Here is a 102,896-nt window from a genome sequence, read left to right as displayed (position 1 = left end):
TCCCTCTTCTGTAAAATGAGGACAAGGACAGCGCCTTCCCTGGGACTGCCCTTTGGGTTCTGGACCTGACGGTGCCCGTGTCTGGTTCTGAGGCAGGGCTGAGTGGCGGTGGGCGAGGTGGCGGTGACCTCAGAGTGCTGCCCATGCATACGGTGCCCTCCTCACCACAGGGTCCCTTCAGAGGGCCTCACAGCGACCAACCCGAGGGACTGCAGGGAGCAGCTAGGGTCCCCAGCCCTGTCCTCCAGGTAACAGAGTATTTCTGCCCAGAAAAAAAGGACGCTTCCCCAGTTAGAGAGCATGGTTTTAATCACGGCTACTCATCCACAAACAGCTACGGGGTGGGTGTGCAGCCTGGGCTGAAGCTCAGGGCGGTGTGGTGGTCACTAGCACTTGAGGACAGGAGGTGAGCTGGGGTGGCATCTTAGGTCCCCCCTGGGGGCCCCACCTCAGCAAGGTGGCCAGGGGGGTCGCTCTCAAGTCCTGTTGGCCCTGCATGGCCCCCAGAGGGCGGCCTGGGCCACCTACACGATGCCCTCTGTGCGCTTGCTCCTCCAGACCACCAGCGCCGTCACGAGCAGGGTCACCGTGATGGGGAGCACAACAAAGGGGCAGAGGACAGTGCTGGGCGGCTCCCCCACAGCCCGGCCAGAGGCGGGGCAGCTGTGGAAGTAGCGCTGGTGGACGGCCACGAAGAACTTGTCCACCTCCACATTGGGCCAGAAGCAGCCCAGCCTCTCCGCCATGTCCCGGGTGCAGTCGGTGAGGTCCCTGTAGCTCCTGAGGGAAAAAGAAGGTGTCAGGCCCTCTAGGGTGCTTGGCCTGGCCCTGGTGCCGGGTGTTTGCTAGCTGGGAGGTGGGGTTGGGCAGCTCTGGCATGACACCCCGTGTCCCGCACACGGACACTCACGGGTCAGGAGCTTGGGACGGCCCAAGGCAGGGCCGTGCCGCCCCTGGAGCTGACCACGTCCCTGCTGTGGGCGGCAGTGGACAGCCCGCCGGTCCCTCCCCACCAGGCCTCCTGGGCTGCCCTGGGGACCCGGGGTAGGGCCAGGGCCAGGGCCAGGGATCTGCAGGGAGGCCAGGCCATCCTGCGAGGTCTCACGGATGAGTGAGCCGAGTGAGTGCCGTGGAGTGGGGCTGACACTCCAGGCTGACCGTGCAGGTGTGACCGAGGGACCCTGTCCCCGCTTGGCTGCAGTGCTTTTCCCGGAGGTGTGGCCTTGGCCACCAGGCTGCAGGGTGGGCTGTGGTGCCGGGTGTGGCAGCGGTGACCTGGGAGTGGGCAGTGGTGGGAAGAGGGGAGCTCCCCAGCCCCCGGGTCTGCCCAGGATGCTGCCTCCCGCCTGGGCACCGTGCAGGCTCCGCACCGCCTCCATCCCTGCAGCAGCCTGTCCCACACTGGCCGGCCGGCGACTCCCTCTGTGAAGCCGAGTGAGGCCGCTGGGCGGACCCTGCCCTTGGCCCTGTTCCAGGTCCCCTTCCAGGGAGGACGTGGAAATCGCATGTCCCGTGGCGTCAAGGATGCAGAAGCCCAAGATGCCTGGCTCTGTCGGTGGCAAACCAGCCTCCCTGAACCTCTTACTGGACAGGGCAGCCACGGACTCTGCACAGAGGACCTTGGGGGGAGGCAGGGGCTGCTTGCAGGGAGATGGCTGCAAGGGTCTTTGTGGCCCTTCACTGGCATCCTTGCTTCTTTTTGTTTTTTTTCTTTTCAGCACAGGGGATGGAGCTCAGGATCTTGCACTTGTGAGGCAGGCGTGGTGCCACTGAGCTAAATCCCTGGCCCTCTTTATTATATTTTTTGAGACATGGTCTCACTATGTTATCCAGGCTGGCCTTGAACTCACAGCGATCCTCCTGTCTCAGCCTCCCCAGTGCTGGGATTACAGGTGTGCGCTCATGCCTGGCTTTCACCTTGCTTATTGCCTGGCCTCAAGACCCTGGGGTACTGGGGTACTTTCCAGGACAGTTGTCTGGCAGAGGGCTGGGGTGTGCGGGCCGTGGCCACCCCTCATCCTCGAGCCTCCCTGCACCCAGCCAGGCCTAGGTGTGGCCCCGTCTGGGTTCGATGCCCCTGGTCGGGGCTGAGGCCGCAGGGGCTTCTGCCCAAGGTCTGTCACGGGAACAGCCCACGCTCCTCCAGCATCACCAGGTGCTCTCCACCTCTGAGGATGGGAGGCGGGTGCCGCAGGCTGGGTGACTGGCGCCCCACAGTGGCAGCGAGGAGACTTGCGCTGGGTTTGGCGAGGTCCTCGCAGTGTCTGCTCTGGCCACTGGGGGCGCCAGAGCAGCAGCCCCTCATCCTGTGTCCTGGCAGGCGGGGTCTGAGAACCCTCCAGAGGCTGGGGCGCCACCCAGTCCAGGAACACACCCGACCCTGCTGGGTGGGGCACACCTGACCGGGCTGGTGGTGACTGCAGCCTCTCTGCTAAGTAAGATTCCAGAAGAGGAAGTGGGCCAGGTGTGGGGAGCAGGCCCGCGATCCTGGCACTCCGGAGGCTGAGACAGGAGGATCGCTGTGAGTTCCAAGCAAGCCTGGGTTATATGCAGAGATCTGGTCTCAAAGAAACAAAAAAAAGTGTGTGTGTGTGTGGGGGGGGCCTGGGCTCCACACCTAGCACTGCAAAGAAAGAAGGTGAATGGGCACAGGCCCACTGCGGTGTGGGACAGCAGTGCTCCCCCCAAAAGACACACCCTGAGATGCTGGCTGAGAGCCCCGTCACACCCCAGGAGCTTGGAGAACCCCAAACAGGGCGAGACAAAGCCTCAGCAACAGCAGACATATCGCAGCCAAACTGCTGGAAAACGGAAGAGAGAAAACATCTAGCCATCACTCAGAGAAAAACAATGCGCACGCAGCCCGCGGCCGTGGGAGTAACAGTGACGTCTCCTCTGAGACCCAGCCAGTCAGGCCATGCAGAAACATCCTCTGCTCAGAGGATGAAGTAAAGATCTCACGTAAGAAAGGAGAGAGAACTCATGGCCAGCAGGTCTGTGGTGCAAGGGATGTTAAAGAATAGCCACCAGAAGATCGCAGGAAGAATGTCTTGTTTTTGAGACAGGGTTTCGCTGTGAAGCCCAGGCTGGCTTGGAACTCAGGGTGATCCTCCTGCCTCAGCCTCCTGAGTGCTGGGTTTACAGGCATGAGGCCCACATCCAGCTTCCAGGAAGAATTTTGGATCCAGAGAGGGAAGGGCTCTAGAAATGGTAAACAGTGAAGATAGTTAAAAGATGTATTTTCTTACTTTTAACCTAGAAAGTGGGTAAATGCAGCAAAGGCCACAAATCCACTGGGAGGAGACCCACGGGCTCTTAGAGGCTGTGGAGAAAGCGGGTCCTCAGCATGCTTGTGCCTCCAGCGCAGCCCTGTTCCTCCTGAGTGCTGGGCCATGACCGGGTGTACAGGCCCCAAGGTTGTCACCCAGGCTCAGGGTGTCCCTCAGCCCCGGTGTGGCTGGCCACATGGAGGCGACACAGAGGGATGGCCCCGGCAGGCAGCACAGGGCTTGTGGCCACCTCTGCTCGCTGGGCCTGGCCTGTGTGTTCTTCCCCGTGAGCCAGCTCCTGCTTCGGGTCGCACGCGGAAATGGCGGACGCCACAGGCATGGGCACGGGCCGCCCAGTGTGAGGGGCGCAGGAATCGGAGAGCCTCTCGCCCGGCACTAGGAGCAGTGGCTTCCAGCCGCGGTCAGTCTGGGGACAGCCCTGGCGTGAACGACTCCCCGCTGGGACTGCTGTGCCCCGGGCCAGTGTGGGGACAGAGGACCCAGCACAGCGTCCTGTCCGTCCTACCAGAGTGGAGCCGGGACATCTTCGGAGGAGGTTCCATGTCTGGGCTGGCGACCCCAACAGGCAGGAGGTCCTGTCAGTCACCAGGTCCCCACTGGGGCACGTGAGGTCTCCTCGGTATGCGAGCCTCTAGGGCCTGCAGCCCTCGTCTAAAAATATCCCAGTGTGGGCGACGCCTGCTCCATCCTGCCGACGCCACAGATCGACAGCTGACGCCTGCCCAGCTGCTGGCGCCCAGGCAAGGAGGAGGTGACAGGGCCCCGCTGGGGACAGGCAGTAGCCCTGGCTGGGGACCCAAAATAGTCCCGGACAGCGCTTGGCTCTCTGTTCCCTGCCGCCGGATCACCAGGGGCCTCCTGTCCCTGTCAGCACCTCAGTCACCTTACAGTAAAATGAAGGCTCAGGGTCCCACAGCTTCTCGTAAACCAAGTGAAGGACCTGACAAGGAGCAGCACCCACCTGTAGTCCTAGCACCCAGGAGGCTGAGGCAGGAAGACTGCTGAGAGTGTGAGGGCAGCCTGGGCTACCAAGTGAGACCCTGCTTCCAAAAAACCCAACCAAGCAAACAAGAAGATGGGGCAGCCTCTCCCTGACAGCCAGCGAGGGGCTCACAGGCACACACTTCCCGGCCTGTCCTCTTCAGCCCAAACCCGAAGATCTGGGAGGAACTGCTCCTGGGTCGGGCCCACCTCAGCCAGGTCACAGCCCGGGGCTCCCAGCATCCACCTTGGGGACCTGCCTGCCCTTCAGGATGCTGAGTGGCCTCGGGCCGGGCTTAGGGGCCTCGGGGGCACAGATGGCTGCTGAGCCTTGAGAGTAAGAAGGAGCGAGCAAGAGGCGAGAAAGTGAGTGACACCAGTGCCCTCACAGGCCTGGTGACTTCACGGCAAAACAGCCGCAGTCAGGACAGCGGGCGGGAGGGCAGAGTTTCTCCAAAAGGCAACTTGGCACCCTTCGTCCCATGACCCCATTTGTGGGAACGCTTGGCGTGGTGCACACAGCTGTCACTCCAGCACTCTGGAAGGCTGAGGCAGGAGGATCTCGGCCTGAGCCAGCCAGGGCAACTTAGTGACTTAGTGATCCCTCCCTCGAAATAAAAAATACAAAAGGTCTGGGGATGCAGCTCAGCATGAGGGCCCTGGGTTCAGTGCAGAACTGGGAAAAAAAGGGAAGTGCAGACAAAAGTGAAAGGAGGCGTTCACTGCAGACTTAGGGGTATGGAACCCAAGCACTGTTAGGACTCAGAATTTATGACGTGCCACGGGGTAGCTGCTGAGATCGTATTTTGTAAATTTACGGTGTGGGCAAATATTTATGCTGTGATGTTGAAGGAAAGCAGCAGCTGATGAGACCAGTTAGACACGCTGGGCTCCGCACACTGGTCCTGGGGTCAGGGCACGGTGGTCACACCTGTAATCCCTGAGCTCAGGAGGCTGAGACAGGAGGATCTCTGCAAACTCTTAGGCCAGCCTGGGCTACACAGCGAGACCCTGTCTCTAGATAGGTAGGTCAGTAGGCAGACAGGCAGATAAAATTTTAAAACTTCATTTTAGGTGGAAGGGCGCAGCAGAAGGCACAGGGCCACACCCCGGCCTGGGAGGCAGCTGCCCAGCCCCTTTCTGCTCGGGCGCCCGAGGGAGGTCCCCGCGGCTCCTCTGCTCGCCTGGCCTGCACCCAGGTCCCTGGCCACCTGATGACGCCCCATCCCCAGGCCCCACTCTGATGTCTCTCCTCCCCTCTCCCTCCCTTCTCCCCTCCCCTCCCTCCCACTCCTCTTGCCCAACCCCCACCCCAGGCACCTTCCTTAGGGTCCTGGGCTGCGACCACCCCACTGGGCCTCAGCCCTGGCTCTGGGGACCCAGGCCTCTCCCCTCCCTGCGCTGGACCAGCTCCTCAATCCCTGCTCCACGTCAGGGCACTCCAAAACCTCCACGGACTCAGGGGATGCTAACACATCTCCAAGGCTAAGCAGGTCCAAAGCAGTACAAAGTGGGAACGAAAGCAGTCTGGGGCTCCGCCCCACGGGAGCCCATTACTTTTTCCAGAGTCCCACATTCACATGGAGGCAGCAAGGAGGAGGCCAACAAATCCCAAAGCAGAGCCATAGGCTGATAGTCTTCGACCGTATCGTTAAAAACTAAAAAAGTACTAAGAGAAGAGTAAATTAAAAAACCAGAATCTCTAGAAATGAAAGACCACATGTAATGGGGGGGGGGTCCCCAAGAACTTAAAAGTTCAATCACAATCTCTTTAAAAAAATGGCAATACTGCACATAAAATGAATAGAATAGGTCCAAAACTGAATTCCGAAGAAAAGTTAAAATCTTATTACTAAACAGAAATGAAAATGAAATAAATACGTCAAGACTTTAAAAAATAAAACCTTTCCAAAGGGTAAATAATTTAAAGCCATGGTGGCACATGCCTGTAATCTCAGCACTCGGGAGGCTGAGGCAGGAGGATTGCCGTGAGTTGGAGGCCAGCCTGGGCTCCTTAGTGAGTTCAAGACCAGCCTGCACTGCATAGTGAGACCCTGTCTCAAAAAACAAAACCAAAAACAAAAAAACCCCAAACAAAAACAATCTAAAATATTGATGTATTAAAACAGCAAAATGGACAAATAAACTCAATAGCCTATTTTTTAGAAAAATAGCCATGATAAAATAGAAATGTTTCTGGAGAGTCTAATCTTAAAAAGAAAAAAAAGGATGGAAAACAGCAATACCAACAATAGATATAAGATTAGAGAAAATATAAGAGATTAAGCTGTAAAGAATATATATTAAAAACTGGACAATCCTTGGTAAATTCAGGTATTTCTTGGGAATTTATAAGCTAGCAAATATTGACTTAAAAAGTAGAAAATCTGAGAAGAAAAAGGAGAAAGGCTATGAAAGAACCACTCTCCTCAATGGCTCTAGACTCTGCAGTTCTTTCAAATTCTTTAGTTCTTAGAGGGAAGTAGGGAGAAGTTCAAATAATTCCCCAAATTACCTCTTCTGTTGTTTCAGAAATACTTTACGATATACGCTAATTTGCTTCATTTATACTATCAGTTTCTTTTTGTTCCCTGAGAAGAAAGCTCTGTCCTTCTCCTCTCTGCAAGAGTTTGCTTTGTCCGTGCCTCCTACTCTGAGCAGCTGGTCCATTCTCTCAGATCACGGTACACGGCACTGTTATTCTCTAATAGTCTGTGATAAAATTTCATTTTATTTTTTCATAGGAGTAAGAAGAGTGTTTTTAGGCCTGGGGATTTAGCTCAGTGGCACTGTGCCTGCCTTGCAAGTGCAAGGTCCTGAGTTCGATCCCTGGTACCAAAAAAAGGAGAGTGTTTTAAAATACTTTATTAGTATCTACTAAAGATTCTTTAGTTCTTAGTGAAAGCTCCCAGGGTCCCGTGCGCAGTGCCCAGCCTAGCCTGGCCTCCTCGGTGGCGTGCGAGGGAGGGCAGGCATGCGTGGAGTGGGCATGTGGCCCCCCAAACACTTAGAATCACACAAATAAGTCCCCCGTCAGGGGCCAGCAAGCTGTCAAGCCGCACAGAACATGGACACTTACCTCAGGAATGCCTCGAACCCATTCCTAAAGCATCACACCTCAGCACGTCAGAGGAAGGGGCCAAACCATTGTCAGTACACGTCAAGACTCAACCTTTATGATTTTAAAAAGCCCAGCTGGGCAGATGCCTATAATCCCAGCACTCTGGGAGGCTGAAGCAGGAGGACTGCAAGTTTGAGTCCAGCCTGGGCAACTTGGCAGCTTAGCGAGATTCCCGGGATGCAGTCGGGAAGGGACTCTCCTTCCTCACAGCAGTGGCGCACACGGCACCGCAGCCATTGCCTGCGGCCAGAACAGGTGTGTTCATCTGGAGGGTCGGGTCTGTCTTCTCCCCGGCAGCTCCCACCCAAGGTTCCGAAGATAGACGCAGGGACCTTTCTGCATCAGGCAGCTGCGGCTGCCGCGCACTTCCTCTGCTTGTGGAGCACCAGTCCCAGCCCGGCTGGCCTTACTGGTGGGCGGGTGCCAGGACTGGCTGGGCACGAGGAGCCCACCCACCTCAGGGCCGCCCGAGTCCTCACAGGCCGCTTTGCTTCTCGCAGGCATGTGGCCTGGGAGCCCCGGGCTCCCGTGACAGGGGATGGCTCTGAAGTGGGATCCGGGGTGCAGAGGCTGGGAAAGGCCAGCCACAGGGACACTCTGCACCCAGTCAGGCTTCCCCAGAGCTGGGCCACACCCTGGCCAGCACTGAGCCTGTGCCTGGGGACCTGCTCCTCCCACAAAGCCTTTTGGGGACAGACTGACCCAGGTACACCAGCTGTACCACCACTGGCCCTCCTGTGAGCCCGCAGGGCAGGGGCACCCGTGACCTGGCAGGGGCCTCCTGACCCTCCTGGTCTGCTGCCCATGGCTTGGCCCAGCCGGCTGGAACCCTCCCTGGGCCTTTGGATCTGCTGCTTCCTCCATGGACCCTGCTCACACTTTGGGGGTTCAGCCCCAGCCATGTCCTCTGGGGCCCCACGGTGCCCCTGCCCCAGTGCAGCTACTGCCTGCTGTCCACCTCCCCTCTGGCTGTCCCTGGATCCTGGTGCTGCCTCCTTGCAAGCACACAGAGGGGCAGGGGATGGACACCAGCCTTGGCCTTGGCTGGGCCTGTGTGGGACGTGGTCCTGAGGGCCGTGTGTCCTTGGGCTAGAGGCACCACTTGGGCCCTGCCTGTCCATCAGGGAGAGGCGAGGGAGACCCACAGGGTCCATGCCCTGAAATGACAGCTCCCACCCTTTACAGAGAGGCGGGCGCCAAGCAAGGTGACCGCTGCCACCAGAGGGACGCAGGCTCCTTCCTGTGTTTCTGGAGATGAAGGCACAGCTGGGTGGCCGCACTGTCCACTGAGGCCTAGTCCCCTCCACCGGTGCTGGCGGGGCCCAGGGAGGCTGTGGCTCACAGCCCGCACACCTGCAGGAGGCAGGAGCTCTGGGCTCCAAGGCCACAAAGGCTTGGGGAGAGGATGCCCAGGGTCAGGTAGGGGCAGCCACAAGGGACCGAAAGACACCTGTGACCTCTATGGTGGAGACGCCTCCTGTGCCCTGGGCTGGCCTGTCCTCCACTTTGGGCTCGCCCCAGCACCTCACCCCTTCCTTCCCTCTCCCTCGCCCCTGCTCCAGGCCGGGCAGCACAGGCGCCTCTGTCCACGCAGGGAGGAAGCTGGCAGTTTCCAAATTCAGCCCAGGCTGCACGTGCTGCACAGGCTCAGTCCCCACTGCTGCGCCAGGCTACCCACGGGGACGGCGCCTCCGAGGACGGGCCCAGGCAGAGCCCACCCCAGGCCCGGAGAGGGTGCAGGCTCGAAGTGCAGCGGGAGCCCGGGGAAAGGGGCAGGCCGCCCTGTGCCGCTCGGGCCAAAGCGATCCTGGCCCCTGGGGCGGAGAACATAGGCAGGGGGCGGGGCACAGAGGTGCAGCATACGAGACCCCCACGGCTTCGCTGCAGCCCCAGGGCCCACCCGGGTCTAGAGAGGGGCCGGCAACCTGGGGCTCAGCTGTGAGTCTGACAGGAACTCAGGCCTGCCAGGCTAAGAGCTTCCGGGCTCCTGGGACACGGTCGTGGCATGGGTCCAAGGCCCAGGACTAGGCATGACAGCCGGGACCCTATATTTGGATGCTGTCACCCTGGCAACATTGTCCTCGTGCAGTGACACTGGAGGGTGGAAGGGAGAAACTCTTCCCTCCGCCCACCCTCGGTCCCGCATCAGGCCGGCCGTCCCCAAGCGTGGCTCTCTCCGCGCTCCCCGAGGTCACCAGGCCCCAGGGACCCTCTGCTGGGGTCCCCAGCCCTCGAGCCATCCCCCTTCTCTCCCTGCAGGGCCCCCGCATCAGGGCCCACCCCATGTCCCCCCAGCCCTTGTGCCAGCCCAGGCGGGCCCGGCCGCCTCTGCCAGCCCTGTAGCCACCCAGTCATGCTTGGAGCGTGGGGACGCCTGTGGGGACAGAAAGCCACTCACCCCACCTGTGCACCTCCACCTTTGATGGAGCCCAAGGCTCGGGCACCGCTCAGCCTCCCATCAGCCTCACTCAGGGTCGATGAGATGCCTGTGGGAGAGCCTGCCTTGGGGTCCGGGCCACACGGGGCCACACTGGTGTCAGCAGCTGTGCAGGATGCCATTTGACAAGAGGGGCAGAGACAGGACCTGGGCCGGGCCTGCTCCATGCTACAGGCCCAGCCAGGAGGGGACAGGGCACGAAGCAGCAGCTGCCAAGAGCCGAAATGACAACTGGGAAACTGAGGCAGAAGCCCACAGTGCCTGCTCCAGGAACCATGATGGGGATGGCAGGCGCAGGGAGACGGGAAGTGGCGTGGGGGCAGGGTAGCCGTGGCTTCTCTGTACCCAGACAATGGACAAAGCTAGAGGGGCCGTCTCCCCCTGCTGTCAGGGGCAGCCCCGGGGATGGGTGGGAGCTCCCGAGGCAGAGGTTTGGGGGTCTGGGCTCCAGGAGGCCGGAGGGGACTCTGTCCTGCAAGGGCCTCAGTGGCCAGCAGAATCCCGAGTCTGGGTTCTGAAGCCCTCCAGGGTCAAGGTGCCCAGGCCTGACAGAGGAGGCCTCCATCCCGGGGGCCTGGTCATACCTTGCCCAGCCTCTGCGGACACGCGAGCTACTGTCACCCGGCCGGACACTGGGGGCTCCTCCTTCCTTTCCCTGCACGGTCGCCCTCGGCCCCACAAGGCCGGAAAGTTGGCTTCCTGGGGAGGGGGCTAATCTGCCCATTACCTTGGGGTGCAGGAGACATCACCCCACCGCAGCGTGACGGTGTCAACTGCATCCGCCCAGCATCGTACCCAGAGGTGCTTAGGGAGAGGAAGGGGTAGAGCATAGAAACGGGTCTGGGAGCTACCTGGGAGGACAGCTGCTGATGGCCAGGGCCGGGAAGCGTTCCCCACTGATAGAGGACTGGACTCTGCATGAGGTCCTCCTACAGGGCGCAGGGTGAGAGCCGCGTGCAGAGTCCAGCTGGTGGTGGGACAGGAACCACATGCATGTGACAGCCCATGGTGAATGAGGCCACCATCACGCAAGCGTCACGAACATCTGAGACTGGAAGCCATGCTGCCAGCAGCCATGCCAGAAAGGAGGAGGGCAGAGTAGAGGGGGAGAGAGAGACAGGGAGACAGGTGTGGTGGCACATGCCTGTGATCTCATGGGATCTCAGGTACTCAAGAGGCCGAGGCAGGGGGATCACACACTCAAGGAGAGCCTGGGCAATACAGTAAGACCCTGTCTCAAACAGAAAACAAATAAAAGAGCTGGGATGCAGCTCAGTGGTAGGGCGCTTGCTTAGCGTACGTAAGGCCCTGGGTTTGATTCTCAGCACTGCAAAAAGAAGAAAAAAAAGTCAATCACCATCACTGCCATCCCTGCTGACAAAAGAACCCGGAGCCAGGGCCGCCAGCCCCAGGGGGTTTAAGGACAGGGTGAGGCCCAGCCAGCCTCTGCTCTTTGCGGGTTTGCTGTCCTGCGTGCCAAGCTGTCCCCCGCAGAGGCCGCTGAAAGCCCCTTAGGGAGCGCAGCTTCTGCAGCTCTCAGTCACGCGGCTCTTCCAGGATAAACAGTGCTTCAGAGAATGGCCTGGGCCGAAAAGCTGCACGCGGAAGGCCCCAGTGGTGCGGTCACAGACTGCGTGCTTGAGTTAACCACTGTCTGTGAAGGTGAGAGAGCCAGGGCCAACGCTGGTGAGCGGGCAGAGCCGGCCATCAGAGAAGGGCACTGCGCAAAATCAGGGGATTTAGCTTAGTGGGGCCGCTGCCTGCCTCACAAGCACAAGGTCCCGAGTTCAATCCCCGGTACCAAAAACAAAGAAAGGCCAGAGCCAGATGAGCCAGGGCACAGAGGAAGGTGGTTTCAGAGCAGTGGGAGAGGGAAGCGGAGAGAGGGGAGCAGAGCCCCAGAGCGGAGGCTGATGGTAGGTCTGACGAGGAGGACAACAGTGTCTGTCTGTCCACACTTCGCGGCTGGCTGGGTGAAGCACGGCTTGCCGATACCTCAGTCTCACTGAAGAAAACATGTTTCAACAATGGAGAGAAGAGGAAAAAATCAGTGTAGGAACAAGATGATCAAAAAGACCACGAACGGGGAGGGTGAGGAGAGAACGTGGGAGGCAGACGCCACAGAAAGTCCTCCCATAAGAGGCTCACCAACTGTCTGGACTCAGAAATCAGGCAGGAAACTGTTTGCAAGAGTGATAATTAAACCAGAAACATACAGGCAGAGGAACAAGAGCAAGTGTCAAGCAGCTGGACGCTGGGCTTTCAGGGCTAACGTGAGACGAAGCATGGTTTATAGCCAAACTTGTAAATGGCAAGGAGAGGCCTAAGTGGTATGGCTGACCCAGCATAAGTACACCGGTCTGAAATGCTTCGCAAGGAGCAAGATACATAGTTAAATACCTGCCAGAAACAAAAGCAGCAACAATGAAGATGGCTAAAATAAAACTCTTAATGCTTCATTATCACACGCAGATGAGAATTGGGACACACGTAAAGGGACCACGGGCACAGCGATGTAGAATCAGTGGGCGTTCTGCTGGGAGTCAGAGACGACAAACAGAGCATGCTTCCTTTTCGAGCATGGATTCACTGTGTTAACCAAAGCCCACCAGAACTAGGGCTCCAGGAAAACCTCATGAAAATCCGAAAGCCACAATTATCCATGATGCATTCTCTCCTTACCTGAAGAGTTTAAAACAAACAGAACCTGTGAGGGTTAAGATACGCTTGCTATGGACACAAAGGCTCTTAACAGTGACGAAGCTGAGCAAGCACAGCAAGGGAAACGCTTATACAGGAGTCACGAGGGGAGGCGCTGACATTTCAAACCCACGGCAGTGAGAGAGAAGCCCTTAGAGAAGAACATCACAGCATGGACGGCCTTTGTTAGGTCAGGAAGTAAAAGAAATGTCCTAAACATCTAAATTAAATCATAGGAAATAAGTGAATCTTAGGGAAAGCAAATGATAGAGCCTAGAGCCCCAAAATTGCAGTAAGATGTAAAATCAGCCTGTTGTTTGAAAATGATGAACTGCGCACATGCTATTATTGAAGGAATGAGCTTCCTCAGTTCCTTTTGATAAGCGAGGTGGCATCTAAACAAAGAAAATGAGGAAAACCTAGATAAAACAAAGATAAGGCTTACACTTGAATCTATATAGGTTATTAAACATTTAAAAATATTATGTCATTCTGTTTTAGTAAGCTAACAAATCTGAAGTCTATGGAACAAATAAACACAGATGAAATACAAACACAAAACAAGACATCATCAGGATAATTTGTTTTCGGTGGCGCATGCTTATAATCCCAGTGACTGGGGAGGCTGAGGCAGGAGGATTACACTCTGAGGCCAGCCTAGGCAATTTAGCAAGCCCTGGGTTTCTTTTTTTTTGGTTTTTTTGGTACTGGGGATCGAACTTGGGTCCTTGTGCTTGCGAGGCAGGCAGCGAAACCACTGAGCTAAATCCCCCAGAAGTAAAAGCAAAACAAACTGGAGAAGAAAATCCCTACACACTGGGATCTTGTGGTTCTCTGGACTCACTGACTCAAACACCCAGGGTGTAAGTAAATCTCATGGCACAAACAGCTTCTCAGCGGTTGGGGCTGGCACCTGTGTCCCTCAGGCAAGTGTGACCCGGATCCTAAAACCTGACTACAGGAACAGAAGAAGGAAACTGCGGATGGCCAAGGGGCAAACCCCACCCTGATCTCCCGGGGAGGATGGCCGCCCACAGCCTAAAGCCACAGGCAGGGCTGTAGGCCTGGGTCCCACTGGGAGCCCACGTGTGGCCGGGAGGGCTTTTCTGCCAGCTGCTGAAGGCCAGAGGCAGCTCGGTTGGGCCCACAGGCTGCCTTCCTGGAAGTCCCCTAGGAGAGGTGCTCCCGGCCCTGCTCTCCGCAGGTCCCCCCAGCCCTCTGCTGGTCACCCCTGCCCCATCCTTTCTTCCTGGTCAACAGCTGCAGGGGCCCAGGAAACCCTTTTATCTGAGGGCTGCTTCCAGGGAGGATTCCCAGTGGCTTCCCTGGGGCAGGACAGCAAGCAACCTCCCAGTGACAGCTGCAGCGACACCCGTGGGCGTTGGCCACATGGTTCTTAAATTCTTTTGGAAAAATGGGCAGAAAATATCCCAAAGAAAGCAAAACAATGCAAAATATTACGAAAATACAATATACAAGAGAAGCTTTCTGAATTACAGTAAACCTTATGAATACATGGTGACTTAAATGGTGTGAAATGGCCCCAAAACATAAGTGAAAATGAACTGAAATAGACTCGAATGCACGCAGGAAGGAAATAAACCAGACACGAAAGTTAAATACAGCGTGGTTTCTCTTATGTGAGAAACCAGAGGATAGATAACTTAAAGAGCAAAATAAAGGATGACGGGAAACAGGGAGGTGGGGCTCTGGGAGATGGGAAGAGGAAGGAGGCTGAGGGAAGAGGAGGATTCCGGACACAGCGCCCCGCCCCCCGGAGGTAAGTTTTCATTCTGGTCTTCTGCAACTACCCACTGCCTTAGGAAGCCCAGGGCATCCAAAGAGAAACAGCAGCGGATGCTGCAGGGGGCGCTTGACTGTCACAGCAGGGACAGAAGGCACGGGGAACACGGGAGCCTAAACATCTTCGTTGTCGGAGAGTGGCAGGGTCATAACCTTGAGGGCTGGGAGGAGCACGAGACAAAGAGCTGAGCTGATGTCCTTTTCAAAAGATTAAAAACACCTCCAAAGCCGGTGGGTGGTGTGTGCCTGTGATCCCAGCACTGGGGAGGCTGAGGCAGGAGGATCACCAAGAGTCTGAGGCCAGCCTGGGCCACACAGTGAGTTCAAGGCCAGCCTGAACTGCATAGTGAGACCCTGTCTCAAAAAACCAAACCAAACCAAAACACCTCCAGTGGGTATATGGAAAATCTTTGTGCCTTCCTCTCGATTTTGCTGGAAACTTAAAATTGCTTTTAAAAAGTCTTGTAAAGAATTTAGAAGGACAGAATTGAAGAAAAAAATGGAAACAGAGCTTTTTCAAAAGGGAAAGGGGCCAAGAGTGGGAGGGAGGGAAGGGACGCAAACCCACGAAGATGCGTGCTCTCCTCGCACAAATCCCCACGATGGATGTGATCATTATGCACTGCAAACGTGGGCTATAAGAAGATGTAATCAATGAAAGAAATAACTAACCAAAACTACCCAACGACTCCAAGCACAAAGGAGGAAGGCTGAGGTCCTCTCGTGCTCACACTGCTGGCAGAGCTGTGATTCAGTGAGATGCCTTAAAGGGCAACCGGGCGCCCGTTGTGAGCCCGCACTGTCAGTGCCAGGGGCCCACGGACGAGGGGGCCGACAGCAAGGGGACCCCACGCCATGGGGGGAATGGGAGTGGGAGGAGGAGAGGGAAGAGAAACTGAGGGCGAGGGAACAGGAGGGAACAGGAAGAGGAGGGAAGAGGAGAGGGCTATGAGCACCAGGAAGGTTCTGGCTGCAGCAACATGAGTGGGGTTAAGAAAGTCCTGGCACCTGAGCATTGCCAGTGTGGCGGCAAAGCTGGGCTGCCTCTGCCTGGCCCGAAGTGTGGTCTACTCAGAAGGAGTCCATTTTTAAGAAGGCAGGTACTACATGGATGAGACAAGAAGTTGGAAGAAGAGACTCACACCAGAGGAATTCTTTGAGTGAGTCCTGCCGGACACCTTGTGCTGAAGGCCCCAAAAGGCCCTTGGGAGAAAGGTGTCCTCAAAACTTGCATGGGAGAACTGGGCACAGTGGTGCTCCTGAAATCACAGCTGCCTGGGAGGCTGACGCAGGAGGGTCACCAGTTGAGGGCAGCCTGGGCAACTCAGTGAGACCCTTTCCGAAACAAACAAAAAATGGAGAGGGGGCCGGGGGTTTAGCTCAGTGGTTCTGCTGCCTGACTGGTAAGCACAAGGTCCCAAGTTTGATCCCCGGTACCAAAAAAAAAAAAAAATGCAGAGGGGAGCTGGCTGTCCCAAGGGGCCACAGGCCTGTGTGTGCTGGGGTGAAGATAAGTCAGGAAGGGACTTCAGCTACTGCCCCACTCCCAAACGCCAGCGCCACCTACAACACATAGGTGCAGCCCCAGGAGGCTCCTGAGATGCAGCTCAGGGAGTCCAGGCCGAGCAGGTCCTTGGGGAAGCAGAGTGCCTCACTCAGCACAGCCTGGAGGCTGGAGCAGGCCCAGGTGGGGGTGACTGTCACAGCACCGTGTCGGGGGAAGGCAGGGGCGGAAGACGCAGGCCACCTGCTCCCCTTTGGCTCGGGCTGCGCTCTGCTCAGCGTCACCCCGTGTGTGACCTTCCAGGCTCTGGCACAAAAGCTGAGTGCATCCCCAAACCGAGGCGATTTCAAAACAGGGCACTGCATCACCGGATGGAAGCAGATCTCACAGGAGGTGCAGTGCCACAGCCCAGGCTGCCATCACCCATCCAGGGAAGTGGGTCCTCCCTGGCAGGACTCGGAGCCCTGGCTAAGGGGCAGCTGAGGACCACCAGGGTCCCCTCTCCAGCCCCTGGCCTCCAGCTCCCCATGGTGCATTTCTCTGGGAGCTTCCTGAGAAGGGGAGTGGGGATCCCCCATCTGGGACCCTCAGCCCAGGGGACGGGCATCCACAGACCCTCTGGGATCTGGGCCAGGCACATGGGGTTCAGTGAGCCACCCTGCTGTGGCCTGCAGGGCCTCCTGCCCCAAGCTCCCATCAGAGGAAGCCACTGCTCTGGCTGGTGGCAGCCAGCAGGCGGGGCACGTGCCAGGGCCCTGAGGCACCAGTCTCCCCCCGCCCCTGCAGGGTTGGCTGTGGACGGCTGGGTCCTCTGCCCCCTGCTCCCTCCGCTCCAGAGCCCGGGGTGGGCACACAGGCCGACTAGCCCCACCTTGCTCTCCCACCAGGCGCCCCACAGCACAGTCCTGCTAAGGGCCCAGATGACTCCGGACCTCGCACAGTCCTGCCTTTGGGTGGGGACACGGAGCTCATCCTGGAGAGCTGGGCGAGGCTCTCCTGCCCCACTGCCTGGGGCTTCCATGGAGCCTGCCCCCGTCCCCTGCCACCAGGCAGGGCACAAATGCAGCCCAAGGGCTTTGTCTGTGGCAGGTTCAAGAGCAGATGCCACAGGGACCCACGAGGGGACAGAGGCAGGCCAGACCTCGCTCTGAAAGCCCCTGGCTGGGCAGGAGGGACCCGGGGGACAGCCCCGCTCTGAGACCCAGGGAGGACGACATGCCCACGGCCCAGGGTCCTCAGGACCCCGGAGAGGCTGCCCTTGCAGTTCCTGTTGGAATTCAAAACACAGGCAGCTGTTCCGGCTTTGTCACAGAGAGCTGGAGAATTTCCTGACTTGACTGTTTTACCGGAACACACAAAAGAGCCTGTGTCCCCGGCTCAGCAGCGAGGGGAATGTGTGGCCCAAGGCGCTCTGACTCCTCAACACCCCGCCACACACTGGGCAGCCTCAGGGCCAGGCTGGCGGGCAGTCCCGTGGGACAGAGAGGAGGCAGCGCCTCAGGGAGCGGAGTCACGTTGAGTTCTGTCTGGGCAGCTCTGCGCTGACAATGCCCTGACTGCAGCCCTGTCCCTGGCACCTCCCGCTGTTGACATCAGTCCCGACCCACGACACTGTACAGGAGGGAAGGAGCACAGATGGCCCCTTCCCTCTTCATCACTCAGCATAGCTCATCTAGATGAGAAAAATCTCATCGGTAGTTACTTTAAAACAAGCCACTTTCCTGCCTGTCATCCCAGCCCTCTGGGAGGCTGAGGCAGGAGGGTCACATGTTTTAGCCCAGCCCGGGCAACTCAGCAATCTAGTGAGACCCTGTCTCAAAATTTAAAAAAAAAAAGTTGTCAAGATGTAGCTCAGTGCAAGGGCCTGGGGCTCAATCCCCACCCACGCCCTCCCCAAAGAACAAAGAAAAAGGGAAAAAACCCACTTTCCTCAGAAGACTGAAGCTACCAGTACCACGCGGTCCAACAACCCTGTTCCCAGTTTCCTGGGAAATGGGAGTGGAATGTGGAAGGCACAGGACACCGGCATTGTACCCGAGACCGAGAATCGGAAATGACCTAAGCGCTGGTCCCAGGTGAGTGGACAAAGACCATGTGACCGAGACCAGGATGGAGCGGGAGATGGCGAAGTGGGCCAGGTGCAGGGAGCCACGCCACGTGACATCGTCGCTTGGAGTCCACAGCGGGATCTCAGAGACAGAGGGGAGCAGGGTTGAGAGGCTGAGGCTGCTGGGAAAGGCCTCGGGCTGGGCCCCGAGTCAGGGCTGGATGGGAGCCGAGGCCGGGGAAGGATGGGGCAAAGGAGCTGTTTTCACCATAAACATCTAAGACAGACACTCACCTGAATTAAACCCTGCAGTGTATCTGCGCATCAAACATCCATTTCCCTGTTTTGATGTATCAGCTAGAAGCTGAAGTTAAAAAGAAACAAGCTGCGACTTCCTCCAGCATCTCGGAGTGCTGGAGACCCTGCTACCGGAGGGGAGTGTGATGAGATAACCTTCTGCTGACCCGGGGACTCCCCTGACATTTGAGGGAGTGGAAGGTCACCTGGGGCCGGCCGGCCGGGCAAGGTCAAGAGCTGGCAGAGAGCCCTGGGGAACTGGCAGGTAGGGCCAAGCGCTCACTGCTTTCTGCATCTTGGAGCTGCACGATCTGAGCAGGCCAGGGTCCGAGGCCAGGGACACAAGAACACCCACGGCCCTCTGGCCAGAAGGGGCCCCAATGCTGAAAACAGCCCGGGCTTCACCTGGGATCCTCCTCCGAGCAGGGACACCTGTGGTGCTGGGGATGAAGCCCATGGCCTGGTGTGAGCTAGGCAGGTGCTTGTTCTCCCCTTGAGCTCCACCCAGCCCGCTAGGCAGCTTTTAAATAACCCCATTCCCCGGACCAGGGCCCCCTCGATGTCTGCTTGGACCCGAGACTCAGGCCGCCAGGCTGGCCACTGGGAGCTGTCTGGCACCAGTGTCCCCAGGGCTCCCCTGTGTTCTGTGTTCTACAAAAGGCTGCGCTCACATCTGTCCCCATCACTTGTGGAAGGTGAGTCCCTTCCACATGCAGCTGCTGTGAAACTGGAGTCTTCTCCAGTTTTAGAGGTTTGGAAGCTGTCCCTCTGCCTCCTCCAGAGCCACTTGCAGGCCTGGCCGGGCTCCGGCACAATGGTGACCTTGGGCGGCCCACATTTGGTTGCTCTGGTACTGAGGCCACTGCCTTGTCCCGGACACCCAACCCCAGGGGCTGCCCGGCTGAGCTTGCTGGATTTCGCCTTCGTCCCAGTGGCGACCCTCAGTGACACTTGGCTGGCAGAGGGGCCCTTCCCAGTGCCCGAGTCCTCCGCCCCATCACCAACCTGGCCCAGTCCTGCAGCCTGGCTCTCGGCACTGCTTGGGATGGGGGAAACTGAGGCTCACCCGGGTCCGGCCTCATCTCGGAGCCCACTCCCATGAGACACCGCGCTTCACAACCTCGACTGGTGACGGCTCCCTGCCACACACGGCCTGGCCCTCTGCCCCCACTGTCCTCTTCTCCTGCCCAGTTATCTGGACCAGCTCGTCCTGCCCAGACGCCCTGCTCAGGGGGCCCAGGTGCCAGGTGTGGTCCCTCAGTGCACGTGGACGTGGCCTCCCACATGAAGGCAGGTGCTCTGCACCTCCCCAGGCGCCAGGACGGAGCTGGTGTGAGCAGCCACGTGCCTGAGACACAGCAGGAAACGGGAGCCCCTCTGCCGTCCCCAGGTCACTGCTCACGTCACGAGGTGGCTATCAAGCAGCGCCCACAAAGCCTATCACACACTGAGTGCTCAGCAAAGGCCAGCTTTGATCCACCCTGGGGTGGGGGAGGAACGACGGTGTCCGTGGAGGCTCTGGAGGGGGAACCAGGAGTACAGAGTGGGCAGAGGTGTGGGAGGGCAACCTGCAGGAGGCCGGGCAGAGAGCAAGGGGCTGGCTCTGTGACAGGATGAAGTCGCTGGGGGCAAAGATGGGCTTTTCAGTACATGAGACGGGTGTCTCGTCCACGCTCAGCCAGATCGAGCTCGGGCACAGCCGCTGAGCTGTGCAGGCCAGGAAGAGCACAGCGAGCCCTCCTTAGGCCTGTGTGGGGCAAAGGCCCCGAGGCCAGGTGTGATTACATCTGCAGTAAAAACACTGAGCCAGGTGTGGAGTCCTCACTTAGAATCCCAGCACTCTGGGAGGGTGAGGCAGGAGGATCACAAATTCCAGCCCAGCCTGGGCACCTTAGTGACTTAGAGAAACCCTGTTTCAAAAACTAAAAGTAAAAACAGGGATGAGGATATAGCTCAGTGTGAAGGCCCTGGGTTCAAGCTTCAACACCAAAAAAAGAAAAAAAAAGTTGCAATAAAAGTCAGAAGATGCCTGACAAGCCAGGAGAAAATATCTAACAGTGAATATTAGAGAAAAAGGCCTCACGTCTTTTTCTTTTGATACTGGGGATCGAACTCAGGACCTTGTGGTTGCCAGGCAGGTGGCAGAACTACTGAGCTAAATCCCTGGCCCTCTCTCCATGTCTTTTTAACATAAAAGAAGCTCTTGAAAAATCCCAGAAATGTGATAAAAAATGGGAGAAATATGAACAATTCACAAAAAGATAGAAGAAGAGCCCTTCGACATGTGAACGATGCTCATATCCATTAGTAACGGGGGAAATGCAGACAGGCTGACAAGGCTGCCCCCAGGTACTGGGGGCTGGCAGGGTGCTACCTGCCCGACCGCACTGCAGGTGCCCTCGCCTGGGGCTGCGTCTTTCTTAATTTGAGGCAGGGTCTCCCTAAGTCACTAAGGTGCCCAGGCGGGGCTGGAACTTGTGATCCTCCTGCCTCAGCCTCCAGAGTGCTGGGATTCCTGGTGTGCACCCCACACCTGGCTGTGACACTTGGTCTTGTGTCAACTTGGCTGTGTTCTGGGACCCCCCTGCTCCCTGGAACATGGCTCTGGGAGCTGTGGAGACTGGGGGATATCTTCAGCCAGTTGACCTGCAGTCCTTAGCCTGCCGGCCCTTTCTGTCATGGCACCCACCGGCCCTCACCATCATGGGAGCCAGCTCTTGAAGTGAATATTGTGCCTCCGCCATTCCCAGGACTGCGGTTAGAGAGGGGTGGACCCTTCTTCGGGCCCATGGCCAAATTCCGGGTGTGTGCGATGCGACTATCTACATCTTGGCTCCTAAATTCCATTAGGTCGCAGAAGCAGCTGGGGGCCCCAGGAGAAACGGCTGGCTGAGGGCTGCGGCAGGAAGAGGCCTGGGACATCTCATGGTGCCGGAAAGAACAGGTTCAAACCAGGCCAGGTGCATGGCGAGGACACAGTACAGTGTCGGGCTGAGTGCAGGGCCGAGACATCGGGAGTCCAGAACAAGCTCCTGTGTCAGAGCCACCTGCCTGGCGCCTGCAGGGCCCCCTGAAGCTTAGCCCCCTCCACTGTACAAGGCAGCGGGCTCTCGGGGGCCAGGATAGGATGCGGGCATCTCTGGGGCCTCAGGGCCGGCAGGCTGACTTGCCGGGTGCCATGGGACCAGCCCTGCCTGGTCCCTAAGTTCTGATTTTCTCTCAAGGTGCACTGCTCTTAGGGGCTCTCCTGCTTCTGTGAGTCCAACCCTGGTGTATGAGCCCTGTGGATGACAGCTGACCCTCACTCCTGGAAGTGCCTGCAGGGCTGCAAAGCTCCCTCTATCACCGCAGCTTCCAAAAACGTGCACAAATCAATGATCACCACACCAGAGAGGCGGCCTGTGCTTCCCCAGGGCCCTGCTGCTTTTCCCTGGGCTGCAATAAACGCACCCTTTAATGTAAGTACAAACTCCTCAGCCGAGGCACAAGGCCAATTAGCTTGAAGAACAGGCTGTTCTGTTGTTTTTCACAACCTGTTCCCTCTTCATTTCCAGCACTCTACTAGCTCAGAACATGAGATCTGTGGCTTCGAAGAGGCCTGGGGTGCAGCACATCAAGACGAGGGTGAGGGCCTAGGTGGGTTCCACGAGATCTCTGGGACTATGTCCCGTCAGGGGTCCTGGGTCCCCAGCTGTGGGGCCTGGGCTTCAGCCGCATCTCTCAAGGCTGCTCTGCACCCTGAGCTGGAGCAGAGGGTGTGCAGCTGGGGTCTGAGGAATCAACTGCAGCCCTGCACCCTGGCAGCACTGTGCCTGCCCGACTTCATTCCCGAGGTAGAGATTCACTTCCATAGCTGTGCACTGAGCGGACTGCTGGGAGCAGCGGACCCCCGAGATGAACAAGACGGCTGGAGGGGTGGACAGTGGTTGCTTGTCCACCTGCTCAGGGAGAGCGTGGGCCACTGCAGAGGCTGGGCTCTGTGGGCAGGGAGAGGCCAGAACCCAGGCTCAGCAGTGCCACGTGGCCTCACCTCCCGGACCCCGCATGTGGGAGACTCAGTACCCTCACCCCATGCCCCTCCAACCTGCGCCCCCTGGGGAGGGGCGTTTACCCACAGAGCTTGCCCAGCGCCTGCCAGGAGCTAGGCGAGTTCTAGACCCCAGGGAGGCATGAAGCCAAGTGTGTGCTTTGTGGTGACACTGGCCCACTTCCCCGAGGAGGCCCCTCGGCCACCCTCCCTGGCCTGGCTCCCACTGCCATCCCCAGGGCCTCCGGTCCTCTCTCGCCTTGGGCACCAGGACTGCGCACCTGCTCTGTGTTGTGTGCTGTGGTCCCGCACACAGACCCTGCCCGGGGACCCTGCCACTGGGCCTCCACACTGAAGTGGCAGCGGGGCTTAGAAAGTCATCTCCAAGGTGGAGGAGCCTGGCCCAGTGGGGAGGATCCTGGGCCCTGGAGCCAGCAGGGAGCCCTGAAAGTGGAAGACGGCACTTCGGGCAGGGGGGCCTGGCAGGATGGTCAGGGCTCAGCTGGGCCTCGGCCACCACTCCAGGAGCGACCTGGCTCACAGCTCTGAGCCCCGCAGGAGTCGTCAGCCTTGGCCTGGCCACGGGAACCTCTCTGTCATGGGGTGGACTCAGCTGTCCCCAGACACCTGTACTGGGATGGCCCTGGGTGTCCCCAGCCTACTCGGACCCCCTATTTCTCGCTGTTCCAGACCCCCAGGCCACCTGTGTTGTCATCCAGGCCACGCTCACTTGCTGCCACAGCACCCAGGTGGCCACGTCCCGCCCTCCCGGGTTTCAGGACTCACCCAGAGGTCTTGCCCCAGTCACACCACAGGGTCCTCCCCATGGCCTCCATGTCCTGCTGGAAGCGGATGAGGCAGGTCTCCTTGAGTCGGGCACCGTAGCGGGCGTCCTGGCAGGTGGTGACCAGGGAGAGCTGATGGGCTGCAACAGAGAGGAGCGGGGCGTCCCCTGCCTGCCTCCTCCCTTCTGGCCCCTAGGCCCAGCCTGCCCACCCTGGAGCCGCCTGTGAGCGCCAGGAGGACAGGGCCTTGGGGCAGTCCCCAACGGGCTTCCAGAGCTCCAGGCGGGGCTCCCCATCCCTGAGTCTCTGCCAAGGCCCTGCCAGGATGCCCTGGTCGTACTTCTGCTACTGGTGATGACCTGAAACTGTCACGATGGCCACAGGCGCCGGCATCTCCACACCGGGCCCTGGCTGCTCTCCCTTCACCTTCAGACATGGAGACCACGGTGGGGAGAAAAACCTGCTGGGACCCAGCCCAGGTCGCAGCCTCTGCACCCGACTGCTAAGCCACAAGGCCACCAAGCGGCTCCCTCGAGTCTGGGAGGGAACCATCCCCGTCCCAGGCAGCGATGAAGGAGGGGATCCTGGGCCCGCTCTGCCGGGCCAGTGGCCGGGCATTTGCTGGTTATAACCTAAGCCGGCAAACGAGCCGAGTTCTGCCCTCTGACCTTGGTGAACACACGCGATCAGAGGACCTGTGAACTGGTGCATCGCAGGAGGTCAAAATCCCCTCCTGCCAGAGCGCACCACTGGCTCGGTGGACACGGTTGGCAAGAGGGCCTTGGGCTCTGCCCCTGTGCACCAGGCCCAGGCCGCACAGCCCATCTGGGGGCAGCTGGGGTGAGGGCCTCACAGTCCCTGTTTAGAGCCTGGCTACCTATGCTGGGCACACTGTGCCCCTTGGGCAGCCCCACCAGAGGAGGAGAGGCCAGGGGTGTGCTGGGAACTGCCTGGGGGGGCCAGCACCTGCCACTCCCCACCGTGGGACCCTGCTCTGCTGCCCTCGGCCCGGGGAGCCTTCCGCCCAGTGTGTGTCAGGACAGGACTTCCGCAGAGCTGCACTACCTGAGGTGCTGAGCACAGCTGGGCGGGGGAAAGGAAGGCACCCCACAAGCCTGGGTGGCGCAGCGAGGCCTGGGCCCGGGGTCTGGGCCCAGCAGGCATGGCAGACACGCAAGCCGGGCAGAATCTGCACCACACCTGACTGCAGCTGGAGGCTCTGAGACACAGGAGCGTCCCACGAGATGCTGATCGGTGCCCAGTGAGGGGCGGGCACCAGCTCGGAAGCCCTGTGCACTGACCCTTGCGTGGTGGATGAGTGATGCCCGAAGGAGCCCCCGTGAGCTGAGACCACGCCCCGTCCACCTCTTCCCCATGGGCCTCCAGGGCAGCCCTGTGTGGAGCGGTGCCAGGCTCACCTGGTGAGACCCCAGGAGGGAGACAGGATGTGAGCGACTTGGACTGATGTTAGCACCCACCTTCACGTCAAAGCAGCCAGGTTTTGTGCACATTTTATAACCCACAGTGCAGAGGCCCCGGCAGGCATCTGTTTATTCACAGCCAGTGTGCCGCTCCCAGAGATTTCGAAGGTGGGCACAGGACCCAGCAAGACCAGAGCGGACTCTTCTGGTGGCTGAAAGTGCCCAGGGCCCCAGAGGGGCAGTGGGGACCCAGAAGCAGGGTTCTCCTCAGCAGGGCTCCTTCAGACCCTCGGCGGTCCTGGGTGGGCACAGGACCTCTGCCCAGCCCACGCCCTGGCCGCCACAGGTGTACCGGGTGGCGAACCTGCGTGCAGTCCCTGGGCTCTGCACGGCCCCTCCTGCTTCCCTGCCCGCGGTCTCTGCAGCACGTGCCCCCATCGCCTGCGCTGCCCTCTCCCCACAGTGGCCTGGCTAAAGCCCACCTCCTCCAGGGGTGCAGCCGGCCCCCGCCCCAGACGCTCTGTTCTCCTTGCAGATCTCTCCCTCCAACCTCTCCAGCGGAGGCCGGGCATCCACCCCACCCGCCAGCACCCTCCAGCCAGCTGTGTGGGGGCAGTGGCACCGGGGTGGATGGCACGGCTCCTCCTCGGCCCAGGGTCCCCACTCTTCCTGCCCCAATTGCTGCTTGCCCCAGGAAGCCACTGGGATTCTCCTTCCTGTCGCTTGCCTCTGACCCTCCTGTCCACCCTGCAGACAGCACACCCCTGGCTTCTGGCCGCTGTCCCTGTGCTCCTCCTCCCCCTTCCAGGTGCCTGCTCTGGGCTGGCTGTGGCTCCCTGGGGCACACTCTTGGTCCTGTCTCATGTCCTTGTCATCCTACTCCCACCAGAATGCACTGGTCCTGCCCAGGCCTTCTCCGGAGCAGCCTGGCCTCCCTGACGCCCACCTCTGCTCATATTGACGACCTGGTGGCAGATCCCACTGCCCACAAGGGTTCCTCACAACCTGCTCCAGCCTTGGTTCTTCCCACAAGAGCCACTCACCAGAATCCTACTCATGGTCAACAGACCCTATTCATTTCTGAACTCCATAAGCCAAGAAATAATGTTTATTTAGGTCATAAAACAAAACACAAGTTTAACTAGAAACACATTGTGTACTAGAGAGGCGAGGAGAAAATACAGACTTAGAGAAAAAACAGGAAGTCCCCTGGAAGTATTAAAAACTAGACTGTCGAAAATAAGATAGCAGATACACTGATCACCCGCCGAGCTCGGACCCTGTGCCAGGCCCCATACAGCTCCCATGTGCGGGCTCAGGAAGCCTTGGGACGGTCCCAGGACACGTGATCTCATGCCACCTCCATCTCACCGATCAGGAGCAGCATGGATAGGAAGTGGCCTGATCAAGGTGGCCAGGCCCTGAGGGCAGGCTCAGGACTCAAGCAAACAACTTGAATGTGTCCCTCAAATCCTTGAGAGACCAGATGCCAAACCAGGCCAAAGGATTAAGTGACGCAGTGGAACATCCAAGAGGTGGACACTAGAGCACCAGAGATACAGGACTAAACATGATCCACCACAACATCATCCCTGACAACGCTAATCCCACCTGCGAGCGGTGGGTGGCAGCTCACACCCATCAGGGATGGCTTCTCTGGAAAACAAAACCAAAACCAGAGGAGAACAGCAAAGAGCAAGTGTGGAAGTCTTGTGGACTGCTGGTGGGGATGTGAAGTAGCGTGGATGCTCTGGGAAACTGTACAGTAGCTCTTCAAACACTTGCACGTGGAGTCCCCATATGACCTGCAATCCTACTTCCGGTCAAACACCCAGGAGAATGGAAAGCAAGGACTCAAGCAGTAGCTGCACACCTACATCCACAGCAGCAGCACCCCAGGGCCAAGAGGTGGAAGCATGGCTGGGAGAATAAACCAACGTGCTCGGTCCGCACAGTGGGATCGGTACAGCGAGGAAGTTCCTCTGTGGAAGGTGATCGAGATCATGGGGTGCTCTGCTCTCCAGTGGCTTCATCCACGGAGCAGCTCTCAGCTGAAGGCACGGGCAGGAGGCGGGCCTGGGAGGTGGTCGCTGGGGGTGCAGCCTGGAAGAGTGAATTCTTGTCCTTGGCTGCCTGCTTCTCCCTCTGCTTCCTGGCTGCCATGGGTTGAGCACCTTTTTCTCTGCCAGGCCCCTCTGCCATCCTGTTTCTGCGTAGGAGCCAGCTGACCGTGGACTAAAGCTACGAACGCAAATAAACCTCTCCCCCCGCTTTAGGTTGTGAGTGTTGGAGATTTTGTCCCAGCAATGCGAAAGAGACTAGGATAGAAATATAATTTGACCTTCAAAAGGAAGGAAATTCTGACTCATGCTCCATGGCTGAAATCTGAGGAGATGATGGTGAGTGAAATCAGCCAAGGGAGGAATTCTGCATGACAGAGTCGGGCCACAGCAGGGGCACTGCCCGGCAGGGCGGGGGCTGGGAGTGTGCATTTAGCAGGGATGGAGCCTCAGCTCTGCAGGACGAGAAGAGCTCGGAGATATGACTGGACGAGGCGAACGTGTTTAATACCGCCAGCCGTGTCCTTTAGGGTGGCAAGGTTGCTATGTCTTGTTCTGTGAACTTTCCCACAATTATAAAGCGACCAGTGGGGCGGGGAAGGCCCCACTGTCAGAGTCCTGTGCAGCTGTGACTGGCAGGGCATCCCGAGCGAGTGCCCCTCTTGTCGCCCGCACACGGGGCACAGCGACAGGGCACAGACAGATCCCGAGTGTGTGTGCCTAACGTAAACGAGGAGCAAAAGACTGAGTAGTACAGTTTCACATCAGGACTGGAATCGGCACATAAAAATGCCACGCTCTTCCCATGGCTCCCAGCCATCCACAAAAGGAAACACTTGCCAGGGCCAAGAAGGAGCCCACGACACATGCCAGGCAGTGGCCGCGGCCCACAGTCCATCCCCTGACCGTGCAATAAAACCAGCAATGAATGTTGGGGGAAAAGCCAAAGAGCCTGAGCCACTGAGACTGAAAAACTTGCCTCCAAAAACTTCGTGAGTTAGAAAGAGGAAACAGAAACCACAAACACAGAAAACCCAGGAGGCATCAACAGTGGGCACAAGACAGACAAAGAAGCATCAGGGGTTTGGCCACCAAGCAGGCAAAGGACTGCGGGCGCCAGACCTGAGGGCAAAGACAGTGGAGTGGGCGTTAGAGGGAATGAGAGGTCACGAGGCTCAAGCTCCAGAGGAATGAGACACTTACCTCTACTGCTGTCCCAAGCTGAAGCATCCTGAGTGGGAAAGCACGCAGTGCCGCGGCCTTGGGCATCACGGGTCAGCACGGACACTGTGCGGTGTCAGGTGCGTCCCCTTGCCACTGGGGGCTGAGCAGGAGCAGTGCCAGGATGGGCACTGCCAGTCACAAAAAGGGCCGCGGTCAACATGGCAAGTGCGCTTTCTTCTACACGCGAGCGGCTTTGGGACCACTGCACAACGGCTGGGGGAGGCGGATACACGCACAGGGACGCACGCAACATCCTTGCGTAAGAAGACCTAGACGTCCCAAGTGGACCAATCGCCATGGGAGACCCCGCAGAGGCGGCTGCGATGGCTTTGCAGGAGAAATGATCCCTCGGGCCCTCTGGGGACAGCCCCCAGGGACAGAGGGCCCGAGGAACGTCCTCACACGCCCTTGGGAAGGAGACCTGCGCCTGGGAGTCAAACCTGCAGAAAGCGCCAAGCACCCTCCCTCGGGAGTCAGGAAGCCAAGATGAAAAGACAGGAGGCTCCCGCCCAGCCAGGCCGCTGCTCCACCGATGGCCAACTCACAGGCTCTCGGAGGCAGCTACGACAGCTGCACAAGCTGCTTGGTGTACACTAAACGACAGCCCCGGAACAGGAGAAAGACACACACATTCTCCACCCCTCTCCCACTCCCAACCCCACACAAGTAAAATAAACTGAAAAGCATCCAAAGGAGAAAGACAGAGGGCGAGGAATTACTGCCATGGCCTGCAGTGGAGCAGTCACGCTGGGCAGTGGCAGGTGGGCCCCGGGGGCAGCGGGGATAGTGGCCACCTGCAGAACCAGGGGAGCAGCACGGACACCAAACCAGAAGCACAAGCCCCTGGATGCGGGACCAGGAAGCCCGCCCTGCACGGACACACCCACAGCCGAGGGGCTTTCTATTCATCCAGCACGGTGACTCAGGGAATAACTGGGGGAGGAGACCCCGCTCAGACTCCCGGACCCTGGAGGAGTCACCTGCAGACCACTGCCTCACCACCCTGAAGATGCAGAGACCAGGCCAGTCCCCGACGGCTCCAGGTTTGCCTGCCCCTCTCCTGCTCACGGCTCCGGCATGTGCCCCTGTGCCCGCATCACGTCAAGGTGTCCAGGGACATGCAGCCCCCATGTCCTCTCTGGGCCTCCCTCCGCCTACAGGCCATTGCCACTTCGTGTGGACGTGGCCTTCCCTCGCCAACAGCACAGCCGGGGTGAGCGTGTCCCCAGCCACTGCCACCAGCTGCTCTGTCCAACAGCTCTGACATGATCCAGCACCCCTGCTGCCCTCGACATCTGTCCTGGCCATGCCTCTCCCGTGACTCCTGCCATCTGAGGGGAGGCCTACATCCCACTGTTGCCATGATGGGGTGCAAGATTCAGCAAATAGAAAAACGCCAGAATGCCCTGTTCAACTGAATTTAAGACAGCAATTGTCTTTTTTACCATGAGCACTCCCGAATTTCACACGAGGGATGCTTGCACTGAAACCATCTGCTTCGGTCCTGACAGAGTCCAGTCTGCCTGGGGACGTGGAGTTTTCTGGCAGCCTTGGCTGTGGGGCTCCATCTCCCTTCGCGGCCAGCCCAGATGCCACCCCACAGCCTGCACCCTGGGGAGCCCCTGCCCCTCCAGTCTGGCCTCTCCAGTCCATGTAGGGGGACGGCTGGGGCCCTTGTTCACCCACAGTCACCTCAGCCCTGAACTTCAGCACAATTACCCACTGTGCTAAGAACGCCATCTAAACACGCACGGGCGGGCCCTCCCAGGACGCCCTGCCGGCCAAAGCCCTTTCCCTGTGCTCCTTGGCGCTGTCTCCAGCTCCTCAGGCTTGGGGTCTGCGGCCTCCTGTTTATTTCCTCTGCCTCAGTGGCACTGGCTCTACACTGTGCCTTGCTAACACTCGGAATGACTCCAGGAGCCCTGCCAGGGCCACATTCACAGGCTCAAGGCTCTTCCATAGAAGGGGCAGTATGTGGGTGGAACCCACCCCTCCTACACAAAGCACTTTCAGTCAGTGATGGTGAACCTTTTGCAGCATTCCATGATAACAAATGGCCCACTCTGGCACGCGTGCCCTAGGTTCGCCAGCACTGCTTTAAATCATCCCTGCACAACTTATGATACCCACATCCAGAGGGTGGGCAGCTATCCCCCCTCACCAGCACCTCTGCCTGGCAGTGAAATTCACACTGCATGCCCCAAGCACGTGCACATCTCCATGCTGTTGTGTAAGCGCTGATGTTCAGGCTCTGGGACGGGAGCTCTTTCCCTTCAGGCCCTAACTGGGCAGGCATGCAGGGCACTGCCACGAAGTCACAGGGTTCAGCAAACCGCTGACTTCCCTCCCACCTGGAATTGGGCTCAGGATCATCCTGTCCCTCCCTGAGCGCAGCCTGGGGGAGCACGGGGCAGTGAGGCCCAGGTTGGCTGCACCCTGGCCCCTGGCCCCTAGAGTGAGGCAGCCCCAGGCTGTGCTGGGCGTTGGCATCACAGACTCAGTCAACTCATCAGCTGCTGACCCGGAGTCTGGAGCGGGGCCCAAGCCTGGCGCGCAGGGGTGAGGCAGGCTCTGGCGGTGTGTGCAGGGTTTCCCCATCCCTGCAGCAGATGAGGGACCAGAGGGCTGGGCCCACACTGCCAGTCCTGTTGGCGCATCTCCCGGGTCCTGCTCCCGCAGAGCGGCTCAGGCCTCTTTCAGAAGTCTTTCAGATGTCAGGGGGAACAGACAGTCATCTTGGGAACAAAATCAGGAGCCTGCCCACGAAGGAACCGTGCCCGCTCGGCCCTCCTCCCAGGGAGCCCTGCCAACTCCCCGGGGGGAGGGTGGTGACGAGGTGTTGCTCACGGCCCTGTGTGTGTGGGCGCGTGTGAGTGCACGCGTGTCTGGGGACCGGGAGAGAGCGTGCGGCAGGCAGCAGCCTGAAGGCCCCTTGGGGTGGGAAGCCCAGCCACGCCCGTCAGCTTGTCTTTCTGCTGCCAGGCACAGAGGCTGCAGGGCCCGCAGCTGGGTCTCCCCTTTGCCCCTTTCCCCTTCCCACTCACCTCGGCAGCAGCACCTCTTGCTCCAGAAGGAGCTATGAGGCTCCTGGCAGGGCTCTCCCCGGCCACAAGGGGGCCCTCCCTGCAGACCCCTGTGCCCTGCTGTCCACCAGCCACCGTCCCGCAAGGGGCAGGCACCAGCTGGCACACGAGGAGCCCCGTGGTCAGAGAGCAAACCCCACAGGCTCTGTTGGGAGCTCAGCACGTGCAGGGGCGCCGTCTGCCTGTCCTTCTGGCCCACAGGCTGCACCCTGGGCCGAAACCTTGTCGGGGCAGTGCTGGCTGCCTGAGGCTGGAGGGAGGGAGGGACCCTGGGCAGCACTTGGGGCCCAGCACTGGCACAGCAATGCACACGTGTGGCACCCACGTCACACACTGGCAGAGGCCAGGTGCAAGTGATCAGAAGCTATGAAATCGGTTCATTCTGGGTGGAAAATCAGGACAGATTCCCTCCAGGGCAAATCTGCCTCCAGGAAAACGTCTCCCGTGGCACTGCTTGCCAACCCATCCTCTGAGGATGGAAATGCTGCCCACAGCTCTGGTGCAGATTGACAGCACACTCACTGCCTGGCATGCGCCCCTGGAAGGAGGACAAAAATCCAGGACTCTTCCTGCAGCCTAGCACAGCGACAGTAAACAAACACACGGAGTTGATTAGCAAGCAAGACTCCTTTGGTCTAGGCACCAGGGTTAGAACTGCGTCCAGTCATAAAGCAGTGTCACATAGATTGCATTTCCTATGATGTCCCAGTCAGTGCCAGTCACATTTGCATTTGTACAAAGTCATAAATTAAGTATTTAATAATTAATAAATATTGCAGCGCTCAAATACTGCATGGGCCTGGGGCACAAGAGGGGAGGAAGGCGCAGGTTACCCGGACCAGTGACGGAGGACGCATTACCTCAGCAGCCTCACGCCCCAAGGGAAGCCTTCGAGAGCAGGAGCTTGCAATGCAGCCATCAGGGAATAAGCTTGGTGCAGCTAGAAATGTCCTTTTCTGACTGCTGGAGATTTTCGGTGGCTACACACGAAATTTAAAAATGCATGTCAGCCTGCTGCCAAGGTGTAGCATATGGGATACTCAGGGAAAACAATGGTGGGTACAGTGAAATTTAAATAACTTCGAGCAGAAAGGGAGCAGGATGAACAAGGAACATGGTTTGATTATAAAACTGTCAGGGGAGCCTAAAGGAAGACACTTCCACATTGCCATTCCGGGTAGCAAACCCTCGTCACCAAGGAGACCTGGCTGCTGCCGCAGTGGAGAAGAAAACAGTGTGTGCTCATCGTTTGCAGCTGGGCTCCGAGGACGTGAATTTACTGATAACCTCGTAAAGCTGTGTTTGTTCTGTAGAAAATAACATTAACCAGACCCTTGGAATGATGCTGCGATGACAGGCTTTGGGCTGTGAGCAGAACACGGCGCCTCCTTGGTAACAGGGACGGTCTCTGCGTGACTGTGACGCCGGACCGGATTTTATTCACAGGAGCTGCAGAGGTGCAGAGAGCCTCTGGGTAGCAGTAGAGTCCTTATTTATTTGCTTATTTATGCCAAAAAAAAAAAAAAAAATTCCCCAACCCAGCTCTCTGGCGTGTAAACAGAGATATGTTCGTTTCTTAGGAAACTAAAACAGATGGCATTTTTATGTAGATCTGCGGCCTCTGTGAGGCTCAGGCAGGGCCCAGGAGTGCAGGGCTCCTCTCACCGGGCTTGCTCAGCCTCCAAGGACAGGCCGCAGGCTCGGGGCGTGGGAACCCCTCCCACAGCACCAGGCGGAGGGACTTGCAACAGGTGCCCTGAGCCGGCACCCACTCTGGGGACAAGTCACAGGAGCCAGGAGCAACCGCAGGGCCTTCCCTGGGGTGCTGGATTCCCTAACTCAAGTCATCTAAACCCAGGCCTGTTGGCACATGCCTGTAATCTCAGCACTCCAGAGGCTGTGGGAGGCAGAGCACCGTGAGTGGAGGAGAGCCTGACCTGCCTAGCGAGATCCTGTCACAAACAAACAAACGTACATAATCTATTTAATGTATTTTCAGTAAAATGTAGCAGCGTACACGAAATAACTCCATTAGCCACAGTAGGTCAGAAGGGCCTTACAGAAGGACAAGGGAGGGGGAGTGGAGGGGTTCTTGTCCTGCCACCTCCACGGGTTTCTATCAGCCTGAGGTGCAACAAAGCAGGCCTGGTGACGTCCTTCCAAAGGAAGACGCCGGCCTGGCCCCTGCGAAGGACACAGCTTAGCAAAGAAGCAACTGCTCTGTCTGTGCACGGCTCGGTCCTGATTCCGGAGCATCGCATCCGCCAGGTGCTGCTTCTGGGATTTGCTCACACCGCGGGCCACGCTCACCCCAGCGCAGCGCTGAGAACTGGGGTGTGGGGTGCAGGGCCCGGCCCGGCCCCAGAGCCGCCCCTCCCCTCTCCCCAGGATGGGCCGCCGACCCGGCCCGGAAGGTGCCCGCGGGCTCTACTCACCCAGCAGCAGCCAGAGGCCGTGCAGTGCCCGGGCCATGGCCGCACGGAGCTAAGTGTCCGCGCCCGCGCCCAGCCGAAGACTGCGCCGCCGGGCACGCGGGGGCGGGCGGACGGGCGCGCGCGGGAGGGGGCGGCGCACTGCGGCTTGACTCGGCTCGGCTCGGGTCGGCTCGGCACCTGCGCGCTCCGGAAACGACGGGAGGCGCCCGGGGGACCCGCAGTCCGGGGCTGCGGCGCGCAGGCTCCCCAGGCCCAGAGGAGCGAGCGCCCAGGCGGCGGGGGTCTGGCCTCCGGGCGTCCGAGCCCGGCCTCCGCGGAGGTGACGGCCGCGGTCAGAGCTCACTGCCCGCGGCTGCAGGACCGGGCGGGCCGGCTGCTGCTCGCGGACGGCCCTGGCCTCACCCCGCGCAGAGCCCCGCAGGCCTCAGCCAGGGAGGCCGAGCAGCTGCCTGTGCGCGGCCGGGGGCAGCGCAGCCCCTGCAGGGACCGGAGCCTCCCCCACGACTCACTGCAGAGAGCGGCAGCGGACGCTCCCCCTGCTGGCTAGGAGCGGAGAGCGAGGACGCCCAGGTGTGGGGCAGCATCCTCTGGCCTCCCGCCTGGTTAAACCCAGAGATCCCGCCCGGGCCTGGCTCCCCCTGCGTTCACCAGGCAGGCAGTGCCCTTCCACTTGGTGAACCTGGGCGCTGGACACGGAGAAGGGACGTGTGCTCAGCTGCGGCCGGGCACAGGCCTGGGACACTGAACAGCACAGCCAGGCCGGGCTGGGCAGGGACGGCGCCTCCCCTCGGGGCTGCCGGGCCGGGCGTCCCCTCTGCGTCTCGCAGGCTTGTGCACGCTCGGCAGGACCGCGCGGCGCGCCCATCTCTCCCATTCCTTTCCACGTCTGCGCCTGGGAACGACGACCTAGCAGGCACCAGGAGCGCCCCGGTTTCTAAAGAGGTCAGCCGACAACTCTCGAAAACATCGCGAGAGCAGGCGACCTCAGCACCTGCTAGAGTTTGTCTGATTTATCCGCATCTCATTGGTGACAGGCAGCGTGAAACCACTGCTGTCCCGGCACGTCAGGCACCGGTAGACTGGCAGCGCCAGAAGCTGAATGCTTGCCTGCACACGGCGGCTGAAGGACCATCTCCAAAGACCTGGTCTACACCGCCAGTATCACAATGGATGCTTTCAGTCACAGTGAAGTAAGAGACTGGATTTATTTTCCTGCTTTGAACAAAAATTTGCACAAAATATATGAAACTACAGTTGTCACACCAGACTGCAGGCAGTGGGGAGCCTGACAGCGGGAGACCAGGAGGCCAGCCTTGGGCTGCTCCTCCCGGAGTCCCCACCCCTCAGGAGAAGAAAGCCAGCCGCCGGGCCGGGCGGCCCGGCTGGCAGAGAGGGGGCTGCACGGAGAAGGCGCTGGGGCGATCCAGGGGCCCCCTTGCGTCTCTGCACACGTGCATGAGGACACTGCTGTACCTGAGGCAAGAAAAAGAGCTCCCACTAGGACTGGAATAGTTGTAGTTCCCGCCAACCAGAGGAAAAATCCTGAAACTCACAGAATACCAGAGACTAATTAGAAGAGTATTGCATCAGTACTTGGAAAAATCATAAAAGCTATGCTGGTACCATCTAGCAACATTTAAAAGCAGGAACAAGGTCAGCCAGGCACAGTGACACACACCTATAACCTCAGCGTTCTGGAAGGCTGAGGTAGGGCGACTCCAAGTTTGAGCGCAGCCTCGGCAACATACCAACTTAGCAAGACCTCGTCTCAAAAAAAAACCCATTATGCTGAAGACTGAAGTTTTAAAAATTTTTGCTTGTAATGCATGTACGTTACCTAGAAAAATTCAAGGAACAAGAATTTGAAAGAACATATTTCATTATATTCCTTTGTTATGTGTGTTCCAAAAATGGATCTCTAGGCATTGAAGGGTTAAAAAGGGCTGGGGAAATAGCTCAATGTGAAGGCCCTGGGTTCAATTCCTAGTATCTCCCTTGCTGTTCCTAGGTAACAACTACATCCTATGACAGACTTAAAAAAAAAAAGAACAAAGCATCCAAAAACCATGAGGGTACTTGTATTCACTTCCTGTTGCCATGATAACATACCCGAGAAAATCAACTCAGGAGGCTGAGGCAGGAGGACCGTACACAGCAAGACTCTATCTCAAAATAAAAAGGACTGGGAATGTAGCTCAGCACTCCCTGGCTTCAACCCTCAGAGCCTCCCAACCCCCCAAAAGAGCAAGACTTTTAGGAGAGCTTTCTGTAAACCCGCATACAGCTCTCAGTTACAAAGGAAAGGCAGCGCTGCACAGTGGAGAACCTGCCGGAGCCATCTTGGCCCAGTGACCCAGGATCACCTCATGGGAGATGCAGCCCACATCCCCAGATGGGGCGCACTGAGGACAGGGCTTTTCTCAGCTTCCTCTCGGCGAGAATGGGGAGACAGCCTCAGATGAGCCCAAATTCAGAGGCACCTGTAGAATACCTAACCAGTGTGCATCAAGTGTAAAGGTCATGAAACTCAAGAACACACTTGGGAGCACTCGGCCTACAGGAGAAGAAGCAATCACCAGATGCAGCGTGGCCCATGCGCCTGGGCTCCGGCACAGGAAAAGAACCTGGCAGAATGGAAACCCAAGAGCATTTATGGTTCAGAGTGTGGCACTGACGCCAATTTCCCGGTTTTCTGTTCTTTTACTGTGGTTATGCAAGGTGGCCCTGGCGAGCAGTGTGAGGCGTGCACATCTCTGCACCTCCTTTAAACACAAACTGTTGTCACCTGACATGTAACACTGCCCGCCATCTCTGCTCCCTAACTACTCACGACCATGCGTGTGCTTGGCCAGGAGGCTTGAAAGCTGAAGCATGGATGGTGTTGGAAGCACTTTAGAGTCAGAGCCAGTGGCCTTCGCATGCTGTGTTCTGTATTTTGTATGCACGTGGGTGTGTGAGTGCTAACACAATGAAAGTCTGCATGTAAAGTCTCCCTGCATATATCTAATGAGGGAAGTGCCTCCCTGGAGAATTGCCTCCTGCTCTCTGGCTTCCATTTGCTCCTCTGATACCCCCAGAGCCCGAGTGTGAGCTCCATCTACCTCATCACTCTGCCTGGGATCTTACTGTACTCATAAGGAAAGCAAACCTGTTCCCCAGGACTGCTAATCTGAGACCTAGAGGGAGCAGGGAAAGGGCACATTACTAGAACCTCTGCAGTGAGTCCTAGTCTCCTGCGAGCCACCACAGCACAAGGCGAATTAACTTATTACACAGGAAAGGTAGAAAAATGAGACTTTGAGAAGCTGAGCTTTGGGCCTGATCAGTGCTGCTTTGGGCGGGAAAAGATGACAGGGCCCCCCCGCCCCCAGCTTGGCGAACCTGTTATTCAACAAATGTAACAAATGACTCCAGACAGAGTTCAGTACATGGGGAGAAACAAATGTAACAGATGACTGGGGAGCAGCGGAATTCCTAGATCAATGAGGAACTATGCAGATGAAGATTTGGTTCCCCCCAGGATGCCTTCAGCTGCTGTAATCTGGTCCTGGAGCATCACAGCATCACCGGACCATTGAAGTCTCAGTTGTGACCAGAGGCCAAAATGAAGTTTTGTCTTGAAATGGCATAGCTGGCCGGTAGGCAGGAGAACTAGGCCTAATCAAATGATTTTTCCCCAAAATTATGTAGCATTGCTCCTGACAGAGAACTGCATGAGGACAGACATGGCCAGAACTGCTGGTGGCCTTCTGCCCTCATGGTGGAGAGACTGATGCTATGCCTGATTTCATGTCTGGAGTTTTCAGTTATGTACACTCATTTTCATTTTTTGTGCTTTGACTTTGAGTTACATTTTTACCATTTGTAATGAAGGGTCCCTTCCCTTGTACACTGACCTATGCTCTCCCTTATTCTTAGAAATATTGAGGCAAGTTACATTCACAGAAGAGAAGCAAAAATAAATTAAGAAAGAATGAAGTAACACGACTGTTACAATAAAGCGAGGAGGAAGTGACTACTCCAGACGACACATTGCACGGCCGGAAAACAGGCCTGGTACAGGCAGCAAACCTTGGCTGAACACTTGTGACAAATACTGTGGCGGATGCTTTACTCTTTCCCGGCAGGGCAGATACTTATCTCCATTTTGCAGACCAGGCTGCCAAAGCACGGAGAAATTGTTCCTTGCCCGACTGTCACAGCTAACAAAATTGAAGGAGGGATCTGAAACCAAAACACTCTTCAGAGCCTGCATTCTAAAGCAGTATAGGCGCGTGACACATTTTTTGTCACAGAGGAACATAAACATGGCTGTTTATGCTCACGTGTTTAAACCCATGTTTATTCTTTAGAATATTTCTATTGATGAATTTTTAATTTTGAGTTTTATTATATTAAAAAATGAGTGCTTAAATGGAAAAAAATCACAAAAATAAAGCATTGAACTTTTAATATTTATTGAATGTTTATAAAAGCATCGAAATTTCCCACATTGACTGGCTTTTGGTGTATAAAGTCTAAAAAGGAACAACAGAAATAAATTCCTATATGAACTACAATGAAAATACCAATAGCACTCTATAAAAATAATCTTTACTCCGATTATCACTCTTCACACATGACAACAGCACGTTCCATGCATGTCTTGCGTACACTGACAGCATATGTGCTTAGCTTTTTAAAAATTTTTTGCTTAAGAGTAGGAAAAGTTGATTGAGAGAAAGACAGCTTTTGTCTCAGAGAGACAGAAGAGGAACTGGGAAATGGGTTGCCCACCGACCCTACTTCTCAAAGGTGTTTTATGGGACAAAGCCACGAGGTGAGGCGGGTTCAAGGTGGCACAAAACTATAGTCAACTAGTAAGACTGCAAGTGCAGTTGCTTAGCTAATATTGATCCAATGAGAAATCACAAGGTGGACAAAAGTATGATCAACCAATAAGATTACAGCAGTATAGTCACCTAGGTAATATTGATTAAATGGGGATCCAATGTTAGCTTTCCTTTCCTATGTGGCAGGCCATTCTTGTCACCTCTGTTTTCTATTAGATTGTACAATGTGCATTTAGTGGGAAAATAAGATCAATAAAATAAAATATTAAATGTGTAATGAGTGTTTAGAAGACATCAATATTTTCACATCAGCTGCGTACTTACAAAACCTAAGAGATAACATCAGAAATAAAAACCTATGTGAACTACAGTGTAAAAGTCTACCACAGAAACAGTCTTTGCTTTCATTGTCACACCCAAGGTAGTTTTCACACATGACAACTGGATGTCCCATACACGAGTGTCACTTACACCGATAGCACATATGTTTTGTTTTCCTGTCCTTTCTTGTAGGGCACAGTTGACATCTTTTTGGTTTTCCTGTTGTCGTGGTAGGCCTTCGGGATGCTGCACCTGCCCCTTCACCTGTCAGCTTTCCAGTGTACTCCACTATTTTTTTGCATAGTTCCTTGGGCAGAAACATTTTGTTTTTCCTCTGCTGTAAATGATCTTTTCTGAGTTCCAGTCCCAGTCCTCTAAGAAAAATTCCCTGTGGTATTTTGCACTTATTTTCTTTGTAAATTATCAAACTTTATGCCACATGTTTAGGATTGAATAAAACACAACTATTGGCCAATGCTTTATGTTTCAAGCGACACCATAGTTGCTGCATAACTCCAACAACATCTACTCTGCCTTTGGATTTATTGTAGAAATTTTCCATCTTAGGCTTCCATTTTGTCCAGGTTTCCCTATCAGTATTTCCACCGTGGTGCAATGTTGACATCAGAAGTACCAATTTGTTTTTCTTTGCCATATATGAGGCCAATGTAACTCTTTCTGAAATCCAAAGACTGCACTATACAATTCTCTGTTTCAAAATTGCAACATTTCATTTGGAATTTCTGTTTCGTTTCCCTGTACAGTTCCTGCGCTGGTCAACTTGAAGGTAGAAAGCCTCTGGTCATTCATCACCAACTGTGCCCATCATAAATAACACTTGACTTAAATCATATGAGCTCTGTAGATTTAAACAGAAGCTGTCTAAATATTACAGACATGCGAAAGCTTCCACTGACTTTCAGTCCTTTCAGAAACATGAAAAGACAAATCCTGAAGAAAACCCTTATAGATATAAGCAATGTGAAAAGTCCTACTCTGATGGCACTGAAGGAAATAATGCTAAAGAGAAATCCTTTGTATATAAGCAAGATATAAGAGCCTTCAGTACCGCCAACCATGTTCAAATCCAGGAAAGAAATCACAGTAACATGAATACCTACATATGTATATAATGTGGAAAAGAATTGAATTCTCACCATAATATCCAGAAACATGAAAGAGCTCACTCTAGAACAAAATCATATGTAAACAACATAGTTGGAAATAAAAAATTATATAATATCACATTAAAAGCATAAGATAATAAAATATTGCTTTCTCAATTGAGGGTCTGAAAGACTAATGGAGAATAACTCATTTTCTAAATTTTTTTGGTTTTTTTTTTTTTTTTTCTTTTTTTTTGAGGCAGGGTCTCCCTTTGTAGTTCAAGCTGGCCCTGAACTCACTATGTAGCCCAGGCTGGCCTCGAACTTGCAGCGATCCTCCTGTCTTAGCCTCCTGGGTGCTGGGATGACAGGTGTGTGCCACCATGCCCAGCTTCAAATTTTCTAAATTTAATTTGAGCAGTATAATGACAGCTATCCATCTAATGGTTATAGTTGGAAGCACTTTAATTTTCAGAGGTTTCCAGATCCTTTAGTTCTTGGGAGAGGACTTTATTATTTTGAAAAAACTGAACTTCGTAATTTCAAATGATATTTTTTATGTCTTCCTTCAATTAAACATAGTAATTTTTTCTCTTATGTTTTCTATTGTTTTCTCTTTTTTTTTGAGGCAGGGTCTCCCTTTGTAGTTCAGGCTGGCTCTGAACTCACTATATAGCCCAGGCTGGCCTCAAACTTGCAGCGATCCTCCTGCCTCAGCCTGCCGAGTGCTGGGATCACAGGCGTGGGCCACCAGTTTTTTACTGTATGTTTATGGTACAGAATAATTACGTTCAACTTAGGGAATTGGTACAGATCTGAAACCATTTTTACTTTCCCTTCCCCTCCTCTCACTCCTGTCTCCCATGTTCAGATCTCCTTCCCATTTCCACAGAGTCTGTTTCCTATCATCTTTTGTTCTGTTTTTATTTTGGGTTTCTCATATAAGAGAAATTATGGAATATTTAGTCTTCTGTGCCTGATTTATTTCACTGAACATTATGGTATCAAAATGCATCCATTTTCCTACAAATGACTCAAATTTATCCTGCAGTGATTTACAATGACCTACTGGATTCCCCTTCTGCAAGGGTCGCTTCTCACATCTTCCAGTACTGGCTTTCGACAGGTAGAGTTCTGTGATTAATTGGTTCCAACACCCATTAAGCCCCTCACATTCTTGACTTTGTATTTTCCCCTCCCCTCTCCCTTCTTCTCCTCTGTCTCTGTCCCTCACATAGTGAGTCAAACCTCTCCCTTCCACTTTTCTCTGGGCATAAAAATAATACCATCAACATTTATCTCATTTTACTTTACTCCTCCCTTTCCTTTTTCTTCTATTTCTCAGCCTATTCTTCATCACCACTACTCCCAAGAGTTTAAAACTTTTAAAACAAGTTTTAAATTAAGTATCGATACATGATTCCTTCTTGGGATGCTGTTATTATTGACACTCGTTCTGGCCCTGGAGGCAGTGCTAAGGACTGAACTGGGAACCTGGAGTAGATGAGAGTAGGTGCCTGCACACTACATCACACCCAAAGCCAAGGACACACCAAGGGAGAAACCCACATACTAAAAAGATGTCTACTCTGGCCGCAGAGCTTTCTGTCCCAACTGATCTACAACCTTCAACACAAGAATCATGACAAAAAAAGGCAGCAAGATTCCCAAAATTCTTAATTCCCCAAAAGCTGGTTTTACAGGCACTGAAATAGATGAATTTCCAAAGAACACAGCAAATAGCTAAAATAACTGAAGAGGTCAGAGACCAACAAGCATCTGTGTTGAAGGAATTACTAAGGTGTTCAATGAGCTTAAAAGTCTTTATGTTTCCATCCATGGTGAAGGGTAATGCTGGAGGGTATAGTACTCTAGGTTGGCAAGTATTTTCTTCTAAGGCTGAAAAAACTTCACTCCAAGCTCTCCTGGCCTTTAAGAGTTCTGTTGAGAAATCTGTTATTCTGATACATTTACCTTTGTAAGGTATTCGGCATTTTTCTCTAAGAGCTTTTAGTATTTTCTCTTCGTTCTGAATTTCTGGGATTTTGACTATGATATGGTATGGAGAAGTCTTTTACTGGTAATGTCTATTTGGGGTTCTAAATGCCTCATTTAACTGGCTATCCATTTTACTCCCTAGATTTGGAACATTTTCTGAAATTTCAGTGAATAAATTTTTTATGCCATTGAATTCTTACTCTCCTGTTCAATATAGCACTGAAAACTTTAGCCAGAATGATCAGGAAAGAGAAAAATAAAAGGGATAAGAATAGGAAAGGAAGAAGTAGAGATTCCTCAAAAAAACAAAAATTGAAATTCCATTAGACAAGACTGGGCGCATTCAGGGTGGTATGGTCGTAGACTTGAAATTCCATTAGATTGAGCTATACCTCTTTCTGGGTATATTCCCAAGAGTTAAAGACATTGTACAGTGGTACATGTACAACCATGTTTACCGCCATGCAATTCACAATGGGTAAGCTTTGGAAATTGCCTAAATGACTATAATAACTAAAATAGACTATAATGGCAAGTGAAATAAGTCAGATATACAAAATTAAATATTGCATGGTTTTTCTTATATGAGAAATCCAAAAAATAAATTAATTAAAGAGTAAAATAAAGGAGAAATTATAGGAAGCACAGAGGCGAAGTTTTTAGAAGAGAGAGCAGGGGATCAGAGGGATGGTTAGGGGATATTTATCTATCTATCTCAATTCCCTAAAATAAATGTAACTATTACATATCACAAACATAGTAGTTTTTAAAATTCCATTTGCAGAAGGTATTAGATTTATAGTGAAACTATAGATAACTGCCTTTATTATGAATAAGTATACAAAACAAATGTTAAATGGGTAATCTTTTTCATTTTAAACCTTTTTTTATTGGTGCATTTTAGATATACATAACATTCCTCATAGGGAATTTGTACCTGTGCATGATAGATCTTGCTTTTTTCCCGTTCCCCTCCCCTCAACCTCTCTTCCCCTCCTTATTTACAAAAACTGTTTCCATTTTTTCCTTCGATCCTTTCTTTCCTTTCCTCTTCCCCTCTCCCTTGTTCCCCTTCCCATTTGAACATGTGCTTCCCATTTCCCAATATCTATTAGACATTTTGGTCCTTATTTACACTTTTGGTTTCTCACACCAGGGAAATAGTATGATTTATTTCACTTAAAAGTATGTCTCAAGGTACAATCATTTAGCTAGAAATGTCTCAAGCATATCCTTCTTTATGGCAGAGTAGTACTCCAGTATATTGAAAAAACCCACATCTTCTTTACTCACTCGTCAGTTGATAGGCACTTGGGCCGTTTCCAAGCTTTAGCTATTATAAAATGTGCTGCTATAAACATGAGTGAGCATATATTGCTATGGTATGATGCTTTTTTTTCCCCAGGAAGATACCAAGAAAGGGGATAGCTGGGTCAAATGGAACCTCTAGTTTTAGTTTTTTGAAGCATCTCCACACTGATTTCCACAGTGGTTGCACCTGTCCACACTCTGACCAACAGTGAAGAGTTCCTTTTTCCCCACAGCCCCACCAATATTTGTTATTGATTGATTTCTTGATAACAGCCATTCCTTCTGAAGTGAGATGGAATCTCAGCATTGTTTTAAATGAGTAATTTAAAATCAAATGACACCAAGTAAATAATGGATGTGACCTAAACATTTGGAAAAGGATCCTTAAATGTTAATCTTTTTTTTTTTGGTACTGGGGATCGAACTCGGGACCTTGCGCTTTCAAGACAGGTGTTAATCCTACTATTAATAAAAATGTAACTTTCAATAGTAATTTTATTACTTTAAAAAAGCAATTAAAAAGTTTATATTCTATCTTTTATTTTGGTACCAGGGATCGAACTCGGGACCCCGTGCTTGTGAGGGAGGTGCCAGAACCACTGAGCCAAATCCCCAGCCCAAAAGTTTATATTCTATATTGCTACTAGACAGGGCATCAAATTAGCTTTTGAAAATTGTTTCAATTTACACTCTCACCTAATACAACAGAATTTACCACAGAAGATACCCAAGCAATATAGTGATAATTTAAATCTCAGTACAGTCCTTTACCAATCTACCCACAGGCTGATTCATCGTTCCCTGTGACAACGCATCTGACTGTTTTATACTGAAGTCATAAAACATAAAAATGCATTAAATTCTATAAGTAATTTTGTTTATTTACTTATTTCAGTACTGGAAATTTAACCAAGGACTTCTGCACTGAGCTATATCTCCAGCTCTTTTTTATTTTTCAAGACAGAGTCATTAAATTGCTAAATTGCCTGGGCTATGCTCCAACTTTCTATCTTCTTGTCTGAGCCTCCCAAGGACTGGGATTATAGGCCTGTGCTACCACACCCAGCCAATTTTCTTGTCTTTTTTTTTTTTTTTTTTTGGTACTGGGGATCGAACTTGGTACCTTGCGCTTGTGAGGCAGGCGGCGGAACCACTGAGCTAAATCCCCGGCCCCATTCTTGTCTTTGATGCTTAAAAATATAAATGCTCCAAAACGTGTGTCTATAGATTTAGTTTATTTGCTTGTTATCCTATGGTCCAATGTAAGACTATTAAATAAAAATTAGAACAAAGATGTGACCTTCAGGTTATATATAGAAATTGTTTAATGAACTCTGAAATAATAACAATGGCCAACGTAGTTTTAAAATTTACTTAACAAAGGATTTTAAAAATGGACATGACGATTATTTTTCTGATTAAAATATGTAGCTTAAAGTCCTTAAACAAGTTTGAAATAGTTTATAAACCCATTAAAATTGTATTTCAATTTTATAGATATTAGTATTATCCATGTGTTGCTAGATTTTAAAGGAGAGCAATTAAGTAGAATATTTTAACAGCTAAGTCCACTTATAAATCTATTTAACTATATCAATCTTGCTTTACCACAACTCTTTCTTATGTGCTTGCTGTAGAACATTTTCTGAAGATGGGCACTCATGCTTTCCAAGGAAACTCTATAGGGTCAAGAACAGAAGGCAAAAATTGACATTAAAATGTGTTGTTTATGGCAAACCCAACAGCCCATAAAAGTATATATATCTATCAGTCTACTCTAGTAGTGAACCAACTATTTTCATGCCTCATTTAGAGTATACATGACTATCATATGTACTCATTTACCATTAAGCTCTATTCCTTGATTAATTATTATCAGTGAACTCTTAATAGATTAACAGAAATAGATCACTGGACATTATATATACAGAGAACTTCTCAGGCTTTAACAGGAAAAGTAGAGCTTGATATGGTATTTTAAACAGAAAATTGCTGGCAGCCAACTGTTAAAGCTACTTTCCTCACAGTGAAGTACCTCAGATACTTTAGTAGAAGTATACACCCATCATTTCTAGCCTACTGCTTTGCTTTGTAGCATCTGTCACTATTTTAAACTATCTTTTGGACTTCCTTTCTTTCTTTTCTCTTGTTCCTTGTGGGCAGGAAGTTATCTTTCAGCTGAGTTCTGAGCAGGCAGAAAACAGAGTCACCTTGGTGGGCAGAGCTATGTAGGGGTGGGAAATGAGAGATGGGCACAGCAGGACTTCTGGGGTGCTGGGAACCTTGCATCTCTCTGGTACACAGACCTGTGCACTCACGTACAAAGCTATGGCGCTGCCCAGCCAGTACTTCATTGTAAGTATGTCTTCTCAAACGATCGTTGGGGGAGAGTAGGTTATAAAGAGTAACCAACGTACCAAGATGGTGTCAGGGTACCAAGCATGAAGAAGGCATATAACTGATTATTTGACCCTTTGGAAACATCAAGACCATAACTACCCAAGGACTACTAAAAGGAAAATTGTGTTACTTTTTAAACATTTCCTGTTAAGTTCCCCTTCATAATTTTTATGTTCTTGTGAGGAAAGAAAAGTAAAACATGTTTAAGTTTGATTTTATGACTTCTCAACAAGCAAATGTTTAAGTTTGTAAGACTTGACTTGTACAAGTGTTGTAATTTTCCAAGTAAAAAAGTCCCTAAAGGCCACTTCCTGAATTTTCCCAGTAAATAAGGTAAGCGATTCTAAGATCTTCCACAAACATCTAGTCATCTAGATGTACATTGATCTCCACTGAGAGATGAACCATTCTGCCTGTACAGACAAGCTAGCTATTAGAGGGTGGTTGGGTACACTCTTAGGATTTCAGGGTGTCTTCCAACTTAAATCTCCATGTTCTCAGTATGGAAAAGCCTGAGATCAGATATCTATGCAAGGAAAGTGCTATTTGTCCAGTAAACCCACAAAAGCAAATGGATAATGCTGGCCATAATTTACCTTTCTGACATTTCCTTGAAAATCTGCCAAGAACCTCCCCTTCCCCCTCCCCAGTAAGACCATTTAAGTGTGTGTTAAACAACTACAGAATACTAAATAAAAAGTTTGGCCAAAACCAACCATGAAACTGCAAATGATGTTTGCTCTGTTTCAAATTTTTGCAACTTTGTAGTGTCTCACTTTTAAAGGAGCAGCTTGATTGCAAAGGAGAAATAGATAAGCAATGAAGTTATCTCCAACTTCCTAAAGGCTTATGACTTCTAAAAAGTCAATCTATCAGCATTCCACGTCACATTTAAAGAATCAAATGCCTGTGAAACAGCAAAGATGGTTGAGGACTATGGTCATTGTGGTCATGGAGTGCTGATTTATTCCCAGTAGATAAAGCTGGCATCGGGAAATCAAAATGCTAAGAGTTGTTGAAGCAGAAGAATGCTGACTGTCAATAAGGCACAACAGTTGCACAAGCAGTGTTTATCAGCATTGGTTTGGCACAGGCAGTAGGTTTTGCCTTCCAGGGTTTTTGTGAATCTGAGGAAGCCATTAGCGTTGATTAACACTTAACTAGGGACTGGTAGTTACTTAAAATTGACCAAATGGAGACAGGGAAAGAAATTGGTAAGTGGAGGTACTCAGGAAGTTCTTGTGGCTATTTGTGTAGATTTATAGCTTTGCCTTTCATTTTATTTAGCTGAAGTCATGGAAACAATTTTGCATTTTGGAAAAAATTCCACTGAATATCAGAAAGTTGAATTAAGGGTTGGGGATAAGCACTTGTCTAGCATGTGTGAAGCCCTGGATTTGGTCACCCAATATCACACACACACACAAAAGTCAAATCAGAAAAAATGACAGCTATAAGCAGTAACTCTTTACCCAGCAGTGTCTGATTTTCAGCAAGTAGAACATTTTTTATTAGCTTATCAGAGAAAATGGTTAAGTTTTACAACAAAACTAAAGGAGGAGTAACATCCAGAAACAAAAGTAACAACTTGAAACATTGCTAAGATGATGCAAAGTACCCTTGAAACTGGAAACACTGGCTACTTGATTACTATATTGGTAATCCTACTCTATCCTCAACTCCCAGTTTTAGAAATCCTAATACTGTATTGCCTGGGAGACCAGAGACAATAATACAAATGATAATGTTTGCAAGGGAACATTTGAATTGTTCAGTTAGAGGAACCAACTCAATTTTTGAGAGCCCCCCCCATAATATAGTTATTATCATGCTTAACATTTGTGATTGGCAAAATAATCCAAAATCTTTTTTTTTTTTTTTTTTTTTTGGTACTGGGGATCTAACTTGGGACCTTGCACTTGTGAGGCAAGTGCTGGAACCACTGAGCTAAATCCCTGGCCCCTAAATAATGCAAAACTTTTAAGCCTCATTGGTTTACACTCGTAATCACTGACCATGAGGATATTGACCAAAATTAAGTAGCTTCACTTGAAAACAGATCTTGGTTCCAGTCTTCCATAATCTAATTACTTAACTTAGTGCTTCAGTGAGGGCTTTTTGGCCCTTGAGATTTTATTTAGATTTCTAAGATACTGTATAACAGAGGCTAATTGTAGTATGAATGCTAAATTCAAGAGTATGCTTAAATGACTAGGCACCTGTTTAGCAAACTGTTTACAGACCCATTAATTTTGCTCCCATTGAGAAAAGAATCGGTTCTTGATTCATCATCTGGCTTTATACTGGCTGTAAAAGAAATGGAATGATAAAATATCTTCCAAAAATGTATTCCAAAATGTCTTCCTTGTTTGACTGGTAATTAAACAGAACTCTTAGGTATTACAGATCACGTCTTTGGAATGTTTTTGTATTGGAATTTAATAAAACTTTAACATACAAAAAAAGAGAGAGAGATTACTGATGGCAGGAGCAACATGGTAGTTAAGATAATCATTAAGAAAGTCAAATGGGAGGCCCTGAGTTTAATTCTTGGTACCAAAAAAGAAAAAAGAAAAAAATCCCCCCCCCCAAAGCCCCTTAAAGAAAAATATAAAGCAGTCTATTTAAATTTGTGGCTAAAAGAGATGCAAAGAGGAAAGAGAAATAGGAAATAGTATTTAGCGGTGACCACCTGGAAGCGAGTTTTATGTAATATTATTAAGTCGTACTGCTTCTAAGTGTTTTCAGTGTACAGAGCCAAAATAGGGATTTAAAAAATACAAAATCATAACTTTGTATTACTTTCAATTCACACGTGAATAATACAGAATATCTAAATTCAGGTTTGATCTTCCACCTGATTTCTCATTCTTAAGACTCTGACTTCTAACAATAACATATCCATCCTCTCTATATGTTTCAAAATATTACTATTAGACAACTAAATGCAGTTTACTCTATCACCTAAAGTATAGTTAAAATGCTATATAAATGTAAATGAAATAGGACCTCATGTAGTTGTGTAACCAATTTAATGTATACATTTCATTTTAGTTTTTAAAGATTTCTTTCCTTTAAAATTTTATATTTGCACACACAAAGCATTTGCATTTCCAAAGTCAAAACTAAATATATCCAGAGACATTCACTTTCTCGTCTCCCCCCATAATCTTTTGTATTAGTTGTACACCATTTTTATTGGTACGTTTGCACCTGTTTGCAATATATGATATTTACATTGGTTTGGGGGGTTCATATACTTATCCTCCCCTTCCCCATCAGGTCTGCTTTATTTTACTCCTTTATTTATAATTGGGTTTCTCCTGAGAGAAACCACGTGATATTTAACTTTCTGTGTCTGCCGTTTCACTTAACATTATGGTCTCCAGATCTGTCCATAGTCCTGCAAAAGACTTGAAGTCAACCTTCTTTGTGGCTGAATAGAATTCCCTTGTGTACTTATACCACATTTTCTCCATCCATCCGCTGATGGGCATCAGGGGTATTTCCAGAGCTAAGACACTGCTTTCCACAGTGGTCATACTATTTATGTTCCCATCCACAAAAGGTTCCTTTTCCCCATATTCTCACCAGCATTTGTTATCTGTGTTCTTGGTTTCAGCCTTTCTGACTGTAGTAAGATGAAACTCAGCTGTTTTGATTAGCATTTCCCTTATGTCTTGTTATAGCTTGTGTTCAGATGTCCCCCTAAAGCTTCATGTGGTTACAGGTGGGGCTTTTCAGAGGTGGTTGGATCTAGAATGTGTGACTCTGGGACTGATTCATGGTGCAGTGCTAGGCTCAAGGGCGCTAGGATTAAGGTTGTGAGTACTACCCACCCTAAGTAGCCTGGATAAGATGAAAGGGGCAGGAAGATACTATTAAGGTCCCTTGTTGCTTTGCTACTTTCTGCCCCTCTGCTATGCCACTCTGCCTGGGAGCCAACCAACTATGGTCTGAAACCTCTACAAACTGCAAGCCAAATAAGCCTTTCCTCCCTCAACTTTGGACGTCGGATCTTTTGTCTCAGGAATGAGAGAAAAGTAACTAAGACATGTCTAAAAATGATGAACATCATTTCATGTACTTATCAGCCATTTGTACTTCTTTTGAGAAGTATCTATTCAACTCATTTGCCCATTTCTTGAAAAGAATGTTGGCTTTGGGGTTTGAGTTTTTGGTATATCCTAATTATCAGTCCTTTATCAGAAGAGTAGCTGGCAAAATTTCCCCCCAATTTTGTAGGTTGTTTCCTTTGCTGTGCAGCTTTTTAATTTGATGTACTCCCATCTGGTGATTCTTGGTATTATTTATTGTGCTACTGGAGTTCTGTTCAGAAAATCCTTGCATGTACCCAGAACTTCAAGTGTTTCCACCTTGTTGTCTTGCAGCAGTTTCTGTTTTTATACCCAGGTCTTTGAACCATTTGGATTGTTTTAATACAGGGTGAGAGGTATGGTCTAATTTCATTCTTCTGCATGTGGATAACCAGTTTTCCCATTTGTTCAAGAGGCTGTCTTTTCTCCAACATGTTTTTGGTTCCTTTGTCAAAACTCAAGATGACTGAAAGTGCACAGGGTTGTTTCTGGATCTTCAATTCTATTCCATTGGCCTACATGTCTATCTTTGTGGCAGAAGCATGCTATTTTTGTTACTATAATTGCTAGTCTTATATCTTGAAATCTGGAATCATGATGCCTCTTGCTTTGTTCCTTTTGCTAGGCTATTCTGGGTCTCTTCTGGCTAAATATGAATTTTAAGACTTTTTTCTAGAGCTGCAAAAATTTTTTGGTATTTTAATAGGGATTGCATTAAATCTATATATTGGTTTTAGTGATAGAATTAATACTGTTAAACTCTATCTATCCAGGAATAGGGAGTGTCTATATTTTTATTTTTGAGACAGGGTCTCGCTATGTAGCTGGGCTGGCTTTTTTTTTTTTTCCAGTTCTGGGGATCGAACCCAAGACCTTGCACTTTTGAGGCAGGTGTGGTGCCACTGAAATTTAAAAGCATGGAGAACTTTCCTTCATTTCCACTGGCTGTCCCAACAGCAGTGTATCAGAACACTTGCCAATCTGATAGGTGGGAATTTATTTTAATATGGAGATCAGATCTAATTAACTCAAGACAATTTATTGAAAAGATGGTTCTATTCCCTATTGTTTTGCAATGCCGCCCTCATCTTAATCAAGTGATTACACATTTGCATGATTATTCTGGAGTTCTCTTTTCCTATTATCTATATTTGTCTGTCCTTGTACCAAGATCACACTCCTTTTTTAAAAAGAATGCATAAATTGTGGTTTATTCAAATGATGGGACTCATATAACAATGGAATGACTTATTACATGAACAACATATGGATGAATCTCAGAAACATTAAATAGGAAAAAGCAAGTCACAGAAGAATACATTTTTTATATAAAGTTCAAAAGCAGGCAAAATAAATATGTAGGATACAAGCATAATTGGAAAGTTAAAAGCAAGAAACAACCAAATTTAGAATAGTGGTTACCTTTGTTTTGGGGGAAGGGTTTATAAGTTAACATGGTGTTGAGTAGTCATGTCATTATTTTAATTACCTTTAAATATGACATTTTTAATATTTTTAAATTAAAATTTTTATTGAGGTGAAATTAACATAATGCCAATTGAAATTCCAACAATATACTTCACAGAATTAGAGAAAACAGTCCAAAAATTCATTTGGAACCATAAGAGACCTAGAATAGCTAAAGCAATTCTAAGCAACAGAGACATGGCTGGGGGTATCACAATCCCCAACTTGAAACTGTACTACAAAGCTACTGTGATAAAATCAGCATGGTACTGGCAAAGGAACAGACCCGAGGATCAGTGGAATAGATTAGAAGATGCAGAAACAACTCCAGACAAGCTCAGCCACCTCATCTTTGACAAAGGAGCCAACCACCATCATTGGAGGAAAGATAGCCTATTTAATAAATGGTGCTGGAAAAACTGGATTTCAACCTGCCAAAGATTGAAACTAGACCCATACCTATCACCATGCACTAAACTAAGATCGAAGTGGATTAAAGATATAAATATTAAGACAGAAACACTAAACTTGCTGGAAGATAAGTTAGGTAGAACTCTTGAAGACATTGGCATAGGAAAAGACTTCATGAACAAAACCTCAGCAGCATGGGAACTAGCACAAAGAATCAACAACTGGGATCTCATCTTATTAAAAAGCTTCTTCACTGCAAAAGAAACCACCAACAGAGCTAACAGACAACCTACAATATGGGAAAAAAATTTTAGCAGCTGTTCCTCAGACAAAGGACTACTATCTAGAATATATAAAGAATTGAAAAACATCAGACCCCCAAATTCAAAGATTCAGTTCAAAAATGGACATCTGAAATGAACAGACATTTCTCAGACAAGGAAGCAAAAGCAGCAACAAATATATGAAAAAATGTTCAACATCACTCGTCATTCGAGAGATGCAGATGAAAACAACACTGATATTCCACCTCACCCCAGAAGGAATGGCTGCTATCAAGAAATCAACAAATAACAAATGCTGGTGGGGGTGTGGGGAGAAAGGAATTCTTCTCCATTGTTGGTGGGAATGTAGACTGGTGCAACCACTGTGGAAGTCAGTATGGAGATACCTCAAAGAACTAGGACTAGAGGTCCCATTTGACCCAGCTATTCCCCTGCTGGGTATCGTCCCAAAAGAATTAAAAAGAATCATACCACAGTGATATATGTGCACCCATGTTTATAGCGGCACAGTTTGTAATAGCTAAAGCTTGGAAGCAGCCCAAGTGCCCATCAACTGGAGACTCGATAAAGAAAATGTGTTTTTTTTATAAAATGGAGTACTACTCAGCCATAAAGAACGAGAAACTAGAGTCATTTATAGCTAAATGGATGCATATCGAGGCCATACTCTTAAGTGAAATAAATAGGACACACATGTGTAAATGCCGAATAGTTTCACTAGTGTGAGAAACTGATAGTGTAAACAAGGATTAAAATGATTAAAATGAATAATTGATAATCTAAAATAGGAAAAAAGGTCCAAAGACGAAGGAGTGAAGGGAGGGGAAGGGGAAAGGAAAAGAGGGAAAGGAAAAACTATGAGAAAAGAAAACAAAAAAAAAGGAAATGAAATCTATGTAAATAGGGAAGGGCAGAGGGGGTGAAGGGTGCACAGGTAATGGGGAAAAAAAATAAGAACCAAGATATATCATGTACAGGTACAAACACCCAATGATAAATGTAAATGAATTGTATACCTAAAATGTACCAAAAGAACAACAACAACAACAAAAAACCTAAAACCAAGTAGTCAACAGCATTAGCCACAACTTGTATATTCACAAGATTGTGCATCACTGCCTCTACCTAGTTCCAAAACATATTCATCACTGCCAAAAGGAATTTTTGTTTCCATTAAGAAATTCTTATTCTTCTCTTTCACTAGCTCCTGGCAACCACCAATTTGCATTCTATTTCTATGGATTTATCTATCTTAAACTTCATATAAATGAAATTATAAAGTGGGTGAAATTTTGTGGCTGATTTTTTAAAACACAGCATATGATTTTGAGGTATATCAATGTTGTAGCATGTACACATATTTGAGTTCCAGTTTTCACCTCTGCTTTTTTTTTTTTATTGAGACAGGTCTTACAATGTAGTTCAGGCTAGCTTTGAACTCATTATGTGGCCCAGGCTGGCCTCGAACTCACAGCGATCCTTCTGTCTCTGACTCCTGTGTGCTGGGATCACAGGTGTGTGCCACCATGCCTGGGTCACCTTTGCTTTTTCAGCCTGCGCATTTCCTATTTTTAGCAATTTTTTTTTTTTTTTTTTTGGTACCGGGGATCGAACTCGGGCAATTTTTTTTTTAATTATAAGAGAAAATCCTTATCTTGGAAAGCAGATGAAGGGATTGTTTTTTTGAAGCTGCGCAAATAGCTTTTCTGGAGCCTGGGGAATATAACTGAGGAAGTAAAACATTTCAAGTAACCATTTGTTATGTGCCAGGAAGACTATTAGCTGTTGCATGGATTTTTATCATTTTGAAATGTCTCAACTGTTCTATGATTTCAATACTATCCTGGCCTCAGCTTGTCTTACTTATGGTATCTAGAACAGAGCTGGGGACACTGAGGAGTTCATTAAATGCTAGGGCAAGATGGGCAGGAAGTGGGCATTAAGAAGTTTCGGTGTGTTTTTGGCACAGGGAGAAGGCCTGTCAAGAACAATGTCTGATATGTGAGCCATAAGGAGGCTACAAAAAGGTTTCAAATTGCTATTCTTTAAATATTTGTTCATATTTACTTGGTGAGGGCAAGGAAAAACCAAGTTTTCTTTAAGGAAAGTTGCACAATTTATGGGTGCTCAAAATAAGGAACGTATTATATGCACTAAGCTTAACATAACATTTAAATTTATTTAGTACTGACTTTAATTTCTTAGTTTTTTCCCCTTGCTTGTAATTGAAGTGTATTAGTAACTCATACTGGCTGAGGGGGGAAGGAACTGTCCATAGATAGAGACAATAAGTCTTGTTTAAATATATTTGAAAGGTTTTTTGGGAAAATTATTTCTACTTTTGAATAGTTCTCACATCAGTTTTTTCCTATAGCCTAGCAATTTTTTTTTACAGAGATTTATTTTTAAAATAAATTTTATTTTATCCTATTCCCCCTCAAGCCCCCTCTCCTCCCTATGTACGAAAGCTGTTTCTACTTTTTCCTTCTATTTTCACTTTTTTGTCCTTTCCTTCCTTTCTCCTTCCTTGTTCCCCTTCCCATCTGAACACTTTCCATTTCACAACATCCATTATATACTTCAGTCCTTATTTCCACTTCCAGTTTCTCACACCAGAGAAACAATGCAGTATTTAAACAAGCGTGTCTGATTTCTTTCACTTAAGAATATGGTCTTAAGATCCATTCATTTAACTATAAATGTCTGAAGCTCATCCTTCTTTATGGCAGAGTGGTACACCATTGTATAAAAAAAATCTTTATCCACTCGTCAGTTGATAGGCATTAGGGCTGTTTCCAAAATTTAGCTATTACAAACTCTGCTGCTATAAAATAGGTGTGCATATACTGCTGTGGTATGATGCTTTTAATTCTTTTGGAAAGATACCAAGAAGAGGTATAGCTGGGTCAAATGGAACCTCTAGTTTTAGTTTTTTGAAGAATCTTCACACTGATTTCCACAGTGGTTGTACGAGTCTACACTCTCACCAACAGTGGAGAAGGGTTCCTTTTTCCCCACAGCCCCTCCAGCATTTGTTGTTGGCTGATTTCTTGGTCACAGCCATTCTTTCTGGAGTAAGATGGAATCTCACCATTGTTCTAATTTGCAACTCTCAAATGACCAGTGATGTTGAACATTTTTACATATAATTATTTCCCATTTCTTGTTCTTCATCTGAAAAGTCTTTTTTTTTTTTTTGTACCGGGGATCGAACTTAGGACCTTGTGCTTGTGAGGCAAGCACGATGCCACTGAGCTAAATCCCCGGACTAGCTCAGTGTTTCTGGCACCTGGCTCGCAAGCGCAAGGTCCCTAGTTCGATCCCCGGTACCAAAAAAAAAAATCCCCAGCCCTGAGAAGGGTCTTTTTATTTTAGATGCCCATTTTTGCAATGGGTCTTTAAATTTGGGGGGGGGGTGAGTTCTTTATATATTCTATTTATTATTTGTTTTGGTACCAGGGATCAAACTCAGGTCCTTGAGCTTGCGCAGCAGGCAGTGAAACCACTGAATTAAATCCCCAGCCCTGTTCTTTATATATTCTAGATAATAGTCCTTTATCTGAATGGCTGGTAAAAAAATTTTTCCCACTCTGTGGGTTGTCTCTTCACTCTGTTGGTGGTTTCTCTTGCTGTGCAAAAGCTTTTTAATAAGATGAGGTCCCAGTTGCTGATTCTTTGTAGTATTTCTCATGTGGTCTGGGTTTTGTTCATGGAGTCTCTGCGTACTCCTATGTCCTCAAGAGTTCTACCTATTCTCTCTTCCAGCAGATTTAGTGTTTCTGTTTTAATATTTAGATCTTTAATCCATTTTGATTTTAGGTTAGTGTGTGGTGAAAGATATGGGTCTAGTTTCAATGTTTGGCATGTAGAAATCCAGTTTTTCCAGCACCATTTATTAAAGAGGCTTTCTTCCAGTGAAGGTATTTGGATCCTTTGTCAAAGATTAGGTGGCCGAGTGTGTTTGGAGTTGTCTCTGCATCCTCTAGTCTGTTCCATTAATCCTCAGGTTTGTTCTTTCGCCAGTATCATGCTGCTTTTATCACCACAGCTTTGTAGTATAATTTAAAGTCAGGGATTGTGATACCTCCTGCTTTGCCTTTGTTGCCCAGAATTGCCTTTGCTATTCTAGGTCTCTTCTGATTCCAAATGAATTTTAGGATTTTTTTCTAATTCTGTGAGATATGCTGTTGGGATTTTGATTGGGATTGCATTGAATCTATCTGTATAACTATTTTGGAAGTATGGCCATCTTCCCTATATTGGTTCTTCTTATCCAAGAACAAGGAGTATCTTTCCATTTTCTGATATCCTCTTCAATCTCTTTTTTTCAGAGTACTATAGTTTTCAATGTAGAGGTCTTTTACTTCCTTTGTTAGATTGATTCCTAGGTACTTCATTTTTTTGGAAGCTATTGTGAAAGGGATTGTTTCTCTAATTTCTCTCTCCATAAGTCTGTTGTTTGTGTACAGGAAGGCTATTGACTTTTAAGTGTTAACTTTGTATCCAGCTATGCCACTGAATTTGGTTATAAAATATAAAAGTCTTTTGGTAGTTTTGGGGGTCTTCTATGTAGAGTATGTCATCCACAAATAATGATAATTTAACTTCTTCCTTTCTTATCCTTATTCCTTTTATTTCTTTCTTTTGTCTAATTGGTCTGGCTAATGTTTCCAGAACTATATTGAATAAGAGTGGTGACAGTAGACATCCTTGTCTTGTTCTTGATTTTAGAGTGAAAGCTTTCAGTTTTTGACCATTTAGTATGATGTTGGCTGTTGGTTTCTCATAGATGGCTTTTATTAGATTGAGATAAAGACCATCTATTCCAATTTTCAGTAGACTTTTTTATCATGAATGGATGTTGGATCTTGTCAATTGCTTTTTCTGCATCGAGAGGATCATATAGTTTTTGTCCTTCGCTCTGTTAATATAGTGTATTACATTTGTTGATTTGTGTATGTTGAACCATCCCTCCATCCCTGGGATGAATCCAACTTGGTCATGGTGTATAATCTTCTTGACAATTTGCTGCATTCTGTATACCACTATCTTATTTAGCAATTTTTTTTTTTGGTACCAGGGATCGAACTCAGTACCTTGTGCTTGCGAGGCATGCAGCGGCACCACTGAGCCAAATCCCTGGCCCTTATTGAGCATTTTTGCATCTATGTTCATTAGGGAGATTGGCCTATAATTCTTTTTGGTTAGATCCTTCTCTGGTTTTGGAATCAGGATCATGCTTGCTTCCAGGAATGAATTTGGGAGTATTGCTTCCCTTTCAATTTCATTAAAGAGTTTGAGGAGTAGCGGCACTAAGTCTTCTCTAGATTTTTTTTTTTTTTTTTTTGGTACTGGCGATCAAACTCGGGTCCTTGCGCTTGCGCAGCAGGGGATGAAATCAGAGCTAAATCCCTGGCTTTTCTAGATTTCTTATAGAATTCAGCAGTGAATCCATCAGGACCAGAGCTTTTCTTTGTTGGCAGTTTTAAAATTACATATTCAATTTCATTGGCTGATATTGGTTTATTTTGAATTTCTGTATGTTCTTGATTCAGTTTTGGTAATTCATATGTATCTAGGAATCTGTCCATTTCGTCTGTATTTTCCATCTTATTAGAATATAGGTTCTCAAAGTAGGTATTGACGATCTTCTGGATCTATGCAGGACCTCTTGTGATTTCAACCTTTTTATTCCTAACTGTATGAATTTGAGTCTTTTCTTTCCTTTTTCTGGATAAGGTTGGCTAAGGGTTTATCAATTTTATTTAATGTTTGAAAGAACCAACTCTTGGATTCATTGATTCTTTGTATTGTTTTCCTAGTCTCCACTGCATTAATTTCTGCTCTGATTTTATAATTTCCTCCCTTGTATGAGCTTTGGGCTTGACTTGTTCTTTTTCTAGAAGCTTGAGGTTCAACATTAGGTTTTTTTTTTTTTTGATACCGGGGATCGAACTCTCCTTGTATTTATGAGTCAGGTGGCGGAACCACTGAGGTAAATCCCCAGCCCAACATTAGGTTTTTCATTTGAGCCTGCTCTGTTTTCCTGATATGGGAATTCACTGCTATAAATTTCCCTCATGGAACTGCTTTCATTGCGTCCCATAAGTTCCGGTATGTTACACTGTCATAATCATTTAATTGTATCTCATAAGTTCCAGTATATTATATTGTCATTATCATTTAATTGTAAAAATTGTTTGATTTCTTCTATAATTTCATCTGTGACCCACTGGTTGTTCAGGAGGGTGTTATTTAATTTCCATGTATTTATGAAGTTCTTACGGTTTCTTTTGCCATTGATTTCCAATTTAATTGCACTATGGTCTGGTAATATGCATGGAATTCTTTCCTTTGCATTTACTTAAGCATGTTCTATGAGCTAGCACCTTGTTTAAGTGTCTTATTTTCTTTCTTTCTTTCTTTTTGGTACCAGGGATTGAACTCGGGACCTTGTGCTTGCGAGGCAGGCGGTGGAACCACTGAGCTAAATCCCTGGCTCATTTTCTATTTTTTTTTTTTTAAGTTTGATTCCTGAGTTGATGCTTGTAAATTGCTTATGGCGAGTATTCAGAACCCTTAGGAAATTACTACTTCTCAGAAGCGTCTTTCAGGTGTAGCTAGTTTTTGGGTTTTCAGTCTGTTGCAGGATCCCACCACTTCAATTTATTTATTATTTATTTTTAAGTAGGAAGATATTTATTGATAGGAAAGCTCCTGAGGGGCAGGAGGGGTCCTGACTGGGTAGCCCCCTCTTCAATTTATTGGGGATGAGCAGTTTCTGCCTACTTGGGCCAGGTGCCAGTTCTTTGGCACTGGCCTGTAGGGTTTTTTTTCTTTTTAAAGAATGTTAGGCAATCTCAGTCTTGGTATACCAGAAGGAACAACTGATTAGCACAATTATGTTACTTTGGCTAGAGTAGTACAATCAACAATAACAACAGCATCAAATACAGCCTAGAAAATGTGTTCAATCGAGAAAAACAAAACAAAACAAGAACTAGAAAGGAGGAAAAAAGGAAGGAAAAAAAGAGAAAAAAAGGATAAACCCAAAAATGTCCAATTCAAGGTGTGTCTCTGCTGTCACTGTTAGCCAATGTGGGCAAACAGAGTCCAGATCAAATTGATTAATCCCAGGAAGCTAGCTGCAGCTTCACGGTGGGGCAGTGGGTAATCCCGGCCAGCCTGCCCCTTTAGTTCCTCCGAAGTTCAGGCTAGTTTCTGGCTATGAGGCTGGAACCAGATTCTTTGAGTCTACAAAAACCTATGTGTCTCCTGCCAGCTTGAACTCTGGTCCCTGACCTCCTGCTGACTTGAACTCAGCACCCACATCAAGGCAGTGGAAGTCACTAGATGGAGTCTGCCCGCAGCTGTTCTGAGTTCCAAGCTGAGTTGGCCCTCTTCAAGATGGCTACCATCTACATCACCCTTTCCTGGGTGAGGTCTGAATCTGGATAACTCACCAGCCACTGCAATCCAGTTTGTCCACTGCTGTGTTCTACTGTGCATTTCTCTGTGGAGGCCTCTGGAGTTGTCAGTAGTCATTGTGTGTCTTCAGTTTGGCCCACTGTTCCCTCATGGAGAATCTAGGCTCTGGGAAGGCTGCTCGATACCTCCTTCCTCTTAGTTAAAGTCTCTCTCTTCACTCTCCCTACAGACTTCAATTCTTTCCTCCCCCCACCGCCCTTGTGCTGCTATATTCCAGTGTAAGGATACCAGATCTCAGAGAAGCTCTTTCGCTGCTGCTCACCACTCTGCCATCTTCCCACACTCTCTTACTGTAACTTTATAACAAATCTTATCGTGTGAAAAAGCCAATCTTCTTTATTTTTCTTAAAAACTGTTTTGGTTATTCTTGATCTTTTATATTTTCATAGAACTGAGAAACTGTTTGCTGAGTTCCACAAAAATTTCTAATGGGGGTTGGGGATTTAGCTCAGTGGTTTGAACACCTGCTACGCAAGTGCAAGGACCCGAGTTCGATCCCCAGTACCAAAAAAAAAAAAAATTTCTAATGGGATTTTATTAGTATAGCACCAAATGTATTGAGCAGGATGAAGAGAATAGGTATTTTTACAGTACTGAACCTTTTAATTCATACAGAAGATATAATCCTCAATTTATTTAGAATTTCTTTAATTTCTTTCAATGTTTCATACTTTTCAGATAGAGGGGTTGAATGTCTTGTTAAATATATTCCTGGGTATTTGGTATCTTAAATGGTACTATGAACATTTTTTTAAAAAATCATTTTTCTAACACTATGGGTAGTATGTAGAATTTCCCCCTTGTGAGAACTGTCTTTATATCCAGCAATCCTTTTAAATTCTAGGTTTATGTATCAGATCTTTGGGATTTCCTATGTACAGCATTAATGATCCTACAGGTAATGAGAGTTGTATTTTTTCCACTCAGATGCCTATACTTTCTTATTTTGCTGGCTGGAATCCCCAGGACAATAGTGAGCAGAAGAGGCTGATAGACATGCTGAGGCTGCCCAGCTCCTGTTATACAACTCAGCATAAAGTACATGGTTTCTGCCAGAGACAGTTCCCCAGAGACCTTTCACATTTCTGCATGTCTTGCCTTCGGGGACCTGGCAACATTTTGTTCTGTAGCATCCTTCCAAGAATGGTAGTGCTCAGCCTGGGACAATAAGATCTCTCTTCACCAGGCTGTCAGGCAAACACCGGCAAATAGAAAACATCTCATGCACAAGGTTTTGTGGCATTTTCTGTAACTGAGAAAGATTGGATACATCTATATATTGGCCTTTATGCAGTCACCAACTCATTCTGGATTAAGGGGGAGTTTATTCACTGTCCAGTGTAATATGTTTCCCTCCATGACAAGGGTCTGATAGTTTTCTTCAGCCCACTTAGAAATAATTTATAGGGTTCATTTGTAATGCACCCTGCCATATGTTTAGGCATCGACTTCCCTGGAGGAAGTAGGAACAAAACTGATATTCTGGCCACTGTTACTGCTGTGACAAAGAACTGTCTTTTGTCCTGACTCGAGTCTCATGTCTTTTGTCAGTATCAGTAAACAAATGGGAAGTTAACTTATTAGCTTGGCAGTCGAAGGAAATCTTAGAACCTGGGATCACTCATTGTCAAATGAAGGAAGCACTCTTGTTTCTACTTTAACAATGTTATCATGTATGGGTGGTAAATTTTATCAACTATTTCTGCATCTACTGCAATCCCCAGATGATTTTTCATCTTTATTCCTACAGTGAATTACATTCATTTGCAAATGTTAGATCAACCTTGCATTCCTGGTCTAAAGTCAATTTGGCCATGAGGAATTATTGTTTTCAGATTATTGGATTCAGTTTACTAATATTTTATTTAGGAATTTTTGCATCCATGTTCATGAGACTGGCCTATTTATCCTTCATTCTTGTGATGCCTCCTTTCGGTGTTGGTGTCAAGACTGCTGGTTTCTTTGGAAGCTCTTAAGACTGAGTTTCTCTTTAAATATTTGGGAGAACTCATCAATAAACCCACTGGAGCCTGGATTTTATATTGTGGGTTTTTGTTTATGACTTGATTTCTTTAATAAATATAAGACTAACTTATATTTTTAATATATTCGTGTCATTTCTGTTAATTTGAATTTTCTTTTAAAGTTGCCTAAATAATCTAAAACTTTAAATGTACTAAAATCATTTACAATATCCTGTTATAGTTTCACTTGATCTTAGCCAAAAGGCCGAGAAGCGATTATCCTGTTATAGTTTCAATGTCTATAAAATTTGTAGTGATGCTCCTTTCTTGAAAAATAAATATAAATACTTTGGCTATTTGTGACTTTTTACTTTTTTTCTTAAGCTTCATCACATGTCATTTAATACAAATTCATATTTATCAATAGGAACTGATATAAAAGAAATGTTATTATATTTCAGAATCAACTTTTGGTTTGGTCCATACTTCTTATTCTTTGTCTGTTCTTTAAGATTTTTCCTAATTTTTTTTGAGAGAGAGTCTTGTTGTGTTGCCCAGACTGATCTCAAAGTTCTGCGTCTCCAGCCTTAGGGTTCCAAGTGGCTAGGAATACAGGCATGTGCCACCATGCCTGGCTTGTGTGTCCATTTTTATTTCTGTACTTCAAAAATTTCTACAGTTCAGTATTTCTTTTAATACTTCCTTTGGGTCATGTTATCTTTTACCAAATTTTTGAAGTAATATACTTTGCTCGTTAGATTTCAGTTATTTTCTTTTATGACAAAGCCATTCAGTGCTCAGTGAGCATGGCTTTAACTGCATCCTTCAAAATCGATGTGGACCATTTCCATTATCACTCCCTAAAACATGTTCTCATTTTCATCACGACTTCCTTCACTCATCTCGTTGGGTATTCAGAAGCACATTTTCAAACATGGGTTTCCCTATTTATCTTTCTGTTACTGACTTCCAGGTTATTGGTGTTGTGTTCAGAGAAAATGCTTGTTTTTTCAGTCTGTTAGTCCTAATTGAGACTTATTTTATAGTCCAATATATGGTCAACCTTTGTAAAGAGTTCAAGTGGCCCGAAGAGTCTTTAATTTGCAGTCCTTGTTATTAGGTTCTATATACATATGGGCAGTAAATGAAGCTGTTTATTAAGATAGTTCCAATGTTCTAAATTATTACTGTTTGTTTTGTCTGCATCTTCTATCAGTTAGGGAGATATGTTAAAAATCTCTCACGATAATTGCAGACTGCAAGTTCTGGAAGCATTTGCTCTATTTTGAAGGTATTTTATTACATGTATTCAAATTTTGGATTGTCATTTATTTCTGGTACACTAAATATTTCTCTCTTAACAATTCTATTGGTTTAAAGTTTACCTTTTTTTAGCGTTTATAGTTATTTCTTTTTCTATGCTTTTATCTCTTGATATCCTAATATTTCACCCATGTCCAGAGATTCTACATAATATAGTTTGTTTTAAAAATTCTAATGTGATGATCTAAGTTCTTTATAGCTAATTTACATTTATACTTAATGAAAAACTGAGTCTTCATCATCTAAGTACTCTCTACTTATCCTAACTGTTCTATGTATCTTTTTACTCTGCTTTTTAACCTACATTTAAAATATGTTTTATTGGCCCATATGCTTCCCCTTGTACTATCATGGGAATTATGTACTTTTTCTTATTGTGATAAAATATACATAAAAATTACTTTTAAGTGCACATCTCAGTACATACATTAACACTGTGCAACCATCACTGCCATCAGTCTTCAGAATACTTTCATCTTCCTGACCTGAAACTCTACAACCATTAAACACTGTATTCTTCCCTTCACCCATTCCCTTACAACCACCATTGTACTTTCTGCTTCTATCAGTCTGACTACATACTCTAGGTATCTTATGTAAGTGGATTCACAGTATTTGTTCTTTCCTGGCTTTTTTTTTCTTTTAAGACAAGGTCTTGCTATGTAGCTCAGACTGGCCTTGAACTTGTGGCAATCTTCTGGCCTCAGTCTCCTGAGGGCTGGAATTACAGGTATGCGGCACCACACCCAGCTCTCTTTTGTGACTTTTTTTTTTTTGGTACCAGGGATGGAACTCCAGACCTTGCGCTTATGAGGCAGGCGGTGGAAACACTGAGCTAAATCCTCGGCCTCTTTTGTGACTTTTATTTCACTTAGTTTTTAATTTCGATCATGTCTATTGTATTCTTAAGATAAGCTGTTCTATGAATTTTTTGTTACGATTTTTTAAGGAGTTTTCTCTGATGTGCTGAGATGTTCTTATTTTTCTTCAGCCATCATTTTTTTTTGAAGTACTGTGTCTGCTCTATTTTCTTGTTCTTTTGTTTAAAGTCTGGTTACACAAATAACAGAACTTCTCACTGTATCTTTACTATTTTTGTTTTCATTTTGTTTTATTTCATTTTACTAGTTTTGTTTCAATCTATAGCTTCTTCTTTCTCCTTCGTTTTCTTTTTTTTTTTTTTTTTTGGTACAGGAGTCCTGGCCAGATGGGAACCTACTGTGCAGTCCAGGCTGGCCTCAAACTCACCATCCTCCTGCCTCAGCTTCCCATGTTCTGGGATTACAGGCGTGTGCCTATACATCCAGCTTCTTCTATCTTTTAACTATCATTTCAACTATTTGTCTAACCTGCTATAGAGCCTATTAACTAAGTTATTACATTCACTTTATTTTTCATCAATGAAATGTGACAATCAAGGTGGACCGTCAACTTGATTGGCTTGGGAGTTGCCCAGAGGATTAATAAAGCACACTTCTGGGTGTGTCTGGGTAGGTCATGGAGGTATGAATTTGAGGTCTATATCTGGTCCCTGTCCCTTTCTTTGTGCTCTTCAACCTCTCTGCTTCAGGACCACCATGAACTAAGCAGCTTTTTATGCCACACCTTTCTGCCATGATGTTCTTGCCTTGAAGCCAGCCTACCATGCACTGAATCCTCTGAAACCATGAGCCAAATAAACCTCTTCCTCTTTAAGCTGTGGGTACTGGGTACTCATTCCCAGCCACAGGAAAGCTAATAAATGAAATTTTCACTTTTAAGATGTTTTCCATTATCTACTAACTAAAATTCTGTTTTATCTTTTGTTTCCTTGAAAATAATACATCTACATTAGCTTTTACTATGTAGTAAACCCCTTTCAAAACTTATTAACTTAAAATAACAGATCTCTATCTACCCCTTAATTCTGCTAACTAGCAATGGGTTGATTCCTGTGGGTGATTCCTATCATCTTGGATGGGTTCACTCATGCATCTGTGGACAACTGCCAGACTGGGTAGGTTGTTCTGCTGATCTGTGCTAATCTCTCACATGTACAGGTGTAGATGGCTGTAGGCTAGACTGCCTTGGCTATCTTCCACATAGTTTCTTGTCCTTTGGCAGGGTGTCTGGGCTTCCTCACATGGATACAACAAACTTCTGAGAGTGATCAAAGCCTTTTGGACTTGCCAGTCAGGGGCCAGAACCATTGAGCTAAATCCCTGGCTCTAGGCCTTTTGGAAACAGCATAATTTGTCAAAGCAAGTCATAAGGCTGGCCCAGATTCAAAGTGGTAGGAAGACAGATTCTGCTTCTTAATGAGATGAGCTTCAGCCCCAACCCACTGTTAGAAGTTTACCAAGATCCCATTCTCCTGACTGCAGTACTATTTCAAAAGAGTCCCTCAAGCTCCTGGCTGCTTCTCTGCAAACAAACTTCTCCTTCTCTGGAGGCAAACTGGTCTTAAACACTGAGCATATTTCTCTGCAACTCATCTTCTCAGTACCCCGTCCCAGCAATTGATTATTATCTTGACAGCTTTTCGGTGTTTTTCAGTGGATTTTTTTTTACATTTATTCAGTTTTCCTAGCTGTCCTCAATGGAAAGTTTGCTTGAATCACCTAGACACCTACAACTGGAAACAGCTTTTAACCCACTATTTTGAGGAAAGGGATTCTATGTTGATCTATAGAAACTTAAAAAATATACAATATACACAAATTCTTTGCTACTCTTTTCTTTAAGAGCAAGTACTCACCCCCCCACCCCACCCCACCATTGTTGGCTTGAATGTAGTGACTCAGCCACCCGCCATGATGCAGATGTGCAAGGAGCCTTGCAGGAAGAAAGGCCCATTGGTGAGAAACTGAGGCCTCCTGCTGTGAGCCATGTGGGTGGGAGAAACAGATCCTCCCTCTTAGTCTAATCTGGACAACCACAGTCAGGCTGACACGTGAGACCCTCAGCTAAACCACCCCGTTCAGCCATTCTTCATCCTGATCTGCAAAATGCGAGATGATAGATGTTTCCATGACAGTCAATTCTGGAGTAATTGGCTTTGCACTAGTAGTTAACTAATGCAATGATTTTTGGGGTTTTTTTGTACTGGGGATTAAACTCGGGACCTTCTGCTTGCAAGGCAGGTGGTGGAACCACTGAGCTAAATCCCCAGCCCTTTGTTTGTTTGGCTTTTTTTGGGTACTGGGGATCAATGTTTGTTTTTAACTTTAATAATATTATTTTATTATATATTTTCACTTAGAATTATCCTTTTTATCTAAGAAAATGAAATAACGTACAATGTTTAAATATAAAAGAATATGAATACTTTACCTCTTTATTGTTTTGTTCACTCCTAATGGGAAGCAGTTTTTTTCAGAACAGATGAAGTCATTTCCACAATAGTACTGATAGATAAGCCTTTCAGAAAACCTTTCTGGTTCTTTCTCACTTCCTGAAGAGCACTGATAATATGGTGTCTATGTGAAAAGAAAACATACATCAGCATTCCCCCTTTCCAAAGTAACATGTTCTGAACATGCTATTATTGAATTATCAATTATTAAAGTGACCTATATTCTTACAGAAAAGTTTAAAATTATTTAAAACATAATTTCAGTTATTACCTGCTGACCTCTGGATGCAGTTCAGCCAGTATCTTTATGATCTTGGTAAAGCTACGAAAGTTCAATGTATTTGGAGGTAGGAACTGAATAGGTATTTTTGGTAATTGAGCAGATTCAATCTGTTTACAATTCTTCTTGGCATCCTAAATGAATGAATAGAACAAATAATTGTTAAAAATAGGAGACAAGAGGGACAAAAAACTGCTAGAAAGGTGAGGGAACTTGGAACGACAAAGATGGTAACTGTACGTTCTCTACCTATACATCCTAAGACAACACACTCCTGCCTGAAGCTCACAGGGCTCTTTGTCTTTGCCACACTCATGACCACAGCCACAGCTGACTGGATCAAGAGTGTTGTCTCCTGAACTACTAAACTCTAAAAGCACAGGCTGGGTCAATCCAACTTTCTGCCTAAAAATGTGGAATTGGCATACAGAGCAAATTCGTGAGTCAAATGATCACGTGGGCTTGACAGAGTGAGACAGACACTACCAAGTTAGAATCAAGCAAAATAAAACCAAGTAAGGGAAAGAAGGCAGCGTCAAGTACAGGAAAGCAGCATGCAGAGCAGCAGGAGAAGGAGCACAGAAGGGTGCAGAGGAAGCAACCACATGTACCACACACGAGACAAGGGCGGACACAAGGCCCCCAAGCCTCCATCTCAGGCTGCACATACCCCAAATGATGTTGTCTTCTTCCTTCCATATTGTACCCCAGAACCCATACTAAACATAAAATATTAGAGATAAAAGGAAAAGATTTCTTAAAAGGATGGGAGTTATGACTAGGGACAATGAAAAGGACAGTTTAAAGATGAAAGTCAGAATATTAGGACAAAGGAGAGAAGCAACCAAATAAATTGAGACATTTGATGTAAACTATTCCACTGAGAAGTTTGCCTAGCATATATGAAGCCCTAAGTTCAGTCCCCAGTTCCAGCAACAAACAATACAACAGCAACAGCAAAACTCCCATTCTAATTGATGCTCTCATTCCTACTTCAGCATTGCTGGTACTGGAGTTACTTATCCTACAAAGGCACTCACAGTAGCATGGCATGTAGCAGACCGTCTACAGGACGAATTAAGAAACTAACCTGGTCCAAAGGTGAAAGCTCACTGTCTTGCTCAGATACCATCTGCCTCGGCCTAGTTCTGGCAAGTCTAGAAACAGAGGAAGCTGGGTTGATTTCTTTGTTGATATTTTTCTCCAAATTATTCAAATGTTTTTTTGAGGAAAGTGGTGATGTACATTCTCCATGAGTTTCAATAAGCCACACATTTACTGATTTTCCACTTATTTCCATCCCATTCATTTCTTCCACAGCCATCTTTGCATCACTGTTTTTCTTAAAAGAAAGAGATGCGTATCTATAGTATAAAAACACAGGACCAAAAAGTTCATCATTAACAACTTTACCTTAAACTTAACTTTCTTGATAAATGGTTTTATGTTTCTAATAGCTAAATATATCTTTCACAAGAATAACTGATCATTTTTTTTTTTTTTTTTTGGTACCGGGGATTGAACTCGGGTCCTTGCAGTTGCACAGCAGGCGGCAAAACCACTGAGCTAAATCTCGGGCCCAAGAATAACTGATCTTAAAAATAAAAAGGTTATTGCTGGGCATGGTGGCGCTTGCCTGTAATTCCAGAACTTGAGAGGCTGAGGCAGGATGGCCAAGGCCAGCCTGGACTACAGTGAAATTTTGTCTCAAAAACCAATAAATAAATAAATAAATAAATAAATTAAGGTTACTGTATTCTATTTACTTTGGAATAAAAATATTCAGAATAACTAAATATAAAACAAATTAAAGATGGGAAATAAATAGTAAGCATTTTAAACAATTACATCCTATTAATTTCATATTAAAATTTAAAGTTTCAATTTTTAGTGCTTTAGCTTATTAATACATGTGAGGGGCACACAATGCTTTACATTCCCTGAAGGAAACTGGTAATGTACATGACACATCTTAAGTTCATATATGACAGGACTGCAGAGACTGGGGTTTAGGGACAATGGGTTATCCATACTAAAAACTTAATGGTTACGTACAAACGCAAACTCCAATTGGCTCAAAGTGAAAAGCAAAAAGCCATTTATCTGAATGTCTTTATAACCTTGTAGAGGAAAAACCATACCAAAAAAAGTGAGAAAACATAATCAGAATTTCAATCATAAAACCGAGAGAAAGGTGGGCAAGTGGTATCCTTATTAAACCAACAGGCTCAGACAGAAGCAAAGGAAGGATACGTACCAACTCTAAAAAGCAGTTATTTTGAATGATGGGACTATGAGTAAACTTTTATAACTTCATTGTATTTAACTATATTTTCTACATTTCCACACAAAATGTATGACACTTCAAGTACGGAGAAAAACACAAAATTTTTTAAAAAGGAAATTCAACAATACTTTAGCACTGTGAAATACATTAACATCAAACATATCAATAGGTCAAACTAAAAAAGCAAATGATCTTAAATAACTCCATTTAAGATAATTTAACACACATTTTTAATAAATTTCAACACCAACTATCAATAAAATTCTTAACAGATAAATGTTTTTGTTTGAAGTATATAGTCATAACTTAAAATGATAAAAGAGTAAAGACATTTCTATTGAGTTATCACAATTGTTATTTGCTATTTTTGGATACTTTGGCAATATAACAAGAGAAGCAACATACAAATTGGAAGTCACTATATATGGATAATACAGCCATCTACTCAAAAATTCAAATCAGAAATAATAAAAAGAACTTTTTTGAGCACTTGCTACATGCCAGGCTTAATTTCTAGTGTGTTTAACTTTTAATTTTTGCAACAATGCTATAAAAATACTATTATCATTAATAGTTGACAGATGAGAAGGCTGAAGTATGAAGATAAGTAATTTGCCCAAATTCATTCATCAAGTTATTGATAGAAGTGGGATTTGAACCAAAGTCACATATTTTAGAGCCCATTTTCTTAACTAATGCACTCGGCTTCTCCTATTAATTGGTATGTAACAAGATAAAGGGCACAAAATCAGAACTCTCCTACATAGCATAATGAAGTTAAAAAGTATACAGAAACAAAGGTTGATGAAGCATGGCACCAATGATTGCAGCCATCTGCGTTGCCTCCTTCCACTAGCCTGGGAATCTCTGCGGGAGGCCCCTGACTCTGTCCCTGCTTCAGCTGACTCTAGCACAGCAGCTCTGATGCATAGGAGACACACAGTAATGCACTTACTGAATTTGGGAAACACACCTGTAATCAGTAGAAGAATCACAAATTGAGATTTCAGAAACTTGGTATTTCTGGAAGTAAGACCTCAAATCAGCCTACAAGAGAAATAAAAAATTGTGAAAGGTAGAAGAAATAACCATAATATAAATAATCAGTGAATTTGAAAATGAAGCCCCCCCCCAAAAACCTGGCATACCTCAGATACTGAAGGGCAGAGACCACCGACATGTATCAAAAAACCTTTATCTCTTTGTAAGGGTTCAACATTCTTCATTTCTGCTTATAGAAAAGCATGAAACAGAAATGACTATTTTTGTACTGTTATTTTAAAGAAAAACTTCAAAAGTTCAATATTCCATGATTTTGTCCTCAATTACAAAATTTATTTAAAAATCATCAGCAAGTATCAGCAATAGATTGAAGACAATAGCCTGGGATGTGCTTTTAAGGTTTCTGGGCCATAAACCTATCTTAAAAATAAAGAGGGTTGGATTGGTTGATACGAAGTCCCCTGGATATAGAAAATGTATCAATTGCTGGTGGTCAGAAAGCTGTCCTTATACACATTCTTTGCTGAGGACAGAGCATTCCAAGAAAAACCTTTGCATCAGATAAGTCAACAGCATGTATATAGTTTTGTGATGTAGTAAATGCACATAGAAAAAAAGGAGGAGACAAATAATAGTGTGATCCTATAAATCGCAAAAGTAGGGTTACGGACATTTCTTGTTTAATAACAATATTCAAAATCCTTAGACTGCATTCCCATGGTCTCTGTTGTGGAGACAATCTGGTCTAAGATCAAAAATGATTCACTGAACTGAGATTGAAATTACTATTGGGGTAGGGGTTTCACAAATATTGCTGAATGAATTCTCAGAGTATTTGTTTATTTGTTTCATAATTTTTATGTTTACATAATGGGAGATTTGCAAACTTTTTCATTAAATAACAGAAGAAAAAGAAGAGGAAGGAAGAAGGGAAGGAAGAAGAGGAGGAGGAGCAGTCTAGCACTTACTGAATGCTTCTCATGCTCCAGGCAATATGCCAACTGCTTTATATACATCATCTCATATAATTCTCACAGCTACCTCGTGAGGTAGCTATTGTTATTTCCATTTTATAGATGTGGATACTGATGCCTAAGGAGTTTTGATCAGAAATCTAGTAAGTGGTAGTGCTAGAGCCAGGCAGAATCTCTCATCTCAAGGTAAAAGAATACCTATTCTTTTTCATTAACTTACTTCATTTAATTTGTTGATCTGTTTGGATATTAACATGTCCTAAAGAGAAAACAATGAAACTATCTTTATAATTTAGAATTTAAGGGCTGGGGATTTAGCTCAGTGGTTCTGGCGCCTGCTATGCAAGTGGCAAGGTCCCGAGTTCGATCCCCAGTACCAAAAACCAAAAAGCTCTTTATAATTTAGAATTTACACTGGAGTGAGGAGGGAGTAGAGTTATAGTAGAAAGGGCAGAAGATGTACATTGTAACCATCCCTTCCCTTTCACTAGTCCAATAAAAATGTCTACTCAAGATCCTGTGTGCTGAGCACTAGACATGGCCGCCCGTGAACAAAACACACAAAGCAGCATGGGGAGGCAGTCAGTACAGCAAGCATGCAAAACACAGAGCATGTACTAAGTGATGTCGGAGAAAAATAATCCAAGGAGAGAAAAAATGGTTACAATAAAACTAAACGATAATTACACACATGAAAAGATGCAAAAATGGTCACTATGAGTGGTTATTACTGGTTAGGGAAGTCAATTAATTCTAATTTTATTATATTTTTATATTTTAAAATCTTAAGAATTTTTCTACAAGCAGGGAAAAAATCAATAAATCTGTTGCTATCATGGAAAAATATCTGCAGAAGCAGATAGGTAACTAAAGAAAGGTAGCATAAATATCATTAGAAATGGCAGAAGGGAAATGGGCTTGGTGGTGCACACCTGTAATCCCAGTACTCTGGGAGGCTGAGGCAGGAAGAACACAAATTCAAGCACAGATCTGGGTAACTTAGTAATTTAATCATATCTTGTCTCACAAAAAGCAAAAACAGCTGGGGATGAAGCTCTGTGGTACTGTAGTCTGCCTCACAAGTGCAAGGTCCTGAGTTCTATCCCTGGTACCAAAAAAAAAAAAAAAAGGCAAAACCCAAAAAACAAAGGACTGGGGAATGTAGCTCAGTGGGAAAGCTCTAGTTCAATCCGCCACAGGAAAAAAAAGCATAATTACAGATACTAAAGAAAATTGTATCATAAGCTATTAAAGGCTATCTGAAGGTGAAAACACTCCTTAAATAAGATAAAATTACTGAAGTACAGAAAAGCAAACTGTTTTCATCACTAACACAAACTTGACAGATTGGTACAGGTTGGCTGCCTGATGGAAACTGAGAAGCTGATTTGGGTACCATGTACCCATCCCTGGAAAATGGCTGCCGAGGTTCAGAAGAAAAAGATGCCCCAAAGGAGTACAGAGGCAGCTTTGAGCAGAAGAAAAAGAATGCTAAGTGTTTACCTGCTAACTAAATCCTGGACCTAAGTTTTAAGCAATTTTCTGAAAGAGAAACGAACATTTAATATTGATTTTCTCTTTAAAAAACTGACCTCCAACCAGCCAATTTTCTCTTTTTTATATGTATAAAAAAATCCAGAGACAGGAACAAAATATAGCCCAATCTCCCAAATTAACACAGAAATAGGCAAGCACTATTTTCAAATAAGCTGGACTAGAATTTCTCAATAAATTCTTAAGAACCAGTGCTGGGGATTTAGCTCAGTGGTGCCACCGCCTGCCCTGCAAGCGTTAAGGTCCGGAATTTGAGCCCCAGTACAAAAAAAAAAAAAAAAGAACCAACCTACTGTAAGCTTCGGATTCTGTCGGTCATGATCTATTTCAGTTTCTTGTATTTCTGAGGAGTCGACTCCTGTCATGTTCTCTTTAGCATCAAACCAGTGTTCACTGACTTCATGGCCACTCCTGCACTCTAAGATATTGAACACAAGCTCTGGGTTATGTGTGATGCCCAACCCTCTGAACACTCACCTAGGTATTATCTTTATGAAGTGTGACAGTGGCCGTCTTTAAGAAATTTTAAGCAGGGGACAGCTCACTTCATTATTTTTTGGAAGGGTAATCTTTTACAGGAAAAAATTGAGGAATATTAGGAACATTTTAAACATGTTTTCTAGCAACTACACAAATAATATTTTTATACTGACCTTTATCATCAAGTTTTAGTTGACTAAAGTCTACATTTATTTCACCATTTTTTAAGCCATCTTTCTTAGGTGACGTACTGTCAGGTAATGAAGACATCTGAGGGTTAAGATAATAAGAACAAATAAGGACCAGGAATGACTGCCTCTTACTACATGACAGGAACTCTTCGCTGGCATTATTAGCCCTCCTAACAATGAGGGCTGTAAGAGCAAAATCATTACCAATCTGAGGGAGAAAATTAAATCTAGCTTGCTGGCTCATGTCGGAGCTAATGAGAATTAGGATTTGTGCCCAGGGTGTGTATAGTGACTGTGCTGACATGGTTATTATTTAGGAACGTGTGGCATACATACACTAGAAGTATTTTGAGATGATTTTTGGATGTACAAAAATATTTATCATCTTAGGCTTTATATATTTAATTTAGTGTGCATACTTATGTGTTCTTTTATTTATGGGAACTAAAATTTCTTTCTGATATGTAATAGTGAGTTATTCTTTATGCTTCAATTTAGTATATGTGCTGCTGAAGCAAGCACATTTTTTTTTTTGGTACCGGGGATCGAACTCAGGTCCCTGCGCTTGCGCAGCAAGCGGCAAAACCACTGAGCTAAATCCCCAGCCCTATGCTTCAATTTAAAAAGGAGAGTAATTTAGGGCTGAGGATTTAGCTGAGTGGTTCCACCGCCTGACTCGCAAGCACAAGGACCCAAGTTCGATCCCCAGTACCAAAAAAAAAAGAGAGTAATTTAAAGAAAAATATAAAGTAACTAATATTATATGTAATATATGACTATGGTAAATTGTGATGATACATGAATAGCTGAATTCAGAAACATTATATTACATTATAATGGCTTTCACAAATTGATTTAATGATAGATATTAAAATATGACTCAATCTTAAAATAGATATTGCTTTATAGTCAAAACTAAGATGAGAAAAGTTGTCTATTATAACTTATTCAAATTTTTTTTTTTTTTTTTTGGTACCAGGCATTGAACTTGGGACCTTGCACTTGCAAGGCAGGCGCTGGAACCACTGAGCTAAATCCCCAGCCCACATTAAAAAAATTTTTGCAATGCTGTGGATGACATTCTAGGCAAGCACTCTAGCACTGTGCTATATCCCAAGCCCTACTTCTTTTACGTTAGTACATGCATGTTTGTAGCATATAACATTCATAGGGGGGAGTTAGTACCAGTACATAACAAACCTGAATTCTTTTTACATCTCCTTTCTCGTCCCTTCCCTCCTCCTATTGGTCCCTTTTCATTTGGAAAAGACCTATTTGCCCATTACCTATTATCTTTTATTTAACCCTTTAACTTATTTATGAATTGGATTTCTCATATAAGAGAAACCATGAGATATTTAAACTTGTGTCTGATTTATTTCACTTAATATTATGGCCTCCAAGGTGCATTCATTTTCCTACAAATGACTCAAATTTATTCTTTATGATACAGTACTCCATTGTATATAAATCTACATTTTCTTTATTCATTCATTTGTTGATGGACATATAAACAGCTTCCAAGACTTAACTACTGCGTTGTGATACCATAAAACACTGGGATGCATGTATCACTGTGGCATGATATTTTAAACTTTTTTATTTAAACTCTTTTGGGAAGATTCCTAGAAGGGAAATACCTAGGTTGAATGGAATTTCTAGTTTCAGCTTTTTTGAGGAGGCTCCATACTGATTTCCATAGTGATTTTATTAGTTTACATTTCCACCAACAATGCAGAAGGGTTCTTTTTTTGCTACAGCTTCACCAGCACTTATTATGTGTCATTATTTTTCGGAGTCAGGTAAAATCTATGGCCAGAGATGCTGAATATTTTTCATGTATTTACTGGCCACTTGTAGTACTTCTTTTGAGAAGTGACTATTTCAGTTGTCTATTTTTTGACTGGGTCTTTTATTTTTGGGGGGGGGTCTAATATTTTGAGTAAAAATATTCTAGATATTAGTCCTCTGTTAGAAATAATTGGTAACACTTTTTTCCCCATTTTGAAGGTTGTCTCTTTACTGTTGGTTATTTCCTTTGCTGTGCAGAAGCTTTTTATTTTTTTTTTATTAAGTACTTTTTTGAGTGATGAAAATGCTTTGGAAGTAGACAGATGTGATGATTGCAAAGCATTATGAATATACTAAAAACAAAGAACTTCACACTTAGAAATTAGTAAGGAAGTGAATCTTATGATAATTGTATCTCAATGAAAAATTATAAATGCTGTCATGAACATCACAATATAAAAATCTAGTTATAATGTTTCACTAGACAGTTTTGAGATATAACAAACCACAATCATCTTTGAAGTCTTTTTAATTAAGATACATCCAGTAAAAAATTGTGCATTGTAGGAAAACTTCACAAACACATACAATTGAAACTACCCTTCTGAAATAAATGTTTGTATTTCTTTGAAAAACATAATTACAATTTTACATTTTTCAAAGTTATTAATAAAATTATTCTTAGGAAAGGTATTGCTAACACACAGCATTAAATGAAAATGGTTCACCTTCTTTGTAAAAGTGATTTAGAGAACCATAAGAATGTTGTGTGAAACTTTTTCTTTTGGAAACCCCCTACATTGTGAAACTATCATTCTATATTCTATCATTCATATATTCATATATATATTTCAAGTTCAAAGACTGAAACAGAATATACAGAAAGCAAAATTCACTGACAAATTTGAAAGGATTTTTTTTATATATTCCACTACTACTGCCACAAAATTTTTAGATTCAATTTCATGTTAGGCATTTTGTGACTAATAAAAAGTATGTGACATGAAATGTCAAAAAAGTAGTGCTTATAAAATATTTATCTTTTAATATTACTTGAAGCTACATTTTACCAAATTATGAAACTATATAGGGCAGTTTTAAACAATATTCAGAGACTTGTTTTCTTTTTCAACTTCTATTTCAGCTTCATTTCCAACTTCAGCTTTGTTTTCATCTTCCTCTTTATCTCTCACATCTTTCTCATCTCTTCTTCCATGTTCTTTTCCATCTTGTCTTTTTCATCTTTTTCTTTTTCCTGTCCATCTTCTTCATTTCCACCTTCATCTTGCTGTCCATCTTTATCCTTTTTTCCATCTCTTTCCCTTTCTTTCATCACTTCTTTTCCATGTTTTTCCTTTCTCCATCTTCATCCTCTTGATCCTTTTTCATTTTGATAATCTTCCCTTTCTCCATCTTCTCCTTTCTTGTCTCTCTTTGTCCTTTTCCCTCTTGACCTTGTTTTTCATCTTCTCCTTTCTCTTTACTTTGATCTTCCTTGTTTCTGATCTTTTACATCTTGTTTCTCTTCTGCTGTCACTGCTTCTTTCTTTTCTCCTCCCTTTTCCAGTGTCATTTTTTTCATCTTTTATTTCAATTTCTTTTTTAAGAGCTAGTGCCTCTATAATTTTGTTTTGTCCATTTTCAGCATTTTTATTGTTGCAGTCTTCTTTAACAACTTCTTGCTTGATTCCAGCTAGTATTTTCACATTTGCATCTATGTTTCTTTCTGTCATATCATTTTTGGTCTTCATTTTAGCAAACAGTCTAGCTGATCTTCTTTTTGGCTCTTGCCTTATGTCACCTTGACCTGCAGCAGAGGCGAATTTTTCCCTTTTCTAAGACAGTTTGAAGTCTGTGCCGTCTAATAGCACGGTATTACCATTTCATAGGCATCTGGCATGACTAGCAGTGGAGGAGGGAATAAAAAAAAGGGAGGAAGGGAGGAAGAAAGGAAGGGAGGGAGGGAGGAAGAGAGAGAAAAGAGGGAGGGAGGAAGAATGGCAGGAGTAGAAGCTTTTTTTTTTTTTGGTACCAGGGACTGAACTCGGGTCCTTCTGCTTGCAAGGCAGGTGGCAGAACCACTGAGCTAAATCCCTGGCCTTAGTAGCTTTTTAATTTGATGTGATCCTGTGTTGATTCTTGATGTTTGTTATGCAACTGGTGTTGTGTTCAGAAGTCTTTGTCTATGCCTGTCTTCAGGGCTTATTTTATCTTCCAGCAGATGATGTTTCTATTTTAGAATTTAGATTATTGATTCACTTTGATTTTAGTTTAGTACATGGTGAGAGACGTGAGTCTCAATTCAATCTTCTGCATGTGGACAGCCAGTTTTCTGAGCATCGTTTGTTAACAAGGCTATTCTTCCAGGGCATGTTTTTTGGCTTCTCATCAAAGATCAGATGGCTGAATGTCTTGGGTTGTTTCAGCATGTTCTGTTCTGCTCCATTAATCCACATGTCTGTATTTGTGCCACTGTTGTTGTTACCACTGCAGATTTGTAACGTAACTTAAAGATGGGCACTGTGATGCTGTCTGCTTTGTTTGCTCTTGCTGCCCAGGATTGCATTTACTATTCTGAGTCTCTTCTCATATGAATTTTAGGATTGATGTTCTCTAGTTCTGTAAGGAATGCTGTTGGTACTTTGATTGGGATTGTACTAAATCTATCAGTTTTGAATGTGTGGCCATTTTGACTATACTGATTCTACCTATCTAGGAACAGGGTATATCATACCATCTTCTGATACAATATCCTTTTTGATCTCCTTTTTCAGAGTACTATAGTTTTTGCTATAGAGGTCTTTCACTTCCTTGGCTATGTTAAGTATTAAGTATTTAATTTTTTTGAAGTTATTTTGAATGATATTGTTTTCCAAATTTGTCTTTGGGTTCATTTTTGGTGTATAGGAATGCTATTAATTTTTGTGTGTTATTTTGTATACTACTACCATGTTGTATTTGTCTATTAGTTCTAGAAGTCTTTTAGATCTTCTAAAGATTATGTTATCTGTGAATAACAGTTTGACTGCTTACTTTCCTTTATATATCCCTTTTATTTCTTCTTCTTGCTTAATTAGTATGGCTAAAGTTTTGAGTACTATATTGAATGAGTGGTGATAGTGGACATCTTTGTCTTTTTCCTGATTTTAGAGGAAAAGTTTTCAGTTTTTACCCATTTAATATGATGGCAGTTAAGTTTCATCATAAGTGGCTTTTATTAGATTGAGACAAGCTCCTTCTACACCTATTTTCTTCAGGGTTTTTATCATGAGATGTTGGATTTTGTCAAAGGCCTTTTCTGCATTATTGAAATGATCATGTGGTCATGATGTATGATCTTTTTAATGATTTGTAGCATTATGTTTGCCAGTATCTTGTTTTGTTTTTTTTTCCTCCAAATTTGCTTTATGTAATTGGGTAGATACAAATTAATGAACAGAAATTTAAGCAAGATACATGTAACAATTTACAGAACCTGATAATCTAGTTTCTTTCAATTTTCATCAAATTCATCTTTAAGTCGTTCCATCATGGGGCTCATAAGGAAATTAACCAACATATGCATAATACAGTTGAATGTCAAATAAGTACTTATGACATACTAAATTCTCCTACAATGCAATTACAAAGAGCCTTCCAGAAACCTGTTTTGTATGTAGAAAAGTATTAAGAGTCAAATATTCAACTCAATATAAAATAATAAGAAATGTTTGTTTTTCAGGTGGAGACCGCTTCTCCTTTTGCTAATGAATGATTTTTAGCTGTAATATCTCTGAGCTGAACAAATAAGTCACCTTTGAGTACACAAGGTAAAATAAACACATGCTAAGTGGATAAAACATTACTCCTACATATTCACTAGACCATCTCTACCTCTAACCTTCAGAAGCTTAGAGATTTAGAGTATTCTTACATTAACTGCAAGAAAAATTAAATGAGGAATTCCTTTTTTGAGATCACAACTATGAAGTCATGTGGTTATACAAATTCTGCAGTTGTGTGCAAAACATGAAACACATTTACCTTTATTCCCTCCTTAGTCTTATCAGTCACCTAGCAGGACTTAACAGATACCTTTCCAAGAGACACAGACTGAGATGTGTTTATATAACTTCAATAAACCCCAGCTCAACAGTAATGAGAGCTGCAGTATCCTTTTGCTACGGGTCAAGACAACAAGGAAGGAGGTCATAGGAAAGAGAATAAATCAAAATTGTTACACTGAGAAACTACTTCTTGTTACATTTCACTATGGTGCCACCTTCATTTTTACATAAGCATGGTGGCATAATTCAATCCCAATAAATTAGAAATCTTAATATTTAAAATTTATCTTGACTTTCAATCATCATCATATTAACAACCCAAAACAGATAAACACATAGGAAAGGATACTATTAAACCACTTTGCTGGAGTTGGTTTCTTGACACATTAACTCATTTTTATAGAAAAGGGCTAGTACGTCTCAGTTTGCTTACAAGCTAGGAGATCACTTTGAATTCTGCATTTCCTAACTGCAAACAGAATATAGTACTTACAACAGGTTATAAAAACTGGTTTTCAAGCATAGAGCCAGCCCCAACGATAATAATACACTATTTTAAAAGACCTAAGGCAATGAATTCCATTTCCAGTGGAAAAAAAGAACTGTGCAAATAAGCTTAAAACTACTGTTTTTGTGCCAGTGTTATAAAATGTAGCTTTTAATAAAACCTTGACCCAAATGCCAGTAACTTCAGAAAAGAATTGGTGGAGGGGAGAAGAAAGTTATTTCATTTAGGAAAAATAACCACTATCTTTTTCCTAATCTTCAACACACAATTTAAACATAAATAGCTGCTGTAACACTTTACACAATTCCTATGTACTGGAGCAATAATAACAAGATCTAAATACAATTATCTTTTTAAACACTGGGTCATGGCTTTACATAAAAATACCATCCTACATTTCCCCCCTAAGTTTCTAAAATATTACGTACTTTCCTCAACATCTGTAGCCATCCAGGAATTTTTAGGAAACTTTTGTGCATGATCTTAATTCCTAATCCCTGGCTCTTTGGGCTCAGTGACAAAAGATCAAAACCACCAAGAATGATGGTTCACTTGAAGTCAGACAAGAGACCCTGGCTCAGTTAGTCTCATAGGACGAAAGCAGTGCTGCATCAACTGGCTCCATGCAGGAGGGGCACGTGAAGGATCTCATCAACCAGTCATCTATACAGTCCAGGTGATAGATGTGCATACACGGCAGAAATCGAATTGGGTCCCCGTAAACAAAGTCCATCATACAGATCACACACTCCCGGATCTTTTTTCTGATCCATCTCTTCCAGGGTCATAAACTCCTTTAGGCAGATGCTGTATAAGGCCTATTCTTTGAGCTATCCTAATTTGTTCCTCTTCGGTCAGCTGAGTTGCTAGCCGAGTCTGGCTAGGTGTTGGATGATACACTAGAACTGGAACTTGTTCCCGATATGGTGGCGGCGGCTCCTGATCTGGCTCCGTGCCCTCGCCAAAGCTAGCCCGGTCGGACTGAGACTCGTGAAGCAGGGAAATGTCATCTGAGGTGGGCCATTTGAGGCAGTTCCCCATCTTCAGGGCTGGGCTGTGTGATCTTGGCAGTGACGCTCGGTGTCTGACTCTGAAATCTCTCTGCAGTCTCCTCGACTTTCCTACGACCGCTGTTCTGCCCGGTTTAACCGTCACCTCTTACCTATGCACTGTTCTCTGCCAGTATCTTGTTAAGGACCTTTGTATCTATGTTCGTTAAAGACTGTCCTGTAATTTTTCTTTTTTTTTGGTACCGGGGATTGAATTCGGGTCCTTGCGCTTGCGAGGCAGGCAGCAGATCCACTGAGCTAAATCCCCGGCCCAATAAGTGCTTATGAGTAGCTTAGAATCTTTTTTTTTTTTTTTTTGGTACCGGGGATCGAACTCGGGTCCTTGTGCTTCCGCAGCAGGCAGTGAAACCACTGAGCTAAATCCCCGGCTCCTGTAATTTTAAGTTGAGGCCTTGCCTTATTTTGGACTCAGGGTAACACTAGCTTCCAAGAATGAATTTGGCAGTACTCCTTCCCTTTAGAATTCATTAAAGATTTTGAGAAGTAATGGTGTTAGTTCTCCCCTAAAGTACTCATAGACTGGTTTTTAGTACTACTTCAATTTCCTTGCCTACTATAAATGGATTATTTAGAATTTTTATATCTTTTTTGCTTCAGTTTTTCTAATTCATATATATCTAGCAATCTACCCATTTCTTCTAATTTATTTGAGTAATTTTCCAAGTGGTTACTAATAATCTTCTGTTGTGATCTTGCTTTTTTGCTTCTAATTGCATTGATAGGGGCCTTTTCTTTTGTTTTTGGTAATATTTACCAAGAGTTTTCCTATTTATTCTTTTAAAGAACCAGATCTTTGATTCATTGGCTCAATTTTTTTGGTCTCAATTTTATAATTTCTTTAGTTGTATTAGCTTTGGAATTGGATTGCTCATTTTTCTAGGACCTTAAGATGCACCATTAGGTTATTTAGTCACTTTTTTTTTCCCCTAATGTGGACATTCACAGCTATAAACTTCCCTCATAGGAGTGCTTTGTGTCCCATAGGTCTGACATGTTGTACTCTAGGAACTGTCTAAATACTTGATTTCTTCTGTGAGCCACTGATTATTCACAAGTGTAGTTTAATTTCTACATTTGCATAATTTTTGTGGTTTTGCTATCAATTTCTAGTTTTGTTGGACTATGATCTGATAACATGCATGGAATAATTCCAGTTCTTTTGTGTGTTGAGACAGGGCCTCAGTATGCAGTTCAGGCTGGTCTTCAACTCAGTATGTAGTTCATGTTGAGCCTCTGCCTTAGTCTCCTGAGTGCTGGGATTAGGGGTATGTGCCACCACACCTGGCTTCAATTCGTTATATTTATTTAAGTATGTTTTATGGGAAAATATGTGGTCTATTTTGGAGAAAGTTCCATGCGCTGCTGATAAGAATACAAATTCTATTGTTTGGTGCAACACTGCAGATTATGTTAAATCCATTTGTTCAAAAGTGTGGCTCAACTATGGTATTTCTTTGTTGATTTTATTTAGGTGATCAATTTATAATAGTAGGGTATTCAGGTCCTTTGCTATAATTATGTTGATGTTTACCTGATCTTTTATATCCAGTACTGTTTGTTTCATGAAGTTGTGCATGCTGGTGTTCAGTGCAGATATATTTATAATTGTTACTTTTTCCTGTTGAATTGTTCCCTTAACCAATATAGTGATCTTCCTTGCCTCTTCTGATAAGTTCTGGCTTGAAGTCCACTTTGTCTGAAAATAGGACACCTACTTCTGCTCATTTTTGGGTTCCCAGCACATGGAATATTTTTTCTGTCCTTTGATTTTTAGTCTATAAATTTCTTTTTGGATTAAATGTGTTTCTTATATACAGTATACCACTGGATTCTTTTTTTTCCTTGGTACCAGGGATCATGAGGCAGGTGCAGAGCCACTGAGGTAAACCCCTGGCCCTGGATTTTGTTTTTTGATCCAATCTTCCAATCTGTCTTTTGTTGGGGAGTTGGAGCCACTCACATAAAGAGTCATTACTGAGAGGTACTGACTTGGTCCTATCATTGTGTTATTCTTCCATTGCTGATTTGTTTTTCTTTTCTGCTTAACTGCTCATTATACATGATGAATTCATTCCACTTTTTGAAATTGTTGGCTTGTCTCTTTCCAGGATATCCTTGAAAATTTTTTGGAGTGCTGGTTTGGTCATGAACTTAATGTGCTATTTAGCATGGAAAGACCTTATTTCTCCAATTCTGAAAGCTAGTTTTATAGGATAGATCAGTCTAGGTTGGAAGTTTGTCTTTTTTAGGGTTTAAAACAAGTCAACATCTCTAGGCCTTTAAGGTTTGTGTTGAGAAGTTTGCTGTAATTCCAAGGATTTTACCCTTATAAGTGATTTGTTTCTTTTCTCTAACCACTTAAAATTCTATCCTTGTGTTGGACTTCTGGGATTTTGACTATGATGTATCACAGAGAAGTTCTTTTCTGATTGTGCCATTTGCCAAGTCCTATGTCTTATATTTTTAAAAATACTTTATTGGGCTGGGGATTTAGCTCAGTGGTTATGCTGCCTGCCTCACAAGCGCAAGGACCCTAGTTTGATCCCCGGTACAAAAAAACAACAAAAAAACCAACTTTACTGTTATCTTTAAATAAGCAGGTTACACTATTGCTGCCATTACAATAGAGGGGAACTTGTCCAGAATAATAAATACCATTAAATGAGCAAGTTGTTTAAGCGAACTATGTAAGAAATTTGAGTACATAAAAATCTAGTTTTGAGTCTATAAAGTCCTTGTAGAAGATTGAGATTTACTTTACTTTTTACTTTTTCTAGTCCTGGAAGACAAACCCAGGGCCTCATTTGTGCCACACAAGCACTTTAATACTGAGCTATACGTTCTAGTCCTGAGATGTCTTTTGTCTAAAGAAAGTGTTTAACAACAGAATAATTTGCTAGAGCAATTTAGTTTGCATCATTTCTCTGAGTAAAAAGGAATACATCTTAACTAAAAATTTAACTTTTGGCTTTGGAATTCATTTTAGGGTATTAAGATTACTCTAGGGATGGGCATGGTGGTGTCCACCTATAATTCTAGCGCTCTGAGAGGATTGTAAATTCATGCCTGGCCTGGGCAACTTAGGGACTTAGCAAGATCCTGTCTCAAATTTAAAACAAAAACTGGGCTGGGGATGTAGCTCAGGTCCTGAGTTCATTCCCTAGTGCTATATTGCAAAATCAATCAATCAATCAATCAATAATAAATAAAATAGATTAGGGGCTGGGAGTATAGCTCAGTTGTGGAATGCTTGGCCAGCATGTACAAGGTGCTGGGTTTGATCCTCAGCATTATAAAAAAGTAAACAAAATTATTCAAATAATGAAAGATCATTAGCTCAGTGGCACTGCATCTGCCTCAAAAGTGCAAGGCCCTGAGTTCGATCCCCAGTACCAAAAAAACAAAAACAAAAACAAATAATGAAAGATAAGCTTTAAGACCAGTCAGAAAAGTAGAAACAAACTTTAGCTTTCCCATGCCACAGGCTCCTCACTTATAAATGGAATATAAACTATATTTCTATATTATTTCACAATCTGCAGTGCTCTTACACCAATTAAGCCATCTTTCTTGATTGTCATCTGAAAATTTCCTTGGGGTAACAAGAGATATTAAGAAAATCTGAGACATTTAATAAAGGAAGAAATTAAAACTGCCTTGTTCAAAATGAATGGGAAACTGTTTTACTCTACTTCATGAGATGAAGGTTTAAGATACTAGTTTTAACACTATTGGGTCAATATGGTGGCAATCTATCATAATTTTCCTGGGACAGTCCAGGTTTGTACCTACTGCTAGGGTCAATTATTAACATTACTTCTTTCTACCCTCTAAGTCCCCAGGTTTGATGATAAATTAGTCATCACATACAGTATTGCTGACAGGTTTAAGCAGCACGGTACTTAAACAGATTAGTTTGTTTTAATCAGTTATATTCCTCAAATGGTAATATACAAAGTAAACCAGTAAAAATGAAAAGAAGGATGTGAGTAAGGGTTTCTAAAAATTACAGCTTATTTAGGCCATAAAATTAAAGCTTTATACTGATGAACTTAAAAAAAAAATCTCACTTGAGAGTGTGTCTCTTTTAGGCTTGGAGAAACTTCACTAGCAGATGCAGTTTGATCATTTAGTTCAGAATCTGCTCCTGAAAAGCTAAAGACAGACATTTCATTAAAGGAGTTAGCAATTTTCTGAACAGGAATCAAAACAAAATTTAAAGTTAACTGAATTAAGCAATTTTTAAGATCAAATAAATTCTAACTTAGATGACATTATAACTTACTCATGTGATTCTTCTTTCATTAGCTGTAAACAGGAAAAAGGAAAGAAAAAAAATCTTTGTTTAAAGTGTTTTCTGTCTAAATAAAGTAAAACTTTTACTTTTAAAACATACATACATAGGGGATGAAAAATGAATTAAGATGTGTTATATATGTGTACAAACTCCCCACAATGAATATAATTATTATGTACTACAAATATGTACTAATAAAAATAAAAGTTAAATAAAAAAACAAAACATACATACCCTGGAAACAAAAGTAGAGAAGGTAATTAATAATTTTGATTCTACTGACAGCAGGGGCAGCTCTTCCAATGGTATGCCCTTGTGTATTTTTTCTTTTAAATTTGTATATCTGACTTTTAAGTCTCCTGAAATGGACAGTAGTGCTGATCCTAATTCCTTCTGAGCAGAACTACTTAGTAAATTCCTGTTCAAAGTATACAAAACTAAATTATTAAGGCCCAAGTCATCCATTTAACACTAATATATATATACAGTTAGCTCTAATTCTACCAGATCTTTAAATTTTCTTTTAATGTTGAGTAAAATAAAAGGAACTACAGTAGATGTATTTTTATAGGGGCAGTACAAGCAACCATTGATATATAATCTAAAGAGAATACATTACAAGATCATGAAAAACCCTTTGACTTCATCCTTACTTGGACTTTACAAAGAGACATTAAATTTATCTTTTCACTGGATTCATTGTTCCAATCATGCACTATTGCCTATGTATGATGTTACTTTTTTTTTTGGTACCAGGGATCAAACTCAGGCCCTCACGCTTTCGAGGCAGGCATCGGAACCACTGAGCTAAATCCCCGGCCCTACATGATTTTACTTTTTAAAGTACCTTTAAGATAGTTTACAGTCTACTTCTCATTCAGCCCTTTACAATCAAAGTTAAAGCCGGGTGTGGTGGCAGATGCCTGTAATCCCAGCATTTAGAAGGCTGAGTCAGGACCACCATGAGTTTGCAGCCAACCTGAACTACACAGCAAGATCCTGTCTCAAAGGAAAAAAGGAAAGTTTCCCAGAATAAACTAGTAATAAATCTGTATGAAAATACAGATGTAGAGTTTACAAACACCTATTTAACCCTTTATTCTCCACGGTAAGTTTGTAAATGTCCCAGCAGTGACGACGACACATCTCATAGCGAGCATTTAAAAGGTGCATCTCTGCTTCCATAAGTCTCTGCATCACTTTCTTACAGCACTGTGATGGCGAACTCTTCTCCACCTCTTCAGAAAGCTGAAATTCCCTTTCAAAACAATGGACAGGATCAGGTAAGACTGCAAACATTTTTCTACCATAATGATATGTTCCAGAAACAGATTTCAAATTCTGCAAACATTTTTCTACCATAATGATATGATCCAGAAACAGATTTCAAATTTCTTACATTTCCTTCTCCAGGTTAAACACATTCTTAACGACAGAGAAGCTGTGGGGCATATAACAGCTTCAGAAACAAGGGCATCAGGAGTCAGAACTAAGCAGATTCTGTCTATGAGCTACAGAAATACATAACTTATGAACTGATACTTTTTTTTAAATTGAAGGATTCTGACTTAAAATAATGACTTCATCCATCCAGAATGAATTTTTTTTCCAACCTAAGTCAAGGTTTAACTGATTTTTTTCAAGTTATAAACATTCTAGCTTGAAATTGTTCTTAAATGTATTACCTTCAACAGGAAATAGATAATTTGTATTTGCTAGAAATTTAGGGTCATTAATATAAGCAAATATTTTATTGTGATATGACACCAAAAAGCCTCAAATATTACATTTTTTGAGTGTTAACAGTTTTGGAAGTTTGCTCTTGTTACTGGTTGCCACTTCCAGCTGTTCTGGAAACCAACTCTAAGTTTATAGAGTTGGGATACTAGATTAAACATAAGATGGGATGGGGCGGTAGCTCAGTTGTACAGGATTTGCTAGCATGGGGGTGGGCCCTGAGTTGGATCTCCAGCACTGCAAAATAAAAGAACAAGAATAAAAATATGCATCTTTCAAAGTAAATATTTGAAGAATAAAGAATGAGTGAACAAAAACATAAATGACTTCAGAAGATGGTAATTAATTTGGGTCTTTAGATACTTCCCCCCTGCCCCCCTCCTTCTTGGTCCTCCATGTGTTTTTTTGTTTTTTTTGGTACCGGGGATCGAACTCGGATCCTTGTGCTTGTGCAGCAGGCGGCAAAACCACTGAGCTAAATCCCTAGCCCAAAAAGCAGGTACTCTACCACTAAACTATATCCCTAGCCTTTTAATTTTTTTTTGGTACCAGGGATCAAACTCGGGTCCTTGCACTTGAGCAGCAGGCAGCGAAACCACTGAGCTAAATCCCCAGGATCCGCCATGTGTTTAAAGAAATGCAAAGTAAACAATACATTGAATTAAAGTTAAAATGAAAATACTTCAGTGAATGTAGTTATACTTCAACCATATGACATTTTCTAAAGGTGCTATTTTGTTTTGGTCTACAGGGGAATCAAAAGAAAAAATAGAAAATTAAATCAGCATGAATTTTATTTGAATAAATAAAGATAAACTGCCATAAGTAACTGAAGGAATCATTGAGATTATAATCTCATAAGCAAAGAGCTTTAACATTTTATATTGGTTTGATACTCATTGTAGAGAAAATCAGTGAAGCAAATTATTTCTTAATGTTCCTTTTAGCTATAATCTAATCATATATGTCATAACCACATAATCTATATGGTTAAATATATTACACACAAAGCAAATACTATCGAAGTTTTTGGATGTACATCTACATTATACATCTGACCTACCTGTCAGGATGTTTCTTTAAGTCTGTGTTATCATATGTTTTTAATTCCAGGGAATCCTAAAAACATAGTTTAAAATTAATTCATAAATATATGACAAACAATACATGTTAAGTGATTTTTTTTTTTTTTACATTCCTAGGGCTCAAACCTAGGGTATTAAACATGTTAGGCAAGCACTCCATCACCGAGCTAAATCCCTAGCCTACAATTCAAAGAACACATGGAGTTTCAAATGGATAAAATATAAAACTACATTTTAAAAGAACTTTGTGGCAATAGCTCCTACCACAGGATAGAGCTGGTGGTGATCTATCCTCCCTTTCCTTATCCAGCGTTTTCTCACAAAGGCTTCAATACAATCAACCAAATTACATTAACATATACTTTATAAAGTAAGATAATTTTGGGGAGGCAGTGTTGCTATACAGTTCAGGATGGCCTTGAACTCCCTCTATAAACTAGGGTGAGGGTGGCTATAGTGAATGCAAAGTGATCCTCCTTCCTCCTCCCAAGAGCTGGGATTACAGGCACGCACCATCACACCCAGCCCAAAGTAAAATAATTTTGTAAGGTAAGATTTCATTATTGCTCATATTGATTTTACCTTATTTTGGAAATTTCCATTGGGCTGTGAACTGTCAACTGAGAGAGATTTTCCTGACCCTTTTGTTATAGCCACTGGTGTATCCACACCATCTTGACCATATGACCAATCTGTGTTACAAGCCACACTTTTTTGTTTTCCACTTTGCCATTTGCTGGGCCGCTTTTTACTCATCATTGTTACCTCCGTGTTGCTTGATGTAGATACTACCGAAGGTCTTGCATTTGTTGCTCTGCTGGTTGTGAAACAAGCCCTAAAATCTGTGCTAACATCCACTGTTTGATGTACTGTGACTGTACAACCTGCTGCATCTATCACTGATTTAGGGTATGTTCCTTTTCCATCCTCCTCGGAGCATGCTTTATTCATGTTATTGCCATTTATAGCTTTTAGGGAGCTATCTTCTTTGATTGTCTGGTCATCTCTTATGGCAATCCTTGGTGGGACAGCAAAACCCAAGGCTGGGTCAGGCGTGCTTTGTAGGCTTTCATAATGTGAACATCCATAGGCAGAGATGACTGAGTCATCAAAAATAGAGGACCAGGAAGTTTGGCAAACCTTAGAGGATTCCTGTAGTGTCTCTAAAGCTCTGTCCTGGGAGATTGTGCTAGGATTTTCAAGGTGCTGTGAGATTCTGTTCTTGACAACTGCATTTCCACAAAAATCTTTATTTTCAGAAATCTGAGATTTCATTGTTTCAGTACACGTTTTAGTTTTCAGTGCTGTTTGGGGGTTCAAGAAATCATTCTTAGCCTGAGATTCTTCATTTCCGAGAGAATTACCTCTTTGTACAAATACTATGGGATACATTAAACTAGTCTCTTGTTCCTTACACTTTTCATACTTTGGTTCATAATACTCTTTTAACAGATCACAATTCTGAAATTTAGAGACACAAGGTGTATATTCTTGTGCAACAACATTAAGTGAATCTGAAGAGATAACAGAACTACTTTCCAATTTAATGGGATTATCTTCTAGATTGCTAGCACTTTGAACTTCATGACCTGAATTTCTTAATTCAACTTCCAGATTAGATATACTTGATGTTTTTGCTTGGACAAAAGATAAATGGTTACTTATATATTCTTGTTCTTCTGCACTGTGATATTCCTGCTGTGAGTCTTCCTCTATAACATCCTTCTGCATTTCTCCAGCAGTTTCTTCATAGTCAGCATTTGAAATCTCACAGATTCTTTCCAAGGCAACAGTTCTAGTACCTTGAAGTTTCAAAATATCAAAAAACGCTTCCTCTCTTTTTTCTATTTCAGAATCTAATTCTGAATTTAAATTAGTAGTGTTTTCATTCTTTAGTTCTGACTCCGAATATATACAGTATATTTCATTCATAAAAACATAGTCGATACTGTCTTCAAACTTGCTTGATTGAGAGTGAGCACTCTGTATATTAGTGTCTTGATTTTCTGAAAAAGATGACTCCAATAAACGTGTTGTGTCAGTATTACTGATTTCTCTGACACTGGCTCTTGGCTCTAGTGCCAAGGAATCCCATTCATGATCAGGAAAAGTCAGTTTGACTTCATTACAAGCATTGGAAGATTTCTTAGAATCAGAAGATAGATCTGATAAGAAAAAATAAGTTTTAATGGAAACATTTCAGAATCTGAACACCAGAAAGATCTCAGACATGTCCTGGTCCAAGACTTTCCCAGTGCAGGACTACTGTTTATATCATGCATGACAAATACCTGTGATGGTAGCTGCTACAAACTAAACTGTGCCCCCTCCCCAGTGGATGGTATTTGGGGACAGAGGCTTTGGAGGTCATTAGGTTTAGATGAAATCATGAGAGCAGGACTCTCAGGATGGGGTTAGTGCCCTTATAAGGGACGCAGAGAGCGGCTTCTCCTTTCTCTTATGTAAAGACACAGCAGAATGCCGCCATCTACAAGCCAGCAAGAGATGCCTCAGCAGAACCTGACCGTACTTGTACTTTGAGCTCCGGAAGTATGACTGAATAAATGTGTGCAGTGTCTCAGCCAGTGGCACTTTGTACAGCAACCTGGGCTAGCTAACACCGTAGCCAAGATTCTCTCTGAATTTCTTAGTAGCCAAGTTTTCTATTTGAAGGGCAGCCACTCTGTTAGTAGAGAGGTCTAATAAAATTTTTTTCTTAATAAAATTATCTAATAAACTTTGAATGGATTCTAGCGCCAACCTTAGGCATTATACAAAGGGAAAGTAGACACAGGTGCTATCTCAAATCCTCATGGCTTTCACAGGGGTCACCGATAAGCACATAAAAATATAATGCAGGGGGGCTGGGGATTTAGCTCAGTGGTTCTGGCACCTGCCTCGCAAGCACAAGGTCCCAAGTTTGATGTCCAGTACCAAAAAAAAAATATATATATATATATATATGTAGGTAAACAAAAGTACTGACATAAATATATTGCTAGAGCAGATAAATCTGACAAGGAAAGAGAAATAGATTGCAGAGAAAACTTTACATTTAAAGTGTTTGAAACAAAACAGTCAAAATTATCTTAGTCAAATCCAACAGCAAGTACAGGTGTGTGAAAGAGCAGGGCATTTTAGGAAATTGTAGGCCAGCTTGCCAGGAGTAAAAAAGCTCTAGAAGTGTGACAGGGATCTTTGACTGAAAAAGGCCTTTTACGATGTGGTAAGGAGTCTGGCTCTTATCCTAAGGCAAGCCTGGAGTTGAGCTGCAGCCAGCTCAGGCAACAGAAAGAATGAAGCTTGGAGAAGGAAAGGCAGGCTGCTATGCCAGAGTGCAAAAGTGGGACTGGAGCAGAGGCTAGTGTAAAAGCCAGGTGTGGTGGCGCACGCCTGGCATCCCAGCACTCAGGAGGTTGAGGCAGGAGGATCACTACAAGTTCGAGGCCAGCCAGGGCTACATAGTGAGCTCAAGGATAGCCAGAACTACAGAGCGAGACCCTCTCAGAAAAAAAAAAGTTCCGCAAGTGACAAGTCTTGGCAGCAGATTAGAACTGGTAGCAAGGGGAAGACAAAGAGCAGTGGTTTTCATTTTTAACTAAGACCATAATTAGAAATACGTTTTATATCATGACTCAGTAGGCATGCGCACACACAAGTGAAACAAAAATTTTATGAAACAGTAATTGCAGGGCCAGGAATGTAGCTCAGCAGTGCAGTGTCTGTCTGGCAAGCTCAAGTCCCTGAGTTCCATTCCCGGTACCAAGAACAAACCAACCAACCATCCCAGTAATTGTGCTATGTGCAATAGTCTAGGTTCACTTAAAAAGCTTATCATGGGCCAGGGATTTAGCTCAGTGGTTCCGGCGCCTACCTCACAGCACAAGGTCCTGAGTTCGATCCCCAGTACCAAAAAGCTTATCATGATCAGCTAAACTGATTTCATGACTTATGAAATGGCCACTACATGCTTAAATATCACTCTAAGATAATGCTAAGATTTATAACTTGGAAGTGACTAGAGTTGAATGAGAATATTCAGGGCTAAATAGGGACTTTATGAGGACTAGGTTTAGAGGATGAAGATGAAAAGCAAGATGGAGGAGGAGCAAGATAGAGTTCGGTTTGGGAAAAGGGAGTTGGAAGTTAGTAATAAAAGACCCAAATGTCAATGTTTAGTAAGATGTTATAAATACAGGGCTGAAGATAAAAGAGATCTGTATAGGAGTTCTTTATATATTCTGAATACTAATTCTTCGGCTTTGATATTTATAACATGTGGATTAGTTTACTGCTTATTTTTAAACTTTTTTTCTCCAGTTTGATCCTCTGGGGATCAAACCCAGAGGCTTCCATATGCAAGAAAAGCACTCTATCCCTCAATTATATTCCAGCTCTTTCATTTTATTTTTTTTATTTTGAGACAGCATCCCCTAAGTTGCCCAGGCTGGCCTGAAACTTGTAATCTCCCTACCTCAGCTTCCCTAGTAGGTGGATTACAGGCGTGCATCTGTTTCTCTTAACTTTTTATAGTATGTTGTCATATCAACGTTTTTAAGATTATTTCGTTAAATGGATCAGTCTCCTAAAACTTTTGAGTTTTGTGTCTTTGGTCTTCCCCATTACATAATCATAAAAAATATTTACCTACAATTTATTCTCAGTGTGTATATAATAGCCTTTTTACACTGTATAGAATTAACTTTTCTTTCTAGCATAAGTTAGGAATCTAACTTAATTTTCTTCCAAAATATATGGTCAAGTGTCCTGACATCATTTGCTGAATCTCCCATTGTCTTCTGAGTTTGTTATACTGTAGTGTGGGTTTGGAATAGCCTTCAAGGCTCATGTGTTGAAGGCCTGGTCCCCAGCAGGTGACACTATTGGGAGATGGTGGACACTTAGAAGATAGGTCTCGTGGGAGGAAATAGTTGTGGGGCATGTGCCTTTGAAGGGTGTACGTTGTCTCTGGCCCCTTGCTCTTTCTTCTGTTTCCTGGCCACCTTGAGATGAGCAGCTTTGCTGTGCCACACCTTTCCACCATGATGCTCTGCCTTACCACAGGTCCAAAATGATGAGGCTATGGACTCAGTTCAGTATGGACTGAACCTCTAAAACCATTAGTGAAAAGAAATCTTTATTTCTTTGAAGTTGTTCATCTCAGGGGTTTTGCCACAATGATGGAAAGTTTACTAACACAGTTAAATAGCATCTTTATTGTATTCTGAAATTCTTTTGGTTCTGTTTCATAATTTTCTAAGGCCCTATTTCTATTTATTCTGTTTCATTAACCTACTGTCTTTTTATACAACAGTATTAATTATTATAGCTTTAATTATTATAGCACCATAAGATATTTTTATATTTGGTAGGTTTTCTTACTTTATTTTGAATATTTCTTTTATATTCTCTCCTCTAGATTAAAATGTTTTAGGTTCATATTTTTATTTTTTGTTTTTTTGTACCAGGGATCGAACTCAGGACCCTGTGCTTGCAAGGCAGGTGGCAGAGCCACTGAGCCAAACCCCCGGCCCAGGTTCATATTTTTGAAGTCTATTTTGAACTGTCTAGCACAATTACATTTAGCATCTAGCATCACTCCCCTCCCAGAAAAGACATCTGACTTGGACTCTTACCTTTTTGGAGGTTTTCTCCACTACTATGGTAGCCTTTACCAGAAGCCATCTCCACCAGTGCAGTGGCCTGCATCATTCAAGGATGAATATTCTAGAAAAAGTATAAATATTGAACTATTATATTTGGCACTGTATTTAAAAAACTATTAGAAATTGGAGAGGAATTTAACATAGTAGTAGTTATAGTCAAGAATTCTAATATCATAGGGCCAATGATAAAGCTAGTAGAACATCTGAATAGAATTTAAAATCATGAATTGGTAGCTACAGAAAAACAAGCAAGACATTCTTTTAAGACTTTCAAGAAACAAAAAATAATAAATTTGGGGGCCAGAGATTTAGCTCAGTGGTTTCGCTGCCTGCCACGCAAGCGCAAGGACCTGAGTTCGATCCCTGGTACCAAAACAAAACAAAAGAATAATAAATTTGGTTCATCAAAAAAGTCAGTAAAGAAACAGTCTTAAAGACAATAATGTGACCCCTATATTTCCAGAATGTACACTTACTAAAAATCAAAGATAAGGTGGATCCATACAATAGAGTATCATCTAGTAATAAAAGGAACAAACTACCAGTACATGTTATTTTCATAGGTTTTCAGATTTTGGAACATTTGCATAGGGTTCATCAGTTGACCACCCCTAATCCAAATTTTCACAATGTTCTAAAGTCTAAAGGTTTTGTTAGCAGTGATGTCCTGTTCAAAAAGTTTCAAATTTTTGAGCATTTGCGATTTGGACTAGGGATGCTGTTTATTGTCTACCGTTTTCTTGCTCATGGTGTCATTTTAAGTTCTTGGTTTTCCTTTGACTATATGCTACATACTGTATTTGATAAATTGTACACAAAAATAACCTGAATGCAAGGATGATGTTATCTTCCCTCAAAGAGAATTTTTGTTTGCTACTGTTAGGTGCCATAAGGAACTAGTAATCTAGAATCCCTTTACTCAAACCAGAATCTGAGACTTTTCTAGGCTGCCCAGATACCTAGTTTATGAAAGGGCTGGTTTACTTAAATTGTAGGGCATAGTCTTTGGAATCCTAAGCATATGGGAAGAGATAGTTTACCTGGTTCCCATCTTTTACTGTCATTAAGTTTTCCAAAGCATAGTCTATCCTCTCTGTTACTTCTTCTAAATTAGAAGATCTATTTGGGCTTAGTTTTCCCTACTTCTAGGCTCACTTCTAGGGGTTTCCATTCTTTCCCAAACTGGCCTAGTAATTCTTCCTTATCTCATTAATTTTTACCTACTTTCAAGGAGGTTTAAAAATTATTCATCTACCTTGTTAAATTGTCTTCAATGGATAGGAGATCTAAATTACTTACTCCAGCATTATCCTTAATTTTAAAATTTAAATGTAGTTATTATGTGACATAGTGAAATTAAGGACAACTATTAAAATGTTATAGAGTTTATTAGTTTATCACTTATAATGAAAATAGGCAGTTTTAGAGGATTTAAGAAAAGGATATTTCTACAGTTTTACAACACTGAGAAATACTTAAAAAGCCAACATTTTTCCTGCTCCCCAAGTCTTTCACATTTTCACAAGTCTTTGCCAGGTGACTATTTCTAAGCAGAGCACTCTGAGCAGAGGAAATGTGCATTATTTTAAGGTGACAGTCTGGACTAGCCTCATAAGCTCTAACTACACACACACATTAGTATTTGACAAATCTCAAGGGGATCCTGGACAGCTTTCTGAACTTCAAACTATCTCTGCTTTGCTTGGCATCCTTACTCCGTGGCCTGCAATGTGCTTCCAAAGAGGAAGCCTGGCTATCACAGTGCTCAGGCTAGATGTTGCCTCTTCCTCACAAATCAGTTCTACACTACTCCACTGTCCAGTGTCATAAAACAGTTATCTCACACACAGGAGCTAGTTTTTAAGTTGTTTAACAGCACTGTGGTAAATCCAGTGTCGTCTGTTACTCCATCATGGCCAGAAGCCTAAATATCCTGAGAGTATGTTCTAGAATTACCACAGAATTAAAAATAGTTTACAAAAGATAGCAACTCTCTTAATATTTGGAAATTAAATAATACACTTGTAAATAATCCATGGGTAAAAATATATCATGACGGAAATTAAGAAAAATTTTGAACTCAACAGTTATGAAAATACCACATATTGCCAGGCACGGTGGTGTATACATGTAATCTGAGTTCTCTGGGAAGCTGAGGCAGGAGGATTGCAACTTTGAGCCCAACCTGGCCAACTCTGTAAGCTGCCTGTCTCAAAATGATAAAAATTGGGATGCAGTTCAATATGAAGGCCCTGGATTCAATCCCCAGTACCACCCCCTAAAGAAAAGAAAAAACCACATATCTAAATTTGTGGTATGCGGCTATGAGAGAAATACATAGCTTTACATGCTTATATTACAAAGAAAGGAAGGTTTTAAATCAATGATTGAAGGTTCTATCTTTAAAAACTAAAAAAGTAGAATAGATTAAACCTGAAGAAAGTAGGATAGAAATATTAAGAGAAGTAAATGAGATAAAAATAGACAAATAGTTAAAGACTAAAATTGATTACTGAAAATATGTATACAATTTATAAGCCAGGTACAGTGGTGCACATCTGTAATCCCAGTTACTTCAGAGACTAGGCTAGAGAATCAAGAGTTTGAGTCCAGCTCTATCTCAACCCCCCCCCCCAAAACAACAACAAAAGACCCCTCACAAAACAAAAAATGACATATGTATAGATTCATGAATACTTCTCAAGACTTATCTAAGAAGAGAAAACAAATTATCAACATCCTAAATAATAAAGGGAGTATTACTACAGAACCTACCAACAGACATTAAAAAGATAATAGAGATATAATAAACAATTTAGCTCATAAATATTAGTCTAGATGGGCATACTTGAAAACCACAACCTCTTAAAATACAAGAGATAAACAATCTGACACTCCTATATCTCTTAAGGAAATGAAATCTATAAAGAAATTAATTATATTGTAATTATATTGTAAAATTACATTGTAAAATTAATTATTATAATGTAATTAAAAACTTCCCCTCAAGAGCCATGGTGGTGCATGCCTGAAATCCCAGCACTCAGGAGGCTGAGGCAGGAGGATCACTGGGAGGTCAAGGCCAGCCTGGGCTACGTAGTGAGTTCAAGACTGGTCTGAACTACATGGTGAGACCCAGTCTCAAAAAACAAACAACCAAACAACAACAAGGAAAACCTTCTGCCAGGGATTTAGCTCCGTGGCACCGTGCCTGCCTCATAAGCACAAGGTCCTGGGTTCGATTCCCAGTACCCCCTCCCCCAATCTCAATATCACAAATGCAACTGCAAATACTATATCCGGATAAAGGTCTATTATCCAAAATATAGAACTCTTATTACTCAACTCAAGTAAAACCCTTTATTTTAAAAATGAGCAAAAGATTTCAGTCAACATTTCAAAGAAGATACACAAATGGCCAACAAATGTATGCCAAGATGCTCAAGGTCACTGTGCATTACAGAAATGCAAATCCAAATCAGAAGGAGCTACCACCTCACACCCAGTCGGGTGCAACCACAGGAGCAGATTCGTGTTAGCAACGATCCCATAGGGAGAACGGGAGCCCTCTGACTGCAAGCGGGAAGGCCGAGCGGGCCGACCCTGGAGAGCAGCGATCCCTCGCACGCTAGCCCGGACGGCCGTTTACCCAGCAGTTCCGCTCCGGTTTAGGCTCCTTTCCTCTCCAGCCTCTTTCCGAGCTCCCGTTTGCCCAGCTCTTTCCTCCGGCGTTTTCGACGGCGCCCCAGGACCCAGCCAGGGCCCAGGACTCCCCTGTCCCGCCCACCTGCTTAGTCCGACCTCAGTCTGACCGGAGCTGGCAACAGCGCCAGCCAGGGAGCGGCCTCGCGCCCGGGTCCACCCCGCGGGCCGGGCGCTCTGCACGCGGGGCTCCTGCGCTCTCCCGTGGGCAGTACTGAGGTCTGAGGTCTGAGTACTGAGATGCACTGACCCGTAGCCCTGGTCCTTTCTCAGTTTTTACGATTTCACCCTGAGCCCGGTCTGGTTCCTGTCTTTGAGCCCCCGGGGCGTGCGCGCCTCCCCGTCAGTGCGAGCTGTAGGGCCGGCGGCGGGCGGACCTCGCCGGAGACCCTCTTGCCTCTCCCACCGCCCGGACCCTCGGGTTTCCGGGACCCGCGGCACGGCGCGCACACGGGACCGACAGCATCCGCTCCCGCCGCCCGGCCCAGGTCGGAGCGTGTCCCCGCGACGGGTCCCGCCGGCCGGGGGTCTCGGCGCCGAGCCCGAGGAGGACCTGAGCCCGGCGACGCCTCACCTCGCAGCAAAGCCGTCATCCCCGCCGCCTCAGCCTCGGAGCGAGCGCAGGCCCGGGCAGTCGCGGGGCCCAGCGGGTAACGGTCGTCGGCTCCCCGCCCACCGCTGGGCGGGGAGCACTCCTATTGGTCGGCGCGGACCGGGCGGCAAGGTGATTGGCCTGGTGTGCGGAGCGAAAGCGCGGGAAGGAGGCCGAGGCTCGGATTGGGCGCTCCTGGCGGGAGGAGCGTGGAGAGCGCGCCTGGCTGCTTTGCTGCCGGCGTGGCGGGAAGACGCTCCAGCGCCGTAGCGCGTGTCCGTCCAGCAGGCGGGCGGCCGGCCAGGAGGCCCACGAGTTCGAGCCCAGCCCGGGAGACTTAGCGACTGAGCTAGAGCTTGTCTGAAACAGAAAAGACGTGAAAGGGGCCGGGATGCCGCTCGGTGTGCAGGCTCTCTGGTCGCCCCCAGTTCTACGAAGGAAGCAAGGGAAGAAGAGAAAGGCAAAGCCCCGGCCTCTAGGCGTCCGCTCCCGGCTGTGCCGTGGGGCAGGCGGAGGCGTTTCTGCCTCGACTGCGGAGTAGGGGCCACTCCCAAACTCCCAAGCAGCCACATGGGCAATATTTTAACCCAACCGTTGGAAAAGTCAGAAGGCATGAAAGAAATCCAAGACGGGCAAGGGATCCAAAATAGTACTCCTGTTTGCTTTTCTCCTTTTGCCTCTGGCCTTAAAGTGGCTCCATGGAACACACTGCTACTGACCCTGTATTGAAATCGGGGTTTTCTTCACTGTGGATTCGTTTTTGCACTAACTTTGATTTTTTTTTTTTTATTTAGAAAAACTGTTTAAAATCAAAAGAAATATGGGTCTGGAAAGGATTTAGCATAGCTATGTAGTTCTAAGCTCTGTTTATTGAACTGTACTCTTAGATGCTTAGTACGCAGTAGAAAGACACCCCCAAAAAACCCTTATTCGTGTTCATGATATTTTATTTCAGAAATATTTCATTGCCTTAGAAATGATCCCCTCTTCCTGAAATACCAGGTAGTTTTTGTTTCAATTGCTGTTTATGGCGTTGGAAGTCTGCTCCGTGGGCAGGCGCCAGGGTTGCATGTTGGGCTGAGTCTGACCCTGTGTCTGGGTAGAGGTGTGGCTGCCTGCAGTCATGTGGGAGAATCCAGGGAGGGGAGGTGGGTTCCCCTCCGCACCTCAGTCCACACTTTTCCCACCTCAGCTTTGACGGCAGTGGGAGGCGGGTGTCCCGGGACCCCCTCGTCCATGTCACTGGAACACCGCTTCGCTGCCTAGGGCCCATCTGGCTGGGAAGTTGTGGCAGCAGAGGGCGCTTTCCTGGTGGGGTTTGTAAGGCGTCTGGGCCTGCTTTCTGGGGTTAGGGCCTCACTGATTACTCAGGGCTACAGGTGATGTCTTGGTAGTGACTTGGTCTCCACAACCCGGGCACCCAGCCCCGCCCAGACCACACTTGAGCTGGGGGCCTGGATCCTCAAGATAGTGGTGTTTACAGCAGGGCCTGGGGAGGGAAGGGGGCAGGGGCCAGCTCACCGGCCCTCTAAGAGGCTTCCTTGCGGGAGACTGCAATTATGCCCAAAGCAGGCTGGGAAGAGTCAAACCCACAATTCTCTTGTTTATAAAAGTGAGTCTGTCCAAAGCCTATGTGTCGAGGTCAGAGGAACTCGAACCCAAATTCCATTCCCTCAACTAAAACCTTCTGACTAGAAGGACAGTGTTCTACTTACAACCACATATTTTGTGTATTCTGTTCCTAATTCGAGACGGTATTATCTTGTCCTTTATGAGCCTTGCTTCCATTAGTTTCCATACAAACCACAGGGACTGCACATCTTTACACACAATCCTGCCCTTGCATGAAGCTCACCTTTACCCCCATTGATTACCAGGAAAAATCAGCGGCTTGGACTGGCCAGTGCCTTTGTTGACTGAACTGACATTGGTTGTCCTGGCACCCCACTTTCTGTCTCTTAATTTTGTCTTTTAGTTTTTTTTCTCAGGCTTGTGTTGTACACTGAGCAGGAGACTGGAGCCTATTGCAGAGGTTTCTGGTAACATTTTAGGGGTTTTCAGGATTCCTTCATGGGACCCTTGGCAGTGTCAGCAGATGGACTCACCCGGGGTGGCTTTCCTTCATGCCATTCTAATGTCATGATGTGTTCATCTGAATGTTTCCTGTGGGCTGTGTAAGTGACACTGATACCTGCTAAATTGTCTTCAGGGATGACACTGAAACACTTCAGTTCATTTTAATAGGTTCCAAATAAGTATATGAATAAAGTTTCAGATTCTGAAGAGACAGGGAGCTGAGGTAGAAACCACGCAGACACACAAAGGTGGCCAGGATGGGGCAGAGGAGGAGGGGCAGTGGGGAGGGATGCAGCAGCCTCTGGTGAAGAGCAGCTACAGAGATCTGGGAAGAGCAGAGGTGATGGCCTTGGTTTAAAACTGGTGGTGCACACCTGTAATCCCAGCACTCAGGAGGCAGAGGCAGGAGGGTCACCACAGATTCAAGGCCAGTTTGAACTACATATCAAGACTCTGTCTGAAAAAAAAAAAAGGATTTAAAGATGCTGGGTTCCATCCCCAGAACTGCAAAAATACTTTCTTTTTTTTTTTTTTTCTGGTACTAGGAATTGAACTCAGGACCTTGCGCTTGCCAGGCAGGTGCAGTGCCACTGAGCTAAATCCTCAGCTCCAAAAATATTTTTTAAGATAATAAAATGAACACATTAGGAGAGATGTTCAGTAAATACATAGTATGGTAGCTTAAAAGACATGTCTGAATTCGTTGATGCTCTTAACTTCAAAAAATGGAGCTATGGCCGGGCATGATGGTGCACACCTGTAATCCAGCATTCAGGAGGCTGAAGCAGGAGGACTGCTGAGTTTGAGGCCAGCTTGGGCTACATAGTAAGACCCTGCCTCAAAAATCCAAGACAGGGACGGGGATTTAGTTCAATGGTTCTGTCGCCTGCCTTGCAAGCACAAGTACCTGAGTTCGATCCCTGGTACCAAAAAACCCCCCCAAAAAACAAAAAAAACAAGACAAATGAACAAACAAAGAGAAAGAAAGGAAATGGAGCTATGGCACCCACCTGTAGTCTCAGCACTCAGGAAGTTGAGGCAGGGGGACTGCAAACATGAGGTCAGTCTGGCTTATGTAGAGACCTTCTCTCCAAAATAAAATTCAAAAAAAGGAAAAAGAAGTGGAGCTAATCCCCACCACCACAGAGCCCTGGAATCTGAGGAGTGATGCCACTTCCAAGATGAAATTTTAAAAGACTATGGCTTCCAGCTGGGCCTGGTCTATAATTCTAGCACTCTGGGAGGCCGAGGCAGGAGGATAGAAAGTTTGAGCCCAGCCTGGGCACCTTAGTGAGATCTTGTCTCAAAATTTAAAAAATACAAAAGAGCTAGGGATGTAGCTCAGTGGGAAGGCCTGGGTTCTATGCCGAATACTGCAGAAAAACAAATCTGCTAGCTCAGGAAAGCCCGAGTTTCTATGAGGATGGCTGGTGCCCCAAATATACTGGATCAAATGCCAGGTCTTCGCACTCTGAAAAAAAGACTGATGTCTCCTGTGTTGCTTCCTCTCACCGTGTGACACATATTGAAAATAGCTCTGCTGTTTTCTGAAGTCATGTATAAAGAGAGTCACAGATGCAGCTGTTCAAATCCCTAGGATACACACGCAAATGCTACGAATCACCAGTTCATGAAGCTGCTGAAGCACAAGATGAATTTAATGATCTTGTGTTCTTTGCCAATGTTCATCAATTGTGTCAAAACAGTTTTACAAATAATTTGTTTTTGTTAACTTCAAGATCTTAAAGGTGCTTGCAAAAGTTCAGTAATTCCAGTAAAATACTGGCTGTGTGGCTGATGTTTCCTCATGCAGTTACACACGAATGAGCTGAACTCGAAGATCCAAGAAGCTGGCTGTTAGTGATCAGTCTACATAGGTAGAGGACTGATGTGGACACGGAGACTTTCCAAGTTACAAATAATGATGGTGGCTTAAACACAGAAATCAGTACGTGCAGGATTTTCATTATAATCAACATTATGGAAATTAGTTGCAAAAATTTACAGGGAAAGTTTGAAGAATATTTCAGTGACTGAGTGAGAGAGCTGCTTTCCGTTTATGCCAACTTTTTTTTTTTTTTTTTTTTGGTACCGGGCATAGAACTTGGGTCCTTCCACTTGCGAGGCAGGAGGGGGAACCACTGAGCTAAATCCCCGGCCCTATGCCAACTTTTTGAATCTGATGTTAATCCTGAATTGGCACAAGAGGTCATGAATTTACTTACTGTGTTTTGTATTGTTTTTTTGGTGTTTTGAGACAGGGTCTCATTATGCAGCCTAGGCTGGCCTTGAACTCACATCAATCTTCCTGCCTAAGCCTCCTGAGTGCTGGGATTACAGGCCTGTGCCACCACACCTGGCAACTTTTTGGATGACATTTTGAAAATGATATCCTTTTGCTAGTCAAATCAACTCTTCCCCAAAAAAGGAACCAATTTTTTTTTTTGTACCGGGGATCAAACTCGGGTCCTAGAACTTGTGAGGCAGGCGCTGGAACCACTGAGCTAAATCCCCGGCCCAAGGAACGAATTTTTTATCAACATGGGTACCATTATTGAAGGAAAGTTATGTTTTGGGTATCTAATTTAGTTATTGGAAAACTTGTGAATGTGTCTGGAACAGTGCATATATGTGAATCAATGTTTTCAACTGCAAATTTTATGAAATCTAAACACAGATTTCCTATTCCTGGTAAAAACAGCATCCACAGTGAAATGTGCTGTGAATATAAAATATATACTGGATTTGAAAATTTGTTATAATGTAAAATGTCTCATTAACAATTTTCAATGTTTATTACTTAATGAAATGATTATTTGGATATGTTGAGTTAAATAAAATGTTAAAATGAATTCTACCTGCTAATTTTTTTTTTTTTTTGGTACCAGGGATCAAACTCAGGTCCTTGTGCTCGCAAGGCAGGCGGCGGAACCACTGAGGTAAATCCCCGGCCCAACCTGCTAATTTTTTAAGTGTAGCTATGTTGTAGTGAGAGACTGCAAGGGAATAGATTTAATACAGGACACATCATTTACAGAATCATTTTATAATAATCATCCAAAAAGTCAAATGCAGAGGAGTGCAAGAGATCTGTCCGCACACTAGAGCCCCCAGAGTCCAGCCGAGGGCCTGGATCCCACGGCAGTGTCCTGCACAAGTCCAGCCAGAGGCCCAGAGCCCAGGCCGATGTCTCCTGTGAGTCCGTAGCGAGGATCTGCAGCGGGAAGGCCCAAGGCCAGTGGTGGAAGCTAGGAAGCCGGCACCGGGCATAGGGTGAAGGCTCTGTGGCAACAGGCTGAGGGAGCTGCACTGGAGCCAGGAAGCAACACTCAAGGCGAAGACCAGAGCTCCTCTGAGGAGAACAGCAGCCATTGCCAGTGACGGTGAGGCCCTGAGCTCCTCTGACAATGAGAACAGCCGGGTTAGCATCAGGAAGACCGTCCGCAGCAAGCTTCTCCAGGAAAATCAGCAGCACATGCCCTTCCCTTCCAGGTCTCTTTTTATAGCACTGGCCACAATCCTCAGGTGGGTCTTCCACGCCTCACCCTGCTGACTCGGTTCAGCTGGGTGCACCAAGTTGCCCACTAGTTAACCCACCACAAGCTCCTAGGGAAGTTTTCCTTACATATGTGGCTCCTCTCACATTTCTGTTGGACAGTCTGCTGCAGACACCAGGTGGCCTGGCCAAGGCTTTTCACTCTCGGGGTTCAGTGCGAATGTCACCCTCCCTGTGACACTTCCCCTGGCGAGACCACCGGAGCTGCCACCTCACCACCCTGCACACTCCTGGCCATGCACGCACTAGCTTGTTCTCTCCCCCACTTCCGGTTCCCTCTTTTTTTTTTTTTTTTTTTTAGTTTTTTGAGGCAGGGTCTCACTATGTAGTTCAGGCTGGCCCTGAACTCACTATGTAGCCTAGGCTGGGCTCAAACTTGAATAGATCCTCCTGCCTCAGCCTCTTAAGTACTAGGATTACAGGCATGTGCCTCCATGCCAGCCAGGTACCC

At 45.4% G+C, this 102,896-nt stretch overlaps 2 protein-coding genes and 1 pseudogene across 5 annotated transcripts; all 3 read right to left on the bottom strand.

Annotated features, from left to right (window-relative positions):
• Nucleotides 1–291: 291 nt before the first annotated feature.
• Nucleotides 292–33,366, bottom strand: Ramp1 (receptor activity modifying protein 1). The gene is made up of 3 exons (XM_004868394.4): nt 33,216–33,366; nt 22,994–23,132; nt 292–780 (listed from the first exon to the last, which is right to left on the bottom strand). The coding sequence occupies exons 1-3, from the start codon at nt 33,250–33,252 to the stop codon at nt 525–527; spliced, it is 432 nt and encodes a 143-aa protein (XP_004868451.1). The 5' UTR covers nt 33,253–33,366; the 3' UTR covers nt 292–524.
• A 10,911-nt stretch (nt 33,367–44,277) lies between these two features.
• On the bottom strand, nt 44,278–96,884 carry Rbm44 (RNA binding motif protein 44). Of its 4 annotated transcripts, XM_004868392.3 has the most exons (16): nt 96,796–96,884; nt 92,490–92,580; nt 87,436–89,018; nt 86,832–86,887; nt 85,116–85,289; nt 84,266–84,449; nt 84,020–84,042; nt 83,805–83,889; nt 72,302–72,398; nt 71,938–72,066; nt 69,267–69,346; nt 69,092–69,165; nt 66,922–67,195; nt 65,823–65,965; nt 65,530–65,675; nt 44,278–44,462 (listed from the first exon to the last, which is right to left on the bottom strand). In XM_004868392.3, exons 2-15 carry the CDS (start codon nt 92,563–92,565, stop codon nt 65,552–65,554), a joined length of 3,102 nt encoding a protein of 1,033 aa, XP_004868449.1. In that variant the 5' UTR covers nt 92,566–92,580; nt 96,796–96,884; the 3' UTR covers nt 44,278–44,462; nt 65,530–65,551. The 4 variants fall into 4 exon arrangements, 3 of the variants coding, with proteins under 3 accessions (XP_004868449.1, XP_021103052.1, XP_087065667.1); XM_021247393.2 differs by lacking the exon at nt 87,436–89,018; XR_002390451.2 differs by lacking the exons at nt 44,278–44,462; nt 65,530–65,675; nt 65,823–65,965; nt 66,922–67,195 and adding an exon at nt 70,089–70,212.
• On the bottom strand, nt 79,099–79,751 carry LOC101719134 (RING finger protein 11 pseudogene; annotated as a pseudogene).
• Nucleotides 96,885–102,896: the final 6,012 nt, after the last annotated feature.

Source organism: Heterocephalus glaber, unplaced genomic scaffold, assembly GCF_053883595.1.
Source record: "Heterocephalus glaber isolate CG9 unplaced genomic scaffold, H.glaber_assembly_v1.0 deba00001004, whole genome shotgun sequence".
NCBI classification, from domain to species: domain Eukaryota; kingdom Metazoa; phylum Chordata; class Mammalia; order Rodentia; family Bathyergidae; genus Heterocephalus; species Heterocephalus glaber.
This window is presented reverse-complemented; position numbering and strand designations above follow the sequence as displayed.

What these genes read in the sequence shown, in the direction of transcription:
- Ramp1 (XM_004868394.4), bottom strand. Translation starts at nt 33,252, where the DNA reads ATGGCCCGGGCACTGCACGGCCTCTGGCTGCTGCTGG. An exon ending in CGGCCTCTGGCTGCTGCTGG is followed by an intron (nt 23,133 to 33,215) that starts GTGAGTAGAGCC and finishes TCTCTGTTGCAG; the next exon opens with CCCATCAGCTCTCCCTGGTC. An exon ending in GACTGGGGCAAGACCTCTGG is followed by an intron (nt 781 to 22,993) that starts GTGAGTCCTGAA and finishes TTTTTCCCTCAG; the next exon opens with GAGCTACAGGGACCTCACCG.
- Rbm44 (XM_004868392.3), bottom strand. Translation starts at nt 92,565, where the DNA reads ATGATGCAGGCCACTGCACTGGTGGAGATGGCTTCTGGTAAAGGCTAC. An exon ending in GAATCCGAAGCTTACAGTAG is followed by an intron (nt 69,347 to 71,937) that starts GTTGGTTCTTTT and finishes TTCTATAAGCAG; the next exon opens with AAATGAAGAATGTTGAACCC. An exon ending in CTGCATCCAGAGGTCAGCAG is followed by an intron (nt 65,676 to 65,822) that starts GTAATAACTGAA and finishes CTTTTCACATAG; the next exon opens with ACACCATATTATCAGTGCTC.